At 45.6% G+C, this 144,179-nt stretch overlaps 1 protein-coding gene across 2 annotated transcripts; it reads right to left on the reverse strand.

Moving 5' to 3' along the window:
• Window positions 1-41,675: 41,675 nt before the first annotated feature.
• Window positions 41,676-105,739, reverse strand: PDIK1L (PDLIM1 interacting kinase 1 like). 2 transcript variants are annotated; one of them, XM_086957656.1, is made up of 3 exons: window positions 105,481-105,739; window positions 51,345-51,646; window positions 41,676-45,516 (listed from the first exon to the last, which is right to left on the reverse strand). In XM_086957656.1, the coding sequence occupies exons 2-3, from the start codon at window positions 51,627-51,629 to the stop codon at window positions 44,776-44,778; spliced, it is 1,026 nt and encodes a 341-aa protein (XP_086813782.1). In that variant the 5' UTR covers window positions 51,630-51,646; window positions 105,481-105,739; the 3' UTR covers window positions 41,676-44,775. The 2 variants fall into 2 exon arrangements, with proteins under 2 accessions (XP_086813782.1, XP_086813783.1); XM_086957657.1 differs by having other exon boundaries at window positions 105,473-105,559.
• Between the last annotated feature and the right edge of the window lie 38,440 nt (window positions 105,740-144,179).

Genomic DNA, 144,179 nt, shown 5'->3' on the forward strand with positions numbered 1-144,179 from the left:
AGGACCCACTCCAAGAACATTCACAGAGCCAGGAATTCCAAGCAGCTTTAAGGAATCATTACATACATCAACTGCTGATTTCGGCTGCAGAGACAGATAAATCGGCTATGCTTGCATTTCACTTCATCTGCCATGCCGTACCCACTCCATCCACCCGCCGGTCGCTGCTTGTTTACCAATGCCATGTCTCTGATTTTAATGATACTTGCAGCAGAGGACTTCAGAGAAAGAACAAAAACACATAAAATGTGCAATCCAAGGAAATGCAGTGCAGACATAAAATCGCAGCACCCATGGCTTGTAAGAATCCGGACACAAGTGGAGCTGAAGTAATAATTAGGTTAAAATCCGTCAAGGATGCCTTGAAAGTAAAGGGGGGGAGGGGGGGATTTATCTGAGCAGATATCATATGCGACTCCAGGGCAGGTTGTGATGAATAGTATTATTATCACATTCATTATTACCCCCATTATATTGTATTATTTGTATATTATTATAGAATGTCATTCAATGCATGTATTGTTTCACGAGGAGCTCAAGGCCAGAGGAGCTGAAAGCATACTTAAATGAGATCCCAACAAAGGTATTTTCCAAGCATTATAAACACCCTTTCTGGGTGATACTCATAAGTATCTCTGGTGTGGGCAAGACCTTTCTGCTTTGCAGATTCACAGACAAAATTCTCATCAGACATCTACACTGAGCTGTGGTAATTTCACATGAGTAGTTTCAAGCTGCAGCCAGTAAGCAGGCTGTCAGCATCTGGTCAGTGTTTCCTCACTCGCACCCCCCTCCAGTTCATGCCTTCTAATTTCCCTCTGCAGCGCCCGTTCTTATTATTTACATTGCCAATAGCTCTAACATTCACAATTGTGAGACTGATTGCATTGTAAATGCATCTTATTGATGGATTTGTGATTACATTTTGCCATCTTCTTATTGCTTTAATGTTGTTGATTGTACTACACGAGCTTTGCTGTCCAGATAAGACAAGTGCATTGTTCTCCTCTGACAGTTATTTACTCTAGTCCATGGGTACTCAAAAACTTTCTCTCGGGGACCAAATTTACAGTGTGGTTTGTGGCCGAGGGCCGCACCAGTGGGGGAGGGGCTATAGCAAAAAAAGAAAACTGTGACCATGAGGTTGAACACAGGCCCCTGCAGCGGACACCTTTGTCTACTGAGCCACCAGACCTGGCATGTCTATATATCTCCCTCCCTCTATCTCTCTCCCTCTCTCACTCACTGTCTGTCTGTCTCCCTCTCGCTGTCTCCCTGTCAACCTCATCCCTCTGTATGTCTCCCTCTGTCTCCCTTTCTGTCTACCACCATCTCCCTCCCTTTGTCTGTCTCCCACTGTATCCCTCCCTCTGTTTCCTTCCCTGTCTCCCACTGTCTTCCTCTGTCTGTCGCCTAACGACCAGAGCTGCCATCTAAGTCACGTAAATACAAAACATGTTGCATTCCAAATGCTATAGGTGTCACATTTGCAAAAGTTATAACTATTGGCGTTGTAAATGACAAAGCTATCAATTTAGCTATTTTTAAAAACCAACAAATAAATTATGTCATTTAAAAGACCAATAGCTCCAACTTTTCTAATGCGAGACCTATTGCATTTCCAATGCTTGTTTACCCAGTGTTAGCAGATAAAGAGACAACATTCAAAATCTCCCCCTTTAAGAAGAAAAGGTTACTTGCTTGTAGTCCTGGATCTGCATTGTAGAAAGTCAAACAATCCAAACCACCTGGACCAACCCCAGGGCACTTCTTCTAACAAATACAATCCATTTCAAAACTGCACTGAATGGTAATGTCCTTCTGACTTGATGAAGCACTGTCTGACATTCTATGAGAGGCTCCATTCCTTTTTGGGGATAATGCAGACTTTACATACCAATTTGAAACATGGATTAAAGCATTTGTCCTCAAAGATAAAAATGTATGAATAAGAAAATGAAAATACAGCCGGATAGGCTTTCATTATACAGGCAGAACATTTTTTAATGTCCCTTTAGAAATCCACAAGACTGCTCTACAAACAGTGCACCCCACTGTGAGAGCATGTGTGAGATTTTCAATTTTTCAATAAATATCAAGTTGCAAATTGGTTTTAAAGCTCCACTTGTCGTTTGTAGCCCATTTCAGTTAAGTGAAATCAAAAAATCCTAAATTCCAGAGAGGAATTCTCTTTTTGGGAGGTGTCCATTGTGTACAACAAAAGAAAGTAACAGATCCTTACAAGAATTGCGTGCAACATTAGGATGAAGTCTATTGGAGAAGGTGCAGCTAATGTGCTCTTCCTGGAGACCACATAGTAGGACTGACAGGAAGATATGCAAATTGTAAACCAAGAAAAGGTAGCTTGCTTCATAAGCAAATTCTGATCAAAAGCTATGGATTTGTTACAGTCCACCATTGGAGTTCAACAAGATGTTAAGACTAAAAGTAATTGAGCTGCCAAATGTGAGAGAGAATATTGAAAGTTGAAGCATTGTATCAGATGGAGATTAACTAATAGAAGAAAGCGGTGTGGCAAAGCACCAAAGCAACATGGCGTACTGAGCTGAAGCTCTTGCTGCTGACTGCCATCTAATGGCAAAGATTCGGTCTTACCGGTAACTACATAGACTGAGGCACCACAACAGTGATAGATCACAACTGAGGAGTAAGGTGGCAAATGGCTTAAACAAGAACATGCAGTTCAGAGAGACTGACTGACAGCACAGGAATGTGCAGAGCCAGAAACAAAATGGCAGCCCTGGGGTGGTGAGGTGCAGCAGCTGTGACAAGAAAGCTGAAACAGATCCTGTGGAGCTGGTATGAAACCGCCAGGGTGGGCCACACCCAGCACCATCTCTGATGTTGCAAGCAGACACTGCAGCCTTGTTCTGAAGCTTGCCAAGAAGCCATAGCCTGTGCCCTGCCCACAGACATAGGTGGCCTGGGGGTGAGTGGTTGATGAAGATGCCTGAAGGTGGCACCAAAGGTCAGAGCTAGTGTTCGACTGTCTCCCCTGAAAAAGTTTAGGGAGTTCTACAAGGTATTATATAAAACGTCATCTATAGGGGGGCCTCCATATGCAGGATGATCGGTTCAAATTTGCTCAGAATGGGAGGGGTATCCTAGAAGGAGGGCCTCCTGCTAGGGTTGGAAATCTCCCAGGAGGAACTTCGTCTTGCTCTCAAAGCTCTCCCATTGGGTAAGGCCACGGGGACTGATTGTATTCAGTTAGAATTTTATAAAAACCTTTGTCAACTAGATCACCCAGGAATTACTTGATTATTTAAAAAAGGTGAGGGATAGGACGATACCACCAGGGTCAAAGGGTGCTGCCAACATTTTTAGAAGAAAGGTAAAGATTCCATGAATTTGGGCTCCTATAGGCCTATAACACTCAAACAGTGACACTAAATTATATTCAAAGATCCTCGCCACTCGATTGAATTAGGTAATGCACTATCTGGTATCAGTATGGCAGCAAGGTTTTATTCAAGGTAGGGGGACGGCTGACCAAGTTAGGCATCTTAGGTGGCATTACATCTGTCACTCGGGAGGAGGATACAGTGTGGACCATCCTAGAGTGTTCTATGTACCCAACAAAGAGCTGGACTTTGCTTGTTTTGAAATTGAATAGACTAACCATTTCACATTCCCTTAGAGCCTGTAATGGAAGATTCCCCACAGATTCCCCCAGCAAAGTAACATTCAATAGACCAGGAAAAAGTACAATTGATTACATAATGGTTAATTTAGAATTCTGGTCTCACATCAGGGCTTTTACTGTCGTTTCTAGAGCGGACAGCAACCATAATCTACTCTCATTAGAGCTAAAGCACCCACTTGGTTTGTTGTCCAACTCCTGTAGAGACAAGGGTAGTAACAATCAAAATGTATTTTTAACTGCTGGGGGTAGAAGAATCAGATGAGGTAATTTTGCGCAATTACATGACAAGGTAGCGGTATTGTACCACCAAGTCGCAAACACTCGAGAGTGTACTCCCTTTTTCAGTGGACAAATTAGACACTACCCACCTACACGCAATAAATAACATCCACATAGAGCTTACTGACAAATTGGCCTCCTTTTATTCCACCGCCATTAAGAAGGATCGGCCTCATCGCGCAAACAAATGGTACAGCCCAATATGTAGATAGGCGAAATTTCGGTTATTAAGGGAGCTTAAAAGAGGCTCTACTGAATCAATTAGCCCCGAATGTTAGCGAAGAGGCCTGGATCATGCACTATAAAAACTTGTACTCCTTAATCAATGGTGCTTCTACTGAGGCCACCACTCGCCCCCCCAGTTGAGCCTTTAGAGAGTAAAGACCTTAAAAATCCAGACCAGGGGGTTCCTAGATACACCATGCTAAAAGTCCAAGCTGCCCTGAGGTCTTTACCGTCAGGAAAAGCGCCAGGCCTTGACAGGATCCCGGGCAACCTGTTCCTTAGCGAGCAGAAGGTCTGGGCAGCATATATCTGGTTATTGTTCAACGCCATCCTTCAGGGCATGGAAGCTCAGTTTACCTGGCTCGGAGCCGAAATTATTCCAATCCTCAAAAAGCACTCCCCCCTTGACCCGGTGAACTACCGACCGATCAGCCTTATAGATATCTTGCAAAAACTGTTTGCCCGAATACTACTCTGTAGGCTACAGTTCTGGATTGCAGATCACGATATTCTTACACCCCCTCCCCCCTTTCAGGAGGGGTTTAGGGCTAAGTTCTCTACCACAGACCAACTTTTTAGACTACAGCTAATCCACTGGAAAGTGGTTATCAAGAGGGGAGGCAGTTTGTACCTGATCTTCGTAGATCTCCGATCTGTGTTCGATCTTGTGCAAAGAGACAAGCTCTGGGCCATCCTGCTAGAAATGGGCATCCCCCACTAACTATGCCAAATAATAAGATTGTATCAAGGCAATTATGCCAGGGTCCGTTATGGAAAAATGGGAGCGCTTTCGGCTCCTTTTGGAGTCGAAAAGGAGGTCAGGCTGGGGTGCATGCGGGCGCCCAGACTCTTCTCCCTCTTTCTTAACGGCCTGGTTGACCATCTTTTAGGATTAAAAAAATCTAGATTCTCCAAGTCTGGCAGACCGCCTTGTCCCAGCTCTAATGTACGCTGATGACACGTTACTTATATCCTAGTCATCTATGGGTATACAGCGTACATTGGAAGCATTTTGTAACTTTTGCTCACTTAGGAATCTGGAGATTAACCTTGACAAAACAAAATGCATGGTTTACAATGCTAGAACGACAAATTGTCCCCATCCCCAACTGAAGGGTATGGCCCTGGGTAGAACATCCACATTTGATTATTTGGGGATTACCCTGAACGACCGCATGGACTGGCGGTCTCATGTGGTCAAAGCCAACCTTAAACTAGCTCAGGTATCAGGGGGTCTCCTAAAGGTACATAATGATGATGGCCCCCAAACATTTTAGACTCCCCCATAGAAATTTACAAGCCCCAAGCAAGGGGAGGAGCGTTGTATGGAGTAGAACTCTGGGTCCATACTAACGTAATCACTCTGGAAGCGACCGTGAACAGCTTCTTGAGATGCCTACTAAGTCTCCCCCAGACCACTCCCCTACTCCCACTAAGTCTAGACGTTGGCCTGACCCCAACCAGGGACACAATAATTGATCGCCCCTTACCCTATTGGAGACGTCTCTGGGGTACCCCAGAGCTTAGTCATTATAGGAAGCAACTGAAGGACTTCCTACTTTCGCAGGGGGCAGGGTAGATCCCTCGGCTTATGCACATTAAACAGCTGTCAGTCCATGGGAAGGGCTGGTCTATGGCTTGCCCCAGAACAGACATGTAACCGTATCTCCAATAAATCTCTTGCATTAGCGCTTAACGAACACCATCTGGCCACTCTACATCGGAATGGTAACATAGGGGCGCTAAGCTCTAGATTGAGGTGAAATGCACATATCTATTTGAACAATTTTTAGATAACCCCCCCCCCCTCCCTTAAAAAAAACGTTATGTGCAATTCAGACAAGGAAGGCTTCCGGTAAGGGAGTTTACAAACAAGTGGGCTGGAGCAAATTCTACACTTAAGGGCTGCCCTGGCTGTTCAGCTAGCGTAGAATCCGACTTACACTTCTTACTCTTCTGCCCTTCCTACGCTACCGCAAGAGCCAAATTTATTTATTTATTTTATTTATTTATTTGAGTATTTTGTAGAGCGCGCAGCGGCCCCAACGGGGCGTCCCGGCGCTGAGAGCTCTGAAAATAGAGGCCATAGGGTCAGATATCCGGTATTAAGAGGAGAATAGATGTGTTTTCAGGGATTTACGGAAAGCTGATTCTGTCCGACGGGTGCGTAAGGCTAGTGGGAGCTTGTTCCAATGCTGAGAAGTGCAGACCTCAAAGGTTTTTCCACCTGCCAGAGAGCGTTTAAATCGGGGAGTTTCCAGGAAGTGAAGGGTATTGGAGCGTAAAGTCCTGGAGTTGGCATAGGATCGCAGGGTGTTTTTCAAGTGTGCCGACCCACTGCCTTTTGATGGTCGGAAGGCCAGTGTCATGGCCTTGAACACACATCTTTTAGCTATGGGCAGCCAGTGCAGTTTACGGAGGTGTGGAGAAATATGGTGTCTAGCAGGTACTCTCTCCACCAGCCGGGCGGCGGCGTTTTGGACCGTCTGAAGTTTATGGCAGAGGCCTGCTGTGATACCAAGGTAGAGGGCATTGGCGTAATCAAGATGGGATGTTATCAGTGCCTGGATCACAGTCTTACGGCAGTCCGCCGGCAGGTAATTGATAAGACGTTTTATGGTTCTGATCTTTGCGAAGCAGGAGGTTGCTACTGTTTGTACCGGATTGTTAAAGCTAAGTTGGTTGTCCCAGCATACTCCTAGATTTCTCACCAAGTCTTTAAGGGTGGGGGCTAGGCTCAGGTCTTCTGGCCACCATATACTAGAATCCAGGGGGGATGGTGAGTTGAAAATCAGGATCTCCGTTTTTCCAGCATTGAGTCGGAGGGAGTTGGCATCCATCCAACTCGAGATATCCCTAAGACAGGATTTCAGTGGATCAAAAGCTGAGGCGGAGGGGGAGTCGAAAGTGAAGAGAAGCTGAATGTCGTCAGCGTAGGAAGTGGATTTGATCCCCGTCTGAGCGATCATCTTGGCCAGGGGGGTAAAGTACACATTAAAAAGGAGCGGGTTCAGGGAAGACCCCTGTGGGACTCCCCATTTGAGTGGTCTGGCAGGGGAGGTGAATGGAGGAGTGAAGACCTGCTGAGTGCGGTCCGAGAGGTAGGATGAGAACCATTTCAGAATAGCGCCGCCCAACCCTAGGTCCTTCAGCCTTTCCAGCAGGATATTGTGAGAGACGGTGTCGAATGCTGCTGAGAAATCCAGCAGCACTAACACCGCCCTCGACCCTCGGTCAAGCGTCCATCTCACTGAGTCAGCCATTTCGATAAGGGCCGACTCAGTGCCGTGGCCCGACCTGAAACCGTGCTGGGAGTCGTGGAGAAGCCCATTGGTTTCGATGTAATTCGACAACTGAGAGTGTACCAGTTTTTCCAGGATCTTAGCTGGGGCAGGTAGGAGAGAAATAGGCCCGTAGTTGCTGGGGTTGTCTGGATCCAAATTGGGCTTTTTAAGGATGGGGACTAATGAGGCATGTTTCCATTTGGCAGGGAAACAGCCCGTTCTGAGGGAGTCATTCCAAATGAGGTTGAGGTGGGGATTGAGAAGGGGTGCAAGATTTTTATATTGCTTGGCTGGCCAAGGGTCTTTAGGTGAACCTGATTTGCATTTGAGAAGTTCAGCCATAGAATCTGCTTCTGATATGGTTGCAAATTCGAGTAGGGTGGGCGGCGGAAGCGAAGGAATGAGGAGTTCCTTTTTTCGCCCTTCTATGTTAGGGGTGAGGAAGGAGGAATAGATAGCCTCTATTTTATCCTCGAAAAATTGTGAGAGTTTGTCGCATAGCGACTGAGAGGCGGGCTGAGTACGAGTCAGCGCATTGATATTGAAAATTTCCCTAGCGCCATTGCTGGCTAGTTTGATTCTGGAGGCCAGATAATCCTAGTTTGTGCTTTTCGATCATTCTCCGGTATTCTTTGAGGGCTGATTTATAGGTGGTTTTGCTATCCAGGGAGTAGTTCTGTCTGCAGAGGCGTTCGAGGGATTTACAGGAGGCCTTTTTCTGCCGGAGCTCGTCAGAGTACCAAGGTGCAGAGGGGTGCCGCCCTGTAGATTTTAGTGGGTTTGATAGGGGCCAGAGCGTCTAGAGCCTGACTAATCCATGCATCCAGGTGGTCAATCTGTGAGTCCGGGTCAGACGACAAACAGGGTAGAGTGTTTTTTAGATATTCCAGGAGCGTTTCAGGGGTGATGCGACTCCAGTTTCTGCCTGATGATTTGGGGGTGATAGCGGGTCTAATGTGGCAGGGAATGTCAATCTCAAAAGGGATGAGGAAGTGGTCCGACCATATGACCGGGATAGGGGGAGTGGCCTGGATAGATAGTAGGTTGGAGCAGATCAGGTCTAGAGTGTGACCTGCTTTATGCGTAAGTAGGGTAATTATTTGGACTAAGTTGCAAACTGCTAGCGTCGAGATGAAGTTGCTGCTGTGCAAACAGGATTCGTTCTTAACGTGGAGATTGAAGTCTCCTAGGGCGGTGAAGTTAGCGTAGCGTGTGCTAAGCTGAGTGAGATAGTCGCCAGAGCCAGTAAATGAGAGGTATTGGAATGCGGGGGACGGTAGATAAGAATTCCAGAGCAAGAGGAGGACGGGGAGATTTGGACACTGAAGGGGAGGCCTTCAATACAGTCAATTTGGTCAAATGGGGGGGGGGGGGGGATAACCGTCCATTTGGATTTGTGAATTAAGGCAACACCACCTCCAGATTTACCATTGGGTCTGTTTGCACAGATGATGTTGTAGCCCTCCGGCAGAGCGAGGGTGATGGCGGGATTCGTGGTGTCATTCAGCCATGTTTCGGTTAGAAAAAGCAGGTCCCAGTCGTTGTCCCGAAGGGACTGCCAGATGTCGATGGCATGTTTGCTCAGTGATCTGCAGTTGATTAGGGCAGCTCTGAGGGTCAGGGAGGATTGGGATCCGCGCGAGGAGGCGGAATTCAGGGTGTGAGCCATCCTGCTAGTATTGTCTGGAGCGGGAAGGGAGAAATTGCAGGCAGTGCAGACATAGGCCTGGCTCCGAGCGTCAGAGGTGGGAAAAGGGCAAGTCGCGCAATAGGGGGGGGGGGGGGGGGGGGGGGAGTGGGGGGGTTCAGAGACAGCAGCTCATTCAGAGTATGAAGCGGTGATATGGCTGGTGGGTCGGGAATGAAGACCGGCCCGGTCGTGTCCTGATCGCGGACGAGCGCAGACGAGCTTGCCTTAAGCGCGCCTTCGGCGCGCCATCGTCGCGCCCACTGTGCTCGTCCGCTGCGCTTCCGGTACATGCACATTTTTATGAGAATGTGATGAGGAGGGGGTGTGGCCTCGGAGTGGGCGTGGCCCAGTCAGGGCGTGGGGAATGGCGGTTGTGGAAGATCGGCGATTTCACCCTTTCCAGCGCTCGTTTTGCTGGGTGAAGGGGTGCCTGCACACTGCAATCGTGTGACAGGAAGGGTGAGTGAGTTTTTTAAAAAAGCTTTCAAATGGATCTTCCAATTATGTAAAAACCTAGGCATCAGAAATTATCAGCAGTGTATCGTATTTTAAGATACAACCCCTCCCCCCTGATGGTATTTGTGACTTCAAGATTTCTATTCTATATGTGGTGTTAAAGAAGGACCAAGCTCAATGAACTAGATCCCGTGCTCAACGCCTAGGTGGTTTATGTTATAAAATAGGGCGGGGCTGGCAAGTGGTCAGATATTTAATTCTAGCTTTCATGTTTGTATCTAATGCCACCACCCTCGAATTCGAACGGTTTGTGATCAATTTTTTCAATTAATATTCCAAACAACTATTTTAAAGGATTTTATCGTAATAATTCAGTCATACCTCATCACTTCTTTTTTTAATGTTTATTTCTAGTTTCAGTTTTAGTTTTCTATGTCAGACAATCTTATCGTGTTTGATCTGTGTACTGCTTTTATGGCCTATGGTCGAAATAAAGTTTGACTGTTATGCGTCTTATTAACTTTTTGATGCCACAGAGGTCCTCACGAAACCTATGGAGGATGGCCTTCCTATACACCAAGAATGCCAACGATAGGGTGTCTTGGAGGTATCTTTGGAGGATTTCGGAAGCCAATGGGCAATGGGGCTCCTTTATTAGAGCAGTAAAGGTTCTTTATATTAATCCTACAGCACAATTGCAGATAACGGGGGAAGAGTCCAGGATTTTTTCAATTGGCAGGGGTACTAGACAGGAGTGCCCCTCATCTCCCCTGTTATATATGTATATATGTATATATATATATATATATATATATATATATATTTACGGGCTATTGTCAACAATGACCCAGCCTATCCTGTGGCAAGGCAGTACATAACAACAACCTGGAGTGCCTATCCTATTTTGTTATCTCTGCAATTGACAAGCCTAGAAGAGGCGGAGATAGGGTCAGGATGCTCAGAAGAATGGAATCCCATTTTATTCTTGAGCTAGACAGTAGATCTCCCAATGGCCTCAACAATACGGAGGACCTACATGTGTTTTTGTAATTCAGTTTTTGCATTGGCCGTCCCGTTTTGCATTGCTTTTGGTATTGGGGCCCTGGTTGGCTGCCGCCTTCCCCCATGTGATTAATATTATGTCTCCTTGTTGGGTTTTTGCACGTAACATTTATCTTTTTTATACATGTTTTCACGGTGATTCACTATTTATGTATCTGTATTAATTTTTGGGTACACCTATTATTTGAGGACATAGACAATATGCTTTTTCTGTGTTTCCTGATAAATATGCTTTTTCAACAGTCTGATAAGTGACAATGACATTCCTGTGGTATTTATACCAAACAGCCCCTGCCCTATAAACATGCTGCTACAGTCGTATGTTTACATATTGCGTTGATTTGCACTTCGATTGATATAGATGCAACATTATAATGTTTACAATTAGCTTATTTTGCACAAAATCATTAGTATTACTATTGATTTTTTATTGCATCTATCATGACATTAATTATTTTTAAACGATGCACTTTGCACTTTTCTACGCAATTTTGCACTATGAATATTCCGTGTAGGCGAGGGCTTTTTATATTTGGTATTTTTTGTATAGGCATTTTAAGCTTTTTATGTCTTTTTGCATCATTAATTCTAATATCACGGGTTTTTAATATTGTCAGTATGAAATGTGGATTCTAACCAGTAAATGAATTTTATTTCCGACTGTTGCAAATTCGAAATGTTTGGAAAACAGACTACGTCATGCATTATCAGTAGTTTGTCCTCGCTTTCTACTGTATGACGAAAAAACGAAAAAAAATGCACTTTTTCACTGTTAAGCATTCAGTATTTAAACGCAAGCATTTCCAACTCTGATTGTCTGTGAGCAAGGGCGGATGCCCGAAACGCGTCAGATTGCTTGGTTCAGCTTTTGAATAAAAATCTGTGCTTGAAGTAAACTACTGGATCTGCGTGATTTCCTGGGTCGCTGCGGTCGGAGCCTGGGAGGTTACACTTGCTTGATATATATATATATATAGATCGATATAGATCCTTTTCCCAGATGGTTGAAGCTATCCCCAGATATTGTTCCTATAACTCTGCGTGGATATGAAATTGCCATATTCTGATGTGGCAATAATCACCTCTGACCCAGACAGGGCATTGCTCGCGGTTGAAACCATAGCGGGAAATTTTGGGAGACATTCAGGTGATGAATCTATTTGTAAAGTTCTGACAGTAGGAATGTGGAGGAAGCAGTTTATTTAGGAATACATATCTCGGCAAAGGTGGAAGATATTGTAGATGTAAACCTAGCTACTATAACAGGTAAAATTAAGAACGACACGAGGCGATGGGATAACTTAAAGCAGTCTATTACTGGTAGATGCAATTTGATTAAAATGATGCTTACCTAAATTATTATATGTTTTTCGTACAATCCCTTTGGAAATGCATAATGATTGGTTCAGGCTAATCGAGTGAGAGAGAGGTAACGAGATTCATCTGGTCATATAGCAGAACTAGAAGATCAAATGTATTATTATCCCTCCCGAGGGACACAGGCGGGTTGGAGCTTTCCAACTTTATATTATATTACCTAGCCGCATCTCTGCAATACTATTGGCCCCTCTTTGGAATCAGGTCAAGGAAAGAACAAGGTCCCAGCTCTATCCTATCAATTTATGAAATGCTGATTGGACCACGGGCTTATGTGTGCCTCTTAAAGATTTATGAACCAATATATTTTAAAAGAACACTGCTCAAGACTCTGGTTGCAGCATTCCGTAACTCGGCAGGCGTCATGAAAAAACTTGGGGTGGGTAGGTTTAGTAGATATACCCCCTTGGTTGGTAATGATCAACTATCAAAGGTTCTACAGGATGATTGTCTGGCAAGGTGGGAAAATGTTTTTTTTTTTTAGGACAGCAGATCTTTTGGCAAAGAACCATATAGCAGCTTTCAAACAGTAAGGGAACGATTGAACATTGGTCTCAAGACTTTTTTAAAATTTTGTAATCAAGGGACTTTATTCTCAAAAAACCCTGGTGCGAGATCCAGACAAATCATTGCTCCAATCCTGAACTTCAGGGACCGAGGTGCAACCCTGTGAGCAGTCAGGCAACAAGCGCCCCAAGATTTAAAAAAAAAAAACACACATGGATTCTATTCGCAGCCTACACAGAAGGTACAAGTTCAGCATAGATCATTTGAAAAAAAAAAAAGCAGAACTGTAAAGATGCAATCTACAGAAGGATGCGAATCCCCGCAAAATGTAAGATCCTGGCAAGAGGGAAAATCCTTGTTCTTTAATACACCAGCCAAAGCATGGGACTGGTTGGAAGGTGGCGGTCCGATGGAGCCCTGGAAACAACAATGGAAAAAATTCTCAACGCGAGCGAGTAGCCAAACTGCAGTGGACACTGGAGATAAGACACTGATGAGGCCACTAGAGGTGCTGCTTCGACACATGAACAGACGGATGGAGCAGAGTAGGATTCTATGTGAAATAGGCCATAGTCAGTAAGTACCAGAACTTTGGTGTAATGAATGCCCCTCCACCCCTTAGACCCAAGAAGTGGGGATTGTAAGAATTGCTATTGTTGTTATCCTAAGTTTGTGAGTGAATGGTTTCGTTTAATGGGTGACAGATGTCTCAAGCATTGCAGAGTTTTGAACCTGCAGCATAAGGTTGTACGCTGGTGGTGGGGGAGGAGGGGTACAGGAGTAATGTTGAGGCAATGCAAGGCAAACCGATGCATAGTTGAGGTCATGGACACACCAGGTAGTAACATCGGGTCTGAGTAGCATGCTCCAAAGGGGAATGGTACAGACATTCTTCTACCGACATGACCCAGACTTGACCTTCCTACAAGAAACCCCAAGAAATTTCATTTGTAACCTACTAAGTGGAAGATGCCAGTACAAATGCTGCTGTGCTCCTTGGGAAGAGTCAAGTACAAATCTGATGCATTCAGGATTTAACTCAGGCTCCTGCGGGTGGGAATCCCGGCCCATAAGTCACTCCTGTTGCAGATGGCACAGACCTGGACAGACCAGGAGAGCTGCTACGTGGCTATACTGCAAGACTGTAATTGGCTTCAAATCTTGTTGGTCACGTGGTACATACCCCAGGCTTCAGACAGGAGTCCTAGAGGATGGGGATAGAGGATTTCCAAGTAACCGGACACAATCTTGATTATTGGTTGAAAACTGTATCCAGATATTGATAGATTTATGAGAACTACCCAGAGGGAGAAGGTGGATCGCAGATTGGGAGACTGACTGCATTGGGACTGTGGAAATTGTGGAAAGGGGCTCATCCCAGTTAAAAACAGTACTCTTGCATGATACAGATTGGTTGTCTTGTCAAGACTCAACTACTTTCTGGTTCCAGTCAACGAGAGAGGTACTTTGTTACACAATTCCTAGCAAGAAGAATTTCTGAACACCCCTCACTATGCACTAGTTAACATCAAAACGACAATACGCAGGGAGGACAGGAGATTAGATCCCTGGGACATCAAGTACTGGCAAAACAGACAATAGTTGAAACAGACGCCTACTTAGCTTTATACGACTCCCAACTGTCACTCGTGTCACTGAGTCCACATTAGTGGCTGTTAAACATTTATTAGGAGACACCTCATATTACCAATAGCAGGCAAGAGCCTGGACAGGGTGCACAGGGAATGCGAGTTGGAAACAAAACTCGCTCAATAGGGGACTGAATACATACAATGTCCAACATAAGACCTGTATACCATACACAAATAGCTAGAGAACACAGTTGACAGATTTTGAATGACAAAGCAGGCTACTTCACAGAGCGAAACAAATTATAGGAAACCAGCAACAAGCAAATTGCTGGCCTGGCTAGCCCACAGAGAGAAGGGCCAAAGGTGGGTCCATAAAATAACCACTCTGACCGGAGAGGTGTCTGCTCACAAGCAACTTATTTGGAGGGTTTTTGCTGCTCCATGAAGATCTACACAGATGAGGAACTCCGGGATTTAGTTCGGAATATCCCTCTCACTACTTTAGATTTGGAAGACAGATAGGCTTTGGATAGTTAATTGGAAGAGTCCATACAGAAACGTAAATTGTGCAAAACACCACACCTCAATTGCTTCCTGCCCAGGTTTTTGAAGGTCTATGCGGCAGACTCAGTGGACCGCTTCTTCAGCTGTATAACTACGTCCGCTGAGACTACAGGCTCTCGCTTGATAGCTGGACCACCAAAATAGTCCTTACTAGGAAAAACTGGTGGAGGACTGATTCATATAGGCCCTTCTCTCTACTGAACACTGACGCCAAAATTTTGTTTAAAATATTGGCAAATTGCCTAATACTACTAATTGCCATCTTGATAGCACCAATCTGGCGCTATGCCACACATAACCACCCACCACAATGACAAGGTCTGAACAGGAGTCCTGCCAAGTAAACAATTGTTACAACTGGTGATTTTTCTACCTTTAGACCCCAAATAAGCATCTGATTTGCTTGAATGGCGGTATTTGAAGGTATTGTAGAGAATAGGGTTGGGTCCTGCATTCGAGGAATGGATTCAACTACTGTATGCGCACCCACGTGCAGGTGTTAGGGACACTGTCCAAGGAATTAGTTCAGCTGAGGCATGCGACAGGCGTGCCCACTCTCCTACCTTTTGCTTGTGCTTGCAATGGCGCTCCTAGCAGGGTGGGTTTGACTGAATAATCTCCTTCAAGGTGTTTGATGGGACCTTTGGTGGGAGGGTGTTATTTCCCTATAAGCAGATATGTTCTCCTCTATCTGACAGACCTCGCACAATCTATACCAAGAATCCCAGAAATACTTGGAATGTTTGCAAGCTGTTCGGTAATCTTGAATAACTGGCAGAAATAGATAGCATAAAAGATGCCCAAGTGGGGACTCCGACAGACTGAACATGCATCCTGAAGTGGACCAAGGAGGGATCCAGGTACCTTGAAAAAAACTAATCACAGAGGACTCAAAAGATTAGATTTTAGGGATCATAACTTTGCATAAGTACTCTCAGAATATACGAATCTCATTGGAAGCAGATACCAGTGTCTGTGCTGGGCAAAAGGGCGCTAGTCAAAATTATGCTGCCGCCGAAATTCCTATAAGTTAGAAAACACTACCTACAAGCACCCAGACAGCTTCTCTCAGGCTGCAATGTGGCTATACAAAACACTTCTCTGGAATGGGGGCCCTTGAGGATTACGTTAACTGCTCTCATGAAGACCCTATGATGGGAGGATTAGTGGCACCATACTTAAAAGGATGTTAAGCACGTGTAAGCATCTGTTCTAGGCAATTAGAGCAGTAGATTCACATGATTTGCATACTCCTGCCATCTAGTGTTATGTCTGGGTGTTTGCAAGTGGTTTATCTTCGAAGAAGTCTTTCGAGTGACAAGGTAAGGGGACTCATCTTGGTAATCGTACACATGGGCATCAACTCCATTGTTAATTGTTTAAGTGTAAATAGATTGAATAAAAATAAGAACGGCAGGAACCATAGGTATCCAAGGAGGAGAAAGGGTGTATGCGAATCTACAGCATTAAATGCCAAGAACAGATATTTACAGGTTAAGTAACAATCTGTTAAAGGCATGTATGCTGTAGATACACGTTTTGCATACTGTAGAGCAATGCCGTCCAAAAAGCAGTGGCTAACCAGTGGACTATGCAGTTGTTTAAAAAAGTGTACGCAGCACCACCTGTTATACATTAGCTTGATGGCGTGCTAACATAGCCACACAAGTGTTTTATAAAGCAGCTATTTGGTCTACACCATACACATTTACCAATGTCAGCTATGGGAATGTTACCTAAAAAAAGCCATAGATGCTCCTTTTTTATGAGTAGTGTGCTCTTGGAGGTATAGATAAAGCCCTTTTTGCTTTAACATTCAATGTCTTGATACATTCAACGATCTAGCTAGAAATGCCAGGTTTTGAAATAGGAAACGCGTTACTTACCTGTAACAGCAGTTATCCTAAATTGGTGTCTTTCATAGATTCACATGCCTGAATCATTCCCCGTCGTCGAGACGGGAGCCTCCGGTACATAAAAAAGTAATGTCCTATAGACATACATAGAGAAAAATAGGCCTAAGGGCCTCACCTTAGTAGCCTATACTTGTCCTTATGTAAAAAGGACCAAACTCTTAGAGTCAGCCAATCAGCTATCACCTCCCTCTAGAACCTTCCTGGCAGGAGCCTCAGTCTCTCAGATTTTCGTACGCACCAAGCTAGGTAGGCGTAATACAGGTATAGAGAACGTGAGTCCTTCCAGGGGAGGCGGGAGGGTTGCATGTGAATCTATGAAAGACACCAATACTGGATAACTGCTGTTACAGGTAAGTAACGCGTTTCTTATCCAGTATTAGGGGTCTCTTTCATAGATTCACATGCCTGAATCAGAGTAGTTAGCAATACACTATGCGCATTTCTGATGTAACCATGCCATATAGTCATTTCAGAGAATACACATTTTACCCTGTGACTTTGAAACATTAGCATACATCAACAAATCATAATAGAAAGAGATGTGCATACCAGGATGGCGGGATGTTGGAAGGCTCACCTCACTGGAATAGATGGCAAAGCACTGCCTGGCCCACTGCTGCATCCTTCATAAGTACAGCATCCAGGCAGTAGTGTCTGGAGAAGGTGTGCGGGGACTTACACGTCGCCGCTCTACAAATGTCCAGTATCGGCACTCCAGCGAACAGCGCTGCTGATGTGGACATTGCTCTGGTGGAATGGGCTTGAACATTAGCACCCAAAGGCCGTCCGGCCCCGTCATGGCAGAATGCTATCGCCGAGGAGATCCACCTAGAGATGCTCTGCTTCGTCAGAGGCATACCCATCCTTGGCCTACTGTAGGCCACAAATAGTTGTGGCGACTTTCTGAAGCCCTTTGTTTTATCAATGTAAAACTTCAGACACCTTTTGAGGTCCAAGGAGTGTAGCGTCCTTTCCGCTGCGGTTGTAGGGTTCGCAAAGAGGGAACGTAGAACCATTGGCTCATTAAGGTGAAAGTCTGAAGGCACTTTCGGTATGAATTTTGGATTTGTCCTCAGCACCACCCTGTCCTGTTTGAACTGCATGAAGGGTTCCTGAATGGATAGAGCCTGTAGCTTGCTGACTCTCCTGGCAGATGTTAGAGCGAGTAGCAAAGCCGCCTTTCATGAGATGTACTTGATGGATGCTCGGTGAATGGGCTCAAAAGGGTGCCTCATGAGTTGGTTGAGGACTAAATTGAGGTGCCACGCTGGTGGAATCCTTCTAGGTCTTGGGAAGGATCTATACAGTCCTTTTAAGAATTGCTTGATAAGTCTATTAGACTAGAGGGAGGGTCCCTTGTAGGTCCTGGTAAATCGTGAAATGGCTGCCAGATGCACCTTTATGGATGCGTGAGCCAGTCCTGACTGTGCCAAGTGTAGAAGATATGGCAATATCTGTTCGGGTGTGATAAGGAGTGGTCTCAGGCCTTTCTCTAAACACCACATGCAGAATCGTTTCCATTTGAGGGAGTACGTTTTGTTGGTACTGTCCGCCCTTGCTTTTGCCAGCACCTCCCTGCAGTCCTGTGGGATGTTTAGATGACAGAACTCTCTGTACTCAGGAGCCAGGCCGATAACCTGAGCGATTGCAGGTTCGGTTGTTGCACCTGCCCTTTGGACATCGTCAACAGGTTCGGGTGCTGCTTCAGACGAATCGATGTCCTGATGGAGAGGCGATGAAGATCCGAGAACCAGTGCTGCCTTGGCCAGAACGGGGCAATCAGGATCAGGGTACAGGGTTCTGCCTTCATCTTCCTGAGAACCCTGGGAATCATCGGAAATGGTGGAAAAGCGTACGCTGAACCAACCTATGGAAAAAGCATTTCCAAGTGACCTTGGATGGGGACGCCAGCTTGCGTAGTTTGGGCATTTGGCGTTCTCCTTGGTGGCAAACAGGTCTATTCCTGGGATCCCCCATTCCGAGAATATGTGATCCAGCGTACTCCTGTCGAGTTCCCATTCGTGGGAGAGGGATTTCTGCCTGCTTAGGGCGTCCGCAATGGTGTTGTCCTTGCCTGGGACATAGTCCGCCCTGAGCGTGATTCCATGTAGTACAAGCCAGTTCCAGATCTTTTGTGACTCGCGTGATAGAGTGAGCGCGTTCCCCCGTGCTTGTTGAGATAGTGCATCGTCGTGGTGTTGTCCGTTCTGACGAGCACTTGGTAGGTCTGGATCAGAGGCAAAAAGGCTTGTAGTGCCAGATACACAGCCCTCAGCTCTAGGAGGTTGATATGGAGGAGCTTCTCCTGATTTGACCATTTGCCGCTTATTTGGAGGTCCTGGAGGACCGCTCCCCGGCCTCCCAGGGATGCATCCGTGGTGATTACCAGAGGTGCTGCTGGAAGCAGGAATGGCAGTCCTATAGACAAATTCTTGTGGTTTTTCCACCATACCAGGCTCTTGGATATTAGGTGTTATTTTTACAATGTCCTCGAAAGAACCTGTACTCTGCGTCCATTGGTTCGTGAGGGCCTCCTGTAGTGGGTGCATCCTGAGTCTGCAGTGAGGGATGAGGAGTATACAAGAAGACATCATTCCTAGGAGTGACTTGTAGGTTCTTACTCTTAGGGACTTCCTTGATGCCACAGCCGTGGCCAGAGATATTATCTTGTTTTTTCTGTCCTTTGAAGGAAATGCCCTTGCGCATTCCGTGTTCAAGGTCGCCCCGAGGAAGGTGATGTTTCTTGATGGGGTCATGACCGATTTCTCGTAATTGAGAGTCAATCCGAGCTGTTGAAAGAGAGTGGTGCAGGCGTTGGTGGATTCGGTCGCGCCTGCAGCTGAAGGTGCTTTTACCAGCCAGTCATCGAGGTAGGGGAAGACTTGGTGACCCATTTGACGCAGGAAAGCTGCTACAGGTGAAAGGCATTTGGTAAAAATACGCGGTGCGGATTTGAGGCCAAACGGCAGGACTGTGATTTGATTGTGTTGTCCTGCTACCTCGAATCTCAGGAATTTTCTGTGTCCCCTGAGTATCGGGATGTGGTAGTAGGCATCCTGGAGGTCCAAGGATGTCATAAAATCTCCTTTTTCCAGTATGCCTAGTATTTCTTGGATCGTCACCATCCTGAACGACTGGCTCTTCAGGAAAGAGTTGAGTGCCCTGAGGTCTAGTATGGGCCTCCACTACTTCTCCTTCTTGCGTATAAGAAAGAAGCGGGAATAGAATCCTTTCCCTCTTTGAGACGGATGAACTTGTTTGATCGCTCCTTTCTTTAACATCGCAGATATTTCCAGGAGCAGCAGGCGCAGGTGTTTGTGCGGAAGCCTGCGTGGAGGGGGTCGCAGGTGGGATGGTGGTGAATTCCAAGGAATGGCCGAATCTTATTAATTGTAGGAACCACCGGTCTGTGGTGATGAGATGCCAATTGTGTAGGAATTGGGTCAACTTTCCTCCAATTTTTAATGAGGGAAATAGTTACTGGACTGGCTGGAGTAATTGGTCACTGGCGTCCGCCAGTGCCCCTTCTCTGGTTTTTACCTCTGAAGTGTGATCTTCCATAAGAGGTCTGACGACCTTGTTGCTGTTTCTGCTGGTACTGGGTTTTATTCTGGTAGGAATACGAAGACCTGTTTTGATAGGATCCCCTGTAGGAGGACTGACCTCTGGATCTGTTGCCTCGAAAGGACTGGTTCCTTGCCTGCAAAGTACCAAGTGCTCTAGTAGTATCGGTGTCCTTTTTGATAGTTTGGAGCGCTTCGTCAATTTTGTCTCCGAACAGATGCTGGCCATCGAAGGGCATGTCCAGCACTCTCGTCTGCACTTCTTGCCTGAATGATGTTGCCTTCAGCCATCCCTGGCGGCGCAGGACGGCTGCCCCCGCTAGTTGCCGGAAGCCCGTCATGGAAACATCTATGGCACAATCAATGATCTCAGCTGCCGAGGTTTGACCCTCTGTAAGGAGTGCTTTAACCTCCTCCTGGACTGCGTCCGGCAGTTCCGCTATATATGGGACGATATCTTCCCAAAGCTGGCGGTTATAACGCCCCAACAGGGCTATGGAGTTGGCTATCTTGATGGTCATGGCCGATGTAGTTGAAAACCTTTTGCCGATTGTGTCCAACTTCCTGCCTTCCTTGTCCGGTGGGGCTGACAGAGGAGAGGAAGGGTTGCGAGAATTCTTTTGGGCCGCCTGTGTTACGACCGAATCCGGTTTCGGGTGTCCATTAAGGCAAGCCGGTGCTGTGGTTGGGGCCTTGTATTTTTTATCTAGGCGCGGAACCACCGCAGGTAAAGAGGCCAGCGTCTGCATCAGTTTCTTTCTCTGGTCCCAGAGAAATTCTATCATCGGGATAGACTTTGTCGTTTTCCTTGCTTGCTCCTTGAAGTCATGTAAGAAGCATTCTGTTTCCGTTGATTCCATTACCATATGAAATCTCTTCGCCGCTCGTTCCACTATTCTATGGAAACCCCCAATATCCACTGGCGGTGTATCTGCCTGTCGCGGTTGGGGTGAGGCAGCGGAAGATGCCACATACTCATCATCCTCATCGGGATCCGTCTGGGTGTCATGCACTTACCCCTCTTCCAATTCTTCTTGTTCATCCTCTGTTGAGTCTATCACCTGAGGTGGCACTGTCTCATGGCGGACCTGAGTAGTCGGACGAGTTTGCTTTGGGGCTGTCGCTGGTGTATTTGTCGCAGGTGTCGGGCCCCCTATTTCACTTGCCTGTGTTTCAGGGAAACGTTGCTTGTAGTCCTGTATAAGGTATTTGAGGTCATTCACAATTGAAACAGGAAGGCATACCATCGGGGTGACCTCTGTGCGAACATGAGCTTGGTAAGAATGCTCCTGGTAGCTAATCTCATCCTGTTCTTCGTCCGTACTCTGACATTTTACGTGAAGGTCAGAAGGGGACGTTGCTTGATCCATGAGCTCCTCTTCAGACTCCTCACTCTGGAGAATGTCTGTAGGCAGATGACTTTGCACTTTACTTGGTGACGTTGTCTCCGAAGTAATCTGCTTCTTGGCCAGTATGCCAGGCGCAGAACCTTTTGCAGGAGCCCCCGCTGTCGTCTCCGGTGTTGTTGACGGTGGCAGGGTCAAAGATGACATTTCTATGAGCTTGGACTTCTTCCACGGCTCAGTTATAGTCAATGTCGACGATGATTCCCCCATCGACGGTACCCTCGTCGACGGCATGATCCTCGTCGACTGTTCCTCTGTAGACAAAATTTTCCTAGTCGACAATTCCCTCGTCAATGATGTTCTCGTCAACGATGCGCTAGTCGACGACGGCTTCGACGTCGATGGCCTCGTCGTCGATGGCTTCGTTGTCGATGGCTTCATCGTCGACGCCAAGCTCTTCATCGACGATGTCGACGGGACAATCTTCGTCGACGAGGTCTTGGACGTCGTCGACGGTTTCAGCAGTATTATAGATGGGATAGGTTTACCCGCTGTCGGCGATGGAGTGGTCGTCGTCGATGAGAAGACCACCAACGACGCTGTCGTCGACACAGTCGTTGCCGCTGTGGAGACATAACCAGGCGCCGCAACACCTTTTTGTGCCTGGGAGGAAATCGCAAGTTTGCTAGACTACTGTATAGGCTTCTTAAAGGACTGAGGATCCTTTAAAGACACTGTAGATTTAGTGGATCTTGCCTCTGAAGACTTCTTATGTGCCTTCATAGGAGGATTGTCTGAGGAGCCAGGGGAAGCCACCCTTGGTCTCTTCAGGGAGGCTTCTGAGGCCATTGAAAAGCTCCCCTCCGAGGATTCCACATTATCTCGCTCGTTTAGTCTGTCAAGCCAGATGAGCAGTCGGCCTTCTCTGTCCCTCTGCGTTTTGTGAGGAAAAGACCTACAAATCTTACAGTCCTTAGATATGTGGTCCGGATAGAGGCAATACAAGCACAGGTCATGCTTGTCATCAGCATGAACTCTTTTCTTCCCACATGAAGAGCAGGCCCTGAAGAGGGCTTTCTTCTGGGTCTCAGACATTCCAGAATTTGAAGAATTAAACACTTACTGCAGTGATAAGTAGCTTGACGAAGTCCTGTTCAAGACTTTAAAGCCAGAACTCACTTTTAAAGGTGAAAAAGTTTGTTTGAAGAGATCCTGAGGAGAACTCAGGCTGGAGACTCCCTAGCACAACGTGCGGTAGAAAATCTGAGAGACTGAGGCTCCTGCCAGGAAGGTTCTAGAGGGAGGTGATAGCTGATTGGCTGACTAAGAGTTTGGTCCTTTTTACATAAGGACAAGTATATGCTACTACGGTGAGGCCCTTAGGCCTATTTTTCTCTATGTAGGTCTATAGGACATTACTTTTTTATGTACCGGAGGCTCCCGTCTTGACGACGGGGAATGATTCAGGCATGTGAATCTATGAAAGACACCCCTAATACTGGATAATCTTCCCTTATTTAGGGGGAGCATTTGCAACAAAATATTTTACAAAAATGTTTTGTTCTGTCAATGTAATACATTAATGCTCTTTTATACATCAGATGTTTAAGAGGCCTTCCTGCTACAGAATCTGGTTGGGAAAAGAAAACAGGTAACTCAAATCAACTGGTTAATATGAAAAGCGGATGCTACCTTTGGAAAGAATTTTGGGTTGGTATGAAGAACCACCATATCCCTATGAAGCTGAAAGAATTGTTCTTCTAAAGTTAGTACCTGAAGCTCACTTACACACCTTAGTGAGGTGATAGCAAATAAAGCAACCTTCCAAGAAATAAATAACTTTTATTCTGGGTGGATTGTAATGCACCCATAGACTTAGCTGTGTCCAGGTCTTTTTTCATCTTCTCTAGTGTGTTGTCTACCTCCGGTCCGAACAACTGGTTTTGATTGAAGGGCTGGTTCAGGATGGTGGTTTGTACCTCTGGTTTAAAACCTGAAATGCGTAACCATGCATGAAGTCTGAGAATCACACTAGTATTGACTGCTCTGGATGCTGTGTCAGCTACATCTAGTGCACATTTAATTGAGGCATTAGATATTAGTTTGCCTTCTTGAAAGAGCTCTGCTGCCTGATCTTTGTATTGATCTGGGAGATGTTCCATGAATTTTTCTAGTTGGTCTTTGTGAGCCCTGTCGTAGCGTGAGAGTAAGGCGTGTGTGTTTGGTATGCGCCTTATGTTTGCTGCTTGTGCAGCAATCCTTTTTCCAGACGCATCAATAATTTTTGATTGTCAGGCGGGGGCGTGTCACCAGAAGTTTGGGAGTTTGCTCTTTTACGTGCATTTGACACTACCAAAGAGTCTAGTTGCAGATGTCCCTTAATATAGACCGGATCAGCTGGTGCTGGTCTATACTTTTTTCCTAATCTGGGATTTAGCACCCTACATCTTACTGGATCTTTAAAAATGTCAGGAGCATGTTTAATAACTCATTTGATCATAGGTAATATCTGAGTAGACCTTTGTGACTGCTCAAAAGTGTCTAGTAAGAAATCCTCCTCAATGGCAAAGTGCATTGACACTCCATGGTAGAGGGCAGCTCTGTTTAATAGAGGATTAAACCCAACACTATCTTCTATAGGGGAAGGTTTTGTTGGGTAGTACTGAGGCTCAGGGAGGTCTGGTGCATTGTTTGGTGTAAAACCATATGCCTCGTCCTCCTTGGGATATTGGGGGTTGACATTCTCATCTAAAGGGTATGTTACGTCATTACCCCCACCTAAATCATACTCTTCGTCAGTGTGGTGTGATGATGCAGGAGATTGAATTGGAGAAGTCATAGGTTCAATGTAAGGATTAGGAGAGGAAGAAGGTGAAGGAGAGGAAGGGTGCATTGGAGAAGTTGCACAGTCCTTTTTGGCAGGAACCACAGGTGGAAGTGGTGTGTCTGCTTGTCTTTTGTTATAGGGAATTGCTTCCACATGTCCAGTTTTTGGATTAATATAGACTTTTTTCTGTTTAGGATCTGGTTTAAACAGTTATTGTTCTATAATCTTCTTTTGAGTCGATTTTTTCGGTGCCGATAGAGATTGATTAGTGTTCTTTGCCTTAGGAGGAGTGATTGAGTCCTGTGGCAATTTTTTCAGGGCTGAAGGTGGTTTAGGCTTGTCTGTATAATGCCTTGGAGTCCTTGGTACCGGTATTGTAGATTTCGGCGTGGAGACAGGTTTTGTTGGGCCTGCGGCTCCAGAATCTGGCTTCCCTTTATTTTTGGAACCGGAGGGTTTCGTAGTCGAAGCTTTCGGGTCCGGTACGGTTTTTGGCTTCGGCACCGGTGTCTCTTTTGGTTCAGGTGCCGAAGGGTCTTTGTCTTTGTGCACCGAAGGGCGTTTTGGCTTCGGTGTCGAAGAATCCTTCGGTGTCGAAGGATGTTTCAGTGCCAATGGAGGAGGTGGAATTGGCACATGTTTTTTCGGTGCCGAGGCACCGGAAGGCGTAATCTTTTTCCTCTGAGCCGAAGGCGGGGAGTCTGAGGGTAAATTTCATCTCGACTGGGCCCATGAGCGGAGTGCCGACCGCTGCCTTTGTCTTGGGTAGTGTATGTTGTGCAGGGTCAGTGGTACTCAAAGGTGGTAGAGATGGAATCGAATCGTCAGTCCTCTGCCCCTGATATGATCTGGAGATCAGGGGAGTCTTCCTTGGCGACGAGTGGAGCCTCGTCCTCGGAGATATCTTCGATTGGATCTTCGTCCTCGGAGAAGTCTTCTTCGACGATCTCCTCAAAGATGGCCTCTGGTGCTGGCGCTGATCCCATTTCGTGTCGACGGGCCCTTCGATCCCGAAGGCGCAGGTCGACTTGTCATGTTCTGACTAGAGACAGAGGTTGCAGACCTCGTGATGGTCGCTAGGAGGGAACTTTGCTCGACATACCGGGCATCTCTTGAATGGAGTGCTGTCCATGAGGCGTAGGCCGTACGGCGCCGATAGGCCCAAGTCGACGCACCGGAATGTAGCTGGTGATGTCAAAAAGACTATTCGATGTCGAAATAAGTTTATCTAAAGTTTCTCGCTTCAAAAATGCAGAAAAAAAAGTCTTTTCTAGCCGGAGCAGAAAACTTTCATCCGAACCCAGTGGCGGAAAAAAACAATTGAAGGATGGAGTCGATAACCATGCGCAGTATTGTCCAAGGGAGGAGTCCCCTATCTCGTGACTACAAAGACTTCTTCCAAGAAGACAACAACCTGCAATCATCCGAGCCCAACACCAGGTGGCGATCTATTGCTAAGTGTAGGATCTGCAGCTCCTATGCCTCGAACATAATGTTTTGTATAGATTCATTTAGTGGCTCAAATGTTGGATTATTGCAATAAATAACAAACCTGTACCACTTGTCTGCATAGCAAGCTCTACTGGTAGCTTTACATGCATCCTTCAGAATGGTCATGCATTCTGGTGGCAGATTTGGGTAGCCAAACTCTAGAACTTCAGGAATCAAATCGCAAGATTATTTCTTTTGGGTTTGGGGGTCTGATTTATATATGGTTCTGAGTGAGTCGGTTTGGAGTGAGACAAAGCTTCTTGTGTGGAACTAACGAAAGTTTGAGTAGTGTGGAAAACCATAGTTGACCAGCCCCTGTGGGAGCTACTAGAATAAGGGTGATACATCTGCTTAAGTTTCCGAACCAGGAAAGAAAGACGGAGTGGCAGAAAAACTTAGGCAAATATTTGACCAATTTATCCATAGGGCATGGCTTTTTGATACAGGGTGTGGGAACCTGGAGGCAAAGTTTTGTCATTTTGTTGTATCAAAGAGGCCTATTTGTGGAAACCCCTTTTTGTGGAAGTGTGGGAGGACGACTTGGGGGTGGAGTTCCAACTTGTGGCCGCATCCTTCTGAGGTCAGCAATGTTTTGTCTGTACCTGGAAGGTGTTCAGCTGGCAGGTGGATTTTGTGATGTATTGGCCAAAACCAATTGGTCTAAGAGAGGCATGACAACTGTAGAGTGTGTGAGTGTGTGAGAGTGTGAGAGTGTGAGAGTGTGTGAGTGTGTGAGTGTGTGAGTGTGAGAGTGTGAGAGTGTGAGAGTGTGTGAGAGTGTGAGAGTGTGAGAGTGTGAGAGTGTGAGAGTGTGTGAGTGTGTGAGTGTGTGAGTGTGTGAGTGTGTGAGTGTGTGAGTGTGTGAGTGTGTGAGTGTGTGAGAGTGTGAGAGTGTGAGAGTGTGAGAGTGTGAGAGTGTGAGAGTGTGAGAGTGTGAGAGTGTGTGAGTGTGTGAGAGTGAGAGTGTGAGAGTGTGAGAGTGTGAGAGTGTGAGAGTGTGAGAGTGTGTGAGTGTGAGAGTGTGAGAGTGTGTGAGTGTGTGAGTGTGTGAGTGTGTGAGTGTGTGAGTGTGTGAGTGTGAGAGTGTGAGAGTGTGAGAGTGTGAGAGTGAGAGTGTGAGAGTGTGAGAGTGTGAGAGTGTGTGTGAGTGAGAGTGTGTGTGAGTGAGAGAGAGTGTGAGTGAGAGAGAGTGTGAGTGAGAGAGTGTGAGAGAGAGTGAGTGAGAGAGTGTGTGAGTGAGAGTGTGAGAGAGTGTGAGTGAGAGTGTGAGAGTGTGAGTGAGAGAGAGCGTGAGTGAGAGAGAGCGTGAGTGAGAGAGCATGAGTGAGAGAGCGTGAGTGAGAGAGCATGAGTGAGAGAGAGCGTGAGTGAGAGAGAGCGTGAGTGAGAGAGAGCGTGAGTGAGAGAGAGCGTGAGTGAGAGAGCGTGAGTGAGAGAGAGTGTGAGTGAGAGAGAGTGTGAGTGAGAGAGTGTGAGAGAGAGTGAGTGAGAGAGTGTGTGAGTGAGAGTGTGAGAGAGTGTGAGTGAGAGTGTGAGAGTGTGAGTGAGAGAGAGCGTGAGTGAGAGAGAGCATGAGTGAGAGAGCATGAGTGAGAGAGCGTGAGTGAGAGAGCGTGAGTGAGAGAGAGCGTGAGTGAGAGAGAGCGTGAGTGAGAGAGAGCGTGAGTGAGAGAGCGTGAGTGAGAGAGCGTGAGTGAGAGAGAGCGTGAGTGAGAGAGAGCGTGAGTGAGAGAAAGCGTGAGTGAGAGAAAGCGTGAGTGAGAGAAAGCGTGAGTGAGAGAAAGCGTGAGTGAGAGAAAGCGTGAGAGAGAGAGCGTGAGTGAGAGAGCGTGAGTGAGAGAGAGCGGGAGTGAGAGAGAGCGTGAGTGAGAGAGAGCGTGAGTGAGAGAGAGCGTGAGTGAGAGAGAGCGTGAGTGAGAAAGAGCGTGAGTGAGAAAGAGCGTGAGTGAGAAAGAGCGTGAGTGAGAAAGAGTGTGAGTGAGAAAGAGTGTGAGTGAGAAAGAGTGTGAGTGAGAAAGGGTGTGAGTGAGAAAGGGTGTGAGTGAGAAAGGGTGTGAGTGAGAAAGGGTGAGTGAGAAAGAGTGAGTGAGAAAGAGTGTGTGAGAGAGAGAGAGAGAGAGAGAGAGAGAGAGGGTGTGAGTGAGTCCCTCCCCTGTTTTTGTACATAGTACATGGCTGACAAATTGTCCATCCAGACTAGGGCAACCTGGTCTATAAGGCGAGGCAAAATTTATTTCAGTGCTAGGTGAATAGCTTGAAGTTCTATGTAGTTGATGTGGGGATTCTGCGGTTTGTTGTCCCAGGGCCCTACACTGTTAGGTGTTGTAGGTGAGTGTCACATCCTGTGAGGGATGCATTCGCTGTTAGCATCAACTGGGGGAACAGGGTTGACGAACGGCAGCCCCTTTGATAAGTTGTGTTTCACCACAGCAAAGAGTGATGGGTGTGGCTGTCTATCAACACTAGGTCGTGTCATTGACTGTGTTTAAGTTGACTGACTAGCTAAACATTCCGGTAGAGGAAGCATGCTTAGTCTTGCATGGGGGACTATTGCAATGCATGATGCCATCATACCTAGAAGTCACATGAAAGTGGGCTGTTAAGATACCAATTGCTTTGAATCTGTGGTAGCAGTGTATGAACATTTTGAATCCTTGCTACATTAGACCTATTTGAGAGTTGATCATAGCTACTAGATATGGTTGCAGCTTTGAAGGTTGAAGATGGGACTTTGGAGCACTGACTGACTACCATGAATATTCTCCATCAGCTGGGATTCAGAGTGTGTTGTTGACATACGGTGTGCATTGGCTTTGATAAGGCAAACATCCAGATATGGGAAGACATGAATTTGTGTTGTTCTTAGATGAGCTGCTACCACTTCTCAGCATTTGGTGAACACTGGGCGCAGTATCGACCCTGAATGGGAGGACTTTGAATTAATAATGGTTTCCTGCTATGACAAACCTTAGGTATTTGCGATGTGCTGGGTGAAAAGGGATGTGCAGGTATGGGTCCTTTAAATCCAACGATGACATGAAATCTCCTTGCTGTAGAAGTGGAAGCACTGGTTGAAGTGTGACCATATGGAAGTGTTCTGGTAGTATGCAGAGGTTTAAAGGCATCAGATCTAAAATAGGCCTTAGAGAGCCATCATTTCTGGGAATTAGTCAAGTACAGAGAGTAAACCCCTGATCCTTGAAGTGGTATTGGAACTGGCGTTCTAGCTCCTTTTATTAATAGAGCTTGTGTTTCCTGTTTGAGCAGTTGTTGATGTTCGAGAAAAACTGTGAGCGCGAGGTGGAATATTAGGAGTATTGCTGGTAAACCAGGTTGGATAATGGCCAAAAACCACTTGTCTAATACTATTGACTGCCAAATGGGAGGAAACTGCTGTAGGCGTACCCTGAAAGGTGTAGTATGATCAGGGGAATGATTATGGAATCATGGTTTGTTCGCAGATGGGGAGGCACAGGTTGATGGGCCTCTGCCCAACCTTTTGAGTTGTTACCTCTATAGCTGCCCAAGTAAGATCCTCTAGAAGGAGAGGACTGATGGTAGCTGTATGAAGATGTGGAGGCATCTGTGAAGTGGTTTTTGAACCTCCTTCATTTAGGACAACAACAACAAAAAAGTAGCCTCCATCGGAAGATGCCTGAAGTGCTCCAAGTGATTTAGCCACCTGTGTATTTTTTCATCTTCTCTAAGGCTTTATACACTTGTGGGCAGAAGAGATGTTTATCAAACTGAACATTTAATAATATCGGTTGAACCTCTGGTTTAAAACCAGAAATACGCAGCCAGGCGAGCCTCCTTAAGAGGACGCTGGTATCAATCCCTCTGGCAGTGGTGCCAGCAGCATCTAAGTCACACCCTATGGAGGAGTTGGACAGATCATGTTACTTACTCAGTAAGCAGTAAGCATCTGTTCTTGGCATGTAGCTCTGTAGAATCACATGTTTTGCATACTCCATCTAGTGTTGGGTTTGAATGTTTGCAAGTTGTTTTACTTTGAAGAAGTCTTTCCAGTCACAAGGTAGGAGACTCTTCCTTTCGGTGATAGTGCACATGGGCATCGACTCCACTGTTAGATTGTTTTCCCGCAGAAGGGGAGAATGGAGTTAGTAAGTAAAGATGGCCATGCATATGTATATAGAGTAGGAGAGAGAACTGCAACAGGTAGAGTTACCTGGTGGACGCATGTGAATCTACAGCTCTACATGCCAAACTTACTGGTTAAGTAACATTATCCCTTCGAGTCATGTGAGCTGTAGATCACATGTGTTGCAAAGATTATACAGCAGTATTCTTCCAAAGTGGTGGCTAACCTGTAGCTGTTGGAGTGGTCTGAGATAGTGTTCCAAGTACTGCCTGGCCAACATTAGCTTGTTGTCCCACTAACACATCTACACAATAATGTTTGGTGAATGTGTACAGTGTAGACCATGTTGCTGCTTTACAAATGTCAACAATGGGGATGTTTCCAAAGAAAACCATAGTAGCCACTATCTTGTGAGAGGAATGCGCTCTTGGGTGTATTGTTACGTTCTCTTTGCTTTTACATAATAGTTTCAATGCATTTAATCCATCTGGCAATACCCGACTTGGATTTGGGACTGCCCTTGTGTGGTGGTGCAAAAGCAACGAAAAGTTGTTTTGTCATACAAAAGGATTTTGCTATTTCAATGTAATATAAAAGTGTTCTTCTGACATCTAAAGTGCGGAGAGCTGGTTTTGCCACAGAATCAGGATGAGGAAAGAATAGCAGTAATTCAACTGACTGATGTGAAAGGCAGATACTACCTAAGGTAGAAATTTGGGTTAGTACGAAGAACCACTTATTCTCTGAAATTGGGGAAAAAAAAGGTTCTTCTATAGTTAGTGCCAGTAGTTCACCTACTCTCCTCAATGAAGTGATCACAATGAGAAAAGCAGTTTTCAAGGAAAGAAACTGTGGCTCACATTTATGAAATGGGTTCGAAAGGTGGGCCCATTAATCTTGAGAACTAGGTTAAAATTCTACAGTGGAACAGATGGATGTTTTGGTGGTAGGACTCTTGAGTTATTCCATGAAGGCTTGGATTACTGGCACTCTGAAAAGTGATAAGTGTTGCCTATTTTGTAGATGCACAGCTATTGCAGTGAGATGTAGTTGGATGTAAGTGTAAACTAGTCCTGACTGCTACAAGTGTAAAAGGTAACAAATTATATTTTGTATTGAAGCATCAAGAGGATGGATGTTATTGCAATAAATGACAAAACCTTTCCATTTGGCTGCATAACAAGTTCTTCTCGTAGGCCTTCTGGCCTCTCTGATGATGTTCAGACAGAATGGTGGGAGATTTAGATAACCAAACTCTAGAACATCGGGAGCCAGATTGCTGAGGTTCAGTGGTTGATCTGGGTGCCCGATTTCTCCATGGCTGTGTGTGAGGAGACTGGATGTGAGGTGCAGCGTTTGATGTGGAACTAGTCGCAGCTCCAGTTGGCGAGTGTGTCCCCCCTTTTTTTGTATGTAATATATTGCTGTCATGTTGTTGGTACGAAGTAGAACTGTCTGAAATACTTTGAGCACTAGAAAGACTGTTAGCAGCTCTAGATGGTTTATGTGGAGAGATTTTCGCTGTTGACTCCGCAGGACTTGCACTGTGTTGTGTAGAAGAGCCACCCCCCCTGCCTGAGCTGCCCCCCCTGCCCTTTCCCCCGGCCCCTGCTTTTCCCCCTGCCCTTCCCCCCCCTTTGCCCCCTGCCCTTCCCCACCTCCCCCCTGCCCTTCCCCACCTCCCCCCTTCCCCTCTGCCCTTCACCCCCCTCCCCTCCTGCCCTTCCCCACCCTCCCCCGCCCTTTTTGAGTGTTGGAAGTTATGAGATGCGATTTCAACACATTGACTGTGAAGCCCAGTTGGTGCAGTAACTGTGGTGTCATGTGAATATGTTGGACACTTTGTATAAGTACTGGCTTTGATGAGCAAGTCGTCCAAGTTGTCTTCTTAGAGGGTTAAGGGGAGTACATTGAACTGGTAATGTTGGTCAGCTACAATAAATCTGCGAAATTTGCGTGGAACAGGATGCATTTTGAAAATGAAAATAGGCATCCTTTAAGTCTAGAGTAGAGATAAAGTCGCCCTGTTGCAGGAGTAGGCACACTTGTTGAAGTGTTTCCATGTGAAAATGGTCTGACTTATGTTAAGATTTTAATTCTCTGAGGTCCAAGATTGGTCTGAGAGAACCCCCTTTTTTGGGTATGAGAAAGTAAAAGGAGCACACGCCAGACCTGCGGTATTGTAGGGTACAGGCTCTATTGCCCCTTTTAAAGGAGAGACTGAACCTCCTATTTGAGAAGGTGCAAGTGATCCGGTGACAGTTTGTGTGACTGGAGTAATGTTTGGAGGATTGTTTGCGAACTCCAGGAAATAGCCAGAACGAATAATTTCCAGTACTCATTCGTCAGTAGTTATGGACTGCAGACTGGTAGGAAATGTGCAAGATGCCCCTACAGATGTTAAATGGTCCGGCTGGAAAGGGGGAGGCGGTGGGGTCCTTTAGGAGTGTCACTGTTTTGTGTTGGAGGAGAGGAGCATGTATTGGAGCCTCTGGGTTGATTGTTGTCTTTGTAGGTGGTGGCCGTATCTGAGGAGGTATTTTTGGACCCTCTGCAGTAGAAGGAGCGCTGAAAGGAACCACGTCCTGGGTTTGATTGAAGGGCTCCCATAGATTTGGCCACTTCTGGGTCCTTCGTCTTTTCTAGTGAGGAATCTACCACAGGGCGAAAGAGGTGATCATTATCAAATGGTGCCTTCAGGATAGAGGTTTCAATCCTGAAATACGTAACCAGGCATGCCTTCTGGTGTTGACAGCTCTGGCTGTAGTGTCTGCAGCATCTAGGGCACACCTAATAGAATTATTGGAAATGAGCAGTCTCTGCCACACTAGTTCTTGCGCCTTGGACTTGTGCTCATCAGGTTGTACCTAGCAAACAGTGCTTGTGTATTGGAGATGTGCCAAAAGTTTGCAGCCTGGGAGGGTATTCTTTACACCAAAGCGTCTAGCAGCTTAGATTCTTTGTCTAGGGCTGGAGCATCTCCGGTTTGTGGATTGGCCCTCTTGCGTGCGTTGGAAACTACCAAGGAATCCAATGGTAACTGCCCCCTTATGTATGCTGGATCGGATGGTGCCGGCTCATATTTCTTGTGTACCTTTGGGGTGAGGATACATGCTTTGACAGGATCATTAAAAAAAATCTATGTGTCTGATCATACCCTTGATCATGGGAAGTGTGCGCGAGGACTTTTGGGTACTTCTAAGAGTCTTGAAAAGGAACTCCTTTTACAGCGATTCATTATGTAGCTGAACCCCCATGGTAGTTAGCAGCTCTACCCAACAAGTCTATGTATCCTACAATGTTGTCTGGTGGAGAAGGCTTGGTAGGGTATAGATCAGGATCATTCCCTGTGGGTGAATTTGTTTTGGTCCAGGGGTCTGCGGGTATTGGCTCATTGTCCCCAGCCCCATCATCTTGATCTTCAGGTGTATGTGGTGGTGAGTGCTCAGGTGAAATTAATAATGGTTGAAACTGAGGAGAAGGATTGGTACTGGCATTTTTCCTATTTAAAGGAATGTGGTAGACCTCTGTCTCAGCTTTGCGTTTCATTGTCACCTTTGTGGTAACATGTCCAGTTGTTGGGTGAATATATAGCTCGTGCTGTTTAAAATCCAGTTTGGAGGGCAGAGCATCAAAATGTTACTCTTTGAATGGAATCATCAGCACATCCGTTTATTTTAGTGCCAAAGGATTCGGTGCCGGTGTTATAGGTTGCCAGGGCTTTGGATGCGGTGGATTTCGGCTCCGAACATGTTTTCAGTGTTGATGCAGGTGGGGTGGAGCCCGTCTGACTTCGATCCTGAAGGTTTCCGCTCGGTGTTCCTCCTCGGCTCCCATGACATCTCCGGCCTCTTGTTCCGAATCTTCTCCGAAGAGGTCTGGAATGGAGCCCAACTGTCGCAAAGCATTTTCTTTGATCAGAAAGTCTTACACCTGCAGTCTTTGCCGCTGTGCTCCAGAGAGACAGTTTGTGTGAGTCGGTGCGCAGAAACTTCGAGTGGCACCAAGAACAGAATTTAAATAGAGTCCGTTCCATCTACTGCGAGGCAGACCAACGTAGGTAGGCCCAATAGCCTTTTCACGAGTACCCGATCAAAAAAGGTTTGTTTCAATAAACACGATATGCGGAGAATGAGATTACGGAATTGAAAACAATACTGTTGAGGGAGAGTGTCTTGCGCACCGAGGGAAGCCAGAGAAACTGTGTTGAACCAGAGCGCAACAGTTCACATCTGAACCACATGGCAGAAAAAAAAAAACCAATCTAGCAATGGAGTCGATGCCCATGCACACTATCACCGAAAGGAGGAGTCACCTACCTCGTGACTGGAAAGATTTCTTCAAGAAAAACAACTTGCAAACATCCGGACCCAACACTAGATGGCAAGAGAATGCAAAGCATGTGATCTACAGCTCACTTGCCTCGAACATTAATGTTCCCTTGTGAACTAATTTATTTATTTTATTTATTTTTTTAAATTTGTATGGCGCTACAGCTACCCAAAAAGGGTTTCCCGGCGCCTGAGTCATTTGATTAGATAGAAGGAAAGTTGCCAAATTGTAGTATTACTGCAGTTGTTTCTGGAACAGCCAGGTTTTTACATATTTCCGGAATTTCGTATAGCTCTCTTCTTTCCGGATCTGAGGGGGAAGTGAGTTCCATAGAGTGGGCCCTCTCACAGCAAAAGAACGCCCTCCCGTTTTTTGGAGTTTAAATCTAGGAATAGCAAAATTTGCTGCTGTTAGAGATCGGAGATTTCTTGTTGGAAGGTAGGGACAAGCCAGGGTTTGTAGGTAGGCGGGTGCAGTTCTGGTTTTAATTTTAAACATATATGTCAGGGTTTTAAAGCTGATCCGATGTTCTATCCTGAGCCAATGTAGGTCATTCAGATGTTTAGATATTCTCTCAAACTTTGGGATCTGACACAGGAGTCGTGCAGCCGCGTTTTGGATCATTTGGAGTCGTTTTATCACTGCAAGATTTGAGCCCAAGTAAAGAATGTTACCGTAGTCAATGCGTGATGTTATTAGTGCATTGACTACGGTCTTTTGGGTGTTTTGGGGCAACATCCAAATAATTTTCTTTAGCCATTTTATTATGGTGAAGCAGAGGCCAGCGACTTTATTTGCCTGCTGCTTCATCGACAAAGTATTGTCGATAATGACTCCTAGGTTCCTTACTTGAGTGGCTGGGATGGGAAGATTACCCATCTCTGCTGGCCAGTGTAAGGGGCTCCAGAGCTCTTTATTTCTTCCAAGAAGAAGAACCTCCGTTTTATCCCCGTTTAGCTTCAACTGGTTAGTTGACATCCAGTTGAAGATTTCCTGAAGACCATTTTTCAGAACAGAGGGGGTTGAGGGGTTTGAGTCAGATAGGGAAAAAATGATCTGCGAGTCGTCAGCGTATGACATTAACGCGAGGCCCACGCTGTCGGCTAAATCGGCCAGTGGTCGCAGGTATAAATTAAAAAGCAGCGGGCTCAAGATGGAGCCCTGTGGAACTCCATGGGGGGTGAGGAACGTGTCCGAGCATGCAATGAACTAAGTCCTGTATCTTTTTGTTTTGCTCCTCTGGGAGATACTGGAGTAATTCCTCCATTTTATTCCAGTGAGCTTTGTCGTATCTGGCAAGAAAAATCATTGTATTGGCTATATGCCAGAGACTAGCTGTTTGTGCAGCAGCTCTCGATTGAGGCAACTATCAACTTTGGCTCTCTGTCAAGAGGTGGTTCAGCAACTGTAATTTGAGAGTTTGCTCTTTTGCAAGCACTGGACACAACCACGGAGTCTGGTGGAAGCTGACCGCTAATAAAAATTGGGTCAGAGTGGGGGTTTGTGAATTTTGTCCACCCTAGGTGTAATGTGTGCACATACAGCGTCCTTAAAAATATCCTCTGCATGGCCAATCATGCCCTTTAACAGTTGAAGAAATTGAGATGTTTTGTCTGTAGTACCCAAGTTTTCAAATAAAAAGTCTTATTCCAAGGTTTGTGTGTAAAGTGATCCAGGATATGCAGCTTCCCTGGCTATGAGCTCCTAATACAAGGTGTTATAAGTAGGTTAGGGTTTTACAGGATAGAGATCAGGATCGGTCTCTCCTGGAGGGTCTATATGAATTCCGCCAGGGGTCTGGATGTGCTTCATAATAAAAGGTCACCCTCTATATCAGCGTCTAGGTCTGTGATGAGAACCCAGAGAGTTTGGAGGCGAAGAAGTTATCATAGGTACAGGTGACTGTTTGTGGAGGAGGAAAAGGGTGCAGGGAACGGTTAGCTAGGTCCTCCTTATTTGAAAGGTATCTTATATACAGTGTCTTGTAGGAACTAAGTTACCTTTTGGAAGATGGTACTGGCACAGGTTTTTATAACACGCCCTGTCTGATGAAGATGTATTTTTTGGGATCGAGTTTTTCTTGCATGGCATGTAGAATCAGCATCGGAAGTGTTCAAGGAGCAGACGTGGGTTTCGGTGCTGAAGGTTTCAGAACAGTATCAGCCTTCTCTTTCAGTAAAGATAGTTTGGGAGCCAAAGAGGTAGTGTCTCAGCTTGGGGCGGAGCCGGAACGCTTTATCTGTGCCTTCAATGCAAAGCTTGAGGGTGGGTCGTTCGAAGCAGAGACTGTGCCTACCATGGCTGGACGGCATAGCTGGCCCAGAAGTATTTTGTTTGATAGAAGTAGGTTTTTGTGTGGGCAAAGGGATCTGGGTGCTCACTGCACCTTGACCAGTCAGAAGGTCATAGAACTCAAGACCAGTCAGAAGTTCACAGTCTAGAATAGACAAGATCTCCTCTTCGGCAGCTAACTCTAATATGTCTTCCTGTTGTTGATCAATATGACTAAAGATATCGGGGTGTTTTCTCTGTTCTGCATGTCTCTACGTCAAGCTAGAGAGTCCCACAAGGTATTTTTAGATTGCAACAACTGACCAGTGCCAGAGTCTGCTTTTTTTTAACTAACAGCAGACTTTGTGATGGTCCATTAGCAGTTATAATGACGATGGAGTTGGTATTGAGTAGAGGGTAAACCGGCTATACAAACACTTCTCTGGTAAACCGGACAGGCTAGGCTCGAAGGCAGTGGTTGGGGTGTTCCGACAATATGAGAGATTTCTTCCGAATTTCGATACGCCAGTGTTTAAAAACATATTCGAAACAATAGCAGCGACAGTAAGAGTGGATTATGCACCAAAAGGACCCGGATTAACAGCCTTGAACCGCAGCAGTGCAAAACACGCCCGAACCTGATGGCTGAAAGAAAAAAAAAATCTTACAATGCGCACTATTACCAAGAGGAGGACTCCCCTTACCTTGTAACTTTAAAGACTTCAAGAAAAAAAAAACCTACTTGCAAACATCTGGAAACAACACTTGATGGCAGGAGTATGCAAAGCAATGTTATCTACAACACACGTCTCATATTATATATATATATATATATATATATATACATACACACACACACACACACACACACACACACACACACACACACACACACACACACACACACACACCACGGTTATAGGTGGTAAAGGATTGAGTCACTAGCGGACAACAAGAATTAGCCTTCCTGCCCCTGAGGGGGGCACAGAGAAATTTGTATAGCCCATGTAAATGAAAGATACACATACTCCAACCAAGGCTCTTACTCAGCCTGGTAGAGGGCAAAAAGGGCACTACAGTATGGGTCACTGGGGGTCACTACATAGCCATGCGATCTCCCCCACACAGAGTACTACTTGGAAACAGACACCACTCTATGGCCTTAGACACAAATAGGAACAGGACCTAGGTGCCCCAGAGGATACAGACTGGGATAAGACATGTAGGTACCAGAGGTAGGTCGCAATACACGCAAGCTTTCCTCTGATACAATTGAAAAGACTTCATAGGGTGTACTACACTCGCACTTTACTCTAAGATGGGCGAAAAAGATACAGAAATAGTCTGTAGAGGATGCAATTGTAGAAGCATGTTGAGACAGTGTGGGATTGCCCTAGACTTTCACACGTTTGGGTGGGGGTACAATGCAATACTGCAAGAGTTATTAATCACAAGCTGGAGCTTAATGCACAGGTTATATGCCTAGAGATCTAGCGAGGCCAATGTCTGACCAGACACAGCATGTTCTGTAATATTGCCATTGAGAAGGCCAAAAGAGCTGTGATTTTGCTCCGGGAATGAGGACATACCCCAAGTGGCCCAGTGGGTCTGCAACATTGACTGGTGCAAGCAGGTTTAAGAGTCCGTACATAGGCATGGGTTGCCAAGGAACATTTGGGGATTGAGGCATGAGGTGCAGTACGAAAAACAAGGCCACAGAGACTCAGCCAGGGGGCAATTCACAGGAAGTGAATTGAATGTTCATCTAGAGTATACAAGCACTGGGAATGGAGGTTGGAAGATGGCTTAATATTGTCCAAAAAGAAAAGATTTAATGGAGGAAGAAACTGCCCCATTGGGAGGTTCAACGTTGGACACTAACCATGTGAGCTAAAATAGGATAAGTGACACTGCCGGAGCCTAAAATCTCCATACAAAAAGAAACACTGCTCAGTTGTACTAAACTCCGAATTGAAGCTGCTTCAGTTTGGAGATCCAATAATCAGAAATGTGACTGCCCAAGTCAAAAATAAGTACTAAGATAAGAGAGAGCTCCCCAGGGTGCCAAGACTGTTTTAGAATGAGAACCCACAAAAAAAAGAGACAATGTGCCAAGCCGAGCTATAATGCTGAAGAGGCCCTGTCCCTGGCCCAATTCGGATAGAAGGTTGAATTGTCATCGAGTTAAACTGACTAAAGCGGGAGGTTCACTGATTGGGAAGAGACCGTGACAGAAGAAGCAGTTCCTGGGGGAACATAAACTTGGTAACAGTACACTCTTCCAGTGCGTGAGCTCAAATACTGTGAGAATAGACACTTCCCAGCAGAAATTCAGTAATGAAGGAATAGATATTGCTACAATATTGAGGCAAGACACTGCCCCACTAGGAACCAAAACGACACCCTTTCAAAGTCAGATCTGTAGTATTATTGCCACTTCGTCCTCCTTCCTAGCAAGACCAGTTATTATAACAACTTAAGATCCAATAGCAGGAATTATTCCCCTGGAAAAAGCAAAAAAGTAGCTATCGATAGAGCAATGCTTGCCTGTTTTATTTTATTTTTTATATTTGTATGGCGCACAGCTACCCAAAAAGGGTTTCCCGGAGCCGATGATTCTTCTATGAAGAGAGGTAACAGTAAAGCATTTGTACTTATTTCTGGAAGAGCCAGGCCTTTATATATTTTTTCTGAAACTGGCGTAATTTTCTTCCTTGCGAATATAGGGGGGGGTGGGGGGGGGGGGGGGGAGTTTGTTCCACAGAGAGGGCCCTAGTACAGAGAAAGACCTACCTCCTATTCTTGCCAATTTGAATCTCGGAGTTGCAAAGTTTGCTGCGGTCAGAGAACGCAGTTCTCTTCCCGGGATGTAGGGTGTTGCTAGGAATAGAAGATACTTTGGTGCGGTGCCGGATTTGATCCTAAACATGTAGCTCAGGGCTTTGAACCTGATGCGGTTTTCTACCCTGAGCCAATGTAGGTCATTCAGATGTTTCGACACACTAGCAGTTTTTGGAATTTTACAAAGTAATCTTGCAGCCGAGTTTGACAAGTTGTAAACGTTTGATGACTGCTTGATTCAAGCCCAGATAAAGAATATTGCCGTAGTCAAGCCACGATGTAATGAGTGCATTGACTACGGTCTTTTGCGTTGCAAGGGGAAACGTCCAGAGGATCTTTCTCAACCATTTCAAGATAGTGAAACAGACCAACCACTTTGTTTGCTTGAAGTTTCATCGAGAGGGTATTATCGATGGTGACCCCCAGATTTCTTATGTGGATAGCAGGGGTGGGGATACTGCCTAGCTCAGAGGGCCAATGGGAGGCGTTCCATAGGTGTTTGTTTTTTCCCAGGAGGAGGATTTCGTTTTTATCACCGTTTAGCTTCAGCTGGTTAGCAGACATCCAGCTGAAGATTTTTTTGAAGCCCTTGTTTAAGGGTGGACGGGGCCGTAGGCTTGGACTCTGACAGTGAGAAGACGATTTGAGAGTAGTCTGCATATGTCATCAGAGTGAGTCCCGCCTTGTCAGCTAAATCAGCCAGGGGTCTGAGGTAAAGATTAAAAAACAAAGGGCTCAGAATTGAGCCCTGGGGTACACCATGCGGAGTTCTAATCGTGTCCGAACAAGCGATGGAAGATTAAATCTTCAAAGTTCTCTGGGACAGAAAAGACTCAATCCATTTGAGTGCTTTACCCTGTATACCATTTCTCCCAAGAGTGGCCAGAAGTTTGGTGTGGGAGATGGTATCAAATGCCACACTTGAATCAAGTAAAATGAGTGCGACCGTCTGACCATCATCTAGGAGTTTCCTGATGGTTTCGGTTACTCCCAGCAGAGCTGTTTCGGTGGAGAAACCCGCTCTGAAACCAGACTGTGACGGATGGAGAAGGGAATTGGTTTCGGTGATGTGGGTGAGGGCGGAGTGGATGTGTCTTTCAAGTAATTTTGAAAATATGGGGAGAAGTGATATGGGTCGGTAGCTTGCAAGTAGTTCAGGGTCTGCTGTGGGTTTTTTCAGGAGCAGGCATACCATTGCATGTTTCCAGAGTGATGGAACTGAGGAAAGCTGAAGAGAAGAGTTAAGAGTATCCACAATGATGGTCAGAGCTGGGTCATCCAGTTGTCTGAAAACAGAGGCGGGTAATGGGTCACAGGGTGAGCCAGATTTGACGGTTTTGAGGGTAGATTTCAATGATTCCAGGGTAATGTGAGGCCAATGATGCAGGGTGTTAGTGTTCTTAGACCGCAGGGGCATTTCCTCTCTAGGATCCCGTGCAGGGGAGTTCCTGGTGATATCCGAAATACTTTTCTCAATTTTGTCACTAAAAAAAAAAGACGCAAGGTCCTGGCATTGTTTCCTATCTAAAGGGCGAGCTGCAGCAGCCGTGTTTGCACCTGCAAGGTCTTTGACTGTATTAAACAGCGTTCTTGCCTTGTTTGGCGCAGTGTCAATGGTATTTGCCACGTAAAGGGCACGCGCTTTAGCACACGCGGAATGATATTCATTTCTGGCTTTGTGGTATGCCACTTTTATGTCGTGGGCATAGTCCTTGCGCCACTTTCTTTCTAGAGATTTACATTTAGATTTTTCGATCTTCAGATTCTCATTGAACCACGGGGCTGGGGGACGGTGGGTATTACTTTTTAGCCGAGATAGAGGGAGGCAGTTTTCGCCGGCCTTTTCAAGCCATGAGTGTGTGAACGTGGCGATACATTCCATATCAGGGCCAGGGGCCGTGGGATTCATAGCTAGCGCTTTGTTGAGTTTTCCCATATCCAGCAACTTCCAGTTTCTCATGGAAGATATAGGGCAGGAATTGTTAAGTTGAGAGGGTATTGGCAGTTTTAGGCAGAATTGAACAAGCCATTTCAATTCCGGAATGTTGGAAAAAATAGGGTCCAACAAGTGGCCTGCCCGGTGAGTAGGCCCAGAGTTGTACCTGTACCTGTTGTACCTGTCCTGTTGTACCTGTAACCACCCCTCTACAGCCTCTTCCCCGTACACAGTTCCAACAATGGTCCAACCGTTTATAAAAGTATGCAAAAACATGAGATCACTGCCTTAGTGTATAATATATACATGAACACAAAACACTTCGAAATAAACACAGGAGTCACAACTGAAGTCAGACTTTATTCTTAGCCATGAACTTAACAAATAAATTACACATTCAATTTTTTTCCCCTTTTACATTTTTTCATAAAATATATAGTTTACAATTTCGCTGGATTAAAAAAACAAAACGCTTTTGCTTTGAGGATAAAGTTATTCTCTCATCGTGGAATACCATTCCATTGTACAGGCACACTACATGTGGTTGCTGCAACAGTCTGTATTGAGAAGAATTAAGCCCCCTCCCCTGAAGAGCTCTGCTGAAAAACAAAATAACTGTGTGCACGAGTTTTAAGCGTTAAAGACTATTTGAAGCATTCGTCGATGCAGAGACTCGAACAAGGTGGTTTGATCGTGTTATAATCACATTATCCATATGGTGTTACACACACCTCAGCTCACCCACCGTGCCAGAATTTTGGAAGGAAAAGCTAAAACAGTGTTACTCTTGTACACCTGCCGTTCTCCAGCCACTGTTGACGTACTGCAGAGCGGATCAAATCGCACCGCTGATAAGGAAAACATATTAGAGCAGCAAATGGACCCCCAGAACAACGTTCGACAGGAGAGGATGCCTGAAGGTTAGAAGCCAATATCACTGAGCAGCTCAAAGTTGGGATCAGCAAATGCGCTGCCTTGAATAGTATAGGAACCATAACGTTTCAAAAGAAGGAGAAAAGAGGTATGGGTGTACTGAGGTGCCATTTCTTCCCTTGGTTTCCCTTTATGTAATAAATACAATGCAGAGCTCTAATCTAACCAACGTGCACATCATTTAAAAATATGCACATTTCTAGAGGTAGGAAATTGAATACCAGCCAGCACTGAACAGATAGTGTAGGTCCCCCGCTGACAGAGGGAGCAGATGCGAAGGCACCTTCCCACTCCAGATAAACTGTGCGTAGAGCTGGATGCAAGCATTCGGAGGCGATTTATTTTCACTGAAGGTAGTAGCACTGTTAGCCTCGCAATATACGGTTAGAATTGTGAGTAACAGGATTGTGCAAAGTTCACCCAAACAATTCTCAAACCCAATAAATAGGGATCCTTTACTCTAAAGATGCCAACAGTTCTATTCACGGGACAACAGACACTCAACCCCGTAAACAAACCAATGGTAGAAGAACTGCATCTAAATAGTTGCACGAGCTGCCAGGTGTTCACCAAAGTGCAATGCAGCCGTCTCTCACAGACTTCAAACTTCTAATTTCCAGAAAGAGCAGCAAAACCAGCACGCAGGAAAGGGGTCCCCGACACATCACTAACACAACAAAGCAAGAGAGGAGGGAAGGAGATGCAGGCAGATCAAACCTGGGTCGCTAAAGACAACACTTTGTGACAGGGCAGTGATTTACATATGTAATGTGAAGTCGTTACAACAGACCGGAGGGAGTACAACGGCGGGAAATGAGTGGAGGACTTACAGGGCTGGCAAATATGAAAGTTTAAGGCAACTTATATCAGAAGCGGGGGAAAAAGTGGAGGTCCCCATGTGAGCCTGGTGCAGAGAGGCAGAGTACTTGGGGAAAGAGTCTGAAATATCAAAAATTCCAAGCACAAACATCAGTTTAAATAGGCCTGGAGAGCGTGATGGGCCACGAGTTTAAAAGGAAGCTCGAGTTCATCAAGCACTGCCAGCACAGGGACAAAAGCAGGTTGAAGGCTGAAGAAAGAATTGTTAGTGGGTTTGGAGAGCAAATCTATAGAACAGCGAGAAGCGTTTTACTTCAGGCACACAGTAGTGTTTAACAGAACCAACTGGGAGCATCAGTAAACCTGTGGCAATTGTGCTGCCTATTAAAATGGTCCAATGCTGATATGTATTTTACACTACAGTTTTATGAATTACATTTGCATTAAAAAGTGGCAAATGGTTTTAATCGTAGGAATGGTTAAGCGGAAAGTGTCTTTTTCACTTGCTAAGCCCATTACTATTTCTTGCACTGTCAGTTCCACTGTGCTGCCATGTGAAATCGGGTTGGGCAAATGTTATTTTGTTACAAAATACATGGTTAGGTGAAGTACAGCATTGCATAATTTAATCAAGTTTGATGTACTATCCTTTTTAATTGAAAATATTTACCATGTACAATAGATGTAGTCTCACAGATACTACATGTTTTCCTAATACACTAACCCAAGACAGTACGCTCTTAAAAAAAAAATCTAATTTATAAAGGCCAGCAGGAATCGCTGGCCTAGAATGCCCAGTTAAGTTTTGCATCCTGAACCAATCTATTTTCGGTGGAATAATGTAGAGACATGTGCCATTCTGTCCCGACAAAAGGGGCAAAATTCTAGTTCCAAAACACTAGAGCAGAACAGAGGCGGAGACAAAACTTTAGAACGGAATTTGGAGGACACTACAGTGTAGACACTCCCCCCTACCATGGTAGATAGGAAAGTAAAGTCCAGGGCACTAAGCTTTGCCTTACCTGACTTCTCCTGTCCAAAGCAGGATAATCCTAAAAAAGTAAAATCTTAGGGTTTGCAGAGCCTGACCTCGAAACAACAACGCAGTATAACCAGCTCTGCAATGCTACTGCAGAACTTATAAAGAAGCAGAGTTTCAAAAAGAAATGGGGTATTTCCAGTGTGCAAAATGTAGCTTTAACCTTCAATCTAGGTTGTGAAGTCACACCACCTTTAAATCAAACGCACAGTGCACACCATCTCACGAGCTACTTTCCAAAGAGCAGGAGCACCCTAAACAAACACAAAACGCTCAAAGTTGTGCTGAATAGGGAATACACGCAGTCTCACACATACGTACCATCTATCAAAAAAGCACACAATCCCCAGCCCTTTCTCAACGCAGGGGACCCACTGTCCAAGCATGCAAACCACCTGCTTACTGAAATATTTCATTACTCGCAGAAGGAAGGAGGGCATACTGGAATGAAGCTGCACCAGTCTCAAACGTTTCCCTACATATTTCCAAGGCTGAATGTCAGTGCGTACACCCAAAAGCAACGTAAGCAAAGATTTAAAACTTTAGTTAGTCTCTCCTCACAAAGCCTCACTTAAGCTGCGTTCGTTCAGTCCTCACACTACTGTGTGCTGCAGCTCGTCGCACCCCAATGGGAGGTTGGGGCGCCTCCTTAAACGTCACGTGTCCCAGCAGAAGTCTCTGAATGCCATTCGCACCAGTCGCAGTTCAAGATCGAAGGCATCTGGACGGTCTTGGGGATTGACAGCCAACATTTCTTTGATCAGTTGTTTCATGCGGGCATTCATGGACTTTTTCTTGAAGGGTATGAGCAGCTCCATTTTGGGGTTCTCCAAGAGAGCCTCCCCAACTGGTACAATCGTGGTTCCCTGCTTCACATAACTCCCTAGCAATTCTTTCTTGGTCTCTGTGTCAACAATGGTGATGCGCTCCAGCATGGCCCAGATAATAATCCCAAGAGCAAATATGTCTGCCTTAGCAGTGTAATGGCCCTCCCACACCTCGGGTGCCATATAAAAGTCTGTGCCACAGGCAGTAGAGAGGAAGCACTTGTTAACACTCACAGGCTCTTCAGGGTTCAGGCCTGACGTGCAGCACACTTTGCTCAGGCCAAAGTCCGCTACCTTAAGGGTGGGTTCTAAATCGATGGTACCGGTCCTGCCCTTGGAGATTAGAATATTGTCAGGCTTCAGGTCCCGGTGGATGATCTGATTCTTGTGGAGGAAAGCGAGGGCACTGCTGAGCTGCAGCATGAAGCTGGTGTTAGTCTTACGGCTGGGCTTGCGGGATAGCAGATACTCGTTCATATCTCCCCCATCACAGTAATCCATCACAAACCACAGGTAGTATGTGCTTCTGGGGTCAAACACTATCTCACCCTTCAAGGAAGACTCCACCAGCTTTGAGAAGAAAAAAAGAAAAGAGTTTCAGCCAACCTGTAACGATACCAAAGATAACTCAAAATATTGGCATGACATATCTGTCTGCCTGCAGAAGCACCTTCAAATTCATGAAATTTGTGTGCCAATGACACGCTGTATATCACAGGAAATAAAGTGCATTACTTACGTGTAACAATGATTGCGCAGCATCACCTCTTTTGTGCATTGCTAAATTTTGCTGGCCAGCAGGTTAAGCTATTTATTTTTTTAACTAAAAAGTGTTTGTCATACCAAATTGACAAGACTAATTTGTCTCAGTCATCAAATTGTCTATTTTTAACTTGTGCCCATGGGAAAGAAGAGAAGGGTGCATGCCATCTGAAACAGGCCCAATCTGTAAAACCATTGCAGATGTAAAGAATATATTCATTTGGGTGCAATGCTAGATTTACATGCTTTCTGTAGAGTAAAACGAGAGAAAGTTAAGCGAAAGTAAAGTCTAGGAGCATAGGTCACTCTAGCACCCACTGCTGCTCAGCCTACGGTTCGTTCAACCTCCGAGACAAACGAGAACTAACTCCAGCAGAACAATCCCAGAGTTAGGCCGCCAATTGGCCCTCTTCTACACCCCCGCAGGGTGTGCACATGAAAGAATTATTGGAGATAAATGCGTCATCTGTTGACCCAGTAAGGAATTCCGTTACGCAATCACTGAAACATGAAAAACACTGAAGCACTCGCTCTACCTACCCACCATACTATGACCACACAAAGACAAACATGGTCTTAAATCAGAATAAAAACGCAACTGGCAGTATCGGACACTTTAGTCCACCGGGCCTGAGCAATGTTGAGAACGTTACAATGTACCTATGGATTAATTAACCCATCATCGCTGGGGAACTACATATTAGATGATGCCACTTCAGACTGGCACAAAGTTCAACAACACCGGCCAATCCGTTAATAATCACCACTAGTCATAACAAAATACACAGAACGAGTAGTTGCAAGTGCAGTTGGGTTTATAATCCCTCTCCTCAACACTTCGCATTTCTGGACCACACCACTTGTATTAAATCTCACACTACGTCGATCAAACCTCTCACACTAAGTCTAACCGGTATCAAGTAAGCAAAACTCATTCCAGAGTCCAGGAACAGGCTGCAAATTACACGCTGTCGGACCCAGTTGGAACTACATAGTTGGTGCTTACTCAATCCATTAAGCAACATGGGCCTTGCAAAAAGTAGAAAAGTGCTATGTAATTACCAATACATTACTAACATTCACTGTACAAGCCATCCAACAAATGCTAATCAACGGATACCTGAAAGTCACACACCCTCCAGACACAGCTTACACCATCACTCAAACCAGACACTTTATTTAAAGAAAAGACAATGGCTCAGTTACGCACCGCCACACAACATCCTAACCCCTGCAAATAGCAGCCTACAGAGAGCAACACCATAGCCAACTAAGCTCGGACCCTGCCACTGATCTCTGCACATCAGAACGGCCTTCTTACATCAGATTTACCACACTAGGCACAACAAGATCTGAAATGTCAACATCTCGACCTAGAGCATGCACTGCAAGCTTATATCATATGCTAATCTATAACAAACCTCTTAACATGTACAACACAAAGCTCCACTGAAAACATAATACTCTAAACTTAATCCTTCTGCACCAAGCAAAGCACAAGACTGTGCCAAATGTATGCCAGGAACGAAATGGAGATGAACTGATGTCACAGATTCCCCACCCAAGTCAAAAGACTTCGTTCTGCATGCCAACTACTCACCACCAGATACAAAGTCACCTTTTATAAGACCACCAGAAATGACTAACAGAACCAAAGCACTCTTTAAAGGCCATCAAGAGCTGCCTCAATCAAAAACCAGCCTCAGCAAAATTATTAATTTGTCAAAAAAAAAAAAATGAAGTCTTAACTTCCTTACCAACCTACATGACAGGCATCCACTTCTCTCTACCAGAGCTTAACTATGAAGGCATTCAGCCCTAATTAAACATTAAGGCTCTTCGAGGAGGTATTCTCACACCACTGCTGTAGATTGTCAACCACTATCAGCCAAGGGACCTTGCCAGGCACTCCATGTATGACAGATCCTATCCCAACTGAAGAAAGCAACCTGTGGCCTAAATGGTCTTGGCAACCTCCGCAAAAGTCAGCCACCTACCATTCATAGGACAAACACATTGAAAACCTAGTCTACACCAAACTATCATGTGCAGATTAGCATGAACAGTCTTCAACATAGCCAATCATTCTTCAAATCGTGCAGAAGCACAGAAACAAATTCTTCAAATCCGTGATGAAAACTACTCATAAATGTGCTTACCTTTCAGACCCTCCTAGATTTTTAACCTTCAACAAAGTGGAGCTTCAAGGGCTGAGCATGAACTTGGAAACAAGCACAGGGTTCTCAAATATGCTTCTTCAATGCATTAACTTCTATGGTAGCACGATGCACCAAATCATACAGATATGAATTGCAAGATCAAATGGAACCTCAGAACTCCATCCTCTTGTCATGTTAAGCCTCAAGAAGCAGCAGCCCCCTCCAATCCATAGTCATTAACACAATCAAGATCTACTAACAGGTTGGTCTATCTCAAAATCTCCTCAGGCAACGAAATTAAACAACTCTGGAAGGTCTTCAAATAATTCAGAACAGGATCTCAAGTACCTACACAAAAGTCAACTAGACAAAAACTGAATTGCTCACATTTGTTATTAACCCCCCACCACACAAAAAAAATTCACTGACCAACCTCCTCACACTGACTTACCCCAAGACACAACTTCTGAATTCTCGGTTCTCATTACCCTCGCCCAGCACACCCACCTCATGTCAAGTTCAGATTTCCAACATGAACCGTTATTTCTCCATACCTGTATGAGACACTGAAAAATCACTATGGTTCACCCGTAACACAGGCCTCGCATATAAACAAGCATTTCCAAGAAGACTAAGATAGCATGGTACCATCTCACATGCCTGAAGAAAGTAAAACACTTCCTACCAAAAGGAGACAAAAAACTGTTAGCCCATGCAGGAAGTACCAAAATCCACAAATTATGCCCCACTTCTAGGGCAGAAATTGTAAATCGGTGCCAATTATCACACCCAATAAATGCAGATTCCTAAATTGTATGGGCTTAATGTAATTGCAGACTTATTTCCAGACAAACATGAACCAGTGCCTTTATGGGAAAGTTAGTGAAATTGCAACACAGGCTGGTTCGGAGTACAGATTCTGCCTAGTCTTAAAGCTAGTGTAAACTCATGCGTATATTCTCCTTTAGCGAGTGAACTCAGGGAGCCGCTCTAATCAAAACAATGCATTTGGGAGGACTGGGCAAGGACCCAGATATAAAAACATTTACTGAAAGTTGCTTGGTTACATGGCTTGTTTCCAGGTATAGCGAAACTATTTTAACTTTTACCAAGCACGGCTGATGTTGCAGACGTCACACAAAAGGAAGGACAAGTACCCATTAGATTCACAATATAATCTCCCACACAGCATAGGGGGGTCAGATGTGAGAAGATGAGGCGGGACTATTCAGTGCTTATGACTATTGATGAGTATCCTCTGGAAGAGAACTAGGATTACAGGTAAGTAACTTCAGTGATGACACATGAATGTCAGAAGCCCAGCCGAAACATTATTCCAGCACCACTGGTGCATGCCAACTGGGAAATGACAATTCACGCATGAGCCTTTGCTGGTACACATCTTTTCAACTATCCTGTTTCTATGCAGGTCTTCCAGGAAGCTGCATACTCCAATTTAAATAGCATGTGCTTCAATATCCAGCGACCACTACTCTGCTTTTACTCAAGTATGGAGTGTAAATACACAAGTGCTAAAAAAGACAATTCTTCATCAATGAAGCAACTTTCTAACTTAGCAGATCCTGTTTAACATTTCGAATGGCTAGTGTTTACATATGAGAGACCAAAGGAATAAAGAAATTGTAAGGACTAGGATTACATTTTTTTTCAAATTCAATAACTAAGTTACTTCCTTTGCACACCTGACTAGCTAAAGGTAGGGATAGGGAGTTGAGAAGGCTCACCCCAAGGTGTGGTAGAGGGACATCCCAGATAACGCATTGCACAGAACTGTTAAATCTGTAGCTCTTAGAGGCAATTGGCATAGACACATTATGCAACCAAACCCTCAAAATAAATCCAAGACTCCCAGTACATCCTTCACTCCACCTACACCCACCATTCATTAAACGGTCCCCTGAAACCTCACTCTGCTGGAATAAGCGCACAATCACCTGTAAGGGTTTCTAGGCGCTGGGGACCGTCCTGAAGATTAAGCAAGCTATTGCCCAGAGTCGCATGGTGCTGGGCTAATCTGTCGCCGGGGATCGAACAGTGATCCCCAGATTCCGCAGTCAGTCGCCCTAGCCGTGGCGCCACACCTCTTCCTGGGAAAATGTTTACAAGTACCCATGGTGTACAGCATCACTTAAAAACAGTGACAAAGTCAATTGGCCTCAAAGGAGAGACTATTAGCTTTGCCAATACCCGTTTCAAGGCCCATCAGGCAGTTAAGGCAGCAATGGGCTATCTGAAGAAGGGGTGAATTAGGAATGGTTATTTAGAAGTCTGCTGGGGTACGATATTAGACTCTAGTCTCTGCAGAGTTTGAAGGGATATCCTGCAGTTATGATGCCAGTGTAGAAGATCGGTTGAGAGAGATCGGCCCTTGTGCTGTGTAGGCCACGATCATCCCAAGTCCTTACTTTCCACTGGTGGAATATTCTGCTGCTATATTGGTTGAGAAATGCTCTACAGGTACTCGATAATTATTTTCAACTCCGCTTCTTATCTTCCCCCCACCATTGCAGTGGAGGTTGTAGACAGATATAGGTTTCATAGCTTGTCAAGCAGTCTGGAATAAAAGGGCAGTTCCCAACACTCCATCTGTGCATCAGAGAATGTCCATAACCATCATGGCACACACATACATAACTGTCTACTTGAAAAGCCTGTGGGGCATGGGATTAAGAAGAAAAACAGTTTTTGAATCAATTTAATATACCATTTACTAGCTCAGTTATTTAGCTATGTAGAGAGGAAAAAAAACACCAGATACAGAACTGCAGCGTAACTAGTGATACATGACATTTCTTCTCAATGTCGGGGGTAGATGTTCACATTTTGTGACAATACAAGTAAAAAAAAAGCAAACTTCCAACACAATTTTTCACTGTGTTCTCAAACTTTATTAGTCTGCATTTACATATCCCTGCAGACGAGAATTGCGTGCAATAAACTGTTCTGATGGAACATGAGAAAGACAGGAACACAGATCCACTCGAATAGAGACCATCCTTAATAGTGCATTAGAATCGAGCCAGACACGATATAACAAACTTCTAGCTCTAAAAACGGTTTCTGTAAACAAAGAAGGCCACCCCACTCCCTCAAAAAATAAACAAAAGGTGCCAATTAGCAGCTTAAGAGCTAAGCTACAATCAAAGTGAAACCGTGCATACTTCTCTTCAATCACAAAACCTTCGATTCCACATTGGACGACTGTGTGCCTCCGACCCGGGAACATGCCTTCATTAACTCAGACCTAAAATATGGTTGGCGTGCTGCAATTCTCCTAATGCAAGGGTGTCATTACAGTAGCGGGCTCCATACATTATCAACACATGCATATTAACCATTTTAAAGTAGGGACAATTGAAAGGGAGCCGACCCCGAACCTTTAACCGGGCTATAACAGCTGGAGGGCAGTTGGGCACAGGGGAATTCTGCTTCCTAGGATCACAGCCCAGCACGCACCTGCAGATAGAGAGAGGAGGAAGAGCCATGCGACATCCTCTGCACCATGCCGTCCTTCTGCAAGATGCACTCCTCTAGGTGGATCACGTTAGGGTGCTGAGACTGGATGCTGCTGAGAGCCCAGAACTCCCGCAACGCCAGTTCCACATTTTCAGGTGCATGGCAGCGGATCTTTTTCACTGCCACCCTTGCAGAGGTCTTCCTGACAATAGCTTCGTAAACTACACCGTAACTGCCACGACCAACCTCTCGAATTAGGTCGTACTTCGGCTGGCTACTCACCATCTTCAAGGTCAAAGTTCCTGAAAATGCAAAAGGACAAGTCAAAAACACTATACAGAAAGGCATTTTTCACATTTCCCCCCACCTTTGACAAGGTCGCTGCAACGGGAGAATTGGCCCCAAACTACGGTCGGCGCTTTTGAACTAAATATGGGGCCCATTAAAGCTTTATCTGTGCCCGACACACCCATTGACACGTCTTGATATCACATACAGAACTGCCTAGTAGGGACTGTGTAGAAGGACAATTTTCTGACAATGTAACCAGTCTGTCTACGCAACTGTGACTGTCTTGGCGAACAGGTTCTGGATTCAGTCTTTATAGTTTGTCACAGTACCATTATAATATATTCTGCCAACGCTGTATAAAAAAAAAAATCACAACATCGCGCGTTACATTTTTCCATTGAACTATAGCAGTGTATTTACATAAGCATAAATGGCGACAACTTGTGCTCATACTGCAACAGGTTAGACTAGTCTGTTCGCAGTGCTGGACAATAGACACGAGGAAGTAAGCGCAGCTTTAAAAAGTGTCAGTCCTACATCTGACCAATGCTTGAATTGCTCTTGCTAAGCACACAAGGACTCCACACATTTCTCTCACCCTCTTGACACTACCGATCGAGACATTCTTTCTGAGAACAGATTTAATCCTCGTGCTTCCCCCTTCTACCACTCCCCTCAGGAACACAAATTCCAAGGGCCTTTTCTTGACATCAGTTCTAGACATAACTGCCACTGAATAATGATGTTCAGGTAATTATTTCCTGTACGCACATGAATATCAAGCGTAGACATGTTCAAATAGTATAGTTATTTGTAGTTCTTCCACTCCTTTAAGATCTTTACGTTTAGCCACAGAGCCAATCCATTTTTCAAATTCAAACTCAATTGCAGGAAAAAAATGAGCTGCTAAATTCCCGAACATATTTTTCTATAAATTAGACAAATACTAACACAATCTTTAAAATTTCTAAAAGCATGATCTATGTATGGTGCAACACAAGCAGACTGTTACGAGTATTACTGTTTACGAAGAAGCACATTTGAAATGGTTTCCTATAAGTACACATCTACACTATGTAGTATCCTACACCTCAATTGTACAACTGCATTCTGTAGTATAGTTGAATTCTAACAGCACTTCTTACTCCCTACAAATGGATAGCAAATGCATCAGAACCGTAACTAGACATTGATGACTGGTACAGAGTAGATTTATGGTTAATTAATTCAAAGCCGGTTTTGCCACGAGGGGGAAAAGACCACACCCCAGCCTGCCTTGCGGCCTCCACGCCGCCAACGACATGCAGGCTGTACGCCCGCCAGGAGGCGCATAAAACCATCTTGGGGGTCCCGCAGCAGGAGGGCCTATTTGGGCCCGTCCACGGCAGACTGTGGCCAGACTAGGCCCATTCTCTTGGCTCCATGCTAGCTGGACGGCAGAGGACATTAACGGCTGGAGCGGTTTTGCATCATGTATCACCGGCAAGGAGCTAGGAGGGCCAGAAAGTGTTTTTTGGCTGACCGCTGGACACAGATTGTAGAACCGGTGCGTGCGAGCTTTTCCCAATCCTCTGGACTGTCGTCATCACTTTGTCCCGTGTTTGGGAGGTGGGTTTACTGGACTACAGCACCATGGGTAAGAGGAAAGCCGCACCCATGTTCTCCCCACAGGACACAAGGGAACCATTGTTTAATTTTTTTTATAAAAGAGGTGGGGGCAATTACTAAAGAAATAAATATGGGGTAGAGGTGACTCTGGACAAGACAGGGGCAGTATCATTGTTCCTGGGGAGTCCTCTGGTCCAGCGCCGAAAAGTCTCCAGAGGGAGTACTGGGACAAGGAGAGGAGGACCCAGGGGCCCCTAGCCCTGGTCCCCAAGCCCTAGCCAAACTAACACTGCTTCTGGACAGACCACACAGAATAGGGTTATGATGGCCACCACCCATGGTGCAGATTTAAGTGCACCCCCTGCTCCCAATAAACAATGGAAAGTGAACAAGAAAACAGTCAAAGTTAAGAAAGGGGAGAGCAGTACAAGCACAGACATTAAGGGCATCAAGATCTTTGCAGAAATATGGGTGCCCTTGAAACAAATTGTGGAATCAGTGACTGGTCTATTGAGTAACTGGTGTCATCCACAACTTTAGAGATTATTAGAGTCACTCTAGGCAAAGTTGATAAAGCATTATCTCCCCTTATTCAGGCCACGCAGACCAGTTTCTCACCACTAGGTTGCTCAACCAATAAATCTCCCTGCAGTGGGCCACACAGAGACCCAGTCGCCTCAAGTAATCTCTGGCGCAACAGGGTTTGTGACACAGGTTTCAAATTCGGGGACAAGTTTATCCCAACAGTCAGTAATCCATAATTGCGGCCAGACTCGAAGGGGTCACTAGCCACAACAACGGCCAGTCAGCAGGGATATTGTCTCTGCTACAAATTCCCCAGACCCAACAGTCTTAGATCTCCAGCCAGAGAGCTGCTCTACACTGTGGTCCTGGTAGGGGTACCAGGACTAAACAGCCCAAAGGACGAGTCCAACAACCAGTTGATTAATAAAGTAACACTAGCTATTTAAATATGCGAGTTTTGATATGGCTGAGCAAAGGCAAATTTTGATGGCTAAAAGGGGAGCTTGGATTGGTAGGCCTAAGCAAACATTTACAGGAGACAGCGTGCTTGTCAGGCTTAGATACCAAGAACTGTCCCACAAGAGCCTGTCTCATTCCTTGCAATAATTTTCAGTAGAATCAGGGATTAAACCACTACCTCTGGGTTTTTTCTATAGGCCACCTTTTAGTTTAACACCACCCCAAAGTTTTGTTGAGCATGAAGAGGGCGACATCCTGTGTGGGGGATTCCCTACACTACGCAATGCATTTACCCCCCTGAGGGATCAAAACGATAGACGGACTACAAGTGGGTGAGGGTAGGGGTAGAGTTATTGACATGTGGGTCCAACCCTCGGTTGAACCCAGTGTGACAGAGTAGGCCAACCCTGGGCAAATAACTGGCATCTCGCCAGAGTTTAGGGACCAAAGTCAGACTGGGCTAGGTAGTGCAGGGAAGGCTACCATTGCCCCAGACTATTCAGGGTGGGCTCATGGTGGGTGATTTAAAAATAATCTCCTGGAACTTGGCAAGTTTGTAGTACATTTTTGGATGAGCAGTTGCTCCAATACATCAGAGATTTTCACATAATATGTATTCAGGAAACGTGGGAGCCAGTTAATTTTTTTTATAGAGGGATACAAAAGTTTTCTGCCCAGCAGTAAGGTCTAGCTCAGGGAGAGCAAGGGGGTTGTATTTATAGACCCCAGGATTCATGATATGTGGAAGACCCTGCTGTGGGACTCCGATGTTGTACAAGGACTCACACGGACGAGTAAATTAAAATCGATTTGTTTTAATTTATTTCTATAACGCAAGACCACAATCACAGGGATAGGCTAGTCTTGAATTAAGTCGATAGACGTCAGGATCGAATCCAGAGGGAAGGCCTTTCGCCATCTCAATTAATCATAGTGAGAGTTTTTAATTGCCATCTGTTAGACCTGGCACAATTGGCATGGGTCTTCCTTTCGTTGTTTTGCTGTTGCCTTCTGTGTTTTTGCGGTGTGTTGGTTTCCATTTTGCTACTCTAGATGCCTTGGGCACTTTGTCACTGCTAGTCAGTGGCTAAATGCAAGTGCTCCCCTTATAAATTGTTGTTATGGATTAGTAATTCCATAATTGGCATATCAGATTTACTTGTTAGACCCTAGTATAGTGCACTGTGTGTGCCCAGGGCCTGTAAATCAAATGCTGCTAGTGGGCTGGAGCACTGATTGTTCCACCCACAGAAGCAGCCTGTAAAATGTAGTTCTGGCGGCCATTGCAGAGCCTGTGTGAAGTCTGGGACTGCCATGTCGACTTGGCAAGTGCACACACTTGCCAGTCCCTAAACCTTACCTTTTCTACATATTAGTAATACCTAAGGTAGGCCCAAGGTACCCCTGTGCGCTGGGTGCATTGTATGTTAAAGGTAGGACATGCCCTGGTTTGTGTGTGGCATCTCTTGATAGTGAATTACTGCCAATTCTGTTTTTCACGAATGCAAGGCTACCTGTTCCCATAGGGCAGAATGGGGAGTATGTTTATAACATCTTATAAACATAACTGGCCCTGTGAACAAGGTAGAAATATAAAGTTTAGTATGCCCCAACTCAGAATGTTAAACCGCATCTTTTAGTGAGGGTGATTTTTACATTCAGTTTTTGAAAATACCACTTTTAGAAAGTAGGTATTTTCTTGCCTAACCATCCAGTAAGCCTCTGCTAGGTTTGTGTATTGCATGTCTGGAATTTGGATGACTGGGCTGGAGAGGGGCTGTGGCTCCAGAAGTCTGAGGAGTCAGACCTAGGCTGAATGGGCCTGGGCTGCATTTAGAGTAGTGGGCGGAGATTCTTTTCACCTGATTGGGCCTGGTCTGCCTTCAACAATGCGGTCTCCACCTCCAGCCGCACCAGTGAGGACAGAACTGGTTTTGGCCAGGTAAAGACACTGCCTTTAGAGAACAAAGGATTGGTGTATAAAAAGAAGTAGGGCCCAGACATTTTGATCGCCTCTGGGAATCAAGAGAAACCCTTGCCAAGGTGAAGAGCCGGATATGCCCATGTGCTGTTTGCGGTTGGCCTGCAGTGGCTGCTTGCTGCCAAGGAAAGGGGAAAAGGACTTTGCGGTTTGCTTTGTCATCTTGAGGAAGATCTCCAAGGGCTTGAAACTGAGCTTGCCTCCTGTTCTGAAGTCTCAAGGACACAAATACCTCACCACCAGCCCCCCTGAATTTCCTTGCTGAGATTTCTTACCTGCACAGAGGTGCCTGCTGCTGTTTAGGACCTCTAGGGAGCTCTCGCTGGGAGCTGGAAAATAGACGCCACATCGAAGAAGCATGTCGCATCCGTACCAGTTTCCGACGCATCGGCTAAGAGCCTGCTGCGGCTCGAGAAATCGCTGCACGACGCATCAAGTGTACCGATCTCTGAAGTCCAAGATCGCCGCACTGATTCAGACGCAAGCCTGCTGTGCGGCTGCACGAAACCACGTACCGTACCAGATCGACGCATCGAGGTGCCAAGACTGTTAGAGGCTGCAGTAAGAAACAGACGCATCAACTCTCCACACAGTAAGGAATCGACGCATCACCTGCACTGCAGTAAGCAACCTACACATTATCTCAGCTGAGTGTTAGGAACCATCGTATCATTTCCCTGTCGCCATTTGGTTTGTTTTGTGTGACGCATCTAAGGTACTTTTGAGAAAAGAGTTGCATTTACAACTTGCAATGAACTGAACTATTTCTACAATTTAAAAGCCTTATTTTGAATACTGTATTGCGGATTTTTGTTTGTTCTTGTTTTGGTTTAGCTAAAGATTACTTATTTTTCTAACCTGGTGTGGTGTCCATTTGTAGTGTTTTCACTGTATTACTGTATGTGTTCACAAATGCTTTACACACTGCCTCTGAGATAAGCCTGTCTGCTTGTGCCAAGCGGGTGAGCAGGGGTTATTTTAGGGGTGTATCCCCTTACCCTGACTAGAAGCAAGGGTCCTCATTTGGACAAAGGTACCTACCTCTGTCAACTAGAGACCCCCATTTCTAACACCATCTGTCTTCCAATTTAATGGTGACCCACCGAGATTGGTCGACTTGCACAATAAGTAAGGGACTGCATATGGAACACTCAGAGGGCGGGATTTGTGTGTCCTCTCAAACACTTATGGTCCAACTCATACTTTGGACCGGATCGCTACCCACCCTGACTCCTGTGCCCCCGACCTATAAAAAGGTAGAGGCTGTTCAACATTTATGGAGTTCATATTTGTCTCTCATATCCTTTTTTAATGTTCGCTAATGCCACTTGTAGCCCCTTGGAATCGGCCTGTACCCCAATGGATAACTGGGTCGGTGATCGCAGCAAGTGACCAAGGAAGGAGTTTACAGTGAGCACAGGTAGATAGTGTTGCTTTTAATTCACTTTTCAGGATAAGCAAAAAGGAGATTTTGAAATGTTTGGACCCGCAATTACAGGGGGAAGAAATAATTCATGCATTTATTGCCATTACACAAGTGGTGGACGGTCTATTAACAGCACCAGCAAACTCCTCTAGCAGGGATGTCCCAATAAAGGGACATTGCCTTTACTTTGGATGAGGTCATACTAGGAGTTGAGGGACTTTCGCAGAATAAGGCGCCAGGTCCAGATGGGGTCCCGCCAGACCCTTTCCGCTGCAATACACAGATGTGGGACCTTCTCCGTGTGAGTGTTTTAAATGTGGCAGTAGCAACAGCAATGCCAGCATCATGGTCCATCGACACCATTGTACCGATTTTTAAGACGGGAGATAGGGACAGTCCACATTGTTATCGTTCCATATCCATTATTGACATGACAGCGAAGGTTCTGGGTCGTGTCCTATTGAACATGGTGTCTGAATGGGCAGCGACTAATCTAATAACAGATGTACAACATGGGTTTTGCGCTGGTAAATCCAATATAGATCAATGCCTCAATCTTTACCTTATAATTACAAAATAAACTATAGCAAAATCGGGGGCATTGTATCTAGGGTTTATGGACCTCCCTGCGGCCTTTTATCGAGATAACCACTGTAAACTCTGGTAACTCCTTGGAGAGCTCAGAGTGGACCCGGCAATAACTAATACCCTAATGGCCCTACACTTTAACACCACTGCCATAGCCAGATGCACACAGGAGGTGAAAACCACTGGTCATTTTAAATGCTCTAGTGGGATCAGACAGGTTTGTATATTAGCATCGATTCTGTTCACACTTAAATTAATGGTCTCAACTTTGCCCTGACTGCTTTACAAGCAGACACCCCGAGGATAGGCAGAAGACAGTCTCCGTTTTTTTTTATATGAGGATGACGCAGTACTCCTTGAACGTACTCCGAAGGGCTTGTAGCTTTTAAAAGATGGGTTTGTGACTTTTATGGATACAATGGATTAATCTAACCAACTCTTATATAATGGAAATTGGAAAGCAGAGCAGGAAGTCCAATACATACAAAGCAGGCACACAGTCTAGGGAAAGTACCGGCCTTTCCTTATCAGGGTATTTTATTCGATGAGAAATTGAGTTTTAAACATTAGAAGAGAAGCGTCTAGAAATGATCAGGTCAACTGGAGAAATTGCAAACTATGCTCAGATTAGGTAATTGGTCACCGGGGACTATTTTACAGTTATGAAACTCTTTTTCGGTTTCTAAAGTTTTATACGGTAGTGAGGTATGGGGATACATGTTGGCTAACAAATTACAAATTAAAGAAAATAAATATATTTTAGGCGGATTTTGAAAGTACCTCATAGTACCTGTGTGCTACTTACATGAGGAATCGGGGTCTAAGTATATCTCTGATATGGTGGCAGTTAAACCCCTCCTGTGTTGGGTGAAGATCTTGTCCAACGAGGAGGCAGGTTTTAACAGGCTGGGAATCCAGGACTGCCTTTCCCTTATTTATGTGTCAAAAATACTGTGGTCAAAATATGTAAAGGATACCCTCACCACACTAGGACGTTGAAGATCGGTTTACTAATTATGATAAGGTTGGATCTCAAGATAAGGCGATTAAAGATTTGTTTTTTAAACCGGTAACTGCCCACCGTGACGATAAGGGGCTTAGGAAACCCACGGTCAGAAAACACATTTTAATAAATTTGGTGCAGGGTATGGAACGCCTATTTATCACTCACATCAACTGCACAAGGTACATTTTTAATTACCTGTTTTAGATGGAATTTATTTCACCACTTACTGGTTTCAACCCCCGGCATTACGGTGCACACAGAACAAAGGGAACCCCTGTGGCTGCGACAGTAGATCTCCACAGGAGACCTTACATTTTGTCCTCCTCTGTACATATTATTCACATCCTAGACAAGTGTTCCTTAATGGGCTTTTAAAAAAGCTTAGATTTAGGTAGGCATGTGTTGCCTTATTGTTTTTACAACTGTTATCCTAGGCTTTAAACTCTTTTGTGTCTCCAATTCGTTAAGATCTGCTTTAAGGATAAGAACCACTAGAGATGACTGAAGGTCACAAAAAGTATTTGCTAATTTTGCACTGTGTTAGGCTGCTATAAAAGGCTTGAAGTGTTGCTTACCTTTTAGGATCGGGTGCAGATCTTTTATGGTTAATGTTATTTAAATTAGAATCTTATATTCTTTTATTGAAAGATGGGCAGTTGGATGTGGTATGAATTTAAGATACCTGCGGGGATAACCATACATCATGGATATTGTGTTGTCGCATTTAGCATATTCGGCTGTTATACGGAGTACCTTCACACTTCATGTATGTGTATTTTAATTTGTCTGTTATGGTCATAATTTTTATATCCGGAATAAAGATTATTATTATAAGCTTTTACTATTAGTGTGAGTGCTCAAAGTAATTTCTGGCAGTCAGCTGTAAACTCAGCTTGCGTTACTGGTGTTGGTACAATTAAATAATGTTCATAGGTTTGCAAAACAGAATTACATTCTCAATTGCTTACATGTACATGCATAAGAATGGAGGCAAGGGACATTTATGCTAGATTAATATTAAACTGTACACATAGTTACAGGATAATTTACTAAACCAGATTGGCACGTTTCAGGACAATAACACTTATTTAAGGCCGTGGTACTCAGTGTAAGGCCAACAAGCCGCCAGCGACCCAGCAGACCTTGCTTGGCGGCCCGCAGACCTTTCTTATTCCCCGGGCAAGCCCTGTACAGCTGTTCTGTAGCAGACTACTCAATGCTTTCAGTAAACATAAAAGCCGCTGAAGCATGGTGATAGCAACGTCACCACAGATGCTCCAGTGGAACTCCTTTCTGTTTACTAAAATAATCAGGCATTGGAGAACCAACTATAGGTTAAGTTATACACCTGGGTAGTGGCGGGAAGGCCCTTTAAAAGTCAGCTGTTGCACATTCACAGCTGACTTTTAAGGAGCCTTTTGGCAGTCTTCCTGCTGCCTCTGCAGAAGACGTCTTCGCCTGCTGTAGACAGCCAACCGCCTGCTGTGGCCAGCGCTTCTCTTCTGCCAAAAGGACTGCACATGCAGCAGAGGCCTCCAGTGGAAAGGGCCCGCCTGCTCCCCCTCCTTGCTACCCAGCTTGTTTTCCTCCTGCTGAAACGCCAGCTAGCCTGCCCTTCCCGCCAGAGGACCTTCAGGTCAGTGAATTGACAAGTTTGTCGGTTTTACAGTTTGCCAGCCAGGTTTTACTGTTGGTTTTCCCGATACCAAATCTCACAATGCCTCATCAAGTTCAAATTAATGCAGGTTTCCATGCCTTGCAAAAAACGTATACAGCACATTTTTCTACAAATTACAACAGTTTATCTGGTTAACGGTCCACTTTTTTCACGGACTCCGGGGCAATCAGTGAAAGCCGTGCAGTTGCGGCGGGTATCTCGCACTTGCGATGGAACCTCTGCAATACGAAACAGCAGTATGGAGGTCCCGCCACGAGTTCGGTACTCCCACCAAAACTGCGGAGACCCTTTGAGAATCAGGCCCATTGCATGCAGCAAGCTAGGATTAAAACAGTCTTCCATACCCTGCAAAAACGTATACAGCATGTTTTTATCTGGTAAACATGCCCCCCCCCCTTTTTTAACAGTCTTCTTGGTTCGTTTTTACTGTTGATTCCCCCTCTTTGCATATGTAATTCACAAACAAGGGCCACTTTTTATTTTGGTGCCCGGTCTATTTTCAGTCCCAGTCTGATGCTGCTATTAAACAAGCATCTGAGCAAGTTTGAGCTACTGACATAGTAAATGACAATGCCTTTTATTTATGTTTTGGTTTTTAAAACAAAAAAAGGCATGGTCATTTACATTGCCAATACCTTAAACTCTTCCAAATGCAAGACCTATTGCATTCCAAATGCTTGTTTAGAAGTGTGTGTGTGGAGGGCTTTTGCAAACAGAAGGAATACAGACAGGGAGGGTGTGGGGAAGCAAATCTGCTAGTGTGGTGGGAAGCCAAAACTATGGTGCAGTGGAGGAAGCGGCATGGAGGGCATAGGGAAGCAAACGATAGAGCAATGTGGCGGGCAGGGGAGAAAAGCAAAGGAGCGGCAGCAACGTTAAGCTGGGGTTGAAAGCACACCCTTTACAGGTAATCTAAGCCGAGGAGCAAAGCGCAGCGAGCTGCCACTTATGAACTGGAGAATTGCTCAGCCAAGAGCTCCAATACCTTCCGGTCGGGTTTGCGGTTGCAGGAGTGTGTGTCCAAAGAGACATTTCTGTCTAAAGAGTTTCTTTTTTAGATCCATTTCAGAGAGGAACACATTGACAAAAGAGGGTACGAGCCGTTTGTGGAAGTCATGGTTTTTGAAAGTGAGCGGAGGAGCAAACCTAAGGCATATTTATGTTTAACATAGATGTTGGTTGAGAAAATAAACGCACCAGATCTAGAAGCATTTACATTACGCACTATTGTCCTCCCTAGAGGCATCGCCGAGTTGCCTCCCGTCTCCCATGGCCCCTGAAGAGCTCCGAATTTGCTACGAGTAAAATAAGCATGCCGGTGGTCACAACTGTGCGTGAGACCCACCTGCAGCAAGAGGAGCTTGTAAAAAATAGTGCTTACAGGCTAAAGACATACCATATAACATCCGAAGTAAAAGGACCAGACCTCATGGTTGGTTACAAATGAAGACAAGGCAGTACCAAGGAGGGACTCGTAAGCCTAATACCGAATCATAAGCCAGCATTCACAAAGGACAATGACAAGCCAATGACAAATATGGGCAGAGAGTGGGAAGGGCTTCAAGTACATACTCCAATACATCATGGCTCGCAGAGCAATGCATGGGCTGCCCAGGGTCGACCTAAAAAGGATTACTGGTAATCAGGGTGACTTAATTATTGTGTTTGGCACTCCGCAGAGCCTTAAAACTAGTGGTGTCGCCCTGGGAAGGTAGACATCCTTGTGGAGCACTACCAGCAATTGCCTTGACCCATATTCCCTGCCTAATCATCAGTTGCAGTCAACAGAAAAAGGCCACCGGCCGCCAAACCTGCAAACAGCCATGCTACTCTTTTTCACATATTTACTCTTCAATTCCCTGTGGTTTAATTTTTTTCTAGGATATTGTGTTCCTGTGGTTATTTACATGCAATCCATTCCTTGTGTGCAGTGCTGTGAAGAGAGTTGCCTCCATATCTGTGTGCGTTCAGGTTATGCATAGGTGTTTAGAACAGGGCACAATTGAGAACTGTGCAGTTTGTAGCTTTGTTGTTACATCGGTTTTTGAAATAGACCGTTAGCTAGTAATGTTTTCAAAAGGTGGTGATTTTCATGACTAGTAACCCTGACGCCACCCGCAGGCCCATCGATACCCTTGGCTACAAACCAGACTGTACTTTTCACCCCCAAGAAAAAGTTTGTCAGTACCCATGTCCTAAGGCATCATTAAGTAAAACGTGTTTGCTGCCAGTGGTTAAAAAATAAAAAGTGAGAATTCGTGTAAAAACTATGGGAAACGTAATATAAATATTGTATTTCCAACAAGTATTTTTTTTTTTAAACAAAAGCAAATTACAGACCATGCAGCCAACTGAAAATTGAAGATACGGAGCAAGTCAAACGCTAACACAACATGGCAACAGAATCAAGGTGTCATAATTTTCATACACCATTCAACTTTTGACTTGAACAATAAAAAAACACCCATTATGGGAAAAAATAAAATAGGCTGTACTACCTACATTCCTTTCTCTCAGCACGAGGAAAAAATGTTCAGGGCATAAGAATCTGTAACTCTACAGTGCATTGAAGACTGGAAATCTACAAGACTTAATGGGCACGAAGTAGGCAGCAGCAGCCTTGTCTTCTCCTGGCATAGAAGCCTCGCCCCTAAAGATACCCTCGGACATGCGGAGTATGGGACGCTAGCTTGAGCTCCAGCATTACCTTCCGATTCCTTCTCCTTTTGAGGGGGTGGTTTTGGAGGAAATGAGAAGGGGGACCAAAACTATCTCTTACGTTATGTGGTTCATTGGTGGGTCACATTAAATGGGTTCCCCCTTTTAAGGTCAAAAGAATTTGTGACATGTGTTCTCACGTCTGTGGTAAACTTCACAGACGTTTTAGTGATGTAGGCTGAGAGTTGTCAACTTCAGTCCTAACAAAAAAAGTCTCACAAGTCAGAGTCTGCACTGCACCAACCTAACAAATTAATGTTAGACACTATTATAATTTTTCTTTACCTGAATATTTAGGAGGTGGAGGACTGTCACAGCACCGGTATGAAAATGTGTGGATGAGTTAACAGCCTGCTTAGCCAGCTATCTCAGGATGCCCTATCCTCTTTCCCATCACCAACTGTATTCTCTACTCCTGCTACTAGTCATGAGAACCTCCACTTTAATCCCTAAGGTAGTTACCGTCACCTCTATATCATTCGCCAACTTATGAAGGATGTTAAGGAAAACATCCATGCACCCTCTTGTGAGATCCAAAAGATTGGGACTATTTCTCTAGCCCCTGGCAGAGCTTTACCACTGGTCTACGATAGGGGTCAAATGGATCAGCCAAACAAGTTGCGGTTCCTGCTCACTTTGAAACCTAAGTTTCATTATGAAGTTGGCAATCTATTGGTGGTTTCACGAGGACTGTTGGGCACAGTACACACACAATATCCAGCAACCCCCAATAGTACTCCAAATAAAAAAATCAAAACAAGTCCATGTGGTGGTTTTCCCTTCCCTTGATTTTTAAGCATTGTAGTAGACCATATTGATGCAAGGGGGAGCAATCTCTGGTGCCTCAAAAACACAGGGTTCATAAAGGCAACCCAATTTATTATCACTACGGCAACAAACAGGCGATCTGGGTTCGGAAAAATGCACCCACAGGTAGGACACTGGTGCTAGAAATGCTCCAACAGGCTCTCACTAACTGCATAGTACTCCATCTTGGAACAGCTGAAAGGGTTCTCTAATGGATGGATGTCTCATTCAACAATCTACCTCTCATATCCCAAGTGGCACTGGCTCCAACACCTTATGACAACTGGTGAACCATTTGCAGGCAAAGGCATCCCTCACATGGAGCTCGGAACAGTGTCCCATTCTCTAAAGCTAGTGCATGAAACCCCATGCCTAGAGTCCCAAAAGTGCACTGCATTTACAGGACCACACATGGATGCTGAATTAAAACTTTCAGGAATTCACTAAGCAGGTCTTGTACCCATATTATTGGCAAACTTTGGAAATTCAATGTTGGAGGGCGCTAGTACATTGACCTATCTGCTAAATGGAGAAAATTGAAAAAAATACATGCAAATTCATGCATTCAATTGTTAAAACGATTTGCTTTTTTTCTCCAACGGAAAAATCCTACATCCAAACCTAAAAGAGACATTCCTTTTCCTACATCACTACTTTATTTTTCGGAGGAAGCGGTGCCTTCCCACCCAGAAAAAAACATTTTATTCTTGCCCCAGTCAGTAATTGATTTATCTTTTTCAAGGATAGGAATGGGTTGGAGATGAGCTAGTGAATGTAGGAGTTTGTGGGCGAGGACGAATACAAAGTGTAATACGGTCCTTGTAAAACCACCACCTAATTCTACCCACTCTATGTAGATTTGTTCACATGAGCATCCTTTTGCAAGTAGATGGTTTTTATCTAGTTCTTAGAATATGCTCTGAATTATAGCAGACAAGGAACAGAAATAAGACATAGAAGTAGAAGAACCCATAAGTCAAAAACATTGCTGTAATCTAATCTGGAGATAATAAAGGCCTGAACAATTGTTTTAAGAAGAGGAAAGTAAGAGCCATATTATTCTCGTCAGGCATCTAAGTTAGTAGGCTAAAGCAACTGGCAGCCACTATGTTTATTTGGTGGTCCATGGAGAATTTTGTACCCAGATAGAAGCCTAGGTTATGTTATGTTAATTGAGTTTGTAGAGCGCCTGGTCACACTGAGCCAGTGTGTTTGCGCACTAAGGTGGGGGACACTCTGGTTCTGTGTAACCAGGCGCTCTACAAACTGACCACCTGGCTATGGTTAGGAAAAAAATGCTAATTCACAAGGCGGATTACCAACCTCTTCTTATTTCCATTAAATTTTAAAATATTACTCTTCATCCACATCACAACCTCCACAAGACAGGAGCTAAGATTCAATGGATTCGTAGAATCCATGGCACAGAGTGACACAGGAGAACAAAGTCAGGCCATGAACTTATACAGAGGTCGGACAAAAACAATACGTGGGTCTCAGAGGCAAGCCCTGAAGTACCCCATATGACAGCTGAAGAACGGAAGACCCTCAGGGATTGGAAAAAACTTGGAATCTCTAATCCTGGAGCAAAGAGTAAAACCAAGACACGGCCATATCCTGGATACCATCAGCTGACTTCTGGAGAAGTATGGGACGGGAGACTGTTAAACACAGTGCTCCGATGCAGCAGGATGAGAGCTGCAGTTCCTTCACAATCCCACCTAAGATGCTCTGTTATACTTAGCAGATCAGTTTTTGTGCTCAAACCTGGACAGCAACCAGGCTGATGTATGGATTGTCGCTTCCAGAAATGAAGACAATTGGTAATTGATATCCTGTTCTAAGGTCTTCGCACAGATGAGCAGTAAATGAATTGGGCGATAATTCGTCCAATCAGCGGCATCAAGATTGGGATTTAGGCTGAGGGACGACCATAGTATGCTTTCAGACCACAGGTATCGTGACAGCATATACAGAAGAGTTTAGCAAATTATCCAAAATTGTAGCCAATATAGGGCTCGCCATTTTTCAGGATTCCCAGTGGTAAAAGATCCTGCAGAGAGCATATTTTGAAGGCATCCAGAAGTGCCAAAAATGGTATCTAAATGATGAAATGTAGCAAATATGAAGTTTGGGGACGTGGGTGGATTGTCGCTACAATCAAAGGGCCAATGAGACATTAAGAGGACTGGATGTCTCCAATCCTTCTAGAGAGAGAAAGAAAGACAAGTGGCAACACCATAAAATGGACAGCGAGACTTAATTTGAAAATGTTCCTGAGAAGAGTCCTGAAGCTAATAATGTTATCAGCATAATACGATGTGCAAGCCCCACGATACTCCTTAGTAGCGGCTTTCATCTTAATTTTATCTTCCCGGGAATAGTGTTCATCAGACTTGCTCTAAGAAGTTACAATTTCCTTAAAAGTAACAAGAAATCACTGAGTCACTGGGCTGGAAATCGAGCTTTGTGTTCAGACAGGAGTAGGTGGAAGTATGGAATCTAAAGTATAATGAATCAAATTATCTACTGTTTGGTGGTGTCGTCCACTGTGCCAACTAGCACAGGTATGTTCTCTTGAAGATGGGAGCAGAAAACTTCAGGGGTGAAATTGGATCACAGTCTATAAAGAGTAGTTAGTCCTTAAGTCGGCTCTCCAGGATCAATAATATATATTTGGGACAGAAATAGCAAAATGATCTGAGTGATGTAGGAGCATCAGCAGTTAAACACAGAATAGAAAATAAGAAATGGGGTATAATTCTAGGTGTAGGTGAATTGACTACTTGCTGAAGTCCCAGGGCCTTAAGCACTCCAATAATGGTGGAGCTAGGCTACACTTTGTATTGTCTAAATGAATATTAAGATCATTTAGGAGGGTATAATTGCCACAAGCCAGTAACAAGTCCCAGCTATGAGCAGGGCCAAGAGGAAGATAAACTAAAGAGCCCGAAAACTTTCAATTCTTGGCGAGTTCTAGTGAGAAAAAAATGGCCTCAGTCTAGGATAAATAAAGGTTTGATCTGGCATGGGAACTTACAATATATAATGATTGTGATCCCTGATTGACCAGACTATCACATCTAACTATACAGTAATTGTCAGGCATGGCATGTACAATATCAGGGGTATAGTACTCAAGTCAAAATACCTTTATTCAGTTCCAGAAACTATAAAAAGTTTCAAAACAAGCATTACGGATTAAAATTTCCATGACCCACTTACACAGCAGCAAAGATAAAAACTATTAAAAGAGATCAGTCCTTTACAAAAGGATATAGTCCACAATACAGAGTACATTAATACAGTAAAATGTCATCCATCAGGTTCATGACATGATTCATCATGTTTCCTAATGGCCATTGCAACCTTAATGTAATTAGAGACGGCGATACATGGAGCCGAAGTAGCCAAACAATGCAGATAATTAAAGCCCTTAGTATATGTGCAAAGCTTGATTTCTCTTAGTAATGGGCCTAAAAATGTCAACCTCTACACTTTATTCTACCCCCTTTAAAAAGAGCTGAGTGCTCTGAGCTGCCAGACTAGCGCATGGGCAGGGCTAAGTTTGTCAAGCCAACCCGATTGCACTTTTTAATGGGTTTTTCCAAGACAAAGTGCATAAGCGGAGTCTACTTAGATAAAATCGTGTCTGTACATTTGTAGTGAATGTTAGATAAAATTGCTGTTGGATGGGGAAGACACGGGAGAAGCCTGTCACCTCATGTTGTGAGTGGTGCAAGTTTACCCCAGAATAATGTGGCTCTTTTATGACTTTCGCAGTTTTACCAATACTGGTAGGATTGTCAAAGTAATGCCCCAGGCCTATCTCATACAATTTATCTCTTACAAACCAGAGCCAGGGGATCGACAGTGTTTCATCTAGACCGCCAGATCACAGCGCGCGCTGACATCATCAGGGATTCCCTGCGCTCGGGAAGCCATTTGCTTCCTGAGCGCCGTGCAGCAAGGTAGGTTTTTGGACTCCGGCGGGGGTTTGGGGCAGCGAAGAGGCATCAGGGGAGAGGAAAGAGATTTTCCTTTCCCCTGATGTCTCTTTGCAGGGCATTTCTGCCTCACGATCGCGCACAGCGTCGCGATTGTGCGGCGGAAATGCCCCCACTAGCACCAGAGATTGTTTATTTAGCTTTTCGGAAGCGACCCCTTGGGCAAGGGTCGCTTCCAGGTGGGCAGCCAAATAATTTTCAATTTTCTGCCCCCCCCCCGGGGGCAAATCGGCCCGTTTTTTTGGCCGTTTGCCCCCAGGGGGGTAGAAATTTCCCACTAGCACCAGGGTTGTTTTGTGAAGCCAAGATGGCGGCGATGGCTTTTGTTTACGTTTTTCTGTCCCCCCCTGGGGGCAAATCGGCCCGTTTTTTCCCCAGGGGGGACAGAAAATGCCCACTAGCACCAGGGATTTTGTTTTTAGCTTTTAGGAAGCGACCCCTTGGGCAAGGGTCACTTCCAGGTGGCCTCATTTAACTTTTTGTTTTTCTGCCCCCCCCCTGGGGGCAAATCGGCCTGTTTTTCGGCCGTTTTGCCCCCAGGGGGGGCAGAAATTTCCCACTAGCACCAGGGTTTTTTGTTGGGGCAATGTGTTTGTTTTGGGAAGCGACCCCTTGGGTAAGGGTCGCTTCCAGGTGGCCATGATGTTTTTTTTGTTTTTCTGTCCACCCTGGGGGCAAAATCGGCCCATTTTTTTTGCCGTTTTGCCCCGGGGGGGGGGGGGGGGGCAGAAAATGCCCACTAGCACCAGGGAATTAAAATTTTGTTTTTAGGTAGCGACCCCTTGGGCAAGGAGTAGTGCTTGGCTGGCGGTGTGTGCGGAATGGCGCTTGGCTTGCAGTGTGGGTGGAGTGGTGTTTGGCTGGCGGTGCGTGTGGAGTGGCGCTTGGCTGGATGTGCGTGCAGTGGTACTTGGCTGTCTGTGCACGGAGTGGTGTTTGGCTGGTGGTGTGTGTGGAGTGGTGTTTGGCTGGCGGTGTGTGTGGAGTGGTACTTGGCTGGATGTGTGCATGGAGCGGTGTTTGGCTGGTGGTGAGTGGCGCTTGGCTTGCGGTGTGCGTGGAGTGGTGCTTGGCTGGCGGTGTGTGTGGAGTGGTACTTGGCTGTCGGTGTGCGCGGAGTGGTGTTTGGCTGGTGGTGTGCGTGGAGGGGTACTTGGCTATCTATGCACGGAGTGGTGCTTGGCTGGCGGTGTGTGTGGAGTGGCGCTTGGCTGGTGGTGTGTGTGGAGTGGTCATTTTCTGTCTGTGCATGGAGTGCTGCTTGGCTGGCGGTGTGTGGAGTGGCGCTTGGCTGGTGGTGTGCGTGGAGTGATACTTTGCTGTCTGTGCACGGAGTGGTGCTTGGCTGACGGCGTGTGTGGAGTGGCGCAAGGCTGGTGGTGTGCGAGGAGTGCTACTTTGCTGTCTGTGCACGGAGTGCTGCTTGGCTGGCGGTGTGTGTGGAGTGGCGCTTGGCTGGTGGTGTGTGTGGAGTGGTACTTGGCTGGATGGTGTGCGTGGAGCGGTGTTTGGCTGGCGGTGAGTGGCGCTTGGCTTGCGGTGTGCGTGGAGTGGTGCTTGGCTGGCGGTGTGTGTGGAGTGGTGCTTGGCTGGCGGTGTGTGTGGAGTGGTGCTTGGCTGGCGGTGTGCGCTGAGTGGTGTTTGGCTGGCAGTGTGCGTGGAGGGGTACTTGGCTATCTATGCACGCAGTGCTGCTTGGCTGGCGGTGTGTGTGGAGTGGCGCTTGGCTGGTGGTGTGCGTGGAGTGCTACTTTGCTGTCTGTGCACTGAGTGGTGCTTGGCTGGCGGTATGCGTGGAGTGGCGCTTGGCTGGTGGTGTGTGAGTAGTTACTTTCTGTTGGTCACTACACACATTGCTAGTTGAGTGACACTCTACGCAGTCCATCTTTTTCTGTAGTTGCTGTGTCAGATATGTGGGCGTGTGAAAGTGATGGGCCCTTGAATGGCGCTGGCGGTGTAAATGTTTTGTATGTGTCACACGTACAAAAGGTATATGAATGTCCTTACTGCCCCTGTGTGATGGGGGTACTGTTAGGAGCAAAAGACTGACTGGCACCAAAGGGGTCTGGCAGTAAAAAAAATTCAAAAAATTAACCAGTGTCTTGATGTTAAGCCTCATCTAATCCCAATTGGTCTAAGCCCTATTTGGTGGCCCATCTTGCCGAATTTAAATTTGGGGGGCAAGTTTGTGTGTTGTTTTTTGAATTGTTATATTGTTTGTGAAATGTGGTAGTTATTTTTTTTTCTTCTCTATTTTTGTCTTGTTTCAGGCTTTTGCTGTTTGGATTGTTGTAGGTTGCGTGTCTGTTTGCAGCTTGTGTAGTTGCTTGTGCTTGGTAAGTGAATGTATTTTGTACTACTTTCCCTTGATGTTTGTCTTTTTGAAAAAGGTTATACTTCTACCAGTTTGTGTGGCTCTGTTTTTTTTTGTTTTCAGTATTAGTGCTTGATGTGCACTTTGTTTTCTAATCTGTCATTTCTTTTTTTCTTTCTAGTGGGATATCATTTCTTTTTGCTGTGTCTCAACAGAGTAGGTGCTGGTGAGTGTAGCTATATTTGGTTAGAGTGAAATTGTTTTGGATTGTATTTATCTGTTTGTGAAAGCCTTACCTTGTTTACTTCTTACTTTGCACAGTGTAGGTTGTTGTTCACTTGTGTGTGCAGTCTTCTTGCTTTTGAAGGATAATGGCTAGTCGCAGGATTACTGCTCAGCAGGTTCTTGGTTTGCTTTTTGAGTCTTCCTCTGACCATGGTTCAGAGTCTGACTCAGATTTGGACTCCCAGGTGGGGGCAGAAGATTCAGGCAGTGAGTTCTCTTCGCATGGTATCATCGGAAGATGAATCTTCTTCTAGTGCTGATGAAGGGCCTATGTTAGAGGAGGACATTGTGATGCCGGTAGTGGGCCAAGAGGCATCTGTGCTGCTGCCTAGGGCTGCAAGGTTTCCTTTCTTTTTACGTCGGCAAGAGGTAAGTGGGCTGGAGCCTGCGCCCAAAAGGCTTCACATTGCTGTGGTGCGCAAAGAGGCATCTGGTGCTTTTCGTCTTCCTGCTGGTGTAGTGCAGCAAAAGGCATCTCTGGCTGTTAGGCTTCCCGGTGGTGTAGTGCAGCAAGTAGCATCTCAGGCTGCTGGGCTTCCCGTTGGTGTAGTGCATGAAGAGCCCTCTGGGGATGCTATGTCTTCTGTTGGTGTTGTGCAGCCTGAAGTATCTGTGGCAGTTAGGCTTCCCATTGGTGTAGAGGGGCAAGAGGCATCTGGGTCTGCTTGGTTTCCCGGTGGTGTAGTGCAGCAAGAAGCATCTCAGGCTGCTGGGCTTCCCGTTGTTGTAGTGCAGGAAGAGCCCTCTGGGGATGCTATGTCTTCTGTTGATGTTGTGCAGCCAGAAGTATCTGTGGCTGTTAGGCCTCCCGTTGGTGAACAGCAGCAAGATGTTTCGGTGCTGCAGGCTGGGGCGGCTGCTCCCCCCGTTGATATGGATGGCCTCTGGGTTCCCCCTGGCATGGTGCAGCCGGCATTGCCAGAGTTCACTGGTGTTCCTGGGTGTAGAGTGAATACTGAGAATTTTCAGCCAATACATTTTTTTGAGTTGTTTTTTGACAATGTGTTTTTGCAAGAGATTGTTGATCAAACCAATTTGTATGCCGAACAATATTTGAGGGCCAACAGTGGCAGCCTTAAGCCCCATTCTAGAGCAATCCGGTGGACTCCCACAAATGTTGAAGAGTTGAAAAAGTTTTTGGGATTAACTTTTTTGATGGGCTTGCTAAGGAAGCCATCAATTACTTCATATTGGTCCACTAGTCCCTTGATGGCAACAGCTATATTTCCAGCAATCATAAGTCGTGATCGGTATACGCTTCTTCTTCGGATGTTGCATTTTGCTGATAATAGTTTAGCGTTGTCACGCGATCACCCTGATTGTGACCGTTTGTTTAAAATTCGACCTGTCCTGGATCACTTTGTTGATCGTTTTTCTGAGATCTTTGTCCCTGGTAAAGAAATTGCAGTGGATGAGTCTTTGCTGTTGTTCAAGGGCCGCTTGGTTTTTAGGCAATACATTCCTAGTAAGAGGGCACGCTATGGAATCAAACTGTATATGCTGTGTGACAGTGAGACTGGATAGGTCTACAATTTCAGGGTGTACACTGGTAAGGAGTCCAGCATTAACCCTCCTGGTTGTCCTTCTACTTTTGGAGTGACTGAGAAAATTGTGTGGGAACTAGGTAGAGGATTATTTTACAAAGGCCATCATTTATATGTAGATAACTTCTACACTGGTGTGCGGTTGTTCAAGGAGTTGGGCAAAGTGGGCACTGTTGCTTGTGGCACAATGCGCAGTAACCGTAAAGGTTTCCCAAAGGAACTTGTTTGCAAAAGGCTTGTGCGGGGACAGTCTACGGCTTTGCGATGTGGGGAGCTTCTAGCTGTGAAGTTTTCAGACAAGAGAGATGTGTACATGCTGACTACTATCCACAATGAAAGAACAGAACCTGTGCCTGTTTGGGGTCAGGGTGCTGAAGTGCGCAAACCTGTGTGCATTTTAGATTACAATAAGTTCATGGGAGGTGTTGACAGAGTAGATCAGAGGTTGGAACCTTATGCTGTTCTTCGAAAGGCTTACGTTTGGTACAAGAAGTTGGCTATCCATCTGTTCCACTTGGCAATTTTTAATGCTTTCGTTGTGTATCAGAAGTCTTGTCCTCAGAATAAGATGCTTTTTGTTAAGTTTCAGGAGTCTATAATAGGCAGGCTTGTACTTTTGGAGCAGGCAAGTGTTCCTAGATTTGGAGTGGTGGAGGAAGTGGCTAGATTGAAAGATCGCCACTTTCCTGAATCTATTCCTTCCACTCCCGCAAGAGACTTTCCGACTAGAAGATGCAGAGTCTGTTGGCGAAGAGGCGTGCGGAAGGAGTCTCGTTTATACTGTCCTGACTGTCCTAAGCCTGCATTGTGTCTGTCAGCTTGTTTTAAATTGTACCACACGCAAAATAAGTTTTGGGAGTTTTAATGAGCTCTAAATTGAATTGCCTGGTCTGCATTCTGTAAGAAATTTTTAGTTTGTTTCAAGGATTGGCAGTAGTGCAAAGTGTTTAGTTTAAGAATTTGTGTTAGCTGTTTTGTAGGTATTTCCATTTGTTTAGTGTTTTTTTCAAAAAAAGAATTCTCAATGTGTTTGTGGTGTGTGCCGGCTGGTGCTTGGCTGGCGGTGTGTGTGGAGTTGCGCTTGGCTGGTGGTGTGCATGGAGTGGTACTTGGCTGTTGGTGCACGGAGTGGTGCTTGGCTGGCGGTGTGTGTGGAGTGGCTCTTGGTTGGTGGTGTTCGTGGAGTGGTACTTGGCCGTCTGTGCATGGAGTGGTGTTTGGCTGGTGGTGTGTGTGGAGTGGTGTTTGGCTGGTGGTGTGTGTGGAGTGGTGCTTGGCTGGTGGTGTGCGTGGAGTGGTGCTTGGCTGTCTGTGCATGGAGTTGGGTTTGGCTGGTGGTGTGTGTGGAGTGGTGCTTGGCTGGTGGTGTTCGTGGAGTGGTTCTTGGCTGTCTGTGCACGGAGTTGTGCTTGGCTGTCGTGTGCTGAGTGGGGTTTGGCTGGCGGTGTGCATGGTCTGGTGCTTGGATGGTGGTGTGGGTGGACTGGCGCTTGGCTAGCAGTGTGTGAGTAGTTACTTTCTGTTGGTCACTACACACACTGCTAGTTGAGTGACACTCCACGCAGTCCATCATTTTGTGTAGTTGCAGTGTCAGAAATGTGGGCGTGTGAAAGTGATGGGCCCTTGAATGGCGCTGTCTGCTGGTGTGAGTGTTGAAATGTGATGGGTCCGCGGCTGGCGGTGTGAATGTTTTGTATGTGTCACGCGTACGAAAGGTGTATGAATGGCCTGTAAAGAGGTTGGTGCCTTGACGTGGCTTTACAGCTCACGAGCTGTGAGTCAGTGGTTCAGTTTATCATACTTTCAATTATACGCAGTGTATTTAATTTTTTTGAAATTACTTGCAAATACAATTGTATGTACTGAATCATCACTCACCCTCGTGCCAAATCCAACCAGAATGTGTGTGTGCTTGCGGATTAGATGGCTGTGCAGTAATGTTTGTCTTTTATCTCTTTCTGAAGTAGGGTGTATCTTGTCTCTTATTGTGATTGTTGTAGTGTGTTGCTGTTCTTTCTGGATGGTGTCAATGGTCTGGTTTGTATCAGGTATGAAAGGCGCGTGAATGGCCTGTAAAATGGTTGGTGCCTTGTCGTGGCTTTACAGCTCACGAGTTGCGAGTCACTGGTTCGGTTTTTATGCATTTATTTATTGACAGTGCATTTCATTTTTTGAAATATCTTGTTAATAAAATTTTATGTACTGAACCATCACTCGCCCTCGTGCCAAATCCAACCTGTATGTGTGTGTCTTTCAGGAATAGTTAGCCGTGCCTTGAATGTTTGACTTTTGAGTAACTCTGTTACGGTGAACATTATAGCTATAAATAACTTACTAAATTTAGTTATTATTGTTAAACCATGGAAGTATATGGTCATGTCTTTCTGGTGAATTCTATTGTGGATTTTTATCCAGAATCTCCTGCAAACTTGAAATTGTCTGTCACAATTTCCTTGAATCACACGCTCTCAAATTGAAAACTTAATTCTCCACTGTACGATTTGGACCGTTTCCTGTTGCTGCCACTATGCCTACCCACGCAAGCCATACCTCCAAACCCAGGTAACCCCTCCTTCAAAAGCTGGTGGGATTGACATTCAATACCACCAGCTTTTGCAAGAGGGGTTACCTGGGTTTTTGGCCCCGTGCGAGACGGCCATGTCGGGAAACCTACCAAACCCACACATTTCTGAAAAGTAGACACCCGGGGGCTTCCAAGGAGGTATGGCTTGCGTGGATCCTCCAACGTTCCTTTACCCAGAATCCCTTGCAAACCTCAATTTTTGATGGAAAAATCAGTTTTTACACACTTTTTTTGTGTGGGAAAGCGTGGCGTCACTGGGCTCACACAAATTTCCTCCCACCCAGCTTTCCCCCAGGTCTCCCGATAAAAATGGTACCTCACTTGCGTGGGTAGGCATAGTGGCTGCAACAGGAAAAGGTCCAAATCGTACGGTGGAGACATTACAATAACCAATAGCAAGATTACCTTCTTTTTTTGGGGGGGGGGGACTGAGTTTTTGGACCGGGGCTCGGCGGGCATCTTAGGAAACTACCAAACCCAAACAGTTCTGAAAACTAGACACCCGGGGGAGTCCAGGGAGGTATGGCATGCGTGGGTCCCCCAATGTTTTCCTACCCAGAAATCCCTGCAAACCACAAATTTAGGTTAAAAAAACAGTTTTCCATACATTTTTGCGTGGGATCGCCGTGTCGGCACAAATGTCCTACCACCCTGCGTTCCCCTTGTTCTCCCGAGTAAAATGATACCTCACTTGTGTGGGTGGGCCAAAGGCCTGTGACTAAGGCAGGGGTGCTTAATTTGTAACACTGAAATACTACTTTTTTCAACATTCGTTTTTGGCCTGTTCTGCTTTGGGGCACCCACACAAGTGAGGTATCCTTTTACTCGGGAGAACAAGGGGAGCGCTGGGTGGTAGGACATTTTTGCCGGCACGGTGATTCCACGCAAAAAAGTTTGAAAAAGTGATTTTACCTAATTTTAAGGTTTGCAAGGTGTTCTGGGTAGGAAAACGTTCGGGGACCCACGCATGCCATACCTCCCTGGACTCCCCCCGGGGGTCTACTTTTCAGAACTGTTTGGGTTTTTTTACTTTCCAAAGAATACCACCGAGCCCCGGGCCAAAAACTCAGGTGCCCCCCCCCCCCCCCCAAAATCAAGGTTGTTTTGCAATTTGGTATTGTAAATTCACCACCGTACAATTTGAACCATTTCCTTTCGCAGCCACTATGCCTACCCACGCAAGTGAGGTACCATTTTTATCGGGAGACCTGGGGGAACGCTGGGTCGGAGGAAATTTGTTGATCCACGCAGATTCCGGAACTTTCCACCACAGAAATGTGAGGAAAATGCGTTTTTTTCCCCAATTTCTTTGCTTTGCAAGGGATTCTGGGTAAGAGAACCTGGGGGTAGGCAGTCGAGTGACCCCATCCTGAATTCCCCTGGGTGTCTACTTTTCAAAAATATATAGGTTTGCTAGGTTTCCCTAGGTGCCGGCAGAGCTAGGGTTCAAAAACAAAAGGTAGTCTCTTTGTCCAAAAAGCGCAAGATTTCACTGTGAAATTGAGGTGCAACGACGTTGCGTTTTGCGCTGTTTCATGTCGCAGCCACTATGCCTAACAACGCAAGTGACGTACCATTTTTTTCGGGGGACATGGGGGAACGCTGGGTAGGTAGAAATTTGTTGATCCACGCAGATTCCAGAACTTTCCACCACAGAAATGTGAGGAAAATGTGTTTTTTTTGTCATATTTTTAGCTTTGCAAGGGATTCTGGGTAATAAAACCTGGGGGTAGGCAGACGAGTCACCCCATCCTGAATTTCCCTGGGTGTCTAGTTTTCAACAAGCATTTACAATGCAATGGTTTCGCCTTTGGAAAAGTTAGAGTTATTGGCATTGTATATGCCAAAATTTGTATTTATGTTTTTGTTTCGAAAACAGATAAGTAAATGGCATTGTCATTTACATTGCCATTACCTTTTTTGCAGTCACTTGGCACTCTCTAGCACTCCCTAGTACTCTTTTTGCACTCTGCATTTCATATGCACTCCCTGTGCACTCTGCACTCCCTATGCAGCACTCTGTACTCTATATGCACCCTACACGCTCCACTTCCTATGCACTCCCTATGCACTCTGCACTCCCTATGCACTCTGCACTCCCTATGCACTCTGCACTCCCTATGCACTCTGCACTTTTTATGCACTCTGCACTTTTTATGCACTCTGCACTTTTTATGCACTCTGCACTTTTTATGCACTCTGCACTTTTTATGCACTCTGCACTTTTTATGCACTCTGCACTTTTTATGCACTCTGCACTTTTTATGCACTCTGCACTTTTTATGCACTCTGCACTTTTTATGCACTCTGCACTTATCATGCACTCCCTATGCACTCTGCACTCCCTATGCAGCACTTTGCATAGAGAGTGCAGAGTGCAGAGTGCATAGAGAGTGCAGAGTGCACTCCCTATGCACTCTGCACTCTGCACTCCCTATGCACTCTGCACTCCCTATGCCCTATGCACTCTGCACTCCCTATGCACTCTGCACTCCCTATGCACTCTGCACTCCCTATGCACTCTGCACTCCCTATGCAGCACTTTGCATAGAGAGTGCAGAGTGCAGAGTGCATAGAGAGTGCAGAGTGCACTCCCTATGCACTCTGCACTCCCTATGCACTCTGCACTCTGCACTCCCTATGCCCTATGCACTCTGCACTCCCTATGCACTCTGCACTCCCTATGCACTCTGCACTCCCTATGCACTCTGCACTCCCTATGCACTCTGCACTCCCTATGCACTCTGCACTCCCTATGCACTCTGCACTCCCTATGCACTCTGCACTCCCTATGCACTCTGCACTCCCTATGCACTCTGCACTCCCTATGCACTCTGCACTCCCTATGCACTCTGCACTCCCTATGCACTCTGCACTCCCTATGCACTCTGCACTCCCTATGCACTCTGCACTCCCTATGCACTCTGCACTCCCTATGCACTCTGCACTCCCTATGCACTCTGCACTCCCTATGCACTCTGTATGCATTCTGCATTACCTATGCACTGTGCACTGTCTATGCACTGTGCACTCTGCACTTCTTATGCACTCTGCACTCCCTATGCACTCTCAGCATTCCTTATGCACTCTCAGCATTCCTTATGCACTCTCAGCATTCCTTATGCACTCTCAGCATTCCTTATGCACTCTCAGCATTCCTTATGCACTCTCTGCATTCCTTATGCACTCTCTGCATTCCTTATGCACTCTCTATACACTTTGCACTCCCTATGTACTCTCTCTGCACTTTGCACTGTCTATGCACTCCCTATGCACTCTGCATTACCTATGCACTCTCTATGCACTTTGCACTCCTTATGCACTCTGCACTCCTTATACATTCTGCAATTTTTATGCACTCTCTCTGCACTCTCTATGCACTCTGCACTCCCTATACACTCTGCATTCCCTATGCACTCTGCACTTTGTATACATTCCCTATGCACGTTGTATGCACTCTTTATGCACTCTCTCTGGACTCTGCACGCACTCTGCACGCACTCTGCACGCACTCTGCACGCACTCTGCACGCACTCTGCACGCACTCTGCACGCACTCTGCACGCACTCTGCACGCACTCTGCACGCACTCTGCACGCACTCTGCACGCACTCTGCACTCCCCCTGCTCTATGCACTCCCCCTGCTCTATGCACTCCCTTTGTTAAAGTTTGAGCTTTTGATAATTCAATGAAGATACAAAACACCATTTATGTGTAAAACGTTGATGTGTTTTACTTTACACAGAAATCTGGAGTGCATTTATGATGCAATTATTTGCAGAGAGAGGGAAGGGATGAAAGAGGCCAGGAGTAAGAAAGCTCAAAAGGAAGCGAGTGTAGGATAGAGAGGGAGAGCAGGAGGGAAGGAATAGACGCAGGAGAGAGGGAGGGCATAAAGGAGTGTGAGGGCATGAGGGAAGGTAGGAAAGTGTGAGAAAGGCAGAAAGGAGAGGGCGGCAGGTAAGAGAGGGAGGGCGGAAAGGAGAAGGAGGGCTAGAGGAGGAGAGAGAGGGAGAGTGGGCAGGAGAGGGTAAAGAAAGCACACGGGCAACAGAGGGTGGGCAGAAGAGGGTAGGGAGAACATGTGGACAACGGAGGGTGGGCAGGGGAGGGTAAAGAAAGCACACTGGCAACAGAGGGTAAGGAGAGCACATGGACAGCGGAGGGTGGGCAGGAGATGGAGGGGAGAGCACATGGACAACGAAGGGTGGGCAGGAGAGGGTAAAGAAAGCACACTGGCAACAGGGTGGGCAGAAGAGGGCAGGGAGAGCACAAGGACAACGGAGGGTGGGCAGGGGCGGGTAAAGAAAGCACACTGGCAACAGAGGGTGGGCAGGAGAGGGTAAGGAGAGCACATCGACAACGAAGGGTGGGCAGGAGAGGGTAAAGAAAGCACACTGGCAACAGAGGGTTGGCATGAGAGGGTAGGGAGAGCACATGGACAACGGAGGGTGGGCAGGAGAGGGTAAAGAAAGCACACGGGCAACAGAGGGTTGGCATGAGAGGGCGGGGAGAGCACACGGAAAATGGAGGGTGGGCAGGAGAGGTTAGGGAGAGCACAGGTCAACAGAGGGTGGGCAGGAGAGCGTATGGAGAGCACATGGACAATGGAGGGTGGGCAGGAGAGGGTAAAAAAAGCACACGTCAACAGAGGGTGGGCAGGAGAGGGTGGGGAGAGCACAAGGACATCGGAGGGTGGGCAGGAGAGGGTAAAGAAAGCACACGGGCAATAGAGGGTGGGCAGGAGAGGGTGGGGAGAGCACAGGGACATCGGAGGGTGGGCAGGAGAGGGTAAAGAAAGCACACGGGCAATAGAGGGTGGGCAGAGCACACGTCAACAAAGGGTAGGCAGGAGAGGGTATGGAGAGCACATGGACAATGGAGGGTGGGCAGGAGAGGGTAGGGAGAGCACACTGACAACGAAGGATGGGTAGGAGATGCTGGGTCAAGCAAAATGACAAAGGATGAAAGGCAGGAACAGAATGAGTGAGAAACACAGAGGGGGAGAAGTACACAAGGGAGCCAGCTGGAGGAAACACGCACTCTCATAAAGTGGTGCTTAAATTAAAAGAACAAGGCGTAGCAGTGTGTTGGATGATGAAGCGTAAGAGGCAGACGTGCAGTTATTTGTTTTTTACCATGCTGGTACCTTGGAACTGCTCCATATGTCCCTTTAAAGCGTTTCATCTGATCTAGTGTGGCTATCAGATTAATGTGGCGCTGGCACTCCCCAGGCTTGCCCCTTCATGCACAGGTGGAATATGCGCAAGCAGCATGGCGTTCTGGGGATATACCTATAATCAAAATACACAAGAACTCATTATACAGTCACGCCCAACTGTACTGGTGCTATGCAGTGTGTCACACTAGTATATGCTTCTCTGGAGACATGTTTCCTCACCAAAATGGTTCACTGCCCCAAGTCCTCTATAAACCAATATAAGCATTTCTCCAGGCTTACACAATCCAAGTACAGAGACCAAGCCTGAGCATCAGGTCCAGATCTGGGCATGAGTCACAGCATATTTTATAGTACTCATCTGGAGAATTGTGTGCGGTTCTAGATGGCACACATGGAGCATCATGACCAGTCCTGTGAAATACATCTCCAGGACGATAAAGAGAGACTGGAGACAGACAACAAAAACAAGACAACCATAAGGCCATAAAAGGGACATTCATACGCCAAAAGGAAATATAGAAGACAGGAAGGTACAAAACTGGCAGGCAAAGGCGTCAGAGAATAACACAGGACACTATGAGAGTCAAAGTTCAGATGTAACAGCACTAAAGGTCTGCATAGTTATGACACGAACACGATTCAGACAATAAAGATATGGTCACAGGGTCTAGGAAGGATGATGGAGGAACATAACAAGGAAAGGAAGAATAAAGTCGTAAACTACTTATGGTATACTTATAAAGCGAAGGCAGGAAACATGAAGACTTTATGGGGCACCGTACTCTTTTCGTCTACACACTGTGCTACACCGCTACACCTATTTCACTTCCCCTCTCTTTAAACACTACCTCGCCGCTCCAGTGACAACGCCCATTACCTTCTAGTCCACCCACACTGCTCAAGATACCGCTCACTTCTCATGCCCTCTCCTACTACAGCTCCATTCTTGCCTTTCCTCTCCACTCCTCATTCTAATGCCTTCACAAGTCCCCCCACCCATTATGTCATCAACTCGGTGCTAACGCTTTACATGCCCATTTCCTGGACGCTGCCATCTCCTGCACCTTCGCCTCATCCTGATCATAAATGCCTCCACCGCAGCCCTCTAACCAAGTGCAGCACAGAGTTATGACCCCAGTGTTGTTCACCCACCCTGCTGCCCCTCCAGCCAGTGCTGGCCACAATCCCCCCCGTGCCACGTATCCCTCCTCCACCTGGACTGCACCCACGGGGCTCCACTCCCTCCTCTGCTCTCCCCCTCACCTCCTTCTCGGTCGCTGTTACTTCAGACTGCAAACACTTCCGGCACCCACCGCCCTCCTGGCATCCCCGGCGTGGCTTACTAGAGGGTGGGGCAAGAGGGGTGGGTGACAGGAGGTTGGGCTAGGCGCGCAGGGTAATGTGGGGCCGGAGGGGAATAGGAGGTGTGGAACAAGCGAGGGCGTGTAGGAGGAGGAGTTACTGAAATATCATGGGTTGGTTTTATGGTCGGGATATGATACTTTTTCAATAAGAGGGCAAGTGTTGTGCATCAATAACTGAGTGGTGTGGACTGCCTGAAGTTACTACGGAATCTAGCATTGTAGACCGAGAGACAGGGTCTGATTAGAGGATTAGAATTTCGCGCTTTGTAATAATCTGCCTATATTGGAAAAATACTGAATAATTATTATCAAAATGCTAAAACATGTTCTTCCCACCAAAGATGGCCGCTTCCAGATCACAGCGACGCTTGTCCCTTTTCCATTCGTACCCTTTAGCGAAGGCGGGATCTCAGACAAGCTCCTCGGCCCTTATAAGGTCTCAAACAGCACTTCAGAACGAAGGGTTTGGCCATCGAAATTACGATTTATTTAGTCACTATGCTGGTACCATCTTGGGAGGGGATCACTTTTCTGTTCCTCCCTCACCAAGGGTGTTAGGTAGTTATTGCGGTTGCGCGCCCGTCATTAAAGATTGGGTTTAAAAAAAATTGTTTCTGATGTCTATTTGCAACATTTCGGCAGAACGGGCGAGCCTCCAAAGCACCCGGGAGTCAGCCTATGGCAGTGCGGCTCCCGGGTCAGCACCTACGAGGACAGGGGGGGGGGGGGGGGGGGGGGGGCGGGAGAAGAACGGACGGCGGGAGGGGGCGGGAGAGGACACAGGGGGCGTGAGGGGGGAGGGGGGCGGGAGAGAACACGAACGGCGGGAGGGAGGCGGGAAACGTGCCGGGGAAAAACACTCACGATGCCCAGGACAGCAGCAAGCACGGCCCGGCCGGACCAGACTCGGGGGCGTTCCCGGCGTCGCGTGACGTCGGCAAAAGCCAAAGAATCTCGGGAACGCCCCCGTGTCTGGTCCGGCATTGATGGACAGGCCCCTCGTCCAATGGCTAGGCTCCATTTATGGAGCTAGCCAATGGGACGGGGGGGCGTGTTCCATAGTGCTTACTGTACTCAATAGATTTCTCTGGAGGAGGAGCCTAACGGCTCCGCCCCCCAGCGAAACCTAAAAATGTATAGGTTTGCTAGGTTTCCCTAGGTGCTGGCAGAGCTAGGACTCAAAAACAAAAAGGTAGTCTTTGTCCAAAAAGCACAAGATTTCACTGGGAAATTGAGGTGCAACCACGTTGCGTTTTGCGCTGTTTCGTGTCGCAGCCACTATGCCTACCCACGCAAGTGAGGTACCATTTTTCTCGGGAGACCTGGGGGAACGCTGGGTGAGTAGAAATTTGTTGATCCAAGCAGATTCCAGAACTTTCCTCCACAGAAATGTGAGGAAAATGTGTTTTTTTTGTCAAATTCTTAGGTTTGCAAGGGATTCTGGGTAACAAGACCTGGTGGTAGGCAGTCGAGTCACCCCATCCTGAATTCCCCTGGGTGTCTACTTTTCAAAAATGTATAGGTTTGCTAGGTTTCCCTAGGTGCCGGCAGAGCTAGGGTGCAAAAACTACAGGTAGGCACTTTGCTAAAAAAGGGTCAATTTGTAACTGCAAAATTTAGGTGTCACCACGTTGCATTTTGCGCCGTTTCCTGTCGCAGGCACAAGGCCGACCCAGACAAGTGAGGTACCGTTTTTATCGGGAGACTTGGGGTAATTCAGATTTGTAAATCAACTGTTATTACCAATTGAGCTTTTGCGCATTTCTCCCTTTCAATGAAAGACATTGTGTAAAAAAAAAATATTTTTGAAAAATGACCAATAATTCTCATGCTAGTATGAGTATTCCCAATTTTGAAAATTAGCAATAATATACTGTTTCTGAACTCTATATTTTGTACCCAATTCAGAAATACATAGGTGTCTTTCATACAGATTTTTCCATGTATACATTTTCCAAGACAAAGTGCTCTATACCCAGTAAATGAAAAAATACCATTGCAAGTTGCTGCTCAGCTTTTGGATCTGGGTTTGTCGGGTTCTTGGTGAAACTACAAGTCCTATATATCCCCACAACCAGGAAGGTCTAACAAATGTAACGGTATATTGCTTTCCAAGAGCTGTCAAAACTAGAAAAAGTTATAGGTGAAAACGTTGAGACAAAAGGCTGTTTTTTTCAACAAATGTTCAATTATTCCAATATTTAACTGTTAGTTTCTATAAAGAAACCTTCATGGATTTAGACAAATGACCCCTTTCTGAATTCAGATTTGTCTACTTTTTGAAAATGTACAGCTTTCTAGGATCCATTATTGCTTTCAAACTCATTTCTACCATTAACTGGAAGGAGGTGGAATGCTCTAAAAATAGCAAAAATAGGCTATGTCCCAGAAAAATGCCAAAACTGTGAAAAATGTCGGTTCTCTGACAAAAGACTGTCATTTCCTAAAAGCTGAGAAAATGGAGATTTCAGCCCCACAAACCCTTTTTTGATAACATTTTCAGGGAAAAACCCAGAGGCTTTCATTTGCAGCCCGTTTTTCCCATTTTTCTGAAAAAAACAAAAAAAATCACTATATTTTGGTTAATTTCTGGGACCCCTCCAAGGTAATCCACAAACCCTGGGCGCCTTTAGAATCCACATGATGTTGGAAGAAAAGGACGCAAATTTGGCGTGGATACCTTATGTGGTCAAAAAGTTACAAGGGCCTAAGCGCGCACTACCCCAAATCGCCAAAAAAGGGCTTAGCACAGGAGGGGAAAAGGCCTAGCAGCGAAGGGGTGAATATCTACAAAACTAATGAAGAAGGTATACCAGCTATTTGTAACTTGTAAGTGGCTCCTGGGCTTCAGGATAACTACAAGGTTTGTTGATGAAATGTATGAAAATATGTTGATTCTAAATGTTTACATGCAATGGGGTTCCTAGGAAGAATATGGGGTTGAAATGGAATATTTCAAGAATGATTTGGATTAATTTTATGATAAGTATGGGTCAGATTTAATTTTGTTGGTGGGAGAAACTGGTAGATCTTTGGTACACAGAAATTCTGGAGCGTTATGATAAATCAAGCAAAGTTCTCTGAAAGCCGAATATCTACGGACGCTGGAAAGTTGGGAAATTACTTAGCAACAAAAAGTCTTTTCTGCTTAAATGGTAGGTTAGCTCGAAACCGTCCGGCAAAGAAAACTTAAACATGGAACCCAAAACTGTACAATAGACTATGTTTTTATGCTGGCACGGAACTTTGAATTAGTAAAAGACTTTAGGATCAGTGCCACGGAAGGTAGTGATCACAACATAACGAAATTAGAGCTGGTAATCACAGCGCAATCCGTCAGCGATCAAGTAATATTACAACTGATAATATCCGCCAAAGCGGATAACAAGGCTAATCGAATAATTTATAGAAAGGTTAACTAGACTGCAACAAAATATTGAGTTAGGAAGGGTGAGTGGCCTAAACTTAACTTGGTATGTTGAGAAAATAAACCAAGTAGTACAAGGTTTAAGTGTGAAATTAAGAACAAATACAAGGGTAACTAAGTACAATCAAAATATCCAGGTCAAACAAGGAAACTGGTTCAATATAGATTGCTTAAATAAGAAAAAAGAGAATTAAGGAGAGAATAGCGTAGTTTACGCAAAAATTGACCAAACTAGGGCTGATAACTGTCATATTAAAGAGAGAATACTTCATAACTGCATAGTTTTAAAAGGGCCCATAAAGATACATGCTGGGGCAATCAAATCTAACAACATTCGTCAGTTCTGGAAGCGAATACAATCAGCTACAGAACTTTTGGTTGCCTCAATGAACTGTGTTGTGGAAGAGGGCGCTTGGGAAGATTACCGCGTTAACTTTATACCCCGGGGAGAGAAACGGAGGAGGCGGAATTTAGGGATTGGAGGAGTGTATAATAAGGACTTTGAATTTAACAAGAGCAGCAGGCCCAGATAACCTACCTGCCCTGACAAATTCATATTCGTCCTGGAGGGCAGAATTCTTCTCTCAAATGTTTTTAGTAATCTTAGAATCAGAGACAATCCCTAAAAATTGGTAGGGCTGTATAATTGAGCCGATCCATAAGAAAGGGGATGTTTACGCCTCAAAGAACTACAGATTAACCTACTAGATATAGGTGTAAAGATCTTTGCAGAAATAATATTAGGTAAGCAAGGGTGTTTGCTGGCCCCTTTATTATTTTCCTTATACATATCTGACCTCCCCTATGACTTGTCTTCATGTGAAGGTATCGCCCCTTTATTGGGGGGCAAATCGATTGTCTGCCTGCTTTATGCAGACGATATATTAATCCTACTCCGCGGGGATTAAATAATCGTCTGCAGGTACTACATGATTATGCAGAGACTCACCACTTAAAGATAAATGTGGCAAAAAGTAAAGTAATGTGTATGACGGGAAGGAAAAAGCCGAAATATGTGAATTTCACTTGGTCAGTAGGTGGACAAAAACTGGAAGTGGTAACATCTTATGTCTTTCTAGGAAAAATTATAGGTGGAAATTTAAGGGATAAGGCTCACATAGCAAATAACACTCGGAAAGCATTGGCACAAGGGAAAAGTTTAATCTCTCTATAGACCTACAGGTAAGACATTTTTCCTTTTTACTAGAGGTTTTCCGCTTTAAAATTCCAGCTTCCTTACTGTATGGCATTGAATTATTTGACCTGGGAAAGTGTGGTTTTTAAATACAACTGAAGGTAAAATTTTGCGGATTTTAACTTCAGTTAATTCCGGCTGTTCTGTGGCCGCCCTTAGGCTAGAATTTGGTCTGCGTAGCAGTTGGGTTCAGGGACTTGCAAGGATAGTGCGATGGGTTTTTAGCCTCGCAAAGGGAGAACCTGGTACATTAAGATTTCTTATTCAGGAAGAATTATTAGGAACTCTGAAAGAGCATTCTTTAACAGTAAAAAAAAAAAAAAAAATATTTAGAATGGCGGTCGACCTGCTTCAATTAGATGAATCTGTACTTTCTACTTTATCCCCATATCAGCTAAAGTCTATTTTGAAATCGGCCTCTTGGAAATTAAGCTTCAATATGGATAGGGAAACTTGCATTTCAAAGAAAAGGTGTTGCTCTGACCATTGACTCTTGTCCGATAAGAAAAGTACAACCGTATATTACTTGGAATCTTCCCCATGGAGTACGCCGTTTTTGGCTTTTATTGAGGCTGGATCTTCTTCCTCTGAATAACGTATTGTCCAGATGGTATGGTTCTTCAGCTATGTGTAACTTTTGTAATAATTCAATTCAGGATGTTACTCATGTGCTTTTTGTCTGCCCGGCTCTATTTTTACATCGGCGTGAGTGAATGAAACCAATTTCTCTACAACTAAACATTTTGTCTGCCACCGCATTTATTGACGCTATTAATAATCCACCAAATGAAATGTTCCGCCATAGAATTTTTAAACTTTTAAAAAGTTTTTTAGAATAATCTTTTTATGGATGTTATGATCCTTTTAGAGATTTTATTAGATGTTCTTAATGTTATTTCTGCACCTTTTACTTGATTGTATGAAAATGTATATTTGTTTGGGTTCTTCTTTTATGTGGACCTCTTTGGAGGTCCAAAATCATAAATAAATTGAATTGAGGTAAGCTAATAGATTGGGCAGAACAAGGATCTATTGTGCCTATTGAACAGGGAGGTTTTAAAGAAGGACACTCCCCTATAGACCATTGCTTTGCCCCATGGGCATTAGCCAGGAAATAAATAGAGCAAAATGGTAAATTAGTTTGTTGCTTTGTCGATTTTCGGGCAGCTTTTGATTCCATGGAACGTAACTGCATATGGGAAGATATGGAATACTTGATGGCATTTTGAAAATTTTTAGAGTTACAAAGTGGTCATCAGAGATAAACAGGGGGTCATTAACTCCTAAAATATTGGTAAAGAATGGGATTAGACAGGGGTGCGTTTTGGCACTCTTGCTCTTAATTTTCTTAGCAGACCTCCCAGCTGTGCTAGAAGTAGAAAGGAGTGCAAGTCCACGTATGAGTGGAAACAAAGTGTCCTGCCTTATAAACGCGGATGACTTTGTGATTTTCTATCAAACTGAAATGGGCCTCCAGAGGAAATTGAATGAGTTTAAAAATTACTGTAATATATATTTTTTTTTTATATGTTCTTATATAGCGCTCGACTACCCGGAGGCATCTCGGCGCTTGCCTTGGGAACCCGTCCTGGCTTTTCCCTGTGAGATAGCCCCTAACGGGCATCCCCAAGGTGAAAGCCAGGCATCCCGCCGCGGGGGGCGGTTGTGGAGATTAAGCAAGCTTAATGCCCAGAGTTGCAGAGTGTGAACCCATGATTAGGTCAGGCACCGAAGCGAGAATTGTCGAGTCAGTGGACATTTGAGCTCAAGACCCTGCCGCGTCGGGAATTGAACCCTGGTCCCGGGTCTGACCTCTGCTTCAGGGCCCGCCTGCTCTAACCAGTGAGCCACACTTCTCCACTGTTAATATGGGAAAAAAAAAAAAAAAAAAAAAAAAAAAAAAAAAAAAGTCTTATGCTTTGGGAAGAGAGGCAAAAAAAATTAACTGGTTTTTAGGAGAAGACAAAACTGAAAATAGTCAACAAATATAGATATTTAGGCCTCTGGTTTGATAGCGCGCTAAAATGGAGTACTCATCTGGAGGCTCAAGCAGCGAAAGCCTTTTCGCTAGTCTGTGTTCTGAAAAAATGTAACAAAGAATCAACATTTATAAAGCGCGCTACTCACCCACTAGTGTCTCAAGGCGCTGGGAAGGGGCGCTACTGCTCGAAAAGCCAGGTCTTTAGGCGCTTCTTGAAGGAGAGATGGTCCTGGGTGAGTCGCAGGTGGGTGGGGAGGGTGTTCCAAGTCTTTGCCGCCAGGTAGGAGAAGGGTCTTCCTCCGGTGGCGGCTCTGCGGACCCGTGGGATGGTGGTGAGGGCGAGGCCGGCGGAGCGGAGCTGGTGGGTTGGCGTGTAGAACGTGAGGAGTTTGTTGAGGTACTTGGGGCCTAAGTCGTGGAGAGGCTTGTGTGCGTGGGTGAGGAGTCTGAACGTGATCCTCTTGCTGACTGAGAGCCAGTGCAGGTCCCTCAGGTGGGCGGAGATGTGGCTGTGTCGGGGATGCCCAGGACGAGTCGAGCTGAAGCATTCTGTATGCGCGGGAGTCTTTTCTGTAGTTTGGCTGTGGTCCCCGCTTAAGGGCGTTCCCGTAGTCTAGACGGCTGGTGACGAGGGCCTGGGTGACAGTTTTCCTGGTTCCAGTGGGGATCCAGCAGAAGATCTTACGGAGCATGCAGAGGGTGTTGAAGCAGGAGGAAGTAACAGCGTTGACTTGTCTGGCCATCGTGAGGGAGGAGTCAAGGGTGAAGCCCAGGTTGCGTGCGTGGTAGCCCAAGGCAGGGGGCCACCAGGAGTAGTCCCAGGCGGAGGTGGACGGGCAGAGGATGACTTCAGTATTGTCAGAGTTCAGTTTCAGACGGTTGACCATCATCCAGTCCGCGATGTCTTTCATGCCGTCCTGAAAGCTGGCTTTGGCGGAGGCGGGGTCGTTGGTGAGGGAGAGGATCAGCTGGGTATCATCGGCGTAGGAGATGTTGAGGTTGTGCTTGCGTGCAATGGCTGCGAGGCTAGGAAATAAGGGGAATGCACATCGGGCAGAATACGGTCAAAATAGCAGCGTACGCAGATGAGATTTTAATAATGACACAACAACCAGGGACATCGATACAGGCCCTCATGTCCACAATCAATGAATACGCCGAACTGTCAGGGTACACGCTCAATAACGATAAGTCAGAATGCAAGCTGCTAAACATCCACTCAACTAAGGAGGTACTGGGAACATCAGAAATCAAATGGCAGACAGGTTTCATCAAATACCTGGGTATCTACTTCAGCACAGACCTGATCACCGTTAAGACATAACAAACAGCTCATACTAGAGAAAATTAAGTAACAACTAGAGGCATGGTCCCCTAAATTCATGATCTGGTGGGGGAGATTAGAAACAATAAAAATGATGATCACCCCCCTAGTTAACTACCTCGCAAGCATGCTCCCAATATTCCATCAAAAACTGGATAATATGTGCACTAAATTTCTCTGGCGGGGCCAAAAGGCTAGGATAAGCATGAAAAAACTGAGAAGACAAATACATAAATAAAGGAAAGGTTAACATGGCTGATTTCAGAATCTTTAAACTCTCATTCCTAGCCAAGCAGGGCACACAATGGATAGAGCAGTCACCAGCTTACTCCCCACTGTGGCTACAGCTAGAAAGGGCTATTCTAAATACCCTGAACCCACTTGCCCATCTCACGGCCAACTCACACCCCCTGGCGAACACCACAATACTGAAATACACAAAAATCGCTCTTAAAACTAGACAAAAAGATGGAGGTCAGCATTAAGGGGTCCAAAGTCTAATTCATATGGGCAAATAGTGCCATAAAATACAGGGGTAAAAAAAACTCTACTTTGAAAACGGGATAGAAAAGGGAATCACACACACCAGCTGGAGGCGGATTCCGTCCCGCTGACTTTCGCCAGTCTAACCCCCCCCCCCCCCCCAATTCCAAGACGCTGACCTTTACAGGTTCCTAAAGATTAAAACAACCATTACAAAATCCAAGATAACAAGTACAGAGCCATCAATATAGAAATGCATTGCTAACAAACAAATTAGGACACCAAGCCTCACACCTATACAAAACCATCAGCGCGAAAAAATAGAATATCAACAACAAAATTGAAAAATACTGGAACCACCGCATACAACCACCGCTGGACGACCAGAAGTGGAACACTCTATGGTCATCTGCCACACAGACTAAGATTACCCCAGTTCTTGAGCAGACCAAACTATGGCTTCTGCATACAACTTTCTGGACCCCAGACCGCCTACACAAACTAGGGCTTAGAGACAATCCCACCTGCTGGAATTGTAATGCAGCCAAAGGGTACCTCGAACACCTGATCTTTCTGTGGCTGACACTCAATGGGTTCTGGAGGAGGGTTTCGACTTTATAGAGAAGGTGCTCAAATGTAAAACAACAAGAGACTTTGCCTCAATGACTACGGTCTGTATCCGAACAGAACTCACCACAGAGGGAGAAAGGGAGCTCCTTGATCTCCTAACCGCTGCTGCCAAATCAGTACTAACGAACTGGAAAAACACTTCTAAAACATCTTACAGCAGCTTGCTCAACTGCATCACCTACCTAAGAGGAGCCGACTCCCTAGCGAGAAGATACTCACCCTGGACTACTACCTCCAGGAACTTATGGGAACCACTGGACAGGTGTTTGGACACTTGACCCACCATAAAATCTCTGAACTTTTGAATGATTTTCCAACCGGGAAAAAAGTCAGACTCTGAATAGGTGCTTGCTTAACCTGTTTGGAGCGGTCTTCTAAACTCTCTCTTTTTACTTATTCACACTTTCCTCTCCTCCTATTTTTCGCCCAACATACCACTACTGTATAACCAGCTAAAGGGAGCCATCCAACATACCCAATTTGTAACACTTACCTTGCACCGCATAGGAGGGCCAGCCTCACAATGATACCCCGGTGCTCTGTATATGTATAAATACCAACAAAATTAAAAATAAATATTTTCATGTGTCTATTAAGTACAGCAGAACTCCTGTTGGAATGGGAATGTCCCTGCATTGTGTACAGTTCTGTCCCCTGCATTGTGTACACAACTGCAAGTATCTGGTATGCTGGATTTTTGGTCCAGCCTCACGCTAGTCTAGCATGTGTATGAAGGCCTAGGCCTGCCCTTTGAAAAGAGTCTGGTCCTGGACCTTCAGGGATGCACTAAGTATGTGCACCATTGTGGTTTAAGTCTACTGTTCTGGCACTGGTTCCTGTGTGTAGCGCTGTGGGGGAGCAAACTGTTTTTGGAAATCCTGGTGAGATCCAGACCTTTTACCTGTGCGACAGGAGTGGAATCCTACTGGCCCACTCATAAAGTTGTGATGCTACAGATAAGCCTGAACATAACTGAGTGCATGAGTAAACCAGAGTAACACAGCAGGGGTCGAAAAATGTACTCGCCCGCTCGCAAATGCGAGTGAATTTCCTGAAGGGCGAGTCAGTTTCAAGGACTACTTGACCGGCCTGGCAAGTGCTTATCTGGCACTGCAGTAGAAGGTGAAGGCTCTAGGGGGCAGCATTACAATGGCAGCAACGACGGCATTCAAGTATCCAGTGCACGCGGTGCACGGTGAAGGCTCTAGGGGGCAGCATGCACGCACCACCTAACTTCGTGGCGGTGGTGGTGTGGTGCGCTGCCTACTGTTTCTGTGGGTCCCAGGGCCGTCAATCTTGTAGCGTGCGAAAACGCTACCAATGACGGCCCTGGCCTGCCCCCGCGCGCTGTGCTGCTTCAAGTGCAGCTGTGACGCAGCACGCCACCATGCGAGTGTTCTTCTGTGGACTCTGGAGTGGGGACGGAGTGCAGGTATTTATATATAGTTTTGTTGCAGGCCTGATCTTAAAGCATGACTGCTCGGTGTCATCATACTATCCCTGAAAGAGAATGCCTATGGTGAAGGTAGCCTTACTGCACACCTAGTTCCAGTGTATTGGAGGTGGGCGTCAGCGATACTTGTTATGAGGACTGTCTTGTTGCCCCGAGTCACACAAGCCGCACAGAACTGATCGACACTGCAAATTGAGAAATGATTTAATAGTATGCACATCAAATAAATGCTAACATTCTTAAACCTGGATATCTCAATAACCGACTGTCCTACTTCACAGTATTTTCCCTTGCCATGTTTAGTTTCTGTACCTTTATACTCGGACCTGCCTTATTGTTTCAGTATAATATTGGGCAACTCCAGATGCCGGTTGCTCTCAGTGGGTTATTATGTTCATTTATTGCCGCTAGCCTCTCACATAACTCAAGTTCAGGGCTCAGTCAACACCTTGCTCTCGAGTACTAATGCTGTTCTACCCATCCAGGTATTATTCAACACGGCACAGATTGTCAGTTTATTACCACCTAGAGGTCTCCTCTAGGAAAGTGCATAACAGTGCTTTCTGTGCCTGGTCCGATTGTGTTTATCTTGGCTGCTCTCTCTCCATGTCGACTGCCAGCCTACAATCCTAAGGGTTGCATGGGAACTTCATCTAGAGTGCAGCAATTCGCATGATATTTTCGACCTTTTATTTTTTTTTAAGCTTCTGAAATATGACATAATTTATACCTTACAATATCCTGCGATCTTCAAATCGCAAAGCTCTTTGGTTAGTTTGTAGGGCCATAGCTTCTTGCCAGATGAACACAGCCTCCTTCCACACTATGACTAAGAAAGTGCCTGCACGTATAGTGGACTATGGCGTTTGACGGTGCCTGGTTGGGTGACACAGGCATGATATCCGTTCGCTCCAGGACTCGCCGTTACTGCTCTTTTAATTTGTACCCATAATCCGTTTTTTATTCCGTTTTTGGTGTGTTCAAACGCAGTGTAAAGTATTAGGCTGTCCTCATTTCCATGGAATTTTACTGTGATTAGGCATCAGCTTGTGCGTGTCTTGCAGAGCTGATCATGCACAGTGTACCACACACACACTTAATGTTGGCCTTATTAGGTCTTCTCGCATGCCTGTTTTAATAGTTTTTCAGCGTCTCCCTTCCCTGCGTTGCTTATTCCTCTATCAGACACAGCGCTGTACAATTCCATTTAGTTACTCTTCAGGCACCCCTTAGGAGCAGAGTGACTGCTGCCCTATTGTAACAGTGGGGGCATGTGAAAAAATGACTTAGTTAAGCACTTCTGTTGTGTGATTTGGAAGCATAGACCCAGAATAAGTACTGCAACCACCCCAATATTAACATTGTATTTCTAAGAGTGATTTTACCACCCTGATTTGCAGATAAATCGTTCCAAGGCAGCTCCTCAGTTCCCTCTGTAGATCAGTTAGTATTTATTTTGGAGATTTGTAAAGAGAGGATTTTGTTCCTAGAAGCAACAATTCTCTCGTAGCAACGACAGACTGCATTGTGCTTTCCAGTCATTATGCTTTCACAACTGTAAAACTGATAATGTGGGAAGTACTTGCAAGTAGTGGGGAATAGGACAGGGGGTTAACAAAGACATAAAAAAAGCAAGACTGCAGAAAAGACAGTCTCCAAAGGCAGTGTTCGAAATCTAATTAACATTGAGTCCCTAATTTGCAACATTTGTCTGACTTTGTTTTGTATATCTATTTTACACACAAACCATCTAAACAGATATATGCAAGTTGCATTAGAACATTGTGTGGTGAATTTGTATGTTTCCCTCACCTTCATTGCTTGATTTTGCTTGCAAGAAAGTGTCACTCATTACCTGTAAGGTTCAGATTGTGCACAGATTGTGTGACCACTAATTACCACACCCCCAGTTTTGCCCCAAAAAGTAAGTTTAGGCGCAGAGTTAGGTTTTGGGGGGGGGGGGGTGAGCTTCAGAGACATGATCGTAGATGTTTTCTCCGTAAAAAGATGGTGCAATTAATTGCAGGGAACACAGCCTTAGCTGTGCTGCTAGAATCCACAGGGTAGCGTCACCCCCAATGTCACATTAAAACTAGAGTATATTGGTTTGTCAGTGCCTATTTCTGAATGCCAGGAGTACGTTTTGGGAAGGATTATGGTTGTGTCCAGATCAGAGAGATCTGGTAGATTTTATTTTTGCTGCATGCTGGTTATTAGGGAGCAGGATTTTCCATTATGTGGCACGGTGCCTGACCGGAGACTTATTAACTATGCCTGGCTTAGCAGTGTTGCAGCTGGCCCGCTGGTGATCCCATGTGTCTGTGGTGGGTAAGTTGACCTTGGTCCTTGCCTCCTTTTCTTTTGTTAGTCTTGTTGGTGTATTGCTGTGATGCAAGTCCACCTGATCCTGTCTTGGGAATTCGGAACAACTTGTTTGTCCTTAGTCCAGTGCCAAAATGAAAGCAGTCGTCCCATATGAGAGAGCAAACTGTTAAAATGGCACAAGTGCACCTGAGGAGCAAAAGCAGTATTTGTGCAAGTAAATTCGGAGGGCAGTCTGAGTGAGTATTGTTGTGAGGGCTGGGAAATTTCCTTAAAAACTGAGAGGAGTGAGCTTGCACGAAGCAACTTATGAGTAGCAGATGACATGTTAATGTTTTTTTTTGCCATGTATGTTTGAAAAAACGTTCACCACAGCACTTTGATACACACATAGGAAGGTAACGGGGTGCTTAATAAATAAAATGTTCTGTTAATTTGGTTGGCCAACGTTTTCTTGGGTTGTTGCCGCTGCAAATGTTTTGAAAAAAATTCATATGCGTTCAGTTTGTGGGTCGAGTGCATTGCTGTTAGGTCAAGTAGAAAAGTCACTCGCTCGACCTGAAGGTCAAGTAAGATTTTTTAGATTTGTCGAGCCTGGCCAGCAGGGTCCATTTTAGAAGCCCCTGGCCTGTTCATGTGCCCAAGATGGAGGTGAGATTCCGTTCTCAGGCAGTAGAAGTTTACTGCTGACGTTCATGAAACTACAGGGAGGGAACCTAGACATTTAAGTGGAGAAAGAAGAGTTAGGCTTCCCTTTTAAAAATGTGATTAGGTCCTTTTGATACAGAGGGCTGCTGATCGTTCTTCCTAAAACTTCTATTTGATGGATGGTAGGGGTGATCACTGCCTGCTGTGGCTGTTGATTGGTGTCCAATGCTCATACTTTGCACTCAAGCTGTGGGTACTCCAGTCTGCAGACAACCTGGCTGTGAGAAGTAGGCAAAGGCTGAGTCTGGACAACAGTTGGAGATGGACAAACAGAACTGACCCAAACTGGTTCTGAACCTGCTGAAAGATAATGCATATCCCCGACTGCAATGTGTCAGCAGTACGGTACATCAATAGTTTGGAGTGGTGGGGCACGAAATCACGTCTCCTGGAAGAAAAAGCCACGGACTTCTGGCATTATTGCCTTCATCACCATCTCTCATCGACGTCTGAATGCGTTCCGGGCAGCCACAATGTGGTGTGGGGACTGGACTTCCTGGCTTCTTTAGGATTCCACTGATTGGAGTCTTCACCCCAAGGTATATCACCAATTGAACTTGAAGAGGGGGTTTCGTGCACAATAGACCTTTTGCGTCACGACTGAACGGTCACACTCAACTACCCGTGTTTCACAGTTGGAGACCAGATCCCCGGGCGCTCAACTGATGCATTCCTTCAATCTTGGACGACTGGCATCCTTTATGAGTTTCCACCGTTAGTCATGATTAGGGCTACTGGTTTTATGGTTTTTATTTTTTTTACATGTATGCCTGCATTTATCCATATTCATTTTTTTGCTAATTTTTATCTGTATTCATCTATATTTATTTTGGGTTTTATCAAAAAATTTAGCTGAAATTATTCAATTTCCACATTTAACAGGTAAATATGCACTCAAGCTTGAATGCCTACCAGTTCCAAATTTCAGTATCAACCTTGTGCATATGTACTGCTATTAAAGCCTCTTTAGTCAAATTAATTTCTTTTTTAGCCCTCTTAGCTATCAATCTACACAGCTATTGGTCTGGCAGAGGGTATTTAGAATTACTCTAAAAAGCAACCCATTTTTATCCACAATTAAAAATAAATACAGACAAGAAAATAAGTGTTTTCTGTCTGTATATATGTGTAAATATGGAAAAGAGGGAGCCTTAGTTATGATTCAGCGAGTATTGGCACAGATTCGTCGCCATGGAGCAGAGGTGCTCTTGATCACTCCTTATTTGAAGGCTCAGTCGAGGTGAACAGTGGCACTAACCCGGTCCTGTACTTCTCTGGTTCGACTGATCTCATTCCTGGAACTTCTGCAAGATCCGATGAACATCCCTTATCCTCCTCCGCATGTGGTTCAGGGTCAGTTGTCCCCCATGGCTTGGAGACTTTCCGGCGAGTATGACAAGTGCTGGGAGTTTTGCAGGACGCAATATTGTTTCTGTCCCAATCTTGGGCTCTCTCTACGCACAAACGTTATGAATCAGCATGGCGTAGATGGATTTGTTGGTGTGGTGAACGAGAGTTGGATCACTTGGAATTCGGTATTCAGGGGATTGCTAACTTTCTATCAGATGGGGGCAGTTAGGAACTGGCGTATAGGACAGTTAATTTTCGTTTCACGATTTCAGCTGGCCATACGAATGTCAACTGCAAACCTGGGGTGGGAGGGGGGGGGGGGCGCGAAAGACATCCTCTGACTTGTAAACTCGAGGGGCATTAGGTTTATTCGACCACCCACCAAAGCAGAAGTATTCCACAGTGTGGGATGTTTATGTTGTGCTTCATTTCATCAGGAATGGACCCGCGAATAATGGGCTTTCACACAAACAGCTATCAACAAAACGTATTGTGTTGCGCTACATTTCCCGCAGAAGGGTCTCCTATGTAAGATTCTTGGATTGGACAGGTAGAATATTTACTCCTTCAGGAGTATCTTTTACAATTTCTCAATGGATTAAGACTAATTTTAGATGTGCAAGTTACCCTGCATGTCCACACCACAAAAAAATGGTGTTGTCCAATGGTTAAATTGCTACGAGGACTGTACTTGTGAATTGCGAAATGATGCGACCGGTCAATTGTTGATCTCTGGGCTCTTTAGCGACACTGGCCTGATGGGTTAAATGGTTGCTTTCTGGAGCCGGCATTGATGTCTCCATCTTTGGGGCTCATTCAGTGAGGGGGGCTATGGCCTCAAAAGCTTTCATGACTGATTCGCGTTTAGTGGACATTGTGGCTCCGGTGAATAGCTTTTCTGATTTAACATTCAGTCATATCATAAGCCAATAGTCGATGTAGCAACTAAAGGTGGTCACACAACTTTAAAGTAGCATAATCAGAAGCCTGCATTTCCTGAGAGAATAAAAAAAATTCAAGCTGACGCATCGAGAATTTTCAATTTTATTAAGGACACGGAGGCAAGAATTATCCCACCCTAGAATTTGTGTCATTATGCGATATTATTTATGAGATATGGATTACGAAATATTATAGATTATCCAAGGCACACCCCCGTCGGAGAGCAGAGACCTAAGGCTGTGTTTCACCGAGCTCCTTCGATGGAAATGCGAAGCAGGCGCTGGTCCTGTTAAAGCAGGGACTAATGCCATGCCTCAGGCCGCATTACAAAATAAGGACGCTACAGCAGACCTTCTCGGACCAACATAATACTTACCTGAATATCCAAGATACACACACTGAGCGAACCTGCTTAAAAGACAACCTTAGAAAAAAAACAGTGATTCCAGTTGGCCGGGCAAGGGTTATGTTCTACAGTATGTGGGCATGGCCTAGACTCAGGGAAAGGATGGGAGCGACTTTAGTGTTTACATTTGCTTAGATATGGCTGCGGGGAAAGTTGGCAATCATGTATGTAAGGACAGTGTCACTGCAAGAATTTTTAGTTGCTGACATCCAATCTGATAGCCCAAATCCTTGAATCCGCCAAGGATTTTAAAACGCTTTGAAGTCAGCTTGACACCTTTTTCTACCACAAATATCTCAGAAAATACTTAATAGATTTACAGCAAAGGAATAAAAGGCTCTACTCTGAGTGACCTTTCACGCCAGGTTTAGTGTATTCACAGCTTTTCCCCCCAAAGTTTCTCATGAGAATCACAACAGAAAAGAGCTAAACCCTCAACAAGGCACCCCTTTCGAAAATTACCCACCTATGCCATTTGATTTAAAAGTTGTGCAAGATTCGTCAAATGGTGCCAAATTTATGAGCAGACGAAATATAAAATGTGCCATTAATAACAGTGTCACCAACTGGGTAATACTGGTACCTCATTTTTTAGGTATCAATGTTCTAAATGAAATGGAATTAAAAAAAACACACAATTTATGATATCTTTCGAATTATGGTTTCATAACAGCCCTTACCACTGCCTATTTCCAATAAAGATTCAAGTTAAACTAAGTTAAAAAAACAAAAATGCTGCCCTCCGTGAATACGGATAACAAGTGTGTTCTAGATTGGAACAGTGCACATGGTTGTTTACCATTCTCCAAAAGCCAAGACTTGAAACTCCAATCTCCTTTTGATAACAGGGGATTGTTTATTTTTATTTGTAACTGAAACCAGCATTAACAAAACCAAAAGGTCTTGCCTACAGGACCCATTTGTTGTGCCAAGGCTTTTTAGCCATGCTACACAGCACCAGCAAGACGCTGAGCAGCATGACAAGCCATTTTGTAGACAAGAGCATACTCTACAAGGGTTGCCACAAATTGTTGCAGTTGCAATTTAAAAAAAAATATCTTTCAGCTTCAAGCATTTGAAAATACAATTTGATTTTAACAAGTAGAAGTAGAGCAAAACGAATTTAAGGCAGATGATCATAAAATCGCTGCATTGTTTAAAAAAAAAAATAATAATAAAATAAGCCAGGCAAAACAGCACTCGAGAGAAAAGCACACGAGCGAAAAGCACACAAAGGTGAGCGCGAGATGGGGAGAGCACAGGTGAGAAAGAGCAACAGCGAAGGGAGAGAAAAGGGATACAACCTGCTGAAATACACAAGCACTTTGATGGGGAGCGCAAGCAAAAAGAAAAACTGAGTCCAAAAGAAAGCAGTGGAGGGACACCAGTATAGCAACTATGCCACAGGAGAGACGCAAACGCAGAATTAAAAAAATGTGGCCGCAAAAAGCAACAAATACAAAGCAAGCTAATGAAAGGAGCAATAAAGCCAACCAATGGTAAACAATGGGCAGGGTCTAAGCTCGCTGTAAGAGCATAGGTCTTTCGAAACCAGACAGCTTGCAATGACCGAAACAAAGGTCGACCTAAAACAACTTTGAAAAGGATCAGCAACTAAAGATTCTAAAAACACAATTCTTGTATTCAACTGACAATAAGGTGAGACATGACATATGGCCCATATCTTTGTCCTTCGCAGCTTTAATGAAATAATTCATCTCTTACATACAGTGACAGGGTCTATTAGGGTGAACACATTCACACAGAAAAAAAAGTCCCAAAAGAGAATTCATTTAATCAGGGGTCTAGGGGACTCTTCTGTTTGTAGGAGTACTGCCAAGCAGAATATGACATTTCTAGTATATTGTCAAAAAGCCGGGATTGGAGATGATTAAATCATGGTTAGGTTTCTTATACCTGTTGCTTATTCCAGAATAATGGTACCTGTACATGCGTGCTTCCAGTGTCTCCTAACAGCACACTTCTTAATGTAACAAGACCCGATCTTAAAACTAAAGTTCGGATGAGGGCAGTTGTACCCGTTAATGTTACCTCGCAACATTTGTGCTAATTATTAAATCTTGTCTCCTCTGGAGACAAGCAAATAGGCAAGTCTACTACCATCAGAGGAGAGAATTCTTAGCCTGGAGGCGAGTCTGGCCAAATAAGTTGTATGTACCCATGTCTTGATCAGAACTAATGTCTAGTATGCATTTTTCCGACTAAGAAACCTGTGATCTCCAGGAGCCACGCACAAGACTACACTGGTGACTACACAGGTGACCTATTCATAGGACACCCCCGCGCCGCACGGCCACCAGCTGTCGCGTGTGCCCCCGCCTGCCGCTTCTGTCAGCCTCCCGTCCACTCCCCCCGCCGCCGATCATCGTCCCCGCATCTCTGCATTGCGCTCCTTCGTTTAGATTGTGTTGTACTTCTTTTTTGCATTTAAATTGCTTTGTTTTCCCATTCCTTGTCTCCCTGTGTTTGCCTCTGTCCTCCCCCCTGTGCTGCTGTCCCCTGCGCTCCCGCTCCCCGCCTTCCGCCGCAAGTGTTGACACGCCCCCTTCCTCCCCTCTCCCAGCTGCTCCGCCCTCCCTGCACTTCGCCATAAATGGCGAACGTGCAGCGGTTACGCGCAGCGGGCGCGCCGATTGTGCGCCGAAGGCGCGCCAAAGGCAAGCCCATCTGCGCCCGTCCACGCCTGGACCGCGCCAGGACCCCTGGCCCCCACAGCCGCCAGCCCACCCGCCGGACCTACAGCTCTACCGAACTCAACGCCGGCCGTTTCCCGGGTTCCTACCGAGCCACCCCGAGACACACCCACGGACCCTTCTGCTGCAACTCCTGCATCCGATCCTGCACCACTCCAGCTGTGCCCAAGACCTCAACAAGCAACAGCAGCAGCTACCTGAAGTGCATCCTACTCAACACCCGCTCCGTCCACAGACACGCCGTCGGGCTCTGGAACCTGCTCGACAACACAGCCCCAGACGTCGCCTTCATCACGGAAACCTGGATGAACGCCTCCTCAGCGCCCGACATCGCCATCCCGGACGGCTACAAGATCATCCGAAGGGACCGCGTCAACCAGACAGGAGGAGGCATCGCCATCATCCATAGGAACTCCATCCGCATCACGACCAACACCGACGACACTCTCGCACCCGCCGAGCACCTGCACTTCCAGATCCACATCAACCCCAAGACCACCCTCAGAGGCACCCTCATCTACAGACCCCTGGGACCACGCACACAATTCAGCGAGGACTTTGCCGACTTAGTCAGCCGCATTCCCTCCCCTCCGCTGACTACATCCTCCTCGGGGACCTCAACTTCCACCTGGAAAACAACAACGACCGCAACACCACCACCCTGCTGGACAACCTCGGACTCAAGCAACTGGTGACCACCCCCACCCACTACGCCGGACACACACTCGACCCCGTCTTCTCATCCAGCAAGGACATCGCCTTCAGCCATGCCACCGGACTCCACTGGACGGACCACAGCTCCGTCCACTTCAGCTTCAAAAGGACCACGATCCACCACCAACAGCAACAGGTTCCACGCAGGAGCTGGAACAAGATCACAGCCGACCAGCTCGCAACTTCCCTAAGCAAGAACCCACCCACTAGCGCAACGAACCCCAGCCAAGCGGCCACCAACCTCACCAAGTGGATCAGCGACTGCGCAGACGACCTCGCCCCTCTGAGGACACCGCCTAGCAGACCCGGCAGCAAGAAAGCCCCATGGTTCACTGAAGAACTCAAGAGCTCCAAGAAGGACTGCAGAGCCCCGGAGAAAGCCTGGCGCAGAGACCCAACACCGGACAACATGACTGCCCTCAAGATCGCCACCCGAAAACACCACCAACTGATCCGCACCACCAAGAAAACTGCATTTAAGGAACGACTGGACAACAATGCACACCACAGCAAGGAACTCTTCAACATCGTTAAAGAGCTCTCCAACCCCAACGCCGGAAACAACGACATCAACCCTTCGCAAGACCTCTGCAACTCCCTCGCCTCCTATTTCCACAACAAGATCGCGGACATACACAACAGCTTCAGCACTCAACCGACGCACGCCACGACGGAACCACCGCCCCCCACCACCACCCTCCGCGCCTGGACCCCTATCAGCACCTAAGACACCATCCGGACGATGAACTCAATCCACTCTGGATCTCCGACCGACCCTTGCCCTCATCACGTCTTCAACAAGGCCGACGCTGTCATCGCACCCCACCTGCGGGACATCATCAACACCTCCTTCGACACCGCTACCTTCCCGGAGAGCTGGAAGCACGCCGAACTCAGCGCCCTACTTAAGAAGCCATCAGCCGACCCCACCGACCTCAAGAACTACCGACCCATCTCGCTGCTCCCGTTCACCGCAAGTCATCGAGAGACAGTCAACAGGCAGCTGGGCGCCTTCCTCGAGACGAACGGATCCCTCGACTTCTCGCAATCTGGCTTCCAGGCTAACCGTAGCACCGAGACCGCCCTGATCGCAGCAACCGATGACATCCGAGCCCTGCTCGACAACGGAGAAACAGCGGCCCTCATCCTCCTAGACCTCTCCGCGGCCTTCGACACTGTCTGCCACCGTACCCTAGTACAGCGCCTCAGCAACGTCGGAATCCAGGAGAAGGCACTGGAGTGGATCACCTCCTTCCTCGACGGAAAGACACAGAGTCCGCCTCCCCCGTTCAGATCAGAAGCCACCAAAGTCATCTGCGGCGTTCCTCAAGGTTCCTCGCTCAGCCCAACCCTCTTCAACGTTTACATGAGTCCCCTCGCAGCCATCGCACGCCAGCACAACCTCAACATCATCTCCTACGCTGACGACACCCAGCTGATCCTCTCTCTCCCTCACCAACGACCCCGTCACCGCCAGAGCCAACCTACACGAAGGGATGAAAGAGGTAGCCAAATGGATGAAGAACAGCCGCCTGAAATTGAACTCGGACAAGACGAAAGTCCTCATCCTGGGATCCTCACCCGCCGCCTGGGATGACTCCTGGTGGCCCCCCGCATCGCACCCAAACCAACAGACCACACACACAACCTGGGCTTCATCCTGGACTTGTCCCTCTCCATGACCAGACAAGTCAACGCCGTCTCCTCGTCATGCTTCAACATCCTACGCAAGACCTTCCGGTGGATCCCCACCGAGACCAGGAAGACGGTCACCCAGGCCCTCGTCACCAGCCGACTGGACTACGGCAACTCCCTCTACGCCGGAACCACCGCCAAACTCCAGAAGAGACTCCAGCGGATCCAGAACGCCTCAGCACAACTCATCCTGGACATCCCCCGTCGCAACCACATATCCGGACACCTGAGAGGCCTGCACTGGCTCCCGGTCAACAAGAGAATCACCTTCCGTCTCCTCACCCACGCACACAAAGCCCAGCACAACCAAGGCCCAGGATACCTCAACAGCTGCCTCAACTTCTACGCTCCCAAACGCCAGCTTCGATCGACCGGCCACGCCCTCGCCGCCGTCCCCCGCATCCGAAGAGCCACCACAGGGGGGGGGGTGGGGGGGGGGGGGTCCTACCTCGGAGCCAAGACTTGGAACTCCCTTCCGACCCACCTCCGCCTGACCCAGGACCACCTCGCCTTCAGGAAGCAGCTCAAGACCTGGCTGTTCGAGCAGTAGCAGACCCCCCTCCCCTAAGCGCCTTGAGACCCTCCGGGTGAGTAGTGTGCTATAAAAATGCTTTGATTGATTGATTGGAGCATTATGCTGCGTTAACCGTGCTGCTTTCTGCCCTTGTAGCTGAGATAAAGGTGATCATGTTCCCTACATTCTCAAGTGGTAACTGAGCGTGTGGTAGAGGTTGTACCACTGTCATTGGAGGGTCAGATGGAGGTAAAACGGCCTCAATCAAGTTAAATGAGAAAACATCTACGGCAAGAGAAGGTAAGAAATTACATCACAGACTCCTCCAATGAGGGAAGGGCCACCGAAACGGAACGCCATACTCACAGAGTCTACTGGAAAAGCATCATTGTGCATCAGTGGTCCTGTGTAGTCGGTAACCAGCACACACTATATAATGCATTATCTGCTGCATAAGTTGACAAAATATTTGTTTCGGGAATAAAAAGCAAAGTTTAAAAATGTTGCACATCGAGTTGTCATTATTTGTATTGTGTTCATATTAGCATCAACGCTATTCACTCAACGGCATTCAAACTTTAAAAAAAAGTAAAAATACAATGTGGCTATTAATAGTTCCTTTAACGGAATTATAAGCCACATAATTGGTATTTCTTAGTCGCGCACTTTAGTCAAATAGGCCACATAATTCGGTACTCCAATTCTGTAAAACTGTCTTGGGAAAGCCGCGTAACTATGGCGAGTGTGGCTATAACGAACAGGCATGACAAAGTTATCAACTCTCTGTACTGTGTGAAAACTAATAGACCACATTGCCGGTTGCGGGCCTTCGGAAACAAAACACTGATAGACAGAACTGAGCTACGGGACAATATTTCTGTTGAAGCTTGCAAGACTGGCTGAGAAAATACCCACGGTGCAAAACTTTCAGAGCCTGAAAATCTAGAAGTAGGTACTGCAGAAATAAATACAGATTACAGGCCTGGAAGAAAAAGCAGCATGTCATGCCAGGAGCAAACACGACCACAGGCCTAGCAGAAGCGGTAATACTCTGCAGGTGAGAAGCCGGACAGAAGTAGACAAAACTCTCAAGGCGAGAAATCCGCCTTAAGAGAAAGCAACTCTTAAGGCCCTGTAGAACAAGAAACGCTGCACAATACTCTGGGAAGGTTATCTACAAAAATACTCGAGCTGAAAGCCCTGAATAAAATAAAGTAATATTCCAGATGAGCAGCCACATAAATGGTAGTATGTCCAGATCAGGCCTTCGGAACCACTGGGAAGGTTTACGACGAAAGGGCTGCATAGCTGTAAGGAAATAATCAAAATGAGGTATCCCCATCACTTCTGGACAACGCTGCTCCAGGCGAGGGGCGTTCAGAACTAGAATATAGAATACACTCAAGCCGTACTGAAAGACTAGCCAGATCCGAGGCCTCCACAAATTGATTCAATAACGCACCTTGCGTTGATTAAGACAATGGCAACGTTACTAGCTCCACCTCCCACTACGCGTACTATAACCACAATCGACAGAGCTGGCAAGAATCATTTCATAAAAGGAACACAGCTGGTACCACACCAGATCTCAAAACGAACTTCAAATCTACCCGAGTAAACCGTTCGTTCATCGTTGACGAGGTACCCAGAGCAGTTCCCTTTGCCCTGCTCCTACCAATTTTCACAGAAGACCAGTCTACATCGGCCCTTGTTTTTCTCACCAGGCCCGCTTTTCAACTGCGATCAACGCCACCTCGTTCTCCAACCGCAACCCCTCCTGCATTGTCACACCTCCTCACGTACCTCCTCAAAGATTCTAGCCATGACATACAAAACCCGGCTATATAGACAGTCTTCTGATTCTGTCTCCCGGCAGGTCAACTGCAACGTTTCTTCAGTATACCTCCGTACCTCAGCGGGGATCCCCTCGCTCTTCTGCCGCCGCCATTGCCTTGGGCTCTCGCGCTCCTTTCTCCCTCTCTCCCGCGCGCTCGCCACCGCTTTGAGCCAACCAAAGAGCGGGTACTGCAGCTCGTGCACCAACTGAGAACAGCGCGCAAGCTCAAAAGCCAGACTGGATAACTGCGCACGCGCGTAAACTCCCAAACGCCACTCGTACCTGCTCATATGTCACTACCTTCATTTGTGCGCACGCGCACTCGCGGTCATCGGAGTCGCGCGCGCACTCACAATGAAGCTCGCGAGTTTCTTTTCTCTGATTGCAGGCTCTTTGTGTGGTTTGCGCATGTGTGCTGGTGAAGTGTCTTCCCGTTTCTCATCGTACACGCCCTTCCAGCGCCTCTACTTCCCGAAATGCGGACGCCAGATCTTTCGTCAAATAAGTGCGACAGTAACAATAGATAACAAACTCTGAGCCTTAGAGCTAGAGGAAGGACAAGGAACAATGCCCACGGTACAGAGAGGGAGCTTCCTTGTCCTGAATAATATGGAACCCTACCAGAACGTTAAAATCATATTCAGGGCACCTTAATAAACAGTACGCTAAGACATGCTTGGATACAATCGAATTGTTCAAAATTGTAACTGATGTTCTGAGCTCCCAAGTGTTATGTTTGTATATATGCAGCAGTAAATAACTTTCTACTTCTCACGTCAAGAATTTTCAATTCTATTAAAGGGTACGGAGGCGATGATTTGCTTTTCCTAATTTACTCAAACAACAGCCAATTAAATCATTTTAACCACTCAGAGAACTACATTTCCCATGACCACGATCATAGTCATTGACCGACCACGTCGCTACAGTGACGGTTGAGCCTGCCCTGAGATGAGAGCTCATCCTGAGAGGATCATTACAAATGTGGAAACACTTAATTCAAGTTTGGACTTCAGGGTTGGTGAAATGCAACAGTGCTCTGCTCCAAGGGGTCAGGCCTCCAACTGTCAAAAATCAGTAACCCTGTGTTCAACCGCGATACAAATAGGTCCCTCATGTGGGCCCTAATGTAAAGGTCGGGGGCTCAAGGCCCCCATGCACAAGAAGCAATCACACAGACACCCTGGGTTACTCTCTAAAACTGGCCCACGGCACATGTGGGTTACATGTAATGTGATTCCTGCATACATGCCAACATTTTAGGACCGGGATGTGAAGATTTAAAATAAAAAATTGAGAGAATGAAAAGTCCTTATTGACTTCTATTGTAAAAAATGCAATGAATCAGGTCTATTGGCATGTATGTTCCTGTGAGGGGATGGGTTTGGGGTGATGTCGGTTGCCAGCCAGCAGGGAGTGGCTGGTAAATGCATATACCAGGAAACACTAGACCAATGACCGGCCGGTCACTACATCCCTCCCAAACCTTATTAAAAATGGGACAAACGAATCCAACCTGTCTGAGAGAACAAAACAGCAAAAAAAAACTCCACTGAGTCTGTTCAGGTTGGGTGGACAGGTGTGTTGTGTAGGCCGGCACAGTGTCCATACTAGACTCTTATCATAGCTGCGAGACGAGAGCAGCGACGGAGCAGCGAGAGTAGAGAGAGACAAGCCGCGGGATCAGCGGGAGCTCAGAGCCACGGGGGGATATTACCGAACAGCATCAAAAGCCCCCGGTCTTGAGGCTTGAGACGAGCTAAACGGCGAGCGGAGAGGGGGGGGTTTCGGCACCCTGCTGCCCGTCAGCGTGGAAACCAGTAGTAACCAGCACGACCCCACCGAGGTGCTGGCGGTGCAGTGGTCCACACGGGGAGGTGCTTGGCTCCGCTCCCTCAGCGCCGCGAGGCTCGAAGACGGGCACAGAGAGTAGCCCCCCTCCCTTGGCGTGAGGGAGGCGGCCGTAGCCGTAGCCGGGGCCGGAGCCGTAGTAAGAATCACGAGACTGCCCGCATTTGGAGTTAATGGGCAGCGGAACCGCCTGAACGGAGCAGCCAAAGGGGGTAGGAAGACAGCAGCCCACAGCAAAGTCGACAGGAGCAGAGTCTGGAGGTCAAGCGGTGTCGCCATTCTGTGTGCTGCAGAGGGAACGTGAGCGATAGCAGCCTCAGGTGGACCCCCTGAGGCTTAATTGAGTGCCTTTGTGGACGCGCTGAAAAACTTGTTTTTCCTGCCGTGAGCGAACGGGCTTCATACTTCATACTCGTCTTGTAACTTCGTTTTGACCTCACCTTCTTTCCCCGGGGGTCATCTGCCTCGCTGTGCAGCACCGCAGCGAGGAAAACGGCCAGGCCAGGCGGGTGTAGCCTACATCATCCAGCAGGCATTGCAGGGACGCCCAGTGAGGAAGTCATCAGAGGGCGCCGGAGGGCCCGTCTCTGCCTGTCATCAACTGGCAGAGACAGGGGAGGGCTACCGCTCCAATGACCAGGACCCCGCGTGGAAACTGTAGCGGGGGGAATTCACCGCGTCTGTTAGTGACTAATGTTTTGGAATCCTATATTTGTCGAAGTGAATGTGGGCAAGAATAAAACAAATAAATAAATAAATAAATATTAATTCTAGATCAGCACACCTGCTAACTGGGAGCGCAATTAAGTAGCCGAATAGGAAGCAACCACTAACCTCCAACCTCAACTAACCTCAACTGCGAACCAGCAAACTACTGACAGCGGGATGAGGTCCGGAAAAGTCAGGAAGGCGCGGGAACAGCAAGTCCAAGCCACCGGACGAAATAATACACTTGCAGGAACAGTAGCTAGTAACACCAGAAAATCAGACGCACGAGGACGACAAGGCAGATACACTAAGCAAACCAGCACATAAGGGCAACCAACTAAAAATTTACTCAATCTACTCATTCCTGAAAGACCCGGGGTCGTTCTTAAGCTCTTCAATCAGCGATCTCAAGGGCCTCCCCTCCCCACTGGAACCTGCGGGATCTACTCAAATAACTGCCATCGACCCAGGAGGAGAAATAAGCGAGAACATAAGTCAAGAAAAACTGAGGACTGAGAGACACACCGGGGATGGCTGGGAGGAAGATCAAGAAAGGAAGAGGGAGAACAACGCTGAGGGCGAACAGGGAACACACTCATTCAAGGAAAGCCCAACCCAAGCAGATCTGATCTGCACAGGCAAGGGCGGACATAGCGAAATCTACAGCGCCCATAACAGCACTAAGGAGGAAAGAGGCTATCCCCTTGAGCCAAGCATAGCTATCCTGCCAACGTCACAACCACTAATAACAGCCATAGAGAAGGGGCGAAACTATCAAGAGCCCATAAACAACAGAAAACAACTCATACTCAGAAAATCGGAGCCACTATTTCCAACAAAGATAACAAATATGGATCAGCCAAAAGCAAATACAGGACCCAACACTAGTAAACAAGTAACTGACATTATTACCACCAACCAGGCCCATAAGCACCCACAACAGCGAGAACACTCACACGAGGATGTCGGAAGAGAACCAGGAGTATCAACAAAAAATGAGGAAAAAGAAAAACCGGAAGAGACAGAAAAAACTGAGTGCGACCAAACGGACATCTTCAAACTAGAGAACACCGGCCAGCTCACAGCAGAGGAGTGGGAGAGGCTAGTAGCATCTTACTCCCCAGTTATCCCACAGGAAGAAGACAGTCAACAGGTTCCTGTTAAAATCCCAATTACAGAAGAGCCTTCTAATGGACCAGAAATACTATGGTCATCCTTGCTAAATACCCTATCTCCCTACGATAGAGCTTAGAGGGACGACCGGTGCACCGACGGAGAGTGCGGTGCATCCATTTACCTGAGCTCGTGCCAGGTGAGGTGGAGTGGTTCCTTCTCATCAAGTGGGATGAGAAGATGTTCATACATACACTTTCAGGTGATATGGTTCTTGTTATTTATTTTTTCTAGCAGTAGCACCAATGGTCCCGAAGAAGCAGCAGGAGATCACTAGACTCCATAAGTCTGCAGAAACATGTCGACCTTTCATCTTTAGTGGCTATTTGTTAAACCACTATTGCACTGTTTTTATTGATTTAGGAGTGTGAGGGTGGTTATTAAATTGTTTTTCCCGACCACTACCTAATTTTAGAGCTTCTTCTCTTTCTTTTCACAACACACATCTTTTTTCACGCACTGCTACTTAGTTCCCTTCTAGATACGCCTTTCTGTTTCACATCTGTAAATATCACTGTGGTTTTTCCTGTGCCTGGTGTAGTCATCTGTCAGCACAGGTTTTTTACCCTCTAATGTGACAGAAATTATGCACCAGAGATCCCAGATGATGAAGGGCAGTCTCGTTGGTGGACTGATGGGAACTCGCATAGTTTAATAACTATTTCCTGTGTAACTTTATTTGGGTACATTGTCTGTTTGTTTCTTGACTCTCTGTTAATTCTAGGTTGGTGTCACTTATATACAGGGGGCTTAACAGTAGGTTCTATAAACTTACCCCTGGGACCTTCTTTGTGTGTAATACCAGAAATACTATGGTCATCCTTGCTAAATACCCTACAGTTATCAATAAAGGCCATGCAGTATCACTCGGATAAAATGGACATGCAACTTTCCCTTCTTAATTTCCTAGCGATACATGTAGCAAACATTGACAACAAGCTTGCAGACATGAACAACATGATTAAAAGAGTACAAGCTGAAACAAAAATAGAGCAGCCAAGCTGTGCCTGCTACACAATAATGGACAAACTTTCATCAATTCCACAACCACTGGGGGCATCCAGCATGACTCAAAAAAGACAACTGACAGTCCAACAAATGGAGGAATCCAGAACACAGCAAACATACCACCAAACCCAAATCACCAACAGCCGAACGAACAGCTTATGACCCCTGAAGACAGATACGGCACACGGCGGCACAAAAAAGAGACGAGGAGCCCACACAACTCATATAATCCCGGAACCAAGCATAGGCAGAAGGCACAAAACTCGAGCAGGGACGGGCCAACATGCCAGAATACCTCGGGGAAAAACAAAGCTGAAACCTAGGCCGAGGTGGCATGGAAAGTAACACAAACACCTGCAGAATCACAACAAAAGGTTAGCTTGGAACAAAAGAACACAGAGCTTAGTGATGCGCAGGGACAACAGGGACAGGCTCCAGAAACCACTAACTATCACAGCCCTCGAAACAAGAGCTCGGGGATAGGAAGCCCAGAAAAAACTCAGGGAATTCAACAAACAAGGTCGAAAACAGAAAAGAAAAGGGAGAAAAAAGACAAGCAATATAAAAGCTTTCTTTAAAGTTGCAAACCTAACATCGGAAAGGGATGAGGAAGCAGCTACAGGTAGGCAAACAGCGACCATAACAACCTCACCGGCTAAAGAAACCGAACAAACCTCACTAAATCAGAACTCTAACCATAAAGGCAGAAACAAGACCAATAAGCGTCAAACAGAATTCAGTCGAGATAAAAGCAAGCCCACAAATGAAACAGAGAGGAAAAACATCACAGCAAGGCCGGGAGCATCACTAACAGACACTAAGGGAACCTCCGTGGCACAGGGCTCAATGCAGGAAGACGACAAGGAGGCCACAGAAGCCCGAGTCGAAAAGCAACAACCCACAAAAAGAGCCAAGCAGACACTGGTTAAACCAGTCATTGAAGAACATATACAACGGGACCACAAGCAGAACGAAGTTGAAAAAAGGCACAATCCTATTTATTCCGGATTACATGTCAAGAGGCAGAGGGGATATACTCAACTGAGGCAACACACTACACTTGTTGTCCACCATCAGTAACTTGAAGGACATAAAAACAAACAACCTTGAATCTGTAGAGTTTGAATATCACAGTCACCTATCCGAACAAGAGGTAACCAAAACCACATGGGCCACGCAGGAAATAACTGAAAGAATCATGGAGTTTGAACAACGCTTTAAAACATGGGGGATTCGCCTAAAAATTCAGGAAAAAACAGGATACCCAGAACCACTAAGCCAAACACAAAAGGAGAGACTCGACTGCTTCAAAAACAAACAAAATCCAGAGAAAAGGACAAGTGTCCTGAAAGGGGCCAGAAGCATTTCAGTCTCACAGACAGATACATATCCACTGAGCTCAAGGAAAGCCAAAGGACCAATCAGAGATGAGGATTGGCATTGGGCAGCAAGGACCATCAACACAAGGTCTGAGAAGAAATGACAAAGCACGCAACAAAACAATCCGAAAAACCATCAACTAAGAATCTGTTCCTGGAACATAAACAGCTTAGGAAATAAAGCAGACGACACTCAGCTTCTACTTTACCTCCAGAAATTTGACATAATTGCCCTTCAAGAGACCTGGTCGGATCAGCCGTACCAAATACAGGGCTTCAAAGCACACCACATACCAGCTACAAGAAATGCCAAATATGGTCATTCAAAGGGTGGCCAAACAACATACACCTCAATAAAGAGCATAAATGAAATAAAGAGCAAAGACGCTACACAGTCAGGTAACAACAGCATAAAAACAATAGAGCTGGAATTAGGGGGAAAAGATCAAAACCAAAAGCTAATACTGCTAAACGTATATGTTCTCCCCCGGGAAAAAAAAGCTGGGTTGAAACTACTGATTGCAGAAGTAACAAAGATACTGTTAGAGGAGACAACAACCAATCTCTTAGTAACAGGGGACTTTAATTTGTACTTAGGCGGGCCCCAGCCAAGGGACTCACTTCTAGAAGAACATTTTAACATTTGGGGAATCCCCAAACAGGGAGCCAGCAAATGGGGAAAACAAAGTAGATTGTAAAGAGACAGTTTGAAAGACTTGGAACATCTCAACCTTGTAGCTCTAAACGGCCTTTTCACAAACGACATCCCATCGGCAGCCACTTTTCATAACACAACGGCAAGCTCCACAATAGATTTCACATTCTCATCTCTACAACTGTTTGGCAAAATTCTGGACTTTTGAATAGGAACAACCGCAGCCAGCGACCACTTACCACAAGAGATCACTCTTGACACCCATGGGGCTGTGGCCATCTTACCAGTAACTAATATGGGACTATCATACTCGGTTATACAAAAAAGGATTAAATGCAAAACGCATAACTTGGAAGGTTTTGAAAAAGAAGCTAAAAAACTGTGGGAAAAAAGCATGGAGTCCCGGACAGATAATCTAAGCCGATGGGAATCATTTACCAGCAGCCTTTGAACCGTCCAAACAAGCTCAAAAACAGCTTTCAAAAACTTGGAAAATCAAAACCAACCAAGCTCCAAAAAGAGTTCCCACAACAAGGAAGAGGAAGATAAGAAAATAAAATGGAATATGAACCTAAAGATCCACAAGAAAAACATCAACAAACTACTGCGGCAACTATACAGAGAAGGTCCGGACAAAGAAGTCCAGAAGGAACTGCAAAAACAAAAATCCATCAAGAAGAAACTAATCTGGAACCTGAAAAGGGAGGCAGAGGAAGACCTATGGGCTAAGCTGCTCCATGACGCAAAAGGAAATAACACCAGTGGAAGAATCTGGAAGACTGTGAACGACCTCCAGGACTCAAGAACACCCAGTATAAACTCACATATCACAGAAGAAGCCTGGTCTGAATTCTTACGGCTCCATTTCAATATAATAACAAATAACTCTGCCAAGAAGCCATCAGAACTCAACAGAAAAACCTTAGACTGCAAACAACAAACAGAGCCAACTTCAATGAGCTTCTCAGAAAAACAAATCATAAGCAGGATAGCAAAACGGAAGACAGAGGGGGCACCAGGACGCAATGGAATTCCTCCCATTTTGTACAAACGAAATCCGGAATACTGGGCAGCAGCGCTATTGCCACTATTTAAACAGATTTCTGAAACGGGATCAATTCCCGATTCATGGAAAGGCTCAATAATAGCTCCCATTCACAGGAAAGGCAGCAAAAATGAACCAAAAAATTATAGACTTGTTGCCTTAATCGACAACGAGGCCAAATACTATGCTGGTCTATTACTAGAGGAGCTCACAGAACGGGTAAATGAAAATGCTGTGATTCCCATCACCCAGACTGGCTTTCGGAAAAAATTAGGAACAACGACAAATATTCTGGCCCTAACTCTGCTAATTGAATCCGCCAAACTCCCCAGCCTAACCCTCTATGTATGCTTCATTGACTTTACTTCTGCATTTGACAACATCAACAGAAACTTACTATGGGAGAAGCTGGCTAACAGGAAAATGCCGACAACTTTACTATCACAACTGATGCTATTACATACGGACACATGGGTACAAATTAAGCTGGGCTCAGGAGACTGCCTGTCAAGAAAAGTACAGACGACCAAGGGCCTCAAACAAGGGAGGGTGCGTTTTAGCCCCAACCCTTTTTAACATTTTTATGTTGGATCTTTCTCCAATGCTGAACAAATCAATCCTCACGCCCCAAAACTAGGAGGACGTATTGTTTCAAACTTGATGTACGCCGATGACATCGTGCTTATTAGCCGGACGCCGATAGGGCTACATCACCTAATCGACACAACATACACCCATGCAGCTACGATTGGCCTCAGCATAAACCTCTCCAAAACAAAAGCCATGAGAATAAATGTGAAGACGGCCACATCTAAATTTCTCTGGCAAATGGGAGGTCTAACAGTGGATACCGTGGACGAGTACAAATACCTGGGTGTAATTGTTGACAGAAAGGGGACATTCCTCCCTCAGAAGGAAGCAATATCAAGGAGAGGTACCACACTATCGGCTGCACTGAGAAACCTCAAAAAGAAAGTATCTGGCCGCAGTTTCACTCCATTTCTACAAATAATCCAAGCAAAACTAACACCAGCCATCACCTACGGAAGTGAATGCCTCTGAGGAAGGGACGCACAGATATTGAACAAAACAACAGCCAGGGCAATGCGAATGTTATTCAATTTGCCTAAATACACCTCCCAAGCACAAATAGGACTTGAATTTGGCCTGAGGAACCAAGTAACAGAAAGAATGGGTGCCTATACAAAAGTTGGCACAAAATACGAGGATCCGATGCCTCATCTATGGACTACCATCTCTGGAATGAGCTATCAGGGAGAAACACGAGTGCTGCCGCAACCTATCTAAAGCACTCCATAGAAACTTTGAAGCTACAAGAAGCTTGGAAGAGCAATATCTCACATAATTTGTTCAAACAACTAGCAAATAAATCTGTAAGGACCATGTCGCTAATAGAGGACAAAGCTGCATTGGCAAAAAGGGCACACGGCTGGACTGTCATCCAAAACTACACCAGTAGCTCATGCCAAAGCTACTTAGGAGCCGGCTTCACACGGTCTACAAAGGAGAAATTTATACAACTAAGGCTGGGCATCCTCCCATCACAACTCCATCTTCCCCGTGGAAACGGCCACAAACGCCATCAAATTTCTGATTATGTGGAGACACAAAAGAGGGCATCCTTCACTTAATGTGCATTTGCAAAGGTCTGGACAAGGAGCGCCGATAACATTCAAAGCCAACCCTAAAGAAACTGGGAATAAGGACATGCCGGCAGGGAGTCAAAGCATGCTTAGACGGAAAAAACATCCAATTAGCAAGTCATCTGGTAAAATTCCTGGAAAAAGCTGGTAAGGAGCAGAACGACAGAAGGGAGTGACCGGAAGACACTAACCCATACAACATTTAATTCCTACTACCGCCCCAGCAAGCTTCTACCACAAACTCAAGCCATGATCACCAAGGACAGATTACGAACTCCAAAGAATCTGTAAAGGCTGCAGGGAGTCTGTGGGCTTGCCTTTTATTTCTTGACATCCCTTAGAAGGTCCTGTGCATAACTGCTCCGAGAGCCCATTGCGGTACGGACAAGAATAAAGACTCTTCCTGCTTACACAATGACTTAGCATTTACATAATCGAAAGCCTAACGCCATCCAACATATATCTTTTTAGCTTCAAGTAAGTTCTTAGAACTTTTTAAAGTTTATTTTACTGAAACGTTTGATAGCAATGTTTTATTAGACAAAAAATCTATTGTAAGTTCACTTACATGTAAATATTCTGATTGCAATGGTTTTAATTAACTGTGCAATGAAAAAAAAAGATTTACTTACCGCCACAGTGATTTGCGCGCGTAGGCAGGAGCGCGGAGAGGCAGCAAATCACTGAGTCACACACGCTGTGGGCAGTCGGAAGTGACGTCCCCGTGCGGCCGCCCTTCTTTTATTACTCCCCGCAAGCCACGCCTGGCCTGCGGATGTGTGGATGCAAGACACTAGACCGCTAACCATTACATCCCTATCCAACTATAACTTTTCTCAAAACATTTTACATTCTTGTGTACACTGCATCAGATAGGGTACAGGTAAATATGCTCGGTACTTGCGTGTCCCTTGGTGGTGAAATCAGGGTCTCAGAAAGCAGGCATAGTCTCTCAGTCTCTGGCTTGGTTGCGGGTTGGGCCTCAACCCATATCGCTGTGAGTGGGCATCCCCTCTCCCTGTGTCTCGACGGGGGCTGCTGGAAGTCGCCCCCGGCATCAGGGGAAGTTGTGTGTCTTCGTTTTCTCTGGGCTGTCCGCTCACCGGTGCTCCATCTTCACTCTCTGTTGTCGCATTCGTGTTGGGACTCGGTTCACCCAGGGTTGCTCTTCTGATGTTGACCGGTGGGACTTCTCTGAACCATGAGGTGTTCCTTGACACTTCTTCTTCTCCCTTCCGTGCTGTTACCATGGTGCAGCTGGTCAATGTAACTGTCCATGTACCTGGTTCAAACCGAGTTTGGAATTTCCCCCGGGCGCCTGTTTTGTACGATGACCGGGGTTCCCGGTGTCATCCTCCTTGGTGTCGCCCTCCGGCGACAACTTGCTCACTGATTTCCTTGTCTCCTCATCTCCTGGGCCTCTTCTACATTGATCGGGGCTGGTGTCCATCCAGGGCTGTTGGGGAGGAGGCCTCTCCGGGGCCCCTGAAACATGAGAGTCCAGGGACTTCTCTGGGTCGTGCAGCAGGGAGTGCCACAATACTCGTGCAGGAATTCATGCAGTCTCTGCTCTGGGTCAGCTTGCTCCACCAGGGCTATGCGAAACATTTTGTTTAGCGTACGCATGAATCTCTCCACTTCCCCGTTGCCTTGTAGCCATTGGGGTGTGAAGAGACGGTGGCGAATTCCACGTTGCTGGAGAAAAGTGGCAAATTCTGCCCCTTGGAACGGGGGCCCGTTATCACTGCGTACTTCCTGCGGGTATCCGAACATCGCAAATATATTCTTTAGTGCTGGTCCCACGTGGTTGAAGGCGGTGGATGCTACTTTGATCACCACCGGGTATTTGGAGTATGCATCAATGACAACCAGCGTGTGTCCATCTCCAGGAAAACTCCCGAAGTCTACACTCACCTTTGTCCAGGGGGCTGAGCAGGCTTCTTCGGTGATGATGGGCAGGGGCTTGTCGGGGTCGCTCATCAGCTGGCATACCATGCATCTTCGCACGTATTCCTCCACCATATTTTCCAGCTCCAGGAACCATACCTTCTCCCTCATCCTTGCTTTGATCTTCATGGTTCCTTGGTGTCTACCATGGGCAAGCTGTACTGCTCGATATCTCAGATTCTGTGGGATGACCAACCGGGACCCTCTTAGCAAGATGCCGTCTTCGGTGGCACTTAGATCATGCCGGATCGGCCACATTTTCGTGAGTGACTCTCTGTCTTCCGAGGTCCAGGAATTGGTGTGGCGAGGTATTCAGACCACGAGCCTTCTTGAACTGCTCTCAATGTCCGGGCGTACACTGTGTCAGTAGCGGCCGCTTCCTTGATCTCTTCTAGTGTCATGCTTTGGGGGCATGACGTAAGTGCTACCCACTGGGCAAACTCTTCGCAGTCACCATCCTCGTGCGTCTGTTCTCGCTCCGCAGGGTTTTTAGATCCCGGTCGGTATACTACCTCCATCTCGTAGGGTTGCAATTGGATCACCCACCATTCTATCTGTGGTGGTGGGTACGGGGCTGTCCCCTTGAAGAGTGATACTAGTGGTTGATGGCCAGTGACCATAACAAACGGATGGCCTCGCAGATACAGATGGAAGTGGCTGCAGGCCCACTTTGTCACGATTCCCCCGGCCGCTGGTAAATCACTGCCTGCTCCTTGATGCTGAACGGGATGGGAAACTACATATCCCATGATCCTTTGCGCGGTGCGTTACTATGACGCTGTGCGACTAGAGATCATAATAGGGAGTCTCACGGTGGACGCGCTGCCGATTATTCCTGCTTGGCGAGGAGTGTTTATGTTCGTGTATCCTGATTCCTTTCTAAAGGTTCCTTGGAAGTCGGCGGCGGCAAGCGTTGGTTCGCTTTGAACGGTAACGCGGATTATTGAGGTGGGGCTTAGGAAACGCCCGCTACGAGCGTGTTGTATCAGCGTTCCTTGCTTGTGGTTTTTTGGATTAACCTGGTGGGGCTTAGGAAGCGCCTACAGCAGAACGGTCCTCACGATTCTTTGCTCTAATTCTGGATTAACCTGGTGGGGCTTAGGAAGCGCCCGTTTCATCCACCGTCATTGCAGTATCAGGATTTTCAAGATCGAGTGGGGTGCTTGAGTTTGTAACTCTCTGGTAGAACCTGTTGTTCGTGTACTTGTTGAAGACCTTCAGGGAGCGACTTGCTCCGGTTCGTGCAGGACACCTGGGCTTAGGTGCCGCCTTACCATTTTTTGCACAGTACTTACCCCTGAGCGCTTACAGAGAAGGATCTGTAGAGACGCTTTGTATTTACTTTAAGCTGGGCATATGAGTTTTTTCCTTGGATTATTTGATTCACACACTATCTAGGGAATGTATGTTATATCTTGGGGTTGACTCTTCCTGCATTACCCCGGGAAAATTCGTTTCATAAATTTCATCGGAGGAGGAACCTTTTTGTTGTGAACTACCCGTTAAAAGGAATGTGATCATCCTTCATTATTTTGTTCTGGGCATAGTTTGGTTATCTTTATCCCAAAATCTGGGTAGGTGTTCTTACAGCATCTCTGTCCTAAATATTCAGGTTACAGGAAGGGAGGGAACATGGGGGTTTTCTAATGATCTCTGTATTATATCTTCTAGTAGCACATCCAGGGGATTTAGAAGCCGACCTTTAGATCCTTCCTTCATTCAGGCACACCTGTAGGATATGCAGGTGAGGTAACATGTGTTTTATTGATTAGCAGGTCTTCCAGCTTAGGGTGATATTTGCACTTATCCCTTGCTTCTGTAATTACAGGTTGCGGTTCCAGTTGCCCAGCTGTTCCCCTCCGGACACATATATTTTCCCCCGCTTGATCTCCTTAACAGTCTGTAACGTTTAAAGTCGGACTTGGGATGATCTGGAGGTGGGCCCCCTTATAGCATCGATCCAATCCTGAGGAGCAACCACGACAGACCTGACAGAATAATCGGCCCAAGAGTTTTTGCTCCTCCCGGTTGGGTTGATACAAGGAATGGCCACCTTAGAGGAGGTACTGACCGCATTAGGCTTAGTACAGGTGGAGCTAGCCGCCTCCCGCCAGGAAACGGCTGCGTTGCAGGCACGGATGGATGCCATGCAGCGGAACCCGTTTGATGCAGGGAACCCTGCCCCTCAGCCTGCCTCAGTGGTGGTAGAAATGCCCTCCCCGGTTCCCTTGGCTCCACTGGAACGGTTTATGGGAGATAGAAAGAAGGTGCAGGTGTTTATGACCCAGGTGATGATGCCTTTCACCTGTAAGCCTAAATGTTTTTTGACCAATCAATCACGGGTTTCCTTTCTGATCTCCTATTTAGGTGGAGAGGCAGCTCAGTGGGCTGTCCCTATAGTCAGGAATAATGATGGGATCCTGTATGATTGGGACTTGTTTCGTGCCGAATTTGAGAAAACCTTTGATAGGAGAGCAGAAACTTTCTCCGCTGATAAGGAGTTGCTTGTTCTTAAGCAAGGCAATTCCGATATAGTGACATATCTGAATCATTTTAGGAGATTGATCGCTGAAACTGATTGGCCTGAAGCCAAACAGATGGTTCTGTTCTACCAAGGGCTCACAGACAATCTAAACAACGTCATAGCACAAGTTGAACCCCAGCCTACCACATGTGCGGCCTTTATTGATTTGGCCTTACGCTTGGATCACCGATTGAGAGAGAGAAAAGGAAAGACTGGAAGAAAAGACAGACCTCTGGTGTTCGGGGAGAAACCAACTAGTGGGGATAAAGCCGAGGGAAAATCAGAACCCATGGACATTGGAGTGGTGAGAGCATCCCTCACAGCAAGTGAAAGAGAACATCGCCGCAAATTTGGGCTGTGTCTTTACTGTGGGAAAAAAGGTCATTTTTTACGAGAATGTCCTGTGAAACCGAAGGGAGGACGCTATCGTGCAGGACAAGGAGTAGTATCCACAGTTGACAAGGGGTCGGAAAACTCCGAAGCTTGAGTCCTAAGGAAGGGAGGGACTCAAGTGCACATTTCATCCCTTCGATAACAGAAGAGGACCGAGTGGGAAACCAGCTGTTCTTTGTGGACATAGAATTATGGATTGATCAAAACCCTAAGCATGTCCGTGCCATGGTAGACTCCGGAGCGACAGGTTGCTTTATGGATTTGACAGAAGCTCGGAAGTTGGGAGTAACTCCGGTGGATAAAACTGTCTTTGAAGACGTGTTTGCAGTAGACGGTCATGTGTTAGAATCCGGTCCTATCACCCAACATACCCCGGAGTATGAGATGTGGTATGGGGGTTATCATATGGAGCAGCTTTCGTTTAACCTCATCCAGGCCCCTACTTATGGAATAATATTGGGACTCCCTTGGCTGAAAAAACATGAACCCACTATAAAATGGACGGAACAGACTTTGGAATTCTCTTCCTCGTATTGCCAAGACCACTGCATCCAGGAGAATCCCCGACCCTCAAGGGTACTGGCGGTTACTCACACGGTCTCTACAGCCGCTGACAAAGAGGTGGAGCTACCTCAATGTTACCAGGAGTATGAAGAGGTTTTTAGTAAAGTAAAAGCTGAAGTACTTCCTCCGCATAGGGAATACGACTGCCGCATTGATTTAACACCAGGGTCAGTGGTTCCATGTGGCCGAATCTATGCGTTGTCACAACCCGAAACAAAACATCTCCGGGAATATTTGGACAACCTCCTTGCCTTGGGATTCATCCGACCATCAAGGTCTCCAGCAGCTTCCCCGCTTTTCTTTATTCCAAAGGCCAATGGGGAATTACGCTGCTGCATCGACTACAGGGCATTAAATGCCATAACAACCAAGAATCAATACCCACTCCCATTGATACCGGTGTTATTGGAGCAAGTGAGATCGGCCAGGATCTATACGAAATTGGACCTGAGGGGAGCCTACCATTTAGTGCGCATACGATCATGCGATGAATGGAAAACAGCGTTTAAAACAAGGTATGGGCTCTTTGAGTACCTGGTGATGCCCTTTGGGCTATGCAACGCCCCGGCCTCCTTCCAATTTTTCCTTAATGAGGTGTTGAGAGACTACTTGGATATCTTTGTAGTAGTCTACATAGATGACATTTTAATATACTCGAATGATGAACCAGAACATAAAAAACATGTGAGTCAGGTGCTTGAGGCTCTAAAGCAAAACCAACTGTGCTGCAAGCTAACGAAATGTGAGTTTCATGTCACTACGGTGGAATTCCTGGGAGTCATGCTCACTCCATCAGGGCAGATAATGGCCGAAAGGAAGGTACGGGCCATTGTGGAGTGGCCACGACCCAACACTGTTAAAGACATCCAGAAACTCCTTGGTTTTGCAAACTTCTATCGGAGGTTCATCTCGCACTTTTCAGATCTGGTAACACCACTCACAAGATTGACCCGGAAGAACACCCCTTTTGTATGGGGGATCGACGAGCAAACCGCATTTGATCGGTTGAAAACCGCGTTCACGTCGGCCCCGATATTGGTCCATGCTGACCCAAACCTCCCCTTCGTGGTAGAGGCTGATGCGTCAGAACTAGCGGTGGGAGCGGTTCTCTCGCAAAGGAGTGAGAGTACCGGTCATCTACATCCCATCGCCTTCATGTCTCGCAAGTTAAATCCTGCAGAACGCAACTATACTATTGCTGAGAAGGAACTGCTAGCAATTAAAGATGCCTTCACGGAATGGAGGCATTGGCTGATGGGCGCCTCGCATCAAATCACGGTTTATACCGACCACCGTAATCTGCAGTTTATGCGAGCCGCGCGCCATCTCACTCCCAGACAATTGAGATGAATGCTCTTCTTTTCTGAATTCCGTTTTGTGGTTACCTTTCGTCCGGGATGTGACAACCGGAAAGCTGATGCTCTCACACGCCAAGAAAGTCACCCAGCATTGATAGCGTCCCCCGAGACCAGCATCATCGAACCCCGACAGGTGGTAGGGGTGATCCACACAGAAGAATTTCTCCACAAAGTCAAGAGAGGTATCCAGACCTTTGCTTGGAAAACATGGATTCGCTTACACCCGGAATGGAGAATCCGTCAAGGGTTGTCGAGAAAGGGGTCTCAGTTGCTTCTCCCCACACTTGCATTGAGACAACAAGTCTTTAAGTGGTGTCACAATCTACCATGTGCAGGACACACTGGAGGGAAGAAAACTTTGGAAAAACTGCTACGCACCTATTGGTGGCCAACCATCCGGCCTGATGTGTTTGCTTGGGTTCAGCGATGTGACGTCTGTTCGCAGGCTAAAAGCGATCATCGACCAGCACAAGGGCTGTTACAAACGATGCCCATGCCTGTGAGTCCTTGGGAGAGCTTTTCAGTAGATTTCGTGGTGGGACTCCCTAAAGATCACGGGATGACAGCTATAGTAGTAGTCGTGGACTACTTAACCAAGATGGGCCACTTCATTGCCTGTAAAGGGGTTCCCACAGCTAGCCAATTAGCCAATTTGCTGCTCATTCATGTCATTCGGTTGCATGGCCTGCCCATGGTTATTGTTTCCGATAGAGGGGCACAATTCACCGCAAACTTTTGGAGGGTCTGGTGTGATCGATTGGGCATTGCCTCTTCTTTGTCCACCAGCTTTCATCCGCAAACGGATGGGCAGACCGAAAGGTTAAACCAGACCCTCAAACAATACCTGAGGTGTTTTGTCGATACCACTACTGAGGCATGGGTGGAATGGTTGTGGTCTGCTGAGGTGGCGTATAATGACGCAATTCATTCCTCTACTTTGTGTACCCCGTTTTTCTGTACGCATGGGTTTCATCCCAGATTTGCCCCCTTGAGTGTGCCGGTCGTTGAAGCACCGATTCCGCAGTTACAGTCCAGATTAGTGCAGTTGCGGAAGACTGTTTTGCAGGCCAGACAGAATCTTGAAAAAGCTAAACGGTGATGATGGGCAGGGGCTTGTCGGGGTCGCTCATCAGCTGGCATACCATGCATCTTCGCACGTATTCCTCCACCATATTTTCCAGCTCCAAGAACCATACCTTCTCCCTCATCCTTGCTTTGATCTTCGTGGTTCCTTGGTGTCTACCATGGGCAAGCTGTACTGCTCGATATCTCAGATTCTGTGGGATGACCAACCGGGACCCTCTTAGCAAGATGCCGTCTTCGGTGGCACTTAGATCATGCCAGATCGGCCACATTTTCGTGAGTGACTCTCTGTCTTCCGAGGTCCAGGAATTGGTGTGGCGAGGTATTCAGACCACGAGCCTTCTTGAACTGCTCTCAATGTCCGGGCGTACACTGTGTCAGTAGCGGCCGCTTCCTTGATCTCTTCTAGTGTCATGCTTTGGGGGCATGACGTAAGTGCTACCCACTGGGCAAACTCTTCGCAGTCACCATCCTCGTGCGTCTGTTCTCGCTCCGCAGGGTTTTTAGATCCCGGTCGGTATACTACCTCCATCTCGTAGGGTTGCAATTGGATCACCCACCATTCTATCTGTGGTGGTGGGTACGGGGCTGTCCCCTTGAAGAGTGATACTAGTGGTTGATGGCCAGTGACCATAACAAACGGATGGCCTCGCAGATACAGATGGAAGTGGCTGCAGGCCCACTTTGTCACGATTCCCCCGGCCGCTGGTAAATCACTGCCTGCTCCTTGATGCTGAACGGGATGGGAAACTACATATCCCATGATCCTTTGCGCGGCGCGTTACTATGACGCTGTGCGACTAGAGATCATAATAGGGAGTCTCACGGTGGACGCGCTGCCGATTATTCCTGCTTGGCGAGGAGTGTTTATGTTCGTGTATCCTGATTCCTTTCTAAAGGTTCCTTGGAAGTCGGCGGCGGCAAGCGTTGGTTCGCTTTGAACGGTAACGCAGATTATTGAGGTGGGGCTTAGGAAACGCCCGCTACGAGCGTGTTGTATCAGCGTTCCTTGCTTGTGGTTTTTTGGATTAACCTGGTGGGGCTTAGGAAGCGCCTACAGCAGAACGGTCCTCACGATTCTTTGCTCTAATTCTGGATTAACCTGGTGGGTAAAGACTACAGGGATGGCAGAATATATACTTTTTCACATAAATACGATAATGTAAAACCAGCAGGAGAGGGCAAAAGGCGCAGAGAGGAGACCATAGAATTAACATCCTCCAGTAGTATTACATCCCTATCCTCGGTAGTCAGCTCCATCTCTAGTGAGATCACGACCGAACCAATAGAAAATGAAGGAAGACCCAATACCAATTCCAGTAATAATTTTTTATTGGAAATGGAAAGGCTAAGGTTGGGGGCGAGACCAAAAGAACCAAAACCAGAAGGGGCGGTAGGAGGTGGCAGGAACGACAACAAAGGGAAAGGGCAAGGCGTGGAGACGGTTGCAAAAAGAACGAGGTCAAACAGAAGAAAGAACCAATAGATGTAACCCTGACTGCCAACTCGGAATGTGAAAAATCGATCATTGTTAATTTGTCTGATAAAGTTCTATCCCTTGATGAGACGAATGTGTTAAATAAGGGTTTGGGCTTTTGTCCACACCAATCGGGAGGGGACACGGAGATTTTTGTTGATTTATTCAAATTTACTCGGACACTGAAATTGAAAGATCATTTTGTTAGAAACCCCCCAACTGTACTTTCCGCATGTAATGTTGAATCTGTCTCTGGACATACAGCAACTGAAATAAATGTTATTCAAGCAATGATGGCAGTGGAACTTGATACTTCTGATGATAGAAATTTAGTATGTGATGAAATGGGGATTGTTGAAAATGTGACAGTCGAAAGTGGTTTGAAGCCCAAGTCCAAGTTTATACCCGTGGGAACCCATCCCAATATTGACATTTTCAGAGAAAAGGTAAGCCAGGGATTACACCAACTTATTGACCATCCTATTCGCCCTAATGCTCGACAACATAATCTGACTAGTGGGGAAAAAAGAGCCTTGGAAAACTTAAAAATGGACAACACAATAGTCATACGAGAGGCAGACAAGGGAGGGAATGTGGTTTTGAGGAGAAAAACAGATTATTTCAAAGAAATTGAAAGACAATTGGCTGACACCGCCTGCTATACCAAATTAACACACAACCCCACAGCTTCACTTGGAGCTCACATAAATATGAGGCTGACTGACTGGCGGGAAATGGGTTTGATTAGTGAGGAAGAATGGAGGTACCTAAGGGTGACAGATCCTACCTTCCCTTGCATTTACATTTTACCCAAAATACACAAGGGCGGCCCCTTTCCTCCGGGCCGGCCTATCATTTCAGGTGTAAATTCCCCGACTGAAAAGTTATCCGAGTATGTGGATGTGTTCATACAGCCCTTTGTCCAAAACCTCCCGTCCTACATCAAGGACACCAAGGACATTCTAGCGAAATTTGAAGAATTTACATGGGCCGACAACTTAAGATTTGTCACCCTGGACGTGACTAGTCTCTATACATCTATCAAAAAGGAATTCGGTATGAATGCACTCGAATTCTATCTGGGACAGAGAGCAGCAGAACATCTGGGCCACAACGAAATTTTGCTGGAAATGACCAACATCATCTTATCAAAAAATTTCTTTCTCCACGATTCCACTTGGTACCATCAGACACAGGGAACCGCGATGGGTTCTAGGTTTGCTCCTGCTTATGCGGGGCTCTTCATGGGCTGGTTTGAGCGGGAGCATGCCTGGAGCCGTCGGGCTGCATTGTGGTCGGATTATGTGATATATTGGGGCAGGTACATTGATGACGTCATTATGTTATGGAATGGACCTGTCCCCGACCTGCTAGCCTACTATGAATATCTAAATGACAATCCCTACAACATACGCTTCACCATGGAACACAATGAGAAGGAAATCGACTTCCTAGACGTAACATTCTTTGTGAAAGACAACAAAATAAATAGCAGAACTCATAGGAAGGCGACTAGTTGCAATAGCACTTTACACTACACAAGTGCACACCCCCCGCATGTCATCAACAACATCCCCTATGGGGAGATGATTAGGATGCGACGCAACTGTAGCACACCGGAAACCTTTGAAAACAGTATCAAGGAAACAACAGAGCGTTTTAAACAAAGGGGCTATCCTTCCAGAATTTTGAATCAGGCACAAAACAAAGTCACGAATGTGCCAAGAGATAGCACACTGGCAGTATCTGTTAAAAAACAGTCTAAACAACCACTCATTGCATTCACGACTGTCTATACGGAAGAAAATGGCAGGATTTATAACACCTTGCGCAAACATTGGCATCTCCTGATGGCTATCCCTAGCCTGAAGGAACTCCTGCCGGCCAAACCCAGAGTGACATACAAGCGAGGCAACAACTTGAGAAATAGCCTGTGCCCCAGTTACGTAACAAGTGAGAAAAAAACTGTTTGGTTGCACAACAAAGTACAAGGATTCTATACCTGTAGAGGTTGCAATATGTGTGACCTAGGCAGGGACAAGACGAAGGAGTTTTGCTTCAACACCAAACGAACACATAGGATTAATCACTTCATAAACTGCAATACTGAGTATGTAGTTTACATACTAGGCTGCCCTTGCAACAAAATCTATGTGGGTAGCACCAAACGAGCGTTGAAGGTTAGAATACAGGAACATGTCAGAGCCCACAGGAATGTGGACCTCAAGTACCCCTTGACTTACCACATGCATGACAAACATAGTCCACAAGACACCATATGGTTCATGGGGGTGGATCATGTCCCAGTTCATCCTAGGGGCGGAGATAGACTCTTGGCTTTGAGAAAAAAGGAAGCAGCCTGGATCTGTAGATTAAGAGCAGTAGAACTAGGCCATAATGTTGATGATGAGATGCATTATTTTCTGACCTAACATTTGTAAAACACTTATAAGGTCTGTGTCATGTTTCTGTGCCTTATCTCCATTTGAATGCCCCAGTCTGTTTCTATTTCAGTAGGCTGCTCGTCTAAATACCCTGTTTTTGAAGAGAATTTAATCTACACATGGTTGTTTTTGAATATTTTCAGGACAAGAAACACGTTTGAAACTGTGATTCTAAACATTTTTACACATAAAATTGTAAAAGGTAAGCAAGACTCCTTCTTCATCCCCCCCCCCTTCTTTCTTCATTCCACTTTTACTCCCCTTCATTCACATATTATTTATTGATTAGCACGGAGTGATTCTTCTATCACTTCTTCCTTTATTCATCCTCGCCACGCATCTCCACGCAACTGAGTCTCCCTCTCTTACTTCCTCTTTTCCAAGGACTTCAGTCTAGCCCAGAATAAGCATCCCTTTAAGCAGTTTATTTACAGCTCATGGTACGCGATAGGTTTCATATACTTTAAATGAGATTACTCGCTATTTACATATCCGAGCTGGGAGCTACTGATCCGCCTTTCCCCCCCCTTTTTTTATCATTATGGGCGACTTTGGACTCACCCACGTCGGGTCTAATGAATGCAAACTGTTTGGTTGTTCAAATTATGGGATTTTAAAATCTTTATTTATACTGTACTCTGCTCGTCATGTTTTTAAATATAATCATGACACTAGTTCTGGAAAGTGAAATAGTGGATACCTAACCTGATCGCTAACGTGTTTATACCGACCCAACATGGCGCCCGTATCACCTTTCTTCGACATAGAAAGCGAAGATTCCCTCGCGCTATTAAAGTAGCACGCACACCTTTGGTTAGATTTGATCGTGGATATAATTAAACACGTTTTCTTATCTTCGATGTCCATATGCTATACATTATTTGCTCGAAAACCATTATGTGCCTAGTATTAGATCAGGAGGTTAGACATTACAATATGGATGCCGTGAATGGCTTGGAATCCCGAGATTAGATCCGACCTTTCTATTCACGCTCCCACACGTGTATTAACTTATCTAATTGAACTAAGTATAAAAACCGCCAATATTCCCCACTCGTCTCGTACCAGGTTCTGTACGAACTGGCTCAGACAGGAAGGGGACGACACACTACCACGGACGTATCTGGAACAGCGTTATGATTTTTCACGGTAAGCGGCTATGCAAATTTTTGTGGATGCCCTTGGGAGTTTCTTTAAGCCCCTTATCCAATAGGCTTGACAACAGGATATTCTTACATCCAGAGTTTGGGTACATTTTATTTGTTCACCTGACAGGGGGAATACAGTGTTATATGTTTTCCTGATTCCCTAACTCTGTCTTAGCACGGACATTGTTCTCACTATATTGCCCTTCTGAACTAATGTTTGTGGTTTGGGCATACACGCTACGTGATTCGCACAAACCAGGCATTACTATTTTATGTTAAATGATCGAGGTCCATTTCGCCCGAGGCTTTTTTACGCTAATAGGACTCTCGTTTTCTTTACAGATCTGTAGCTGAACTCAATTAAGCACGAACTTCTGTCCATCATACCACAGTTATTACAAAGGGGTCATGCTTGAAGCCACTGAACCTATGGCTTAGGTAATATGTGCATCTTAACATTTTTCCCCCTTTCTCTTGTTCTGTTATGAATTTAACATTTCATATATAGGTAACTAGAATTGTCTCTCTTCACATGATACTTTTCAGCACTCCTTGGGATTTGCTGCAATCCTTGAAAATATTGACCCCATGGGATGTTTCCTATGATCCAACACACATCCCTTTTGTAAGTATTATGGTCCCAACAGACTTTAACTTTATAGCATAAAATCAATGATCCACATATAATGTTGGATATAAGTCTGGGGGGAACCCTTGCTTCATAAAATCAACATCCTCTGTGTTAATTCCGGATGGTCACAAGAATGTACTTGCAAGTGATTTATGGGCATCATGTACAGTTTTTTCATCTTTAATATAAAACCTATACATGACCTCAGACATTCATCATACATTGTTATGGATGCCTGTCTAGAGTAGATACTGCTTCTTCAGTATTGTTTTATTAACACATCTTCCCCTTGGTTGTTGAACAAATTTGCGGCCCAAATTTTAAATAACTCGTGCTTTCTCAGCATATACTCTATGGACTTCATCTTGAATCCTTTCTGTGTATATGATACTTTCGTATATAATTTGTCTCAATAGCCACCATACTGCATATGAATATTAGTTCCAGGAACCGTAGATCCCCTATCGAATTCGAAAAAGAATAAAAGAATAAAAGAATAAAAGAATATTTTTCTGTAAGTATATCTAACTCGTAGCTTTATTTGATGTACACCTTTTGAAGTCTTAGCTGGTCCAGAGCTCATCATCATCATCATTTTTTCGATTCTCGCTTCTGTCAGATTTATTGAATCAGACGAAACTCTGGACATCCTTGAACCAGTGTTCCAGCATCTATATACAACTTAACCATAGAAGTCACATCTGGACCTCTCCATTACAACATCGTCGCGCTATAGGAGTTTCCTCTACTTATCTCGGTAGGTTTCTTCCTTTTTGGTGTACTACCTGTTCAGGAGATATTGGCTTCAAGATGTGGGTTTTTATATAGGTTCTTGACTCACATGTGTTGGTTTGTATCCAATAACCACTTTTTCTTCACCATTTTTCTACCATTGCATTTTCTTCCTCACAAATCTCAAAGGACTCTTGCTCCCCTTAAAGAAATATGTTTTGTTAAACTAAGTGTATCTTTTCCTGTTGTTTATTTATTTAACAATACCCAACTGGGAAGCTACTACCTAGTAACTATGATCTGATTACAACATTGCCTCTCCAATTCAGCATGCTTAAGGACAATATGATTATTTTGTCTGGAAATTTTGGTCATGTTCAAAAATGGAAACTAGATGATATAATATGCTAAGTGTATACATTCACGCGAGGGGTTGTCTTTCCCTTACCTGCTTGATTGCCAATACTAACTTTAAACCTGACGTCCCAACATCAATGACATGATGACATTGACATGTATTTGTTTTTAATTATGTAATGATTTGCAGCTCGGCTGAGTGTGCAAATACTTTACAATTTTAATAATGTATCTTTATGTATTTTTGTCTTGTTGTAATACAGCCCTGAAGAAGTCCCCATAGGGACGAAACGCGTCGGCTGTGTCCTTTAACATTTGGAATAAATAAAGAAAAATCTTTTTTGAGAAAATAATTGTCCAGTTCTATATGAGAAATTTCTTTTGTAAATATTTTTTGTGCAAACTAGAAGACCTTAGTTTTCACATGTCCCTGTTGTGGTGCACCTTTGCTTAAAAGTATGTTTGTATCCCGAAGTTCTATATAGAACTACCATTGTGATGGTAGGTGGTTGTCAGTGTGCACACTTCTCCCTCGTTGATATTTAGAGGGGAAATATTAATTGGGCTATATTGGTCAGGTGCTTCTTAAAGTAAGGTTCCACCATCCAACTTGTTTCTTTGGTGTGGCGTGGTATTCAGACCACGAGCCTTCTTGAACTGCTCTCAATGTCCAGGCGTACACTGTGTCAGTAGCGGCCGCTTCCTTGATCTCTTCTAGCGTCATGCTTTGGGGGCATGACGTAAGTGCTACCCACTGGGCAAACTCTTCGCAGTCACCATCCTCGTGCGTCTGTTCTCGCTCCGCAGGGTTTTTAGATCCCGGTCGGTATACTACCTCCATCTCGTAGGGTTGCAATTGGATCACCCACCATTCTATCTGTGGTGGTGGGTACGGGGCTGTCCCCTTGAAGAGTGATACTAGTGGTTGATGGCCAGTGACCATAACAAATGGATGGCCTCGCAGATACAGATGGAAGTGGCTGCAGGCCCACTTTGTCACGATTCCCCCGGCCGCTGGTAAATCCCTGCCTGCTCCTTGATGCTGAACGGGATGGGAAACTACATATCCCATGATCCTTTGCGCAGCGCGTTACTATGACGCTGTGCGACTAGAGTTCATAATAGGGAGTCTCACGGTGGACGCGCTGCCGATTATTCCTGCTTGGCGAGGAGTGTTTATGTTCGTGTATCCTGATTCCTTTCTAAAGGTTCCTTGGAAGTCGGCGGCGGCAAGCGTTGGTTCGCTTTGAACGGTAACGCGGATTATTGAGGTGGGGCTTAGGAAACGCCCGCTACGAGCGTGTTGTATCAGCGTTCCTTGCTTGTGGTTTTTTGGATTAACCTGGTGGGGCTTAGGAAGCGCCTACAGCAGAACGGTCCTCACGATTCTTTGCTCTAATTCTGGATTAACCTGGTGGGGCTTAGGAAGCGCCCGTTTCATCCACCGTCATTGCAGTATCAGGTTTTTCAAGATCGAGTGGGGTGCTTGAGTTTGTAACTCTCTGGTAGAACCTGTTGTTCGTGTACTTGTTGAAGACCTTCAGGGAGCGTCTTGCTCCGGTTTGTGCAGGACACCTGGGCTTAGGTGCCGCCTTACCATTTTTTGCACAGTACTTACCCCTGAGCGCTTACAGAGAAGGATCTGTAGAGACGCTTTGTATTTACTTTAAGCTGGGCATATGAGTTTGTTCCTTGGATTATTTGATTCACACACTATCTAGGGAATGTATGTTATATCTTGGGGTTGACTCTTCCTGCATTACCCTGGGAAAATTCGTTTCATACATTTCCTCGGAGGAGGAACCTTTTTGTTGTGAACTACCCGTTAAAAGGAATGTGATCATCCTTCATTATTTTGTTCTGGGCATAGTTTGGTTATCTTTATCCCAAAATCTGGGTAGGTGTTCTTACAGCATCTCTGTCCTAAATATTCAGGTTACAGGAAGGGAGGGAACATGGGGGTTTTCTAATGATCTCTGTATTATATCTTCTAGTAGCACATCCAGGGGATTTAGAAGCCGACCTTTAGATCCTTCCTTCATTCAGGCACACCTGTAGGATATGCAGGTGAGGTAACATGTGTTTTATTGATTAGCAGGTCTTCCAGCTTAGGGTGATATTTGCACTTATCCCTTGCTTCTGTAATTACAGGTTGCGGTTCCAGTTGCCCAGCTGTTCCCCTCCGGACACATATATTTTCCCCCGCTTGATCTCCTTAACAGTCTGTAACGTTTAAAGTCGGACTTGGGATGATCTAGAGGTGGGCCCCCTTATAGCATCGATCCAATCCTGAGGAGCAACCACAACAGACCTGACACACTTGATGGCTAGGGCCTCTCGTTCGATCTGCGCATATCTGGCTTCAGTTGGGGTGAGAGCCTTGCTGGCAAAAGCTAGCGCTGTCCACTGGCCTGGTTCCTGTTCTTGGGTCAGCTCGGCGCCTAGGCCTACGGGACTGGCATCAACCAGCACCTCCGTCCGCTTGTTGGAGTCAAAGTACGCCAGGGTGGCTTTTTCTAGAAGGGTGTTCTTTATCCCTCGAAAGGCCTCGTCCTCCTTTGGGCCCCAGTGCCAGGCCGCGTCTGATTGGGTCAGCGCACATAGTGGTTCACTCCAGGTGGCCAAACCGGGTATGAACCGACCACAGTAAGTGGCCATCCCCAGAAAGCTTCTTATCTCCATCGGGGATTTTGGTGCCGGGGTGTCTTTGATTGCTTTGGATTTTCTTGGATCCACCTGGATGCCCTCCTGGTTGAAGACGCATCCAAATAATTCTATCGATGGTGCTTCGCTCCATGGGCACTCAATCTTCTCAGGGTGTCTTGGAGATGTTTGTGGTGTTCAGCGGTTGTTGTTGGTGGATGCAGGTCTGTCAGTGGCAGAGACAGACGCATCCACTGGCATGAGCTGGCTGCTGTGAAAGAGCAATTTTAGTCTGGCGCTAATTGCTGCTGCTAATGCTGCTATATTGAATTGTTTTACCTGCATGAGTTTTTAAAACTTTTAAAATTAGCTACGACTTCATAACTGTTTAAAATCAAAATAATTGTGTGAACTCACTGTGTTCAAACTTCTGAGGCCCGCCCCGGTCTGCCACGTCCTTGTGGGCGTTAGTAAGCGGAGGGTGAGGCAGCCCAACACTTCCGTGCTCTGCAGGAATCAGGTTAGCGCTATAGTCGCGCTGTCCTGCCCCTGTGCTTCATTAACCACTATAAATGCAGGGGAAGCAGCGGCCGCGCAGCAGACGCGCGCAGCCTGCGCGCCGATGACGCACCGAAGGCACCCCAAAGGCGGGCCCGTCTGCGGCCGTCCGCGGGCCAGAACCCCTGCAAGTGGCGATCGAAAAGGATCAGGTAGAGTGTCTTATTCCAAAGAACAACTTCTCCAATTGTGTCCTAAAGCCAAAACAAGTTGTAAGCATAAATTGCAGGCAGATACTGTACCATTCTGTTGCCATGAGTGCTCTTTCATCTCCTGCCCCCTTAATGATATGCGGAAAGAGGCGGCAACAGTCAAAATGCTTTTGATGAATTGCCGCTCTTTGAAAAAGCACACAGTTGAAATCCACGACTTAATAGTGGATCGTCGGCTTGATGTGCTTTTTCTTACAGAAACTTGGTTAGATGAAACTTCGGTACACAGTCAAAATATTGAGTAGGAAATATCGACCTACCAAAATATCGTGTATGAAATTTCGAAGGTGCAGAATATCGATGTCAAGAATATCGTTGGACAGAATATCGACCCTAAGGTAAGTAATATCGGAATTCTTTATATCGATGTAAGTAATATCGAAGTTAGTAATATCGATAGCATATATATCGATGTTACTAATTTCGATGACACTAATATCGATATTTGTATAAATTTTTAGTTTTTTATTATGTATGTGTTATATGTTTTACTTAAGTATTTAAAAAAACATAATATTATATGTGTATTAATTATATATATGAATACATTTATTTATAAGCACATTATATGTTTTAGTACAGGAGCGGGTTGTGGGTTTATAGGGGAATAGGGTGGGAAGTAATTTAATTATGTAAAATTGATTATTAATTAGTAGGACTTATTACTAAATTGTAATTAATTGGTAATTAATTGGAAATTTATTTTAATTAATTGATTAATTGATAAATATGTTCTGTAGCGGGTTATGGGTTTATAGGGAAATAGGGTGGGAAGTAATATAATTAGGTTAAATTATTTAATAATGAGTAGTTAATATTAATTCATTTTAAATAATTGGTAATTAAATTTAATTAATTGGTAAATCATTTTCATTAATTGATTAATTGAAAAATATGTTCTATAGCGGGTTGTGGGTTTATAGGGGAATAGAGTGGGAAGTAATTTAAATATGTTAAAATAAAAAGTAATTAGTAGTTATTATTAAATAATTTTAAATTATTGGTAATGAAATTTAATTAATTGGTATTTCATTTAATTGATTCATTGATATATATGTTCTGTAGTGGGTTGTGGGTTTATAGAGGAATAGGTTGGGAAGTTATTTAATTATGTTTCATTAATTATTAATTAGTAGGAATTATAATAAAATTATTATTAAATGGTAAATATTTGTAATTAATTATAATTGATTGGTAAATAATTTTTATTAATTCATAAATAGATAAATGTGTTCTGTTGCGGGTAGTGGGTTTATAGGGGAATATAGTGGGAAGTAATTTAAATGTAAAAAGTAATAATGTTTTTAAAATAATTGTTTTGTTAATAATATAATTGTTAATTAATTAATAATTGGTAAATAAATATTATAAAATGTTATTTTTTAATATTTATTCTAGGTTAAATATATTTAGTTAATCATGTATTTTATTATTATGTATAGGTATTGTATATGGTTTATATATATTTAATTGTTTATATTATTTTTATTAAAAAAAACTTTTATTTATAAGTATGTTATTTTAACCCCTACGCTATCCAACACTTTCCCTACTGTTGCACTCTCTGGAGTTGGAATAGTAATTGTTACTCCTACGCAATCCAAAGCTTTCTCTACTGTTGCACTCTCTGGAGTGGGAATAGTAATTGTTACCCCTACGCTATCCAACGCTTTCCCTACTGTTGCACTCTCTGGAGTGGGAATAGTAATTTTTACCCCTACGCTATCCAAAGCTTTCCTTACTGTGGCACTCTCTGGAGTGGGAATAGTCATTTTTACCCATACGCTATCCAACGCTTTCCCTACTGTTGCACTCTCTGGAGTGGGAATAGTAATTGTTACCCCTACGCTATCCAACGCTTTCCCTACTGTTGCACTCTCTGGAGTATGAATAGTAATTTGTATCCCTACTCTATCCAACGCTTTCCCTACTGTTGCACTCTCTGGAGTGGGAATAGTAATTTTTACTACTACGCTATCCAACGCTTTCCCTACTTTTGCACTCTGTGGAGTGGGAATAGTAATTTATACTCCTACGCTATCCAACGCTTTCCCTACTGTTGCACTCTCTGGAGTGGGAATAGTAATTTGTATCCCTACACTATCCAACGCTTTCCCTACTGTTGCACTCTATGGAGTGGGAATAGTAATTTTTACTCCTACGCTATCCATCGCTTTCAGTACTGTTGCACTCTGTGGAGTGGGAATAGTAATTTATACTCCTACGCTATCCAACGCTTTCCCTACTGTTGCACTCTCTGGAGTGGGAATAGTAATTTTTACCCCTACGCTATCCAAAGCTTTCCCTACTGTTGCACTCTCTGGAGTGGGAATAGTAATTTTCACCCCTACGCTATACAAAGCTTTCCCTACTGTTGCACTCTCTGGAGTGGGAATAGTAATTTTTACCCCTACGCTATCCAACGCTTTCCCTACTGTTGCACTCTCTGGAGTGGGAATAGTAATTTTTACCGTTACGCTATCCAACGTTTTATATCATTAATTGTAAAAATATTAAAAATATATTTATTATTTTATGTTTTTTACATTTTATTTATGTTATTGTTTTATGTTTGTAAATGTATTTGTAATGTAGAATATATTTTATTATTTTATAAATTAGTAAAATAAGTATTACAAATTATTGTTCAGTACATATATATTATATATTTACTGTATATATTTAATTAATGTATTATTATTATATATGTATTATTTATTAATTTTATACATTATTAGATACTTTTAACTATGTAGATTATATTTATTAGTGTTATTTACTTTATTTTACATTTATATTTAAAAAAAACAACTATATATTTAACATCGATATTTTTGACATCTATATTATATTTTCGATATTTTTGTACTTACCATGTTGTAGATAGGATGTCGATATTCTTGCCCTCGATATTTTTCACTCGATATTCCTGTAGGTCGATATTTTGGAGGTTGAAATTATGTCAGTGATCCCTTGACGCCATTCCTTCGGGGTATTGCTTGCTTAGAGTGGATCGAGGACTCCAGAAGGGGGGTGGAATTGCGATCATTCATAGAAAGGAGTTAATCTGCACCTTGGAACAGGTTAAGATTCTGAATAGTGAGGCAGGACGCTTTACAATAAATTTTACCCCCAAAAACATTATAAATGGCTATCTGATTTATCGTCCCCCGGGCACGGCAGCAATGTTCAGTGACAGTTTGGTAGATATTGTTACCCAACCGGCAATACGCTCTAAGCGGCTCCTCATTTTGGGAGATTTAAATCTACATTTTGAGAATGCTGATTGTAAAGAGGCGCAACGCTAACGGTGGCATTGAACTCCTTGATGTTAGAACTTCAATCATTATTGCCCACACATCAACAAGGCCATCTGCTAGACCCCATATTTGCCAATTGGGACGAACTGACTGTGTCCATCCCGATTAGAATTCTATGGCCGGACCACTGTCTCGTCCCTATTGAGGCGAAATATGACCCAAATGAAGCTAAAATGACTAAGCCCTTGTCTTATAAGCGTAGAAATTGGAAATAATTTACACAGGAAGCGTATAGACTGGCTTTGCTGGATGAGCCGCCCCCTCGGAGCGGCACATTGAATGAGGCTTGGCTAGCTTACGAGGAGTGGATGGCAAAGGCCTTATATACCGTGGTTCCCTGGACTAGTAAAGCACCAGTGAGACGAACTAAAACAGCTTCCTGGTTTAGCAAAGAACTCAAAGTAGCTAAAGCTACCTGCAAAAATTTAGAACGCTGTTGGCGAAAAAATTATGATATAGGATGTAAGCAACACTATAGAGTGGAGCTAAACAAGTACCATAAAATGATTAGAGTCGCAAAGGGAAAGTTCTTTAGGGAAAGAATTGAAACGACGGATAACCCATCTAAAGAACTATTTGCTATCTATAAAGAGATCACTGTCCCGGATAGATTAACAACCCAAGACACTTCCTCTGATGAACTATGCGACTCAATCGCAGACCACTTTGTTAACAAAGTGGAACAAATACATGCTTCATTTACAGTTGGGACAGATGGATCCCTGAACCAGAGTGATATGGGCAGGAGCCTGGTCCTAACCTCACACTTAAAATGTTTTAAAGTTCCAGATAGACAGGCAATGCTAAGCATTGCATAAAGTGTTCAGTCAGGCTCCCCGAATGATGCAGCTCCACCTAAATGCTTCAGTGCATCCTTGACGAGGTGATAGATCACATTAGTCACTTGACTACCTTGTCTTTTCAGGAATGCCTTGTACAAGAGGCATACAAAAGAGCACAGGTAATTCCCCTGAAAAAGAAACCAAATTTACATGTGTCCCAACTTCAGAATCTACGTCCTATATCTCTGCTTCCATTCTGTATGAAGGTAATACAGAATGTAGTTAATTTGCAACTTATGGATCACCTAGAGAAAGCCATCTCTTACACCCGACTCAATCAGGATTTAGAGCGAGATATTCAACAGAATCAGCCATCCTATACTCCACAGAACTATTGAGACAGACAGCGGATGAGGGACAGACAGCAGCGTTGGTACTTTTAGATCTAATTGCGGCATTTGACACCGTGTTGCACACCACGCTGCTGACACGGCTGTCAGAGATAGGAGTGGTAGGATCAGCCTATGAGTGGATAAAGTCCTTCATGGAGAATAGAAGCTTTCAAGTCCACTCCCCCCCATTTAAATCTTCGTCTAGACAGCTGAAGCATGGGGTTCCACAGGGCTCCAGTTTGAGCCCAACATTATTCAACCTTTATATGGAACCCCTTGCCCTCATAGAGGAATCATTTGGTGTAGATATCATTACCTACGCCGATGATACACAACTAATGATCACCCTTACCCAGGGCCGGAGTGAGGCAGCTGTAAATTTTTCCACCTGTCTGACAACGGTGGCAAGTTGGATGAACAATAACTGTCTACGTCTTAATGGGGATAAAACAGAGGTGCTAATAATTGGGAGAACCCCTTCCATTTGGTCATCAGCTTGGTGGCCGGCAGAATTAGGTCAGACCCCTGCCCCGACAGAAACAGCAAAGAACCTAGGAGTCCTGTTGGATTCAGAGCTTTCGTTCGTGAAGCATATCACAAAAGTGAAAGGCAGGTGTAATGCAATTCTCAAAACCTTACGGAAGGTACTAGACCTTCTGCCCATCAGTACTAGGAAATCCTTGATTCACGCCCTACTTACCCCACACTTAGACTATGGAAATGCTCTGTTTATTGGTCTTAGTCAGAAGGGGCTAAAACAGCTCCAAAGAGTCCAAAATGCGGCTGCACGTTTGGTGCTGAATCTGCTGAGAAAAGCATCAGGGAAGCAAACTTTAACGAAGTCACACTGGCTACCCATCAGAGAGCGCATTTTATTTAAAGTATTATGCATCTCCCATCGTATAGCCCATGAGAAAGGACCGTCTTATTTGAAAAAGCTCTTAACCATTCACCGCCCTAAACTAAATCTCAGGTCGTTAGGGAGTATGTTGTTCACAGTGCCCCGCATCTTTAGGGCAAGAATGGGTGGCCGATCATTTCGTTATCTGGCGGCTAGTCACTGGAACAAACTCCCCATTGAACTACGAATGGAACCATCTGAGATGAGGTTTCGCCTAAAGTTAAAGACCCATCTCTTCCCTCGCATATGAGAGCATGTGCTTAGTCTGTCACAGTCTTAATTGCTCTTTTCAGTGGTGGGCTCTCTGGGGCGGATTGTTTTATTATTGTTATTATTTATTATTATTATTATTAGTTGTAGAATGTATAAGAATGTCATCACTGACATTGATGACACCAGGCAGGCCGGACAACAGTTCCCTTATGGTGTTCTGAAACACCTCCGCTGCCAAAGAAATGCCGAAATTTAGCCTCTTATATCGTCGCAATCCGAGGTGGGTGCTGAAGGTGGTGATGAAACGACTCTCCTCCTGTAGGGGCAGCTGGTGGTATCCTGCATTTAGGTCAATCTTGGAAAACCACTTTGACCCATTCACGTCCGCAATGATGTCATCCATGGTAGGTGTTAAGTGTCGCTCTCTTCTGATTGCTTTATTTGGTAGCCGCATGTCAATGCACAAAAGGATCGCCCCTGGTTGTTTGGGTTTTTCCACGATGACCATCGGGGATACCCATGGAGTTGGTCCGGAGACTTTTTCAATGACCCCTTGGTCCTCCAACTTCTCAAGTTCTTTCTCCACCAGCGGCCCTAGGTGAAACGGAATCTGGAGATGTCGTAGAGCGATTGGGGTTATCGATTTATCAATGTGCAATCTGACTGGTTGGCACTTGATGCAGCCCAGGCCGGTGAAGAGCTCGGGGAATTGTCCAAAAGTTCGTCCACCTGGTGTGTTCGGATCCGTTTGGCGAATGCTATCAGTTTCAGGTCCTCGGCCGTGTGGCTGCTCAAAAGAGTGTCGGCTTCCCTGTCGATCACATAGCTTGTCGCCATCACTTCTAGGTCATCGGCTTTTGATAGGCACTGTGATTTTTCCTTGTAGGGGCATCGGGGTATCGGCTCCATAGGCAAATATTCTGGTTTTGGACGGTAGTACCGTGGGCACATCTTCTTAAACTGTTGTAGACCCATGACATTGACCATGGCCCCCGTGTCAATCACTGCTTTGACTTCATTTCCAGCCATCTTGATGATGCACGTAGGCTGCGGCCTCCGACGTTGTTTCAATTCTCGTGCAAAAGAAACGATGTATGCCTCTTCATCCTCAGACTCCGAAGGTTCATCTACCGTCGGTAGGTACCTCCCTGGTCTTTGTTGGGCGCTATCAGGAGGGGGGGGGGGGGTCATTCAAAGACAACTATCGTACTGCTCTTATCGGCGGATTTGGCTTCCTGGTTGTCTTGGTGTTGCTCCGTCGTCGGCACACCAATGCAAAATGGTTCGGGATTCAACAGTGCGTGCATGTCTTGCCCTGTGCAGGCCAGTCCTTGGCTGCATGGGGCTCATGTCCGCAGTACCCGCATCGTGCTCGGGAATTTTCCTTTCGGGGTTCTCTTGGATAGTGTCTTCGTGGCTGTGCCCTTACTGCGTCGGCACGCTTGGTCTTAATTGCCTTGGGGTTTGTTGAGTGCTTGGTCCATCGCAGTGGCTCGGACAGCTGATAGGTCGTGCGATCTGCCTAATATCAGCATGTCTTCAAGTGTGATCCCTGGTTTCCACAGTACTAGTCCCCGTAGTGTCTTGTCGCAACACCCTTGGATGAGTTGTCTCTGTATGGCTTTGGGTTGATCTTCATCTGTGCGTGTGCTTGCAAGTTCCCTTACGCGGGCATAAAATCGGTCCATGAATTCTTCTTCCCTTTGGCGCGCTTGCCCCAACTTGAAGACCTCGAAGTCAAGGTTCAATTGTGGGTCGAAGTGACCAATTTAGAACGCTGTTGGCGAAAAAATTATGATATAGGATGTAAGCAACACTATAGAGTGGAGCTAAACAAGTACCATAAAATGATTAGAGTCGCAAAGGGAAAGTTCTTTAGGGAAAGAATTGAAACGACTGATAACCCATCTAAAGAACTATTTGCTATCTATAAAGAGATCACTGTCCCGGATAGATTAACAACCCAAGACACTTCCTCTGATGAACTATGCGACTCAATCGCAGACCACTTTGCTAACAAAGTGGAACAAATACATGCTTCATTTACAGTTGGGACAGATGGATCCCTGAACCAGAGTGATATGGGCAGGAGCCTGGTCCTAACCTCACACTTAAAATGTTTTAAAGTTCCAGATAGACAGGCAATGCTAAGCATTGCATAAAGTTATCAGTCAGGCTCCCCGAATGATGCAGCTCCACCTAAATGCTTCAGTGGCATCCTTGACGAGGTGATAGATCACATTAGTCACTTGACTACCTTGTCTTTTCAGGAATGCCTTGTACAAGAGGCATGCAAAAGAGCACAGGTAATTCCCCTGAAAAAGAAAACAAATGTACATGTGTCCCAACTTCAGAATCTACGTCCTATATCTCTGCTTCCATTCTGTATGAAGGTAATAGAGAAAGTAGTTAATTTGCAACTTATGGATCACCTAGAGAAAGCCATCTCTTACACCCGACTCAATCGGGATTTAGAGCGAGATATTCAACAGCATCAGCCATCCTATACTCCACAGAACTATTGAGACAGACAGCGGATGAGGGACAGACAGCAGCGTTGGTACTTTTAGATCTAAGTGCGGCATTTGACACCGTGTTGCACACCACGCTGCTGACACGGCCGTCAGAGATAGGAGTGGTAGGATCAGCCTATGAGTGGATAAAGTCCTTCATGGAGAATAGAAGCTTTCAAGTCCACTGCCCCCCATTTAAATCTTCGTCTAGACAGCTGAAGCATGGGGTTCCACAGGGCTCCAGTTTGAGCCCAACATTATTCAACCTTTATATGGAACCCCTTGCCCGCATAGAGGAATCATTTGGTGTAGATATCATTACCTACGCCGATGATACACAACTAATGATCACCCTTACCCAGGGCCAGAGTGAGGCAGCTGTAAATTTTTCCACCTGTCTGACAACGGTGGCAAGTTGGATGAACAATAACTGTCTACGTCTTAATGGGGATAAGACAGAGGTGCTAATAATTGGGAGAACCCCTTCCATTTGGTCATCAGCTTGGTGGCCGGCAGAATTAGGTCAGACCCCTGCCCCGACAGAAACAGCAAAGAACCTAGGAGTCCTGTTGAATTCAGAGCTTTCGTTTGGGATGCATATCACAAAAGTGACAGGCAGGTGTAGTGCAATTCTCAAAACCTTACGGAAGGTACTAGACCTTCTGCCCATCAGTACTAGGAAATCCTTGATTCACGCCCTAGTTACCCCACACTTAGACTATGGAAATGCTCTGTTTATTGGTCTTAGTCAGAAGGGGCTAAATCAGCTCCAAAGAGTCCAAAATGCGGCTGCACGTTTGGTGCTGAATCTGCTGAGAAAAGCATCAGGGAAGAAAGCTTTAACAAAGTCACACTGGCTACCCATCAGAGAGCGCATTTTATTTAAAGTATTATGCATCTCCCATCGTATAGCCCATGAGAAAGGACCGTCTTATTTGAAAAAGCTCCTAACCATTCACCGCCCTAAACGAAATTTCAGGTCGTTAGGGAGTATGTTGTTCACAGTGCCCCGCATCTTTAGGGCAAGAATGGGTGGCCGATCATTTCGTTATCTGGCGGCTAGTCACTGGAACAAACTCCCCATTGAACTACGAATGGAACCATCTGAGATGAGGTTTTGCCTAAAGTTAAAGAACCATCTCTTCCCTCGCATATGAGAGCATGTGCTTAGTCTGTCACAGTCTTAATTGCTCTTTTCAGTGGTGGGCTCTCTGGGGCGGATTGTTTTATTATTATTATTATTATTATTATTATTTATTATTATTAATATTATTTGTAGAATGTATAAGAATGTCATCACTGACATTGATGACACCAGGCAGGCCGGACAACAGTTCCCTTATGGTGTTCTGAAACACCTCCGCCGCCGAAGAAATGCCAAAATGTAGCCTCTTATATTGTCGCAATCCGAGGTGGGTGCTGAAGGTGGTGATGAAACGACTCTCCTCCTGTAGGGGCAGCTGGTGGTATCCTGCATTTAGGTCAATCTTGGAAAACCACTTTGACCCATTCACGTCCGCAATGATGTCATCCATGGTAGGTGTTAAGTGTCACTCTCTTCTGATTGCTTTATTTGGTAGCCGCATGTCAATGCACAAACGGATCGCCCCGGGTTGTTTGGGTTTTTCCACGATGACCATCGGGGATACCATTGGAGTTGGTCCTGAGACTTTTTCAATGACCCCTTGGTCCTCCAACTTCTCAAGTTCTTTCTCAAGCCAGCGGCCTTAGGTGAAACGGACTCTGGCGATGTCGTAGAGCGATTGGGGTTATCGATTTATCAATATGCAATCTGACTGGTTGGCACTTGATGCAGCCCAGGCCGGTGAAGAGCTCGGGGAATTGTCCAAAAGTTCGTCCACCTGGTGTGTTCGGATCCATTTGGCGAATGCTATCAGTTTCAGGTCCTCGGCCGTGTGGCTGCTCAAAAGAGTGTTGGCTTCCCTGTCAATCACATAGCTTGTCGCCATCACTTCTAGGTCGTCCGCTTTTGATAGGCACTGTGATTTTTCCTTGTAGGGGCATCGGGGTATCGGCTCCATAGGCAAATATTCTGGTTTTCGACGGTAGTACCATGGGCCGAGGGCACATCTTCTTAAACTGGTGTAGACCCATGACATTGACCATGGCCCTCGTGTCAATCACTGCTTTGACTTCATTTCCAGCCATCTGGATGATGCACGTAGGCTGCGGCCTACGACGTTGTTTCAATTCTCGTGCAAAAGAAACGATGTATGCCTCTTCATCCTCAGACTCCGAAGATTCGTCTACCGTCGGTAGGTACCTCCCTGGTCTTTGTTGGGCGCTATCAGGAGGGGGGGGGTCATTCAAAGACAACTGTCGTACTGCTCTTATCAGCGGATTTGGCTTCCTGGTTGTCTTGGTGTTGCTCCGCCGTCGGCACACCAATGCAAAATGGTTCGGGATTCAACAGTGTGTGCATGTCTTTCCCTGTGCAGGGCAGTCCTTGGCTGCATGGGGCTCATGTCCGCAGTACCCGCATCGTGCTCGGGAATTTTCCTTTAGGGGTTCTCTTGGATAGTGTATTCGTGGCTGTGCCCTTACTGCGTCGGCACGCTCGGTCTTAATTGCCTTGGGGTTTGTTGAGTGCTTGGTCCATCGCGGTGGCTCGGACAGCTGATAGGTCGTGTGATCTGCCTAATATCAGGATGTTTTCAAGTGTGATCCCTGGTTTCCGCAGTACTAGTCCCCGTAGTGTCTTGTCGCAACACACTTGGATGAGTTGTCTCCGTATGGCTTTGGGTTGATCTTCATCTGTGCGTGTGCTTGCAAGTTCCCTTACGCGGGCATAAAATCGGTCCATGAATTCTCCTTCCCTTTGGCGCGCTTGCCCCAACTTGAAGACCTCGAAGTCAAGGTTCAATTGTGGGTCGAAGTGACCATTTACGGCAGTTACAGCGGCATCATAATTGTCCACCGCTCCTGTGTTGGGCAGGTGTTTAAATAATTTGAATATTTCATTCCCGGCGTAATGGAGCAACAGGGACATCTTAATTGCTTTGTCTGATTCCCTCGTGGCCACAAAGTAGTTCTCTAGCCGTTCAAGCCATATCTTCCAGCGTGGGGACGCAGTTGAC

The sequence above is a fragment of the Lissotriton vulgaris genome, chromosome 2_1, assembly GCF_964263255.1.
Source record: "Lissotriton vulgaris chromosome 2_1, aLisVul1.2, whole genome shotgun sequence".
Classification (NCBI taxonomy): domain Eukaryota; kingdom Metazoa; phylum Chordata; class Amphibia; order Caudata; family Salamandridae; genus Lissotriton; species Lissotriton vulgaris.

Coding starts and splice junctions, on each gene's coding strand:
- PDIK1L (XM_086957656.1), bottom strand. CDS start 51,629: ATGGTGAGTAGCCAGCCGAAGTACGACCTAATTCGAGAGGTTGGTCGT. Junction 45,517..51,344: donor CCTCCTCTCTCTATCTGCAG/GTGCGTGCTGGG, acceptor TTCTTCTCAAAG/CTGGTGGAGTCTTCCTTGAA.